This window comes from Bubalus bubalis, chromosome 10, assembly GCF_019923935.1.
Source record: "Bubalus bubalis isolate 160015118507 breed Murrah chromosome 10, NDDB_SH_1, whole genome shotgun sequence".
In the NCBI taxonomy this organism is placed as follows: Eukaryota; Metazoa; Chordata; class Mammalia; order Artiodactyla; family Bovidae; genus Bubalus; species Bubalus bubalis.
In genome coordinates this window covers 24421015-24565193 of record NC_059166.1, presented here as the reverse complement: position 1 = coordinate 24565193, position 144179 = coordinate 24421015, and the positions used below count along the sequence as shown (strand labels likewise).

The window sequence follows — 144179 nt, the reverse complement described above, 5'->3', positions numbered from 1 at the left end:
GGAATTTACTGTATGGCTCAGGAAACTCTAATAAGGGCTTTGTATCAACCTAGAGGGGAGGGATGGAGCTGGAGATGGGAGGGAGGTTCAAAAGGGAGGGAATATATGTATACCTATAGCTGATTCATGTTGAGGTTTGACAGAAAACAACAAAATTCTGTAAAGCAATTATCCTTCAATAAAAAAATAAATTTTAAAAGAAAATCACTTATGTTAATGCCTTCCAGCCAAAGACCACCAAGAGCCACACTGTAGCTGAACAAATTGATTTTTTGCTTGTTGCTCTGAGGATGAAGGCACATATAGGGACCCATGAGCTAACTCAGTAAGAGGGTGTTAAAGACTTATAATAGGATTTGAGCTTGTGTTAGATGATTGGGGCAGGATTTAAGGAAACAGGACTTGACTTTGAATTGGACTCTATCAGGGATTGAGGGTAACTCTATAATGGGCATTGTAATAAGCTAAACCCAGGCTGATACCCTAATAGTCACTGCCTCATGAGACACCGAAGAAGGGCTTATCAGAGTTCTTCTCAGAGTCTTAATATGTGATTTGTCGGAAGAAATGTCTCCTGTTCTTCTCATGTTTTTAGCCTGGGGTTGCCTGACATAGCATGTGCTAAGGCTTGGAGCAAGGAGAGTAACATGTTCCTTTGTGGACAGAAACAAATGGAGATGAGAGGTTCATAGTGAAGTCGCTCAGTCATGTCCGACTCTGTGCGACCCCATAGACGGCAGCCCACCAGGCTCTCCCGTCCCTGGGCTTCTCCAGGCAAGAACACTGGAGTGGGTTGCTATTTCTTCTCCAATGCATGAAAGCGAAAAGTGAAAGTGAAGTCATTCAGTCGTGTCCGACTCTTTGAGACCCCATGGACGATAGCCTACCAGGCTCTTCCATCCATTGGATTTTCCAGGAAAGAGTACTGAAGAGGGTTGCCATTTCCTTCTCCAGGGGACCTTCCCGACCCAGGGATAGAACCCTGGTCTCCCGCCTTGTAGGCAGACGCTTTTACTGTCTGAGCCACCAGGGAAGACCAAGAGAGGTTCATAAAAAGTTCAAAAATATCCATAGGCTAGGACACAATGTTGCATAAAGTCTTAATCTACTCTTAGGTTTTCCAATCATATGAGCCAATAAATTTTTTCTTAATCTAATTTTAATTCAATTTCTGTCATTTGTAGTCAAAAGCATCTAGACGAATAAATAAATATCATATAAGTAAAATTCTCCATTCAAGAATGGAAAATCCTTCTCTTAAAATTGGTATATAATCCATCAATTCCTTGTTTGTATACTCCCATTTATAGCATATCTTTGATCACTTCTCCCCAGTACACATTGCCACTGTGCTGATACAAAGACATTAATGACAACACAGATCATTGTCATGTGTATTATTGCAGCAAGCTCCTGGCTCATCTCACAGTTTCTTTCTCTTCTCCATAAAGCAGCCAAAATAATTTTTAATAGGTAAAAATAAGTATACACTTTTTTGGTTAACCCTTTAAAACTTCCAATTTCCCCTCAAATAGATTCCAAAGTCAGGAGTTAGGACCATTGCCTAACTTCCAAATGTCATCTTATTTTTCCCTCCCCCTCACCCACTCTGCTTCAGCCACACTGGCCTCTTTCATGTTGATCAAATATATGCTGCTTTTTTTTTCCCTGCCATTGAGATTTTATATGCACTATTTCCTTTGCCTGGAACACTCCTCTAATCACCACTGCCCACCAAACCCACTCTTAACCTCGTAAGTATCAGTCCAATCTCTTTCAAGTATGTGCAATAAAACAATATTGATAGCAAAATAATTTTGAAAGTAAGCTTCCTAGGTCAGGTGGTCTGGTATTCCCATCTCTTTCAGAATTTTCCACAGTTTATTGTGATCCACACAGTCAAAGGCTTTGGCATAATCAATAAAGCAGAAATAGATGGTTTTCTGAAACTCTCTTGCTTTTTCCATGATCCAGCGGATGTTGGCAATTTGATCTCTGGTTCCTCTGCCTTTTCTAAAACCAGCTTGAACATCTGGAAGTTCACGGTTCACATATTGCTGAAGCCTGCCTTGGAGAATTTTGAGCATTACTTTACTAGCATGTGAGATGAGTGCAATTGTGCAGTAGTTTGAGCATTCTTTGGCATTGCCTTTCTTTGGGATTGGAATGAAAACTGACCTTTTCCAGTCCTGTGGCCACTGCTGAGTTTTCCAAATTTGCTGGCATATTGAGTGCAGCACTTTCACAGCATCATCTTTCAGGATTTGGAATAGCTCAACTGGAATTCTATCACCTCCACTAGCTTTGTTCATAGTGATGCTTTCTAAGGACCACTTGACTTCACATTCCAGGATGTCTGGCTCTAGGTCAGTGATCACACCATTGTGATTATCTAGGTCATGAAGATCTTTTTTGTATAGTTCTTCTGTGTATTCTTGCCATCTTTTATTAATATCTTCTGCTTCTGTTAGGTCCATACCATTTCTGTCCTTTATCGAGCCCATCTTTGCATGAAATGTTCCTTTGGTATCTCTGATTTTCTTGAGGAGATCTCTAGTCTTTCCCATTCTGTTGTTTTCCTCTATTTCTTTGCATTGATCCCTGAAGAAGGCTTTCTTATCTCTCCTTGCTATTCTTTGGAACTCTGCATTCAGATGCTTATACAGTTAGAACTGGACATGGAACAACAGACTGGTTCCAAATAGGAAAAGGAGTACATCAAGGCTATATATTGTCACCCTGTTTATTTAACTTATATGCAGAGTACATCATGAGAAACGCAGGACTGGAAGAAACACAAGCTGGAATTAAGATTTCCGGGAGAAATATCAATAATCTCAGATATGCAGATGATACCACCCTTATGGCAGAAAGTGAAGAGGAACTAAAAAGCCTCTTGATGAAAGTGAAAGTGGAGAGTGAAAAAGTTGCCTTAAAGCTCAACATTCAGAAAACGAAGATCATGGCATCTGGTCCCATCACTTCATGGCAAATAGATAGGGAAACAGTGGAAACAGTGTCGGACTTTATTTTTCCGGGCTCCAAAATCACTGCCGATGGTGACTGCAGCCATGAAATTAAAAGACGCTTACTTCTTGGAAGGAAAGTTATGACCAACCTAGATAGTATGTTCAAAAGCAGAGACATTACTTTGACAACAAAGGTTCGTCTAGTCAAGGCTATGGTTTTTCCAGTGGTCATGTACGGATGTGAGAGTTGGACTGTGAAGAAGGCTGAGCGCCAAAGAATTGATGCTTTTGAACTGTGGTGTTGGAGAAGACTCTTGAGAGTCCCTTGGACTGCAAGGAGATCCAACCAGTCCATTCTGAAGGAGATCAGCCCTGGGATTTCTTTGGAAGGAATGATGCTAAAGCTGAAACTCCAGTACTTTGGCCACCTGATGTGAAGAGTTGACTCATTGGAAAAGACTCTGATGCTGGTAGGGATTGGGGGCAAGAGGAGAAGGGGATGACAGAGGATGAGATGGCTGTATGGCATCACTGACTCTATGGACGTGAGTCTCGGTGAACTCTGGGAGTTGGTGTTGGACAGGGAGGCCTGGTGTGCTGCGATTCATGGGGTCGCAAAGAGTCGGACATGACTGAGCGACTGATCTGATCTGATCTGAAGCTTCCTAGGAGGTGTCTTTCCATCCTTCCTCTCAGCTTAAACATCAGCGGTCTTTTCTCATCCCTACCCACAGATTTTTATTCTCTATCTCAGCCCTCTATTTCTCTAACATCACCAGCATCAATCACATTACAATCATATATTGATTTTTTATTTTCTTGGTTTTTATATCTTTCTCACACTTATCTCTAAGACTCAAGGATACCCAGAAGGGCCACTTTAGCCATCTGACCATCAGCATAAATAATGTTCTTGCCCATGTTTCTTGCCTAACTTTCAGGTTTCCATTTATTTGGGGAATTCTTAATATTCTTTCCCAATATTTTCCCTCTGTTTTAGTTAGCTAATGTCCATTCATTACAGTTAAGATTTCTCTGTCCACATCTGCTTTGTTTACACTGCATGTGCATGCATGCTCAGTCGTGTCGGACTCTTTGCAGCCACATGAACTGTGGCCCCCCAGGCTCCTTTGTCCATAGAATTTTCCTGGCAGGAACACTGGAGTTCCTACTGCCATTTCCTACTGCAGGGATTGAACCCGCATCTCCTAATGGTAGGCAGATTCCTTACCCGTGAGCTACTTGGGAAACCATTTACACTGTATACCCAGGATCTAACAAGGGACCCACTATATACATAGTGCTTCTACATAGATATTTGTTTAAATAAAATTTTATGCTGTTTCATGAAGGAAAAACAGGTCTAAGAATTGTTGCTATAATCCCCACACAAAAAAATTTTGAAAAATAATCAAGTCAATACAGTCAAGAGCTAACTCTTTGAACAAGTATAGGCAAGGGGCCCATTTTAAGAGCTTTTTCTCAGGCAGGCAGAAAGTGATTTTGAAACCCAGGAGACCAATGTTTCTCCACCTGACTGGGACTCCAATCATCTGGAGATTCTGAGATTAAAATCAACATCATCAAATACAAGTAGACCACTGTGCAGAGTAATAATTGGTTTATGAAAGTTTCATTTAAATTGTACAGTCTATGCATGCCTTCTTTACTATTTTGGTCTGCTGAGTAGTTATCATAATAAAATGCAAAAATATGGTCTTGGGAAACAATCCTGAGGTGGCCCCCAAAATTGTTTCTTCTCCATAACAAAAGAAAAGTAAGGGTAAACTATTGACAAAACTATTCTGACACTGAAATTGATACTGCTATACATTACCAAGAAGGCTGTTTTCATGGAGATTTTCAAGATGAGATACAACAGTTCTCTTACTAGTGGTTTTGATGTCAGCTTACAGCACATAAAGCCTTGACACAGATTAAGATTCCTTGATCTACAGTTGTTCAGAAGTTAATGCAGTAAATTTGTAAGAAACCACCATACTTGAAACTGCTTATCATATCTACAGTTTAAATGCCATTTTTCCATGCAAAAATTAGGGATAGGAACAGGATCAGAACCTATATTGGACCAGCACAATACAGTACCTGGTTATCCTAATATGTTAGATTTCACATTTTCCCCAAGGTTATTTTCCTCTTACTAGTATTTTACCAATGTAAAATACATCGTGGGCAACTTTATTTTCATTTTTGTTACTAACCTGAGATTGGGGGGAAAAGGCCAGCCATGTTTATCTACACCTATGTTTTCAATGAAAATATAGTAAGTCAATGAAATAGTCTCTTTCACTCAAGAAAACCTCTGACACCCAGCTGGAGGGGGCGTGGAAAAAAAGCTATAATTTTAGCCTTTCTCAGTGCTGTTACTCCATTATACCTCAGCCTTTTTAGGCAACTTGCATCCCAATGGATAAGTGAATCAAATTTGGAGTAGCAAGGAGGTGGTAAATCATACAAAGTATAGAATTTACAGCACTCAGGAGTTCAGAATTTTCAATAAAAGAACTGTTGGGTTGGTCAAAAATTCATTCACGTTTTTCCTTACCATCTTATAGGAAATGAATGAACTTTTTGGCCAACCCAATAGCTTAAAAATGCAGGCACAATAGCAATGACCCACAGCTGACCCAAAGTCTCTGGCCGTTTTATTCTAATCAGTCAAATAAATCCAACCATAATCATTTAAAGTGGAAAATATTTGACAGATATTTCATGAAGTTTACACACCTTAGAAGACTAATTTATCTGCACTCAGATGAAGTGTTAGACGCTCAGTGGTGTCTGACTCCTTTGCAACCCTATGGACTCTAGCCTGCCAGGCTCCTCTGTCCATGGAATTCTCCAGGCAAGAATACTGGAGTGGGTTGTCATTCCCTTCTCCAGGGGATCTTCCCAACCCAGGGGTCAAACCAGGTCTCCTGCATTGGCAGGCGGATTCTTTACCATCTGAGCCGCTAGGGAAACCCAATTTATCTGCTCTGCTCATAATATTAAGCATACTATCTAAGATAACATTATGCAGTGACTCTTTCAATTTTCTCACTTAGTGGAACTTTCAAATAGAACAGAATGCAGTCTGGTTTTAGTTATAAGTCCCTAAAAAGGGAAAGAAGTTTTCATGCAGTAGTAATGGAAGTCAGTGGATTTCCTCTCAGCTATAGTGGATATGGTCCCACAACACGAAGTGGCTGCTTTAATGGCAAGAATCCACAGGGTATCCAAAAGTTGTTCCCTGAAGACAAACTATGATGAGCTTTCTTCTCTCTTCCAACTATCAGACGTTTAAGAAGGCAAGTCTGAAGGTATGAGCATCTCACGTGGCTTGCAGAAAAATGGGTTCAATTACACTAAGGGTCAGACACGACTGAGCAACTTCACTTTCACTTTTCACTTTCATGCATTGGAGAAGGAAATGGCAACCCACTCCATTGTTCTTGCCTGGAGAATCCCAGGGACGGGGGAGCCTGGTGGGCTGCCATCTACGGGGTCGCACAGAGTCGGACATGACTTAAGTGACTTAGCAGCAGCAGCAGCATGCTCTATGCCCTTTGCATTTCCCCTGAAAGATATCATCCAAATGACATTTTGTCAGGCACTCCAAGCTTTTCCTGGCATGAGGAAAGCCATGTTTATGGCTGCATAATAGTGCAGAAGATAGAGTCAAAGTATAACATGATGATCCCAACTGTTTTCCAATTCCTGTTTAAAAGAAGGGTTCCCATTTAGTTTGGTAAGAAAGAGAACTACAGGATAATCCCTGGAGACCTTCCCTGCCCAGAGCCATTTAATCCTTAATTTTTTACTTAGTGAGCACCAACAACATTAAACTGTATTCCAGGAACTGTTTCAAACCCTGAAGACATAGTACACATCAACACAAACAAGTGCCTCCTCTTATGGACTTTTATTTAAGATAAAGGAAAAAGACCGTATAAGTGAGTAAGGAAAGAAACAAAATAGATGCCATAGGAAAATAAATCAGGACAAGGCAGTGGAATGGAAGGATCTAATAGAGGCCTCTATAGATTGTTTGATGACTGACAACCTCTCTGACAAGTCAGCCATGTGAATATCTGTGAAAAGAGACTCCTAATCACAACACACAAGTTCAAAGGCATTGAAGTGGGAAGCTGTCTGTGTGCAAGAGGAACAAAACAGAGGGCCAGTGAGACTGACATTCAGTGAGCTAAGTGAGAAGTGATTGTGAAATGGTATTCAGGAGCCAGATTACATGATCTAAGCAAGTAGTTTTTATTTTATTCTAAGGGTATTGGGAAACAAATATGTGGCATGATATAATTTAAGTTAATCATGATTTCTGTTTACAGTGTGGAGAATGGATTTAATTTGAACTAGAGTGAAAACAGGGAGATTAGTTAAGCATTTACTGCATTAATCTAGGCAAGGGGTGGGGGGTGGTTAGCTTAGAACATGTGGAAACAGTTAAAATGGAGAGACAGTGAAAGACTTAAGATATATTTGGGAAGTATAGTCAATAGGGTTTGCTGATGGAGGGGAGGTGGAGAAGCAGAGAAAGAATTAAGTATGGCAAGGGTAGAAGGCGTGACATTTGCCAAAATGTGGAAGTAAGTGGAATCAAGTTTGAGAATGATGAGTTAGCTGCAGACACATAAATTTTCAGTTGACTTTGAACGATTCACGCAGAGACTGTGATTTGCAGGTCTTGACCAGAGTCGCTGCCCTCTTCAAGGCCCATCCAGCACCTATGTCACTTGCTCTGGAGCATATCAGTCTCCGAAGTAAAACTTAAAAATGAGTCTTACCAAAATCCCTTCCCTTTTCTTCTCTTTTATTTTCTCAGCCTTTGTGGAACTCTTCCTTTTCTTACTCCCAAAGAAATAAACTGTTCAGACCAGGACTCTATAAGCTTTGGGACTTCAAATGATTCTATATTTGATCTTTAACATACCCATTCTACCAAAAGAATTTATTCCTATCTCTGCTCTCTTACTAATGATTGATGGTGAGTCCCTGTCAATCAGAATCCCCTTACCACACCAATTGCTGAAAGCCCCTTCCAAATCAAGCCCTTACCCGCTGCATCTCTAGTTTAGTGGGCCGATTCAAATGAAGTCTTAGGTTCCTCTTCAGAGTCTTCTCTACAGAGTAATAAGGAATATCCCTTTGATTTGTTTCACAAGTTGTGGAGCATCCTATGAAATGATTTGACTGCAACATTCAAGGGCAGTTTTTACAGTTTTTTGGCACCTTCATAAAAGAAGTGTATTAAAGGTAGCTAAATTATCCATATCAACACAAGAGAATGCTCTCTGAAATACATAAAAGCGATCATAAAACATTTTGACTCTTCCTCTGATACCTAGGAAAATAAATTCCCATTAGTTGTACTTCTGATTTTTGTCTACTCTATGAATATTTTTAGTAAAAAAAAGTCTATACTGCCTTTCCCTAAGAAAGTATATATAAGAAGGCAAATCTTTTGCTGTACTTGCTCCGTTACTGTCACCCACATCCTATACATAATAAACAGAGCCACAGAGGCATTCACTGAGTATTTGCAGTGATTATTATTATTGCTAAGAGCTCAGGAAAAAATTCTCATTTGTTAGGTAAAGAAACTATTAAAGCATAATTTTTCTTTCATCATGATTAAAAGGTAGGCAGAAACACCAAGAAAAATATTGATTTCATATACATTGAGGTAACCAACTCAAGAGAAGCATAGCAAACTTATACTAATGAAATGATTTATTAGTTAACCTAGCCACTAAGATCTATTATGAGAGTTTAAGCTGTAACAACACTAAAATATTGCAATAAGATGAAAGATTGACATGATCATATATATAATTTACCTAAACACCAAATAATAAGAAACAGTAAGTGATTGTATGGATGTTCTACTTTCCATCCAAATGTTTGGCACTCTGTTAAAATACCATTGGTTTGTATGTTTCTAATGAGAAGAATGCTATCCAACCATAAAGTACATACAGAAAGGAATGAAAAATACCCTTTAAAGATTAATCAAGTGCAATAATTTTTGGTTCAAGATTCCAGGCCCATCTTTCACTTTGCAATGCATTACCTTATGAAAATTTGAGGTAAGACACTCATTTGTCACCGCTTTTTCAGTCTTTCTGTTAGGAGAGGTTGAGATACTGATGTGCATTAAATCTTATAATACAGTTCTGAAGAATATGTGCCAAGAAATACTTTCTCTAACAATAGTTTTAATCATTACAGAAGAGAGTTAATGCAATAGAAAGCCATGAGGGTAATTCACATGCTTACCAAATATCATGATGCATCAACCAATTAATCTGTTAAAGCAAAAGAGACTTCTCAATCTTGAACTTTGAAGCAAAAACTCTCAGCAAGCATTCTGAGAGTTTATTATCTCCTTTATTAGCATATACAGTTGAAATTAAACCCAAGTGTTTTTTAAGTCAAAGTATTTGTGTCTGAAATATCAACTTCACCTTTCATTTCTCTGTAACCCTTAAAGGTTACAAGTTTCTGACACATGATCTCCTCTGCTTTGTAAGCAACTATAAATTTTTATTGTTTTTGTGTGCTTTCTCTTAGATAACATCCCCCACCATTGAGCTTTATGAACTAATGCTATTACAAGAAAAAAATGGGGGGTGGGTGGGAAGGAGGCTCAAGAGGGAGAGGATATATATATATATATATATATACACTTATGGCTGATTCATGTTGTTGTACAGCAGAAATCAACCCAATATTGTAAAGCAATTATCCTCCAATTAAATTTTTTTAAAAATAAATGTATTCATGCACTAACTTATTTATTAAGTCAAAGAACAAAATGTAATCACACATACTTAAAGAGATGCAATAATTGCAATTAATGACTTCCGATTAGTTTCTCAGTGAAAATTCAATTACTAAAAAGAACAAGGATCAAAATAAATCCAAGATTATTTATTCAATTGTGTCATAGATTCTGAGATAGGAAAAAAAACATGAGTTAAAGCTGATTCTAATTCAATCTGAATTAAATTTATTATTCCTTTAAAATAACAGTAAACAGTCATACTAATATGTCAAATGGAACTATTAATTCCCCAATTCTGCACATTCCCACAATCTGTATGTTGCCAAATCATAAATTGAAATTTAAAGAGGACTACCTCTTATCATGACATCTAATTCTTTAAGGTTTCAAATAGTAGAAAGAATATCAACTAACACTAAACATTATAAAATTAAATGTGTTTAAAATTCTAACAAAAATATAGATTGTTTACTTATACTATTATTTTCTCTAATGAATACTTCAAGTTGGCATTCATCTACCCCCATCAGTATGAGAAACATAACACAGAAAAAAGCTCTCTTCTTTGAGACAAAAGCTCAAAATTAGGAAAATAGTCACCTTAGAAATCTAAAGAGCAGATTCTGATGGAAACAATCACACTAACACCCTAAGTAATTCTGGGTTAGGATGGTATGTCATTAAATTGAAAGAGATACAATTTTTTAAACTTCAAAAACTTCATTGTTTTATAACAAAAGAAAAATATTCTTTATATTCAAAGCTGAGAAAGAGAGAGGTGAAACTTGAGGGTAGTAAAATGGGCTTCTCTTCTGTGACTTTATCGCCAATTTGATATTTTGAAATAATGTGAAGAAGAAATAAAATGTTCTTCAAAAATATTTAGTTTTAACTGAAAATTATGCAATTACCTTAATGAAAAACTATATATAGAGTGATATTTTGATTTTGAATGATTTAAGGAACTATTAATAAAGAAAAGGATATAGTTATTAGATAAGTTATTTACTCTTCCATGGACAGCCTGATGGGCTACAGTCCATGAGGCTGCAAAGAGCTGGACAAAACTGAGTACACACACACAGGCAAAGAGCGTTAAAAGTGTTCAAACATTTATCTACATTTTCTATGTCTTGATTTCATTCACTAATAATAAATTCTCCTAAAGAAAATGTATTCTCCTGTCCTGTGCAGTGAAGTATGCCAAGTCATTTTCTTTAAACAATGATATGTTTCATTAATATGCTTCTTGGCAAACTGCCTGGAGAGGAGAAACAAGTTCTTATTTTTAAATACTCTAGACAGCTTATTATAGTTTATGCTGAAATATAAAATGAATGCAGGCAGATCAAGTACTCCTGAAATTCAGCTGCACTTTTATATGGTCCTTATTGATTCCAAGAGATTTATTTGATTGACCATGTAAACAGAAACAATGCAGTTCTTAGTAACTTGCTATTTGGATAAATTTATCTTTTTAAAATAAGTTAGAAATCTACACTAAATTCAATTCCCCATCAAATTTTATTAACTGTCTGCAAGATACCAAATAATTGTTTGACCAAACTCTTCCTACTTTGCCAGAGAGAAGATTGAAAACCATAAACTCAGGTGAATGAGTAAGACTAATGGAGACAACAAAGTCATATTAAAATGACTTGTGGGTTTTTCCCTCCTACTTCGGGACTCTTATAAGACCATGTTTATTTTTCTTTTACACATGCACATAAATAAACATGTAAAATGGTTTTTAAAAACTGGATCATACTGATGAGGACTCACATTTCTTGGTTTGAAGAATGCAGCGGAATACCAACACTTAAAACAAATGGATACATTTCTAAACTTCAGAAGAAAATTAGAAATTTTAAGCATAGACTTGTGTCTACCAATTAAAGTTTTGCAGCATATACAAACAACAATTTAACATTTCAGTGCTTGATTCTCAGATTTGATTATCTACAATGCCAAAATACCTCAAATGATTGAAGGTTTTCCATTTCAAATTATTCTGTTAAGTACCACTAAATATTTTGTAAAATGCTTTTTAGGTTCCTAAGTGGGTTACATTTATATTATTCTTCTACTATGCAGAATAATAGATAATCATTATCTGTTTCTTGGTCAAGGGAAGAATTCATCCCCAGAAATAAAATCTTGGTTAAATTTTGCTGTACATGATTTCAAACAAATTATCCACCACAGATTAGGACATGTCTCTTTGTATAAGAAAATTTCCTGCTTGAAATTTTGGTGAGACACAACATATGGAAAAAATATAGTTCTTAAAATAACTTGGTAAATAATTTAGAAAATGAAATGGTGTAAAATGCTTTAACCACAGTACATAAGTAACATTTCCTCCAATAACCATTAAAGACGCAGTTATAACCAGACTTCCCTTAGCACTCATATTTTATTCTTTTATAGCATTACAAAAATGGCTTTCTGCACTAAAACTGTGCACACCTTGCTCACACTTATTTGCTCACACCTTGCTCCTTGTACAAAAAAGTCTAAGGAAAACAAGCTACACATGTTAATTTATTTGAAGTTGAAATGCACATGCTTATCCTATTTTAAGAGAAATCTGATGGTTGAAATATTTCATTTCTCAAAAACTTAATGGAAATAGTTCCTGACTGTGCAACGAAGACAGTAATAAAATATTATTAAGTGGAAAATTGTACTTGTTCTAAATCCACTATTTTACACCTCTATAGAATCATAAACATTTAAGAGATGTTCTAACAAGCAAATAGTCCAATAAAATATATGTTTTGGTGTCAAAAGATGTTCTGTTAATTTTTATTATTTCTCATCTCCCTTTTTTATGTATAATATGCACAAAATAGAGAAAGAAACTTGGGGAGAGAAATTACAATCCCACATTTTTATATATTAAATTTATTTCTGTAAAAGTATTCACATTTAAGAGATGTGAATTAAACCAGAGTTTAAGCTTTTATCGTTACCCTAGAATGATAAACTCAGAGAACTACTTTCTTGTATCCTTTATTGACAGAGAAGCTCTACATTCTAGGGAGGAAAATTTGCATGATTCTTTCTGTCTTCCAATGAATTATCTGAATTCCAGTTTCCTGGATGTATTGATGATATAGATAAATTATATGAATTTAAAGTCCGATAGATAAGAGTTCAATAACAGTCTCTTCACTCCTTTAATTATCTGCTTATTAATCCTCATATAATTAATCTGCTTATTAATTCCAATAGAATGGGAATCAGAATAATGCTTTCCTTATGAGCTGACAGGAGGCTTTCCTATAAAGGATATAATATAAGACCAGCCACATAGTAAATGTTTAATACATTTTATTATTATTTCACTATAAGAGGAAAGATGACTTTTAAAATGATGATAAAAATATTTCTCAAACACTTACTGTTAAAATTAGAGTTTCAACTTTACTCTTGATCAGGTTGTATCTATATTTCGCTAATGTGCAGTTATTTTGCATATATTTTGGCACCACGTGAATATTTTACATGCATTATCTACCTTGACCATTACAACACTGTAAATTCATTTTACAGACAAAATAATTAAGGGGGAGCATTCTCTAGTCTCAAGAATTTTAAAGATACTATATTTTTAAATTTCTTTTGAACTTCTCTAGGTTTAAAGAGGAGATTCAGAGAAGACATAGCCTATATCTACATTAAAAATAATTTAGAGAAATTTGATGAGGAATTCCCTCCATTATGGAGATACCACCACATTAGACACAGCTTTTTTCCTAATATCTCCTTGAATTATAGTACTACTGCTGCTGCTGCTACTAAGTCGCTTCAGTCGTGTCCGACTCTGTGCAACCCCGTAGACGGCAGCCCACCAGACTACTAGATGAAATTATAGAAATCAATAAATTGATTATATCTTTAAAGATCTATTTTACCCTACACTTTTTAACAGATTTGGAATTTGGCATTTTTGTACTTCTGGCTAATAAGCATAATCAGTTAGATTTGCTTCTGTTCTATTATTTCATAGATAAATTTGAAGCTTATTCCTTTAACTTCATTACTTAATAATAATAAGAACAATTAAATTTTAAGTTCCCAGAAATAAATATAGAAATATAGAAATATTTCAAAATGTAAGCAAAATAACTGCACATTAGCTAAATATGGATACAACCTGATCAAGAACAAAGTTGAAACTCTAATTTTAATATGAACCAAATCTCATGTGTGACAGGGTATGTATGTGTGTGTAAGATACGAAGTTTTGTTTGACTTGAAAAATAAATAATAAAAGAAAATATTAAATATTTACTTATCATGCTATATAGCATGATCATAAATCACAGATTATATACTACTATTTTAACTTTCAGGTGACTATTCCAAAGAAAGGAAATATTTGAGAAAATGATGCAATTCTTGAGACTCCTTGAAAATGAGAAGTCATAACAGTTTCGTGACTGAATTAAAAGTATCACCCAACAGTAGAATGCAAGTCAAGTTCACAAAAGAGTTTGTACAGATAATCCTCAACCTGCTTAATTCACAAAAAGAGTTCTAAGTATTGAACATGTCTCCTAAAAGCAGTGTTCAACATTAACAACAATCTGAGTTGCAATATTAATATAAATAGAAACCAGAGAGAAAATTCTAAAATGTAGTCAAAAGTTTGATCATATTGATAACAGTATGTAATCAAATATGTGGCTACTATTAAAATCCTTCTTTAAAAACAAGGAAAATTGAAACTTGTGGTGTGGTACCATTATTACCCCATTGGTAATGTTAAGGAAAACATTTTTAACAAAATATTTTTAAATTTTTCAATAAAATAAAAATTTTCTAAAATATTTTATGAATAAATATTTTTCATTCTTGAAAAATAAATCAGATTATCCTTTAAATTATTAGATCATTATAGTTGAGATGTATGTCCTTTTAGTTTACAGCATACATGAAATTACATATACAATGATTGTATATATATTCTTATACATAGTAATATAGTATGTGTGTGTTCAGTCACTCACTCATGTCCAAGTCTTTGTGGCCCCGTGGACTGTAGCCTGCCAGGCTCCACTGCCTATGAAATTTTCCAGGCAATATAGTGCAGTGGGGTGTCATTTCCTATTCCAGGGGATCTTCCTGACCCAAGGATTGAACCCACATCTCTTGCATCTCTTGCACTTCTTGCACTGACAGGAGGATTCTTTACCACTACTGCCACCTGGGAAGCCCAGTAATATATGATATATTTATTATATAGTGAATGTACTATATATATATGAAGCTAAAGTGACATATGCACCTTTTAACTATAAGGTCCTGAAAATTTAGAGTTTAAAAGAATAATATTATGTAATATGATGTGCATATATATTGTAATCTTTCATACATATCTATTTCTACCCTCACCTTATTATTAGCAGAAAGAATGGTTATTGATTGACCAAATATTCTCACCCTGAGACCCACGGTTCTTTAGATTTTAATGAATGATACTTGAAAGATTTATATAATACCTAGAGTCAATATAAAATTTATCTGTGATATTTTACACTTTTCTGATGAGGGACTCTCCAACTTTCCTAAAGGTTAAGAGCAGCTATTTGAGATACAAGAAAGCCAATAGAGAAAAGAGAAAGAAAGAGGGAGATGGTGGAGTAGTGAGTATGTATGTCATGGTATGGTTTTAAATCCTACCTCTCCCACATGGCTGTGGAATCCTCCTTAAGTTTCATTTTTGAAATTTTAATCCAAAATTATTGAAATAATTATGATACTATTGCAGAATAAACTATCCAAGTAGATTATATACACACTCATCTGGTGGCTATTGCAAGAAAGGATGGTTGAATTCACCAGAGTAAATGGCTGAACTCACCAGAATTATATCTCATCACAGCTACACAGAATCACCCAAATATCCAAACATTTAGCAAGGTACAATAAGATGGCCATGTCAAGTTATGAGTTATAATTTAACAATTTGGGACATATGATGCCCATTTTATATTCAAATCATATTCAGATGATATCTATTTCACTATAATACAAATGTCTTCACACCTTTTAATCACATGCTTAGAAGTTACAGATATAAATTATTTCTATAAATTATGATTAATTGCACAAAGATTTGTTCCACCTTTTGAATTTTCTATTAATTTACTCAAACAATGGATATACATACATGCACTAGTAATGAGTAAAATTCACCAGGAAAAAAATGACTTGTATTTCAAATATTTGGAGCTTGACTATTACACTCACCAGATCATTGAGTAAAAAAAAAAAAATTTATTTCATGCTCCCAAATAAAACAAATTCAAAATAAATGCCCTAGAGTTGGCTCTAGAAACAACTTCAATCTTGAAGTAATATTGACTTATACAAATATAGAGTTGCATTTTGAATCACTTTTAATGTGAGGGATACATACATTTTTAATGTCATTTAAAGTCTTGTTCAGAGAAAAATGGTAACAATGTTTGTTTTGCGTTTTCTGAGTCAATTGTGAAATCCTTTAATGAATTAGCTGAGATTTGCTAAGAAAAATAATAGCTCAGTTCTGTTCTACTCAACAGAAATACAAGAGTACTTTCTTTTCAGGTAGTGAGTTGAATGGACAAAATCACAGTGCCATTTCCTGCTTCACACTGTGCTCATTTAGTAATACAGAATTGGTCACCACGTTCTTAGCATTGCTTTTCAGGGAGGTCATGCGCACTGCAGAGGAACTGAGTAGGTAGCTGGTGGATCTCTCTCCATAGGACTTCCTTCCACAACAGAGCTGACTATTGAAATGTCTCCTGAAGCTTTCACTGAGCAAATAAAGAGCAAATGGATTGACACAGGAATTGCAAAAGCTCAGAACCCGGGCAACCAAGGTGACAATCATGTGACCTAGAGACGGGTCAATCTTGTTATAGTTGAAAGACCTGTACATGTAAAGGATGTGATTTGGAAACCAACAGAAGATGAAGCAGCCCACAAAGACCAGCACGATTTTGGCCAGGCGTTTCCGTGTTTCCATCTGCAAATATAAAGAAATAGTCCCTCTGATTAAAATGAAAATGGAGGCAGCCACATTCTAAAACACACTGTGTTCGAAAGATGTAAAACTCAGCCATAGCATGCAAATGCACCCAAAAGCACAAAAACGATTTTCCTTGCCAAGATAATGACTTTAACAATTTGATGTAGCCTATTTTGGTCATTTCACTATTTTCACTTTAAAATGTTTGACAGTTTATAAAAGGCTACGTTCATGTTAAAACTGTGATCTTAAAAATTTCTTAACTTTTCCTTTTGCTTCAAGCCTTATCACAATCACTATAAACATAAATCATTTCTGTTTGTATTAAACTCATTGAATTAAAAAAACCACAGAATAAATTCAAGCTTAAAAAATTTTAAATCAAAGTATTTTAAATAAGAAAAGTTGATCTATTGAAATAGGGCATGACTTTTTAAAAATCCTATCCACACACACACAGAAAAAAACTTGAAATTTAATTTAAACTCCAGCCTCTCATAAATCAAAACCATCTGATATAACTGTTATTTCTATAAACATTATTATGTTAGACTACATACCCTTAAAATAAAAACACTTTCTTTTCATAAAATTCACCTAGTATGTTTAGTGTTTTATAGGAAGGTCTTCAGGAATGTGATAAATAGACAAAATTCAAATATGAGACAGTAATCTTTTTAAATCTAAAAATCATTTTCTAACATCTAGAGCCCCAAGTTTAGCTCACATTTGTCTAATTTGTATGAATATTTAAATAAGGCAACATGAAAGTGAAGACATAATTTACCAAGAAATTTATAGTAGACAAGATATTTTCTGAGCTAAAACTATTGGTAATTGACTAGAATATGCCAGGGAAGTCTGGAAAGATTTAGGATTAAAACAGATCTGACACTGGGGAGTAAGTAGTGGTGAATGATAAACAAAAGTGTAAGTGAGAAGGAGTCTAGATCAGGAAGCAGAATGTGGTGCTCTGGATATAGTCCAGTAGCATCAATTAGACAACTTGGATGGATTAGGAAAGTGAATGTGAAGCTTCCATTACTAAGCATGGGCCTCCATAGCAGGTTGAGCCTAGGTGCCAGAATTTCACTGCAGTATACATTTATTTACTATTTACTTATTGGAAAAGCTATAAAGTTGAATTAGACCAAGTGTGACCTTGGCACCAGCCCGCCCTCTGCTCCCTTTCACTCTTGTTTTGAGGCCCTCTGTTCCCAGTCTCCTGCTTTGGTGTTCTAACCAAACCTCACCCCCCGTCCCCGGGTAGTGTCCTAGTCCTTTTCTGATGTAAACTTCCCCCAGACTTTCTGTCATCCCTTGTGGGCTAATGGGAGAAGAAACAATAATTGAATAAATATATACTCAAAATGTGACTCAGATGGTAAAGAATCCACCTGCAATACAGAAGACCTGGGTTTGATCCCTGTGTCAGGAAGATCCATAGGGTCACAAATAGTCAGACACAACTGAAGCAACTTAGTACACACACATACTTAAAATGTGAAATTTTTTCTGGTTTGTTATGTGTTTCTTTGCATAAACATTTGCATGTAAAGAAAAGCCATCAGAGACATTCTAACAGGCATGTTCAGGTGTCAGATAAATTGGACCTCAGTGGACTTTAGCTAAGCTGCTGCTGCTGCTAAGTCGCTTCAGTCATGTCCGACTCTGTGCAACCCCATAGACGGCAGCCCACTAGACTCCACCATCCCTGGGATTCTCCAGGCAAGAACACTGGAGTGGGTTGCCATTTCCTTCTCCAATGCATGAAAGTGAAAAGTGAAAGTGAAGTTGCTCGGTCATGTCCGACTCGTAGCGACCCCACGGACTGCTGAGACATGGCCACGATAATAGAGACCCCTGTCTCCAACATCCCTTCTAGTTCAGGCTACTGCATGTCCCAGTGTCCTTTTACTGTTCTAATCATTCCTGGTATTGAAAGCCCATGAACTAGAACTCAAAATAGCACTGACTGCTTCTCACCAGCATGCCCTCAACATACACACCTACAGAGCTTACCTGTTTTTTGGTATGTTCATTGTATTCTCCTGGAAGATTATGTGCACTTTTAATTAAGGTCTTTGCAATGTGATAATAATAAACACTTATGATAACAAGTGGTATGAGGAAGTAGACCAAGAAGATGAGCACTGAATGAATCTTTGGATGTAATTCATCCGTCTGAGGATAGGGTATACACGCTGTGAAGCTGCCGTTATCCAAGCTGCCAATGCGTGCCACTTGGGAAAATATGGCTTCGGGAATAGCCAACAGCACGGAGACCACCCAGATGCCCACGGCCTTCACGCAGGTCCACAGCACTGCCCCTGATGTCTGGATATCCATGGGGTTTACAATGGCTCTGTACCTGGGCAGACAGTACATCTCAAATTACTCTCTTAAGAAAGAAAAATTAAAAAGAGAAAGGAAAAAACAGAGAGATTTTACTAAGATGCCAACCTGTTTACCATAACTAAGACATGGAAGCAACCTAGATGTCCATCAGCAGAGGAATGGATAAAGAAGATATGGTACAGATACACAATGGAATACCACTCAGCCATTAAAAAGAGTGAAATAATGCCACTTGCAGCAACATGGACGGACCTAGAGATTGTCACACTGAGTTAACAAAGTCAGACAGAGAAGGAGAAATATATGACCTCCCTTTTATAAAGAATTTTTAAAAAATAACAAATAAACTTATTTACAAAACAGAAATAGACTTAGAGAATGAAAAAAAATTTTTTTTTACACTTAGTAATGTAAAAAAAAAAAAATGAATTGTGGTTTCCAGGATTAAGGATGAGAGGAAGGAAAGGAATTGACATGTACACACCACTATATTTAAAATGGATAACCAACAAGAACTGACTGTATAGCACAGGGGACTCTACTCAATGTTATGTGGCAGCCTGGATGGGAGGGGGTTTGGGGGAGAATGGATACATGTATATGTATGGCTGAGTCCCTTTGCTGTTTATCTGAAACTATCACAACATGGTTAATTGGCTATACTCCACTATAAAATAAATATTTTAAGTTTTTTTAAACAGAGAGAGGTGCCAACACCTCATTATTCCCAAGCTGTAATGTAGTGTGTGGAATAACTAAGAACCCTGGTGTCTCTCTGTCCACAAGTCATTCCACTGCTTATGAGCACAGAAAAGATGAGAAAAATATTTTAAATTGTCATTTCCCAAACTTCAATAATTTGCTTACATCCTTCACCAGTATTTTGTCCATCTACACATACTGCAGGTATTATCATATATTGAAATTTTTAATTAAATGATTTTATTTCCAATTACTACTGCAAGTATGATAACACATAATCATAAAATATAAAATGTTCACAAAATAGTATTATTAAAATTTACCTGAATACTTTTCTAGAGCTTCTGAGGTTGGGTCTCCTACCTTTTTTTTCCCCTAAGGACATTGAGAAACCTCAGAGAAGAATTTAGACTGGGGTTTTCTCCCCAATTTAGTCATAAGGATAGAAAGAACTGGAAATGGAATAGCATTCTGTCTTTATAGCTTAAATTTCTTTAATGTCAAGACCTCATGAAGTCTTTTCCCACCTAATACCATCATAGTGGTAAATGAACCACACTCCAGGACACAATAGCTTAAACACCTCATTCAATTACACATGACTATTAAGTAAGTTAATAATAATGCAAAAAGAACAAAATCATATGTAAATCTCAAATTACTTATATCTATCTTTAAAAGCATTTCAGGGTACCCATATACCTAGGATTTTAACAAAATACAGAAAAAAGTGATTTTAGTCAAACAGATTAGCATTGTTATTTCATCTCTGATATCCTTTAGAATATCACTTAAGATCTTTTTCTGCATCTGTAAGTTGGGGATAAAAACATCTCCCTCAACGTTTTGTGATTAGAAAAACTGTACAGAGTGCCTATTACAATGCCTGGCACCTAGCAGTTAGTTACCATGCCATGATCTTGTGCCTTCTCTTTATTTATGTTTGAGTTAGTCTGATATTTCAAAAAGTCAGAATAGTTTAAGCTACAAAACAAGCAGATAAAGTCTCCCTCTGAGGTTCTGTAAGAATTCATCCCATTGCCCATAGGAGAGGAGCAGCTCCCAACCTCAATAAAATAGTCTTTCTCCTTCCTGACTTGCACCAGGTGTCATTTCCAGACCCTCAACAGGAAAGTGGCAGTTCACATTTTCATCTAGAAGGTCTTCCCAAGAAACATACAGAAATGAAAGCAAAGCAACAACAAGCAGCTTCAACTCCAAATTTAATGAAGTTGCAAACACGATACAGACTTTGCACGTGGCAGAACTCAACAGGCATGAGTTTCTTTCTCCTATTCTGATTAACTGAATGTTCTTCCAAAACTGAAAGAATTACAATCAGTAACTAGAATGAGCTAATGTATCTTCTTTTCTAAACTTTATCAGATGAATGCATTCAAATAGGTTGGTTTGTTTTTCAAATCAGAGAGCACTGAGTGCTACAAAGAAAAGTTAGAAGTCTCTCATTCCATCTCTGGTCCCACTCCTGAGTTAAAACAAATTTCAAATCATTACCTCCTTACATCCAAGAAATGTATTTCTGCCATTGTCTCTTGAATTAAATATTACAGACATTAGCTCTTGACATCCTGTTATGATATTTAAAGATTTTCTTTCTTATACCACCTTTATTCTTCTCATTCCTAACTTCCTGATTTAGTAAGATATATTACATTTTTACAAGATAGTCAATGCAGTATTATTATGGCTAAACAAATATTGCTTACTGCAGAGTTAAGTAGTATATTATGATGATGTGTTAAACTTAACTTTTCAGTCTGCTATTAAATAGGAAAAGCCATTAAGAATTTCTTATACCAGGGAAAGTAATAACGCATCTTAATGATGAAGAGTCCAGGTTTTGAATTGGGTTCAGACAATGGTTTCATCACTGTGAGGTTGTGGAAATGTTGCTTAATTTCAAGTCTTAATTTTCTTCACTTTGAAATGGTAATAATTACAGTGCCTATTTCATAGTGTTGTGAGGATAAGAAACAAAAAAAAAAATTTAGCACAGTACTAAGGGCAATTAATCTTACACCTATCTCCAAATCCACAAGAAATTAAAATGTTCAGTGAGATGAAGTATGAGGAGGTTAATTACTAATCAACACTTGATTATTATGTTCTGGAAGAAAAACAGAAGTGTAAACGTGTAACAAAACATTTCCAAACCATTTGAAGCGTATATTGGAATGTACTATGTAATTTCACCACTAGTAATTCCAGTTCCTTGATTTAAATTTTCAAAATGCACACCGAGCAGCAAGAGTAGGCTCTGGACCACACAGAAGAGGCAACCAACTTTATGCTGTTATTAAAGTACCCACACTATGTTTACAAAGTACGTGATACACATAAACTAAAAAAAGTCAGTAAATATATAAAGAATAGCATTTTCTCTTTTGTCAAAGTCAATTTTCCAATCTCCAAGACAGTAGATTGAGAAAAGTAGTATGAAATAAACTCAAGCCCTATGTCTGGCTACTGATATCACTTTTAAAAATGAAAGCATAGAGTAACTATTATAATGATAGCTCTTCGTTAAGTTTTATTCTAATCACTAAGAATTTTTTCACATTCTAATTAAAATGGATTCCATGAAGAAGGGCAACTAAACTAAAAAGTCACATTTTCTTCTGATATACAAAAAAGTGTTTTAAAAGATAATACTGAATAGAAATGGTCATAGAAACAAAATGAGATGCATAACTTACTCAAAGTCACCCATCTTTATAGGAATGTGGTTTTAGAAAGAATACATTACACAAACTAAAAGGTCAGTAGTATTTGGTTTAAAAGACAATGGCTCTCAACTTTCTATTGAATATTGTCTTTTCATCAATGAAGATTAACTTCTCAATGCCAAAGTGATGTAAAGGTATTCTTACAAATGCCAGGAAATTTAGATGGACTCATTTTTCATTAATAATTTAAAATGTAAATTAAAGTGAAGGATCATGAACACCACCTTAATCATTCAAGTTAAATTGTTTATCTAAACAGTTTAAGTCAACAACCCACTCCTAAGGAAATTTGACCAGGTTCCATGCAGTGATGTCTAATTACACATTTCTCCCCACACCCATCCAGATATTCTTCCTGCTTAAATTCCCCAAATCACGATTGTAGAGAGTCTGGGATAGGGTACTGGACCAAGAGTCAACAGGACTGGATTCTCCTCCCAGGCCTGCCTGGGCTTCAATATCCTCATCTGAAAAATAACACAGTTGAACTAGTTGATCCATAAGGTAGAATAACAGACCTTTCCCACTCTTGAAATATATGGAAAGAAGATTTTATATCAAAGATGTATTTTCCAGCACTGTTTTAAGATACTAAAACTTAGTATCTTACCTGTTGGTAGGAGGAAAAAAATCATATCACTGGACTTCAGGTAATAAAACTAGAAGAATGTATAAAGTCATGTCTGAAGAACATGTACTATTCTAGATGTTTTGCTTCAAATAAATAGCAGCATTTAGCTAGTCATTGAAATAAGTCTTCTCCTTATTTGGAAAAAAAAATCAAAATCAAACACTTTCCTGGTATTAAGGCAGACAGTCTTATCTATCAGGTTATTAAACTACTGAATAAGGAAAGTGCACCTCTAAGTTTTTAGGGACACACCAAAAGCTTCTACAGGATTGTTGCACATCTATTCTATAGCTTTTCTATGAAATGGATAATGAAGATCCCCAAAGTGTGTGTGACTCAATGGACATGAGTTTGAGCAAACTCAGGGAGATAGCGAAGGAGAGGGAAGCCTGGTGGTGCTGCAGTTCATTGGGTCGCAAGAGCTCACACACGACTTAGCCACTAAACAACAACAAAGTGTGTGGAAGGGAAAGGCGAGGCTGTGCAATTTTAAACTAATGCAAATATTTTTAAAATAATGATTTTCTTATTTTATTTTCAAGCTTCACATCTCTGTCCATTTTAACTCCTTTTACTCTAATCCTCTGATAGAGTCTCTCTCCCCCTCTCCCCTCTTCCTCCCTGCCCTTCTCTTACCCCTCCTTGCCCAGGTACACTTCCGCCCCTCTCCACGGCCGCGGCCTCTGCCCTTACCTGTCGGCACTGAGGGCAGTGAGCGTGAACACGGACACCCCCACGGAGGTGAGCTGGATCACCGGGATAAGTTTGCAGCCCACCTTCCCGAACATCCACTCGTCGAAGAAGTAGCGCGAGGCATCCACCGGGACGCAGGTGAGCAGCAACAGCACGTCCCCAGCGGCCAGGTTAGAGATGAAGATGTTGGGGACGCTCCTCATGGCGCTGTTGGTGATGAAGATCTTCACCAACATGATGTTGCCCAGCAAGCCCACTGTGATGATGAGCAGGTAGAGGGACGGGATCACACAGCGGATCACCAACTCCGCAGTGGTCCCGTCCGGGGCGGGTAGGAAATCCCTTTCCGACATCCCTGGAACGAAACCGCTCCGATTCCCGCCCGCGGGCTGGGAGAGGTTGGAAAGAGACTCGGGTGGCATGGTCTCTTTTCCAGGAGAGTTCACTGGAGTTTCCGTGCGGCCAGGTGCCCAGAAGAGTGCAACTCACTCTTAGGCTGAATGGATTTCCCTCCCGCCAGGGCAAGCTTCCCTCCCGCGAGGATCGGGTCACACCGCCTGGTCCCCAGGGAGACCCGGCGGGTGAGAAGTGTCCACAGGCTCCAGCCCTTCACTTTTAGAAGGGGCGCGTTGGCTCCTGCTGGCTCCGAATTTAAAAAAGAAAAAAAAAGCAAAGCAGTTGAGTCTTTGTTCCAGTCCTCAATGGACTGTCCTCGCTTCTAGCTAGCGGAGAATAACCCTTTTGTGAATAAAGAGTTATCGCTCTGGAATTAATTGAAGTACCTGTCAGACTTTTCGCGGGGAAGGCAGGAAGTCATCCTGTCGCTATCCAGCCGCTGAAACACTAGGAACTAGCAGCGGTGCGGTTGGCACTTTGCTGGTCCCACAGCTTTGCTCTTGTTCCTGCAGTTCCTGCAGTGTTGTGTGGGATTGGAGGGGCTCCGAGTCCTTTCTCTCGCGGGACCTCCCTCTATAGATCCATCCTTACCCGCCTCTAAGCAGAAAGCCCCCAGACAGAAGTTTGTGAACCTCTGAAGATTTGGGGGCTGAGCTGGTGAGTCCCTGATCCTCTCAAACTGAATTTAGGAAAGAAAAGGAGTGACAAAGGAGGAAGTAAATGAATGGTAGTCCCTCACTACTTTTCTTCCTTGATCCACTTTTCTCACTCCAAGGATAGAAACTCTTTCCTATAGTCAGCATATCGTTTTTTTAACTTACATTTCATTGAAATAAGATGACACCACCCTTATGGCAGAAAGTGAAGAGGAACTAAAAAGCCTCTTGATGAAAGTGAAAGAGGACAGTGAAAAGGTTGGCTTAAAGCTCAACATTCAGAAAACTAAGATCATGGCATCTGTCCCATCACTTCATGGAAATAGATGGGGAAACAGTGGAAACAGTGTCAGACTTTATTTTGGGGTGGGCTCCAAAATCACTGCAGATGGTAATTGCAGCCATGAAATTAAAAGACGCTTACTCCTTGGAAGGAAATTTATGACCAACCTAGATAGCATATTCAAAAGCAGAGACATTACTTTGCCAACAAAGGTCCATCTAGTCAAGGCTATGGTTTTTCCAGTGGTCATGTATGGGTGTGAGAGTTGGACTGTGAAGAAAGCTGAGCACCGAAGAATTGATGCTTTTGAACTGTGTGTTGGACAAGACTCTTGAGAGTCCCTTGGACTGCAAGGAGATCCAACCAGTCCATTCTAAAAGAGATCAGTCCTGGGTGTTCATTGGAAGGACTGATGCTAAAGCTGAAACTCCAGTACTTTGGCCACCTTATGTGAAGAGTTGACTCACTGGAAAAGACTCTGATGCTGGGAGGGATTGGGGGCAGGAGGAGAAGAGGACGACAGAGGATGATATGGTTGGATGGCATCATTGATTCGATGGACGTGAGTTTGAGTGAACTCCGGGAATTGGTGATGGACAGGGAGGCCTGGCATGCTGCAATTCATGGGGTCACAAAGAGTCGGACATGACTGAGAGACTGAACTGAACTGAACTGAAGGTACACAATTCTTAAATGTACAGATCAGATATACACCATTCAGAACCTACAATCTAACCACTATCCCCCAATGTAATCACTGTTGTCTGCCTTTTATCATCTGAAACAAGTTTACCTATTTTTGAGCATCATATAAGTGGAATTATAAAGTGTCTAACCATGTGTTAAACACTTCTCTGGGCTTCCCTGGTAGCTCAGCTGGTAAAGAACCTACCTGCAATGCGGGAGATCCCAGTTTGATTCCTAGGTTGGGAAGATCCCCTGGAGAAGTGATAGGCTACCCCCTCCAGTATTCTTGGGCTTCCCTAGTGGCTCAGATAGTAAAGAATCTGCTTGTAATGCAGGAGGCCTGGGTTCGATCCCTGGGGAGGGAAGATCCCCCTAGAAGGCATGGCAACCCACTCCAGTATTCTTGCCTGGAGAATTCCATGGACAGAGGACACTGGCAGGCTCCTCTGGGATCATAGAGAGTCCATGGGGTCCCAGGGTCAGACACAACTGAGTGACTTTCACCTACTTACTCTGAGCCAGCTTATTTTACTCAACATTATATCTGTGAGGTCCACCCATGCTTTTGTTTATAGCATTTTTCATTGCTGTATAGTATTCTAGTATAAATATACCATTGTCTGAATATCCCTTCTAATGTTGCTTGACGTTTGGATTCTTTCTAGCTTTAGCTAACTTGAATAATGTTTCTGAAAATATTATTGTGCCTGTTTTCTGGTGCATATTTGAATTCCAATGTGGATTTGCTAGGTCACAGTGATTAAGAATGTTCAACTTGAGCAGAAATTAACAATTTTTCAAAGTGAATTCCAAGGTTTTCTTCTTTTTTTTTTTTTTATTTTTTATTTTTTTATTTTTTTTTCATCATTTATCTTTGCATTTTATTTTTTTTAATTTTATTTTATTTTTTAAACTTTACATAACTGTATTAGATTTGCCAAATATCAAAATGAATCCGCCACAGGTATACATGTGTTCCCCATCCTGAACCCTCCTCCCTCCTCCCTCCCCATTCCATCCCTCTGGGTCGTCCCAGTGCACCAGCCCCAAGCATCCAGTATCATGCATCAAACCTGGACTGGCAACTCATTTCATACATGATATTTTACATGTTTCAATGCCATTCTCCCAAATCTTCCCACCCTCTCCCTCTCCCACAGAGTCCATAAGACTGTTCTATACATCAGTGTCTCTTTTGCTGTCTCGTACACAGGGTTATTGTTACCATCTTTCTAAATTCCATATATATGCATTAGTATACTGTATTGGTGTTTTTCTTTCTGGCTTACTTCACTCTGGATAATAGGCTCCAGTTTCATCCACCTCATTAGAACTGATTCAAATGTATTCTTTTTAATGGCTGAATAATACTCCATTGTGTATATGTACCACAGCTTTCTTATCCATTCATCTGCTGATGGACATCTAGGTTGCTTCCATGTCCTGGCTATTATAAAGAGTGCTGCGATGAACATTGGGGTACTCGTGTCTCTTTCCCTTCTGGTTTCCTCAGTGTGTATGCCCAGCAGTGGGATTGCTGGATCATAAGGCAGTTCTATTTCCAGTTTTTTAAGGAATCTCCACACTGTTCTCCATAGTGGCTGTACTAGTTTGCATTCCCACCAACAGTGTAAGAGGGTTCCCTTTTCTCCACACCCTCTCCAGCATTTATTACTTGTAGACTTTTGGATCGCAGCCATTCTGACTGGTGTGAAATGGTACCTCATAGTGGTTTTGATTTGCATTTCTCTGATAATGAGTGATGTTGAGCATCTTTTCATGTGTTTGTTAGCCATCTGTATGTCTTCTTTGGAGAAATGTCTATTTAGTTCTTTGGCCCATTTTTTGATTGGGTCATTTATTTTTCTGGGGTTGAGCTGTAGGAGTTGCTTGTATATTCTCGAGATTAGTTGTTTGTCAGTGGCTTCATTTGCTATTATCTTCTCCCATTCTGAAGGCTGTCTTTTCACCTTGCTAATAGTTTCCTTTGATGTGCAGAAGCTTTTAAGGTTAATTAGGTCCCATTTGTTTATTTTTGCTTTTATTTCCAATATTCTGGGAGGTGGGTCATAGAGGATCCTGCTGTGATGTATGTCAGAGAGTGTTTTGCCTATGTTCTCCTCTAGGAGTTTTATAGTTTCTGGTCTTACGTTTAGATCTTTAATCCATTTTGAGTTTATTTTTGTGTATGGTGTTAGAAAGTGTTCTAGTTTCATTCTTTTACAAGTGGTTGACCAGAGTTCCAGCACCACTTGTTAAAGAGATTGTCTTTAATCCATTGTATATTCTTGCCTCCTTTGTCGAAGATAAGGTGTCCATATGTGCGTGGATTTATCTCTGGGCTTTCTATTTTGTTCCATTGATCTATATTTCTGTCTTTGTGCCAGTACCATACTGTCTTGATAACTGTGGCTTTGTAGTAGAGCCTGAAGTCAGGTAGGTTGATTCCTCCAGTTCCATTCTTCTTTCTCAAGATCGCTTTGGCTATTCGAGGTTTTTTGTATTTCCATACAAATTGTGAAATTATTTGTTCTAGCTCTGTGAAGAATGCTGTTGGTAGCTTGATAGGGATTGCATTGAATCTATAGATTGCTTTGGGTAGTATACTCATTTTCACTACATTGATTCTTCCAATCCATGAACATGGTATATTTCTCCATCTGTTAGTGTCCTCTTTGATTTCTTTCACCAGTGTTTTATAGTTTTCTATATATAGGTCTTTAGATTCTTTAGGTAGATATATTCCTAAGTATTTTATTCTTTCCGTTGCAATGGTGAATGGAATTGTTTCCTTAATTTCTCTTTCTGTTTTCTCATTATTAGTGTATAGGAATGCAAGGGATTTCTGTGTGTTGATTTTATATCCTGCAACTTTACTATAGTCATTGATTAGTTCTAGTAATTTTCTGGTGGAGTCTTTAGGGTTTTCTATGTAGAGGATCATGTCATCTGCAAACAGTGAGAGCTTTACTTCTTCTTTTCCAATTTGGATTCCTTTTATTTCTTTTTCTGTTCTGATTGCTGTGGCCAAAACTTCCAAAACTATGTTGAATAGTAATGGTGAAAGTGGGCACCCTTGTCTTGTTCCTGACTTTAGAGGAAATGCTTTCAATTTTTCACCATTGAGGATAATGTTTGCTGTGGGTTTGTCATATATAGCTTTGATTATGTTGAGGTATGTTCCTTCTATTCCTGCTTTCTGGAGAGTTTTGATCATAAATGGATGTTGAATTTTGTCAAAGGCTTTCTCTGCATCTATTGAGATAATCATATGGTTTTTATTTTTCAATTTGTTAATGTGGTGTATTACATTGATTGATTTGCGGATATTGAAGAATCCTTGCATCCCTGGGATAAAGCCCACTTGGTCATGGTGTATGATCTTTTTAATGTGTTGTTGGATTCTGATTGCTAGAATTTTGTTAAGGAGTTTTGCATCTATGTTCATCAGTGATATTGGCCTGTAGTTTTCTTTTTTTGTGGGATCTTTGTCAGGTTTTGGTATTAGGGTGATGGTGGCCTCATAGAATGAGTTTGGAAGTTTACCATCCTCTGCAATTTTCTGGAAGAGTTTGAGCAGGATAGGTGTTAGCTCTTCTCTAAATTTTTGGTAGAATTCAGCTGTGAAGCCGTCTGGACCTGGGCTTTTGTTTGCTGGAAGATTTTTGATTACAGTTTCAATTTCCGTGCTTGTGATGGGTCTGTTAAGATTTTCTATTTCTTCCTGGTCGAGTTTTGGAAAGTTGTACTTTTCTAAGAATTTGTCCATTTCTTCCTCGTTGTCCATTTTATTGGCATATAATTGTTGATAGTACTCTCTTATGATCCTTTGTATTTCTGTGTTGTCTGTTGTGATCTCTCCATTTTCATTTCTAATTTTATTGATTTGATTTTTCTCCCTTTGTTTCTTGATGAGTCTGGCTAATGGTTTGTCAATTTTATTTATCCTTTCAAAGAAGCAGCTTTTGGTTTTGTTGATTTTTGCTATGGTCTCTTTTGTTTCTTTTGCATTTATTTCTGCTCTAATTTTTAAGATTTCTTTCCTTCTAATAACCCTGGGGTTCTTCATTTCTTCCTTTTCTAGTTGCTTAGGTGTAGAGTTAGGTTATTTATTTGACTTTTTTCTTGTTTCTTGAGGTGTGCCTGTATTGCTATGAACTTTCCCCTTAGGACTGCTTTTACCGTGTCCCACAGGTTTTGGGTTGTTGTGTTTTCATTTTCATTCGTTTCTATGCACATTTTGATTTCTTTTTTGATTTCTTCTGTGATTTGTTGGTTATTCAGCAGCGTGTTGTTCAGCCTCCATATGTTGGATTTTTTAATAGTTTTTCTCCTGTAATTGAGATCTAATCTTACTGCATTGTGGTCAGAAAAGATGCTTGGAATGATTTCAATTTTTTTGAATTTACCAAGGCTAGCTTTATGGCCCAGGATGTGATCTATCCTGGAGAAGGTTCCATGTGCGCTTGAGAAGAAGGTGAAATTCATTGTTTTGGGATGAAATGTCCTATAGATATCAATTAGGTCTAACTGGTCTATTGTATCATTTAAAGTTTGTGTTTCCTTGTTAATTTTCTGTTTAGTTGATCTATCCATAGGTGTGAGTGGGGTATTAAAGTCTCCCACTATTATTGTGTTATTGTTAATTTCTTCTTTCATACTTGTTAGCATTTGTCTTACATACTGCGGTGCTCCCGTGTTGGGTGCATATGTATTTATAATTGTTATATCTTCTTCTTGGATTGATCCTTTGATCAATATGTAGTGACCATCTTTGTCTCTTTTCACAGTCTTTGTTTTAAAGTCTATTTTATCTGATATGAGTATTGCTACTCCTGCTTTCTTTTGGTCCCTATTTGCATGGAAAATCTTTTTCCAGCCCTTCACTTTCAGTCTGTATGTGTCCCCTGTTTTGAGGTGGGTCTCTTGTAGACAACATATGTAGGGGTCTTGTTTTTGTATCCATTCAGCCAGTCTTTGTCTTTTGATTGGGGCATTCAACCCATTTATGTTTAAGGTAATTACTGATAAGTATGACCCCGTTGCCATTTACTTTATTGTTTTGGGTTCGAATTTATACACCGTTTTTGTGTTTCCTGTCTAGAGAATATCCTTTAGTATTTGTTGGAGAGCTGGTTTGGTGGTGCAGAATTCTCTCAGCTTTTGCTTGTCTGAAAAGCTTTTGATTTCTCCTTCATATTTGAATGAGATCCTTGCTGGGTACAATAATCTGGGCTGTAGGTGATTTTCTTTCATCATTTTAAGTATGTCTTGCCATTCCCTCCTGGCTTGAAGAGTTTCTTTTGAAAGATCAGCTGTTATCCTTATGGGAATTCCCTTGTGTGTTATTTGTTGTTTTTCCCTTGCTGCTTTTAATATTTGTTCTTTGTATTTGATCTTTGTTAATTTGATTACTATGTGTCTTGGGGTGTTTCGCCTTGGGTTTATCCTGTTTGGGACTCTCTGGGTTTCTTGGACTTGGGTGATTATTTCCTTCCCCATTTTAGGGAAGTTTTCAACTATTATCTCCTCAAGTATTTTCTCATGGTCTTTCTTTTTGTCTTCTTCTTCTGGGACCCCTATGATCGAATGTTGTAGCGTTTAATGTTGTCCTGGAGGTCTCTGAGATTGTCCTCGTTTCTTTTAATTCGTTTTTCTTTTATCCTCTCTGATTCATTTATTTCTACCATTCTATCTTCTAATTCACTAATCCTATCTTCTGCCTCTGTTATTCTACTATTTGTTGCCTCCAGAGTGTTTTTAATTTCACTTATTGCATTATTCATTATATATTGACTCTTTTTTATTTCTTCTAAGTCCTTGTTAAACCTTTCTTGCATCTTCTCAATCCTTGCCTCCAGGCTATTTATCTGTGATTCCATTTTAATTTCAAGATTTTGGATCAATTTCACTATCATTATTCGGAATTCTTTATCAGGTAGATTCCCTATCTCTTCCTCTTTTGTTTGGTTTGGTGGGCATTTATCCTGTTCCTTTATCTGCTGGGTATTCCTCTGTCTCTTCATCTTGTTTAAATTGCTGAGTTTGGGGTGTCCTTTCTGTATTCTGGCAGTTTGTGGAGTTCTCTTTATTGTGGCGTTTCCTCGCTGTGTGTGGGTTTGTACAGGTGTCTTGTCAAGGTTTCCTGGTTAGGGAAGCTTGTGTCAATGTTCTGGTGGATGAAGCTGTATTTCTTCTCTCTCCTTTCGAAGAGTTGGGCTGCTTTTCTGGGTGCCTGATGTCCTCTGCCGGCATTCAGAAGTTGTTTTGTGGAATTTACTTGACGTTTAAATGCTCTTTTGATGAATTTGTGGGGGAGAAAGTGTTCTCCCCGTCCTACTCCTCCGCCATCTTGGCTCTTTTTCTTCTTTTGCATGTCTATGACTGAGCAATTTCACCCCTATGTATATACTCAATATGTATCTGATACTGATACAGTGTTTTAAATAGAATGTCACAAAGAACAAAATAACTTCCCAAATTCACACCATTTGAGTCTAATGTAAACCTTTCAGAAGTGGCACAGCTCTGAAGTTAACTAAGTAACACTTTTCACATTAGGAAATAAACATTTGGCTAGTTCTTGATTAAAGGATAAAATTGTATGATAACAACAAAATTGGTCAAGGACTGCCTATAATGATCTAATGTGATGAAATGTGCCAAGCCATTTGTAAAATTTAAGTAATTTTTTTCAGATATTGCTGACCAAGAATAGCATTTAATTATCATAATTTAATTAGACAAGGTAAACATTTGCATTATAATCAATTTTATATTTTTCTAACTCAGTTACAAGTCCTAATTATACTCTTCTTGGATTTCATTACTTAAAACAGTCTGTTACTGAAGTTAGCTAAATAGAATGTTTATATAATACATTTGAATATGTGTTAATGAACTTTATATATCATAGATAGCAAAGCAATTAATATTACATGTAAGTTGAAAATGTCTCTAGGAATTTTATCTTGTTATTTAAGTTTTTACTTAGCATCCAATCTCATTATGCAAAATAAGTAAACTAAAACCAATCGTCTAAACTCTGAAATCTCTCAGCCTTTCAAATTGCAACTATCCATTTTAGCCTATTTTATATGAAAATATATTGTAGTTTAAATTGCTCTATGCATAGTTTTATTCTCTTCTGATTGTATTTGGACAATATTAATGATTTAGACAAGAAAAATGTCTAGTCTAAAACTGGATTAAAAAATAGCCAATTTCCAGTATCGTATGTAAAGTTTAAAAATAAAATAAAATTAAAAAAAAAAAAAAAAATAGCCAATTGCCTAGAATTGCAGAAATAAGGCATCTGAATTATTGATCTTTTCCACTCAAGTGAATCCTTATGCATTTACTCAAAGGCTTGGGTTGTGGAAGTAAAGAGTATAATAAATGTGTAAATAATGATGACTGTCCTAATATTTTATTAAAATATGTTACAAATCTATTACATTATGTATGAATTATTTTAATACATCACAAGTTACATATAGGTACATGAGTGTTGTCTTGTTTGTATAGAATCAATATTATCAGAGATAAATACTACTGAAAGGACAGACATTTTTATTGAAATCATTAGGTTCTTCAGCATCATATCTAATTTAATGTGTATAAAGTTTGAATCTTAATTTTACATATGAAACAATCAAAATTCACACAGACAAAATAACTTGCTTAATTTCATAAATCACTAGTAAAACTATATTGAAGTTTCTTTCAAAACTATTTTGAAGTTTATTATATTTGACTTCAAAGTCTATTGTATTGCATTGTTCCCAGAGAATAAAATTGCCTGGAAAAAAATGTGATTTCTATATAATTGAAGGGTGTATTTTTAATACTGACATTTTCAGTGTTTTTAAAATGTATATATCACACATTTCGTTGCCTTAAATTGAACAAATACTGTTCAGAACTATATATAAATATTTCTTGCTGTTTCAAACTCATGCAAATAAGTTGGAAATCACAACCAAAAATAAGGACAAAATTCAGTCAACTGAAACTACGCCAATGATGGCACAGACAACATATAAGTAGATATGAATATTTAAAATGTTAGTAAAACCTTATTTTGTGAGTTTGAGGAGGAAGAGGGAAACTAAATTGTAAGGAGAGACATGGAGAGTATAAAAATACATATATGGAATTTATGTAAAAGAAAAGGCAATATTTGTGATGGAAAGCTTTATAGGATTAATGGCTGATCAAATAATATAGTACAGAAAGAAAAAGACTGAAAACAATGAATAAAGTATCAGAGCACTCTGGAAAAATTTCAGTGACCTAATATATCTGTAATTAGGTCATCAAAGGACAGGAAACAAAGGAAAAGGTTTCTAAATAGTTGAAGAAATAACAGCCCCAAATTTTTCAAATTTGGAGAAAGTAGATCCCAGGTAGAAGAAACATGAAGAAAATTCTACCAAGATTGAAAACTAGAAGTTTTCCCACTAAGGTCAGGAACAAGGAAAGGATGTCCTCCTTCATCACTTTTATTCAACATTGTACTACAAGTTCTAGGACTGCAATAGAAAAAAAGAAAAGCAAAGAAAATGAAAGGCATGCTGATTTGGAAGGAAGAACTAGAACAGTCCATGTTAGAGAATGGCATTTTTCTATGTAGAAAATCCAAAAATTCAACAACAAAAAACAGCTCCTCGCACTATAATAATAAGGTTGCAGAATACAAGGTTAATATATGTCAATTTATGTTTTATATACCAGCAATAAACAAGTGGAATTTTAACTAAAAATTAGAATTTCATTTATACTAGCACCCCCAAAATAAAATACTTAGGTATAAATCTGACAAAATCTGTACCAGATCTAAGATTATTAAAGCAGATGAATCCATGAGGAATGCAAAAGGACCCAAATACTGGAGACCACATCACCTGTAACCATGGTGGCCTATGGGACACCCACTGCTGCTACTGCTAAGTCACTTCAGTCATGTCCGACTCTGTGTGACCCCAGAGACGGCAGCCCACCAGGCTCCCCCGTCCCTGGGATTCTCCAAGCAAGAACATTGGAGTGGGTTGCCATTTCCTTCTCCAATGCATGAAAGTGAAAAAGTGAAAGTGAAGTCGCTCAGTCGTGTCCGACTCTTAGCGACCCCATGGACTGCAGCGCACCAGGCTTCTCCATCCATGGGATTTTCCAGGCAAGAGTACTGGAGTGGGTTGCCATTGCCTTCTCCAGGGAGACCCACAGGCACACACAAATAAAAGTATATTTGGGGGTGATCACTACCACATGAGTTTGTCTTGTCTACATTTCTGTGTAAATGTGTTTCCTAGTTTCACTCAGGCAGTTAGCATACAATGAATACGACATATATGGGAGATAAAACAAAACTGGACTACCCTGTCAAAGACACCATTACAGGAAATGAGACTAGGCACAGAGAAATCAGCACAAACAGAATTCACCTTTAATGAAAAGAGATGTTCAAAGGATAAAAGCTTCTTGCAAAAATATTCAGCCCCATGATATCTTATTTTAGGGAGAAGGCAAATGATAGCAAGCTTCTCAGTCTGGTAAAGAAGCTTTAACTAAATCTCTTCCAAAGGGAAGAACTGTTAAGACAATGTGAGTGAACAAAATAGTGGGAAGGAGCTTGTGCTCCAAATCAAACAGGGATTTTAGATATATTATTACAAATAGAAGCTGAAGTAGCCCAGGATGGGAGGACTATGTCTGGAATGACATCACAGACATTCACCCTGTGAAACCCCTGTAATTGGTGAAAATTATAAACAAACATAAATAATCACCTAATGTCTCCAGAAATTTTTCAAGACACATACAGCAATTAAAAAATATCTTTCAATATTATCTACTAAATCAGTGAAAACATCCAAACTCTGACATTTGAGACTCAATCCTTTTTTTCTATCCCCACACTAAGCTCAGACTGACATTGCCCCTCTCCAAGTGGGAGCAGCCAAGAACACAGGGCTCCCTCTCGCCCCAGAAGAGGAACAGATCATTAAGTGCCATGAAGAACCATGGTAACATGACAGTCACACAAAAAAAGACAATTCTTCAGAAACTAGATTTAAAGTCATAGACTATTATGATCTAACTGATAAAGTACTTAAGACAGCCACCATGAACAAACTCAATAAGCTACAAGAAAACTCAGATGTTCAGTAAGCTCAGGAATAAAGTTAATGAATATGAGGAATATTTTATTAAAGAGATTAAAATTCTAAAAGCAAATTAAACAGAAATTCCAGAGTTGAAGAACTCAATAAATGAGATGAAACATTAGAATGCACTGGAAAGAGAGACCATATGGTAGAGAATATTCGCGAGTTCGAAGAAAGAAATCTAGAAATGATACAAGTAGAAGATTTAGAATTAAGATGTTAAAAAATGAAGAAATTCTGTGACAACTATCTGACTTCATTAGGAAGGGCAACGTTAAAACAATGGATACCCTAGAAGGAGAAAAGAGGAGAGAGCAGAGAGCTTATGTAAAGAAATAATAGCAGAGAACTTCCTAAACCTGGGGAAGAAACTGGAGATACAAGTCCATGAAACTAAGAGAACATCTAATTGCCTAAAATCAGAAATATCTTCTTCAAGACACATTATATTAAAGCTCTCAAAAGTTAATGACAAAGAAATAATTTTAAAAGCGGTCAGGGAAAAAAGAATATGAGGAACCTCCATTAGACTATCAGCAGAATTTTTTCCGCAGAATCTCTACAGGTCAGAAGAGACTTTGGAATGATACACTCAAAGTATTGAAAGTATTAGAAGAGAAAAAAAAAAAAAAAACACCTCTCAGCCAAGAATACACAGCAAAGTTATACTTCAGATATGAAGGAGAAATAAAGGTGTTCCTAGAGGAGCAAAAGCTGAGAGAGTTCATCGATGCTATTAACAGATCTGCCTTACAGGAAATAATGAAGGTAGCTCTTCTATCTGAAATGGAAAGGGAAAAAACGACACAAAACTTTGAGTAAGATGAGAGTGACAAACAGTAATACTCTATATCAGAATAGGTTGTTTAAAACCTAATTGTAGTAAAAGGTTAAAGGGAAAAAAAGCAGTAAAAGTAACTATAATTAGTTCAGTTTGGTAACAAACTCACAACATAAAAAGGGATAATTTAAGACCACAAAAATGGGGAAGAGGAAAAGGATGGAACCCCACATAAGAAGATGAAGATAAGGTATTATTGGCAGAAAAGGGACTATATTATCTACAAGACACTTTACACAAAATTCATGGTAACCAAAAAACACAAATCTAGAGCAGAGACACAAAACATAAAAACAGGAAACAGAAAACCACCAGATTAAAACGGCAGGCCAAAAAAGGAAGGAAAAAGAGACAAAAGAAATACATTACAATCATATAAAAAGATAAAATGGCAGTACTAAACCAGATTTATCATCCTTATATAATGTTATAAATCAACATTACCTCAATTTTTTAAAAGTTGTTCTTCAAAGAGATAAAACTGAAAAACCTTTAGTTTGACCAATAAAAAAGGAAAAAATTACCAAAATCAGGTATGAAAAAGGGTCATCACTTTGGTACTTTGCAGAACACAATCAAGAAAGTAGTGAGATGATACACACAATGGAATTTATAAACCACATATTTAAAAAGGGACTTGTACCTCGAAAATATAAAGAGCCCTTATAATTCAATCATAAAAGGATAAATAGCTCAATTTAGAAATGCGCAAAGGATCTGAAGAGATATTTCTCTAAAGAAGATATATAATTGACTGATCAGCACATGAAAGGATGCTCAACATCATTAATCATCAGCGAAATGCACATCAAAACCACAATGAAAAACTCACTAGGATCACTATGATTAAAAAATAAAGACATCAGGAAGCTCTGGTGGTCTAGTGGCTAGGTCTCTGTGCTCCCACTGCTGAGGGTCCAGGTTCAACCACTGGTCTGGGAATTAATATCCCATAAGCTGAGTGATGCAGCAAAGAATAAAATAAAATTTAAAAACTAAAGACAAAATCTAGTGTTGACAAAGATGTGGAGAAATTCAAATCCTTAGAAAAATGAAAAACGGTGCATTCACTGTGGAAAACAGTCTGACTATTCCTCAAAAGATTATACAAATTACCATATTACCCAGCATTCTACTCCTAAGTATATATACAAGAGAATTAAAAACACATACCTATACACAAATTAGGGGCTTCCCTGGTGGTTCAGATGGTAAAGAATCGGCGTGCAATGCAGGAGACCGAGGTTCAGTCCCTTGAATGGGAAGATCCCCTGGAGAAGGAAATGGCAACCCACTCCAGTATTCTTGTCTGGAGAATTCTATGGACAGAGGATCCTGGCACGCTTAATCCTTGGGATTGTAAAGAGTCGGACACGACTGAGCAACTAACACACAATACACAAATTATCATAGCTTTATTCATAATAACCAAAAAGTAGCAACAACTCAAATGTCTATCAAGCAATGAATAAATAAAATGTGATCTATCCATACAATAATATTCCTATTTTGCGTTAAGGAATCAAGTACTGACACCTGCCACAATGCCCATGAAGACTGAAAACACTATGCTAGTTAAAGAAGCTAACCATAAAAGACCAGACAATGTATGATTCCATTTATATAAAATGGATTGTATGAAATTTATATGAAATGTTCGGAAAGGGCAAATCTATAGAGGTGAAAAGCTGCCTAGGACTGGAAAGCTGGGGGGAAATGGGAATAGGAAAAAATGCTAATGGGTATTGGTTTTGCTTCCCTGGTGGCTCAGAGGTTAAAGCGTCTACCTGCAATGCGGGAGACCTGGGTTTGATACCTGGGTGGGGAAGATCCCCTGGAGAAGGAAATGGCAACCCACTCCAGTATTCTTGCCTGGAGAATCCCATGGACGGAGGAGCTTGGTGGGCTACAGTCCACAGGGTCGCAAAGAGTCGGACACAACTGAGCGACTTCACTTTCACTTTCATGTTTGTGTGCACTCAGCCATTCAGTCGTGTCCAGCTCTGCGACCCCATGGACTTGTACCCTGAACTTACTATGTATGTTCTTTGATTTACATCAATATACGCAACAAAATCTACTACCTAGGAAGAGGTTATTTCTGTTGGAAAGGAGAAATAAATACAACTGTTACGATTTCTGATTTGTTGATTAAAAACAAAAAAAAATAAGTCATTTTCTTAATGAGAAAAAGTTTGTATGGTGTTAAAATAATGTGATTTCTGTGAGTTTTCCAGTTAATAATGTTACTTGTAAAAAAAATTAACTAGACTGCCATTTAGTCAAAGTGGTCCATATAGTCCAAGCTATGGTTTTTTCAATAGTCATGTATGGATGTGAGAGTTGGACTATAAAGAAAGCTGAGAGCCAAAGAATTGATGCTTTTAAAACTGTGGTGTTGGAGAAGACTCTTGAGAGTCCCTTGGACTGCAAGATCAAACCAGTCAATCCTAAAAGAAATCAACCCTGAATATTCATTGGAAGGACAGATGCTGAAGCTGAAGCTTCAATACTTTGGCCACCTGATGAGAAGAGCTGACTCACTGGAAAAGACCCTGATGCTGGGAAAGATTGAAGGCAGGAGGAGAAGGGGATGACAGAGGATTTGATAGTTGGATGGCATGACCAACTTGATGGACATGAGTTTGAGTTAGTGGACAGAGAAGCCTGGCATGCTACAGTCCATGGGGTCGCAAAGAGTTGGACATGACTGAAAGACTGAACTTAACTGAGATTGCCATTTATGTAGCAGTGTCTTCACCTTATTCAGAAGAAACTTCAGTGAAATAGTTTTATCCACCTGCTGGTTTCAAATGGGATTCACAAAAATTTCATTTTATGCCAATTAGGACATAGAATTGGAATGAGATTGGATATGAAGGGGAAAAATGAAGACTGAAAAAACTTGGGGTACCAGAAAATGTCAGGAACCTTTTAATCTGTGTAGAAATATGACTTCAAAGAATATGCATTAGTATGTCCTAAGTAAACTCTACTTAAAGATAAACCTGTTTGTCTCTTGGTGAGATATCTCTGAAATAATTTGCTCAGAAATCACCATGGCGCTACCTAACACACAAGGAATTTGTGTAAAATTATTATTTTGACAGAGCAAGTAAATATTTCAATTCCTGGTAACTAAATAGTATTTCTTATTCCACAAAGATAATTGAATTACTATAGTACATTAGGTTTTCATTCTAAATGTTTGGTAGAACCACAAAAGAAAACAAAATAATCCCAAATTGGAACGCTTGACCTGAATGTGAAACTGATAAATAATCTGCCAGATATGTCTCAAAAATAAGTAGGATTATAATTTCTTAGGAGTTAGTAGCTCCCAAGCATTTCACCTGAATTCATATTTTGTGCTTAAAGGAATAACCACAGTGTGATTTGATGTTTTCCCCTCTTATGGCATATAAATCGGAAGTAGTTTATACAGGCAAACTACTTGGCTTAGTTTTCAGTAGAAGAAGGTGCTTTCTTTTTTTCAAATGTTATGAAGTAAACAAAAAAATATTATCTTCAAATTCAACATCAAGTGGGGATTGAATAATCTCTAAAATCATTTGATGTGGCATCAGCACTCCTCAAATAAGACTCAGGACTGACTACTAGCGTGTCTTTATCCCCTAAATACTCATCACTAACCTACAATATCTCTTGTGGCTCAGCTCAGTAAGGAATCTGCCCGCAATGTGGGAGACCTGGGCTGGATCCCTGGGTTGGAAAGATCCCCCGGAGAAAGGAAAGGCGACCCACTCCAGTATTCTGGCCTGAAGAATTCCATGGACTGTATAGCCCATGGTGTCACAAAAAGTCGGACACGACTGAGCGACTTTGGGAGCTTCCCTGTAGCTCAGACGGTAAAGAATCTGCCTGCAATGCAAGAGACCCGGGTTCAATTGCTGGGTGGGGAAGATCCCCTGGAGAAGGGAACGGCAACCCACTCCAGCATTCTTGCCTGGAGAATCCCATGGACAGAGGAGCCGGGCGGGCCACAGTCCATGGGTTCGCAAACAGTCAGACATGACTGAGCAACTAACACTACAGAAAAAAAAAACACTATAACCTACAATGTATCTTAACTGGCAATTCAGTCAGTTCAGTTCAACCCAGTCACTCAGTTATGTCTGACTCTTTGCAACCCCATGGACTGCAGCACACCAGCCTTCCCTTTCCATTACCAACTCCTGAAGCTTGCTCAAACTCATGTCCATGCACCCGGTGATGCCATCCAACTATCTCATGTCATCCCCTTCTCCTACTGTCTTCAATCTTTCCCAGCATCAGGGTCTTTCCCAGTGAGTCAGTTCTTCGCGTCAGGTGGCCAAAGTATTGGAGTTTCAGATACAGCGTCAGTCCTTCCAATGAATATTCAGGACTGATTTCCTTTAGGATGGACTGGTTTGAGTTGACAATTCAATATTTTATGTCTCATTAGCGCCACCTACTGAGTCCTGGTCACATTTCAGAAATCTCAGTTACAAGCAAATGTAAACGAAACCAAAGTAACAAAAGGATGACAATAGAAGGATCAAATCTCCAGCATTTTCTTTTTATTAACACTATTAGAATAGAGGTGAGGTAACCAGAGCAGTGGATGTCAAGTTAAAAAAGAATTAGCTTTAAATTTCATTTATATAACTGTGATACTTGATTAAGATATTTGACAAAATATATATATAAGCCATGCCTGTCATTAGACTTACAGTAAAAATTATATAAAATAATGCATGTGAAAAATCCTCCCAAACCACAAAACAGTAAAAAAATTTTTTTAATTCTATACAATTTAACCCATAATGGAATGCCATTTTCAGTCTAACTTTTTTCAAAAAATTTCAAAATGCCACAATTAAGCATATGATCTAAGCTAGTCCACTACTTTAAATTAATTAATCAAAGCATTTAGGAAAGCTGAAATATTGCATTTTACTGGAAAGATATTTCTATACTTGACATTTAAATCCCTTTCTTGGTATTTTCTCATTCCCAAAAATAAAGGGCCTAAAGTCGCATTTTATTTTTCAGTTCTGAAAATGCTTTGAATCATATACACTGAACATGGCATATAGAGACTCAACTGACAAAAATGAGGGGTAATTCAAACTTCTGACTTTGCTGAAATTACTGAAATGAAGAACTTAATGTGGTTAAGTATCAAGTTTATAGTATTCACTGTTAGTAAGTTTTATACAAAACAGAATGATTCTGTTTAGAAAAAGTTCTCCTCACAAACTTTAACTCTTTCACCACCTTCCTGTAGAGCTTGTCTGAAGTAATAAAATAACAATAAATAATTTAAAATAATAATAAAATTAAAATTAAATAACTCCATAGATCTGATTAAGTACACTTATCACACTTATTTTTTTCTACCATATACAGAATGCAGGTACAACACCAGGATTGAGGAATCAAACAGTGACTGTGGATGAGTCACTGTGGATGTTTTCTCATCCACAGTCACCAATCATATAATAAGCAGCTAACTAAATTTGGAAGCATCTAAATATCTGTAAACATTTCAATATTTGCCACTTTTTCCTGCACTTTCAGTTTTGTCTGAATGCTTCCTTTTCACAGAGTCTTTGATGTTTTGAAAATATAAACATAGCCAAAATATTGAAGTCACTCATACTCTCCAAATGCAAACATGAATGTTTAGCAGAAATCTTTCTGTGGCCCAATTCCTTCCTATATTCACATTTTCCTGGCTGTAAATCTCTGGTGATGCCCCTAAGATTTCTCAGCATGAAGAGCCCAATTATAAAATAGGAAAAGCTCCACTCAAAGCCAATGCATGCAGTTACAAAGTGCTCTGGAGAGGTTAAAAGAGTGATATGAATTCGGTCCACTGACTATAACCTGCAGAGATATTGCCAGAGAAGACAAGAATTTGAATGAGAGTAGGTTGGAAAATAAATTACCTTGTCGCCTTGAAGGCCATCTCCTTCGGTCAAGGCTAAGGGTCTTTTCTTTGGTGTTATGTAGAGATATCATCTCCATCATTATTTTTTTTCCCACACAACTAGTCTGTGGTCAGTAATCTGCTATTTTTTTGCACAAATTGTCTTTTAGAGAAGGGAAAGTGTTCTCATTCACTGAATAGGAATGATTAATCATGCTAACAAATGTCTTTCTCAAAATCCATTATAACTTTAAATCAAGGTGAGGGTATTAATAGGACTTTGTATTTATTTTCTCTGTCTAGGTTTGCACATCAGTGTGTATCTAGCTAATGTCAAAAGCAGAAGAAAACAATATCATGCTTCAAAAAATGCAGTCTTGTTAATATTTAGTTAAGAGGTACTGACCTGATAAGGACCATCAGTAAACATTTCAGTCAAAAAAAAAAATGCACTTGCATCTACAAATACTTTTAATTTCCATAGCAGAAACTTTAATTCAAGGTGAAATAGACTAGTCCTGAGACTAAGGATGGTGGCATAAAATATAATTATCATAAAGGTCAATACTTACTGATTAGGGTTTCTATGCCAAATATCCAGCTAGACAATTTACATTCATTATCTCATGTCAATCTCATATTCTTACCGACGCTATGAACATATTATTATGACTGTTTCACAAGGAAGAAAACTAAATATAGAGTGGTAAACTAATATATATATATATATATATATATATATATATATCCCAGGTCATTCAGCTAGACAGTGACAGAAAAGAGAACTGAAATCTAGCGCATCTCCATTCACTAGGAAAAATGTGTCCTGGCAAGGAGCTACATAGGCTATGATTAAGAGGCACTCTTTTCTAACTCACTTAGAATCAGAGTCGGCTCACCAGCCTGTGTGCCTGTGGGGCTATCTACCCAAATTCAGTGTGTTCTTCCCATTCATACAAAGATGTCAAGTGATCTACCTGACATCCTGTGTGTTGCCAAATGTTCTAAAAATTCAGGCAGAGAAGTCTGCTGTTAGCTCAGTTGACCAGAAATGGGATCATAACACATATATTTAAATTTAGCCTGAAGAAAGTACAGAATTTGAACTAGGAATATGAAAAGGAGAAGGGCAAACTAAGACATTTTTGGAAAATGCAAAGGATCCAGATGTAGAAAAAAATAAGGCATGTGCGAAGTGCAGGAAACAGTCTGAGTAACAAAAGCACAGATTTTTTTTCAGAAGGATGGGAGATCAGACTAGGAAAAAAAAAAACAACTTGTGGAATTCTCAAAATGTTAAAATAAGATGTGGGATCTGTGGTCATAAAAATCTGGGGGACAGTAGAGGATTTAGGAGAGACACAGCAAAGACGTACAAAGATGATTGTTCTAGCATGGGATATGCAGCGGTGGCTGTGTGGCGCTGGAGCAACTGTGAGGAGATACCCCACATCCAAAGGCAAAGAAGAAGCCCCAGCAAGACAATAGGAAGGGAGAAATCACATTTAGAATCAAACCCCATACCCACCAGAGACGCTCAGAGGGCTCAAACAAACCTTGTGCGCACCAGGACCCAGAGACCCCACAGAGACTGAGACAGAACTGTGTTTGGGTTCTCCTGAGGAGGTACAGGTCAGCAGCGGACTGCTGTGAGGGCAGGGGCTCTGGACGCAGTAGACCTGGGTATGGCACAAGCCTTCTTGAAGGAGGTTACCATTAACCCACCATAGAGCCACCAGAGCTTACACAAGACTGGGGAAACAGACTCTGGGAGGGCTCAAACAGAACCGTGTGCACACCAAGACCCAGAAGAAAGGAGCAATGACCCCACAAGATACTGACCCTGACTTGCCCGTGAGTGTCCCAGAGGAGTGTCCGTGAGGAGTCTCTGGCAGAGGCGTGGGTCGGCTGTGGCCTGCTGCGGGGTTGGGGGCACTAAGTGTAGCAGTGCATGCATGGGACCTTTTGAAGGAGGTCACCATTATCTTCATTGCCTCCACCATAGTTTGGCTTCAGGTCAAATAACAGGTAGGGAACACAGCCCCAACCTTCAACAGATAGTTGGATTAAAGATTTACTGATCATGGCCCTGCCCATCAAAACAAGATCCAGTTTCCCCCTCAGTCAGTCTCCCCCATCAGGAAGCTTCCATAAGCCTCTTGTCCTTCTTCATCAGAGGGCAGACAGAATGAAAACCACAATCACAGAAAACTAACCAATCTGATCACATGGACCACAGCCTTGTCTAACTCAATGAGACTATGAGCCATGCCATGTAGGGACACCCAAGATGGATGGGTCATGATGAAGAGTTCTAACAAAACGTGGTCCACTGGAGAAGGGAATGGCAAACCACTTCAGTATTCTTGCCTTGAGAACCTATGAACAGTATGAAAAGGCAAAAAGATAGGACACTGAAAGATGAACTCCCCAGGTCAGTAGGTGCCCAATATGCTACTGGAGATCAGTGGAGAATTACTCCAGAAAGAATGAAGGGATGGAGCCAAAGCAAAAACAACACCCAGTTGTGGATGTGATGGATGATGGATGTAAAGTCCGATGCTGTAAAGAGTAATATTGCATAGGAACCTAGAATGTTGGGTCCATGAATCAAGGCAAATTGGAAGTGGTCAAACAGGAGATGGCAAGACTGAACATCGACATTTTAGGAATCAGCGAACTAAAATGGACTGGAATGGGTGAATTTAACTCAGATGACCATTATATCTACTACTGTGGGCAAGAATCCCTTAAAAGAAATGGAGTAGCCATTATAGTCAACAAGAGTCCAAAATGCAGTACTTGGATGCAGTCTCAAAAACACCACAATGATCTCTATTCATTTACAAGGCAAACCATTCAATATCACGGTAATCCAAGTCTATGCCCTGACCAATAATGCTGAAGAAGCTGAAGTTGAATGGTTCTATGAAGACCTACAAGACCTTCTAGAACTTTTACCCAAAAAAAGACGTCCTTTTCATTATAGGGGACTGGAATGCAAAAGTAGGAAGTCTAGAAATACCTGGACTAACAGGCAAATTTGGCCTTGGAGTACAGAATGAAGCAGGACAAAAGCTAACAGAGTTTTGCCAAGAGAATGCACTGCTAATAGCAAACACCCTCTTCCAACAACACAAGAGAAGACTCTACACATGGACATCACCAGATGGTCAACACCAAAATCCGATTGATTATATTCTTTGCAGCCAAAGATGGAGAAGCTCTATACAGTCAGCAAAAACATGACCAGGAGATGACTGTAGCTCAGATCATGAATTCCTTATTGCCAAATTCAGATTTAGATTGAAGAAAGTGGGGAAAACCACTAGATCATTCAGGTATGACCTAAATCAAATCCCTTATGACTATACAGTGGAAGTGACAAATAGATTCAAGGGATTAGATCTGATAGACAGAGTGCCTGAAGAACTATGGATGGAGGTTCATGACATTCTATAAGAGGCAGTGATCAAGACCATCTCCAAGAAAAAGAAATGCAAAAAGGCAAAATGGTTGCCTGAGGAGCCCTTACAAACAGCTATGAAATAAAGAGAAGCAAAAGGCAAAGGAGAAAAGAAAAGATAAACCTATTTGAATGCAGAGTTCCAACGAATAGCAAGGGGAAATAAGAAAGGCTTCCTCAGTGATCAGTGCAAAGAAATAGAGGAAAACAATAGAATGGGAAAGACTAGAGATCTCTTCAAGAAAATTAGAGTTATCAAGGGAACATTTCATGCAAAGATGGGCTCAATAAAGGACAGAAATGGTAGGGATCTAATAGAAGCAGAAGATATTAAGAAGAGGTGGCAAGAATACACAGAAGAACTATACAAAAAAGATCTTCATGACCCAGATAACCATGATGGTGTGATCACTCACCTAGAGCTAGACATCCTGGAATGCGAAGTCAAGTGGGCCTTAGGAAGCATTACTACAAACAAAGCTAGTGAAGGTGACTGAATTCCAGTTGAATTATTTCAAATCCTAAATCCTAGATGATGCTGTGAAAGTGCTGAACTCAATATGCCATCAAATTTGGAAAACTCAGCAGTGGCCACAGGACTGGAAAAGGTCAGTTTTCATTCCTATCTCAAAGAAAGGCAATGCCAAAGAATGCTCAAACTACCATACAATTGCACTCATCTCACATGCTAGTAAAGTAATGCTCAAAATTCTCCAAGCCACGCTTCAACAGTATATGAATGGTGAACTTCCAGATGTTCAAGTTGGATTTAGAAAAGGCAGGGGAATCAGAGAACAAATTGCCAACATCTGTTGGATCAATGAAAAAGCAAGAGAGTTCCAGAAAAACATCTACTTCTTTATTGACTACTCTAAAGCCTTTGACTGTGTGGATCAAAACAAACTGTGGAAAATTCTTAAAGAAATGGGAATACCAGACCACCTTACCTGCCTCCTGAGAAATCTGCATGCAGGTCAGGGAGAAGGTGATGGCACCCCACTCCAGTACTCTTGCCTGGAAAATCCCATGGACAGAGAAGCTGCAGTCCATGGGGTCGGTAGGAGTCGGACATGACTGAGCAACTTCACTTTATTTTTTCACTTTCATGCATTGGAGAAGGAAATGGCAACCCACTCCAGTGTTCTTGCCTGGAGAATCCCGGGGACGGGGGAGCCCGGTGGGCTGCCGTCTGTGGGGTCGCACAGAGTCAGACACGACTGAAGCAACTTAGCAGCAGCAGGAAGCAACAGTTAGAACTGGTTATGGAAAAACAGACTGGGTCCAAATCGGGAAAGGAGTACCTTAAGGCTATATATTGTCACCATGCTTATTTAACTTATATGCAGAGTACATCATGAGAAATGCTGGGCTGGATGAAGCACAAGCTGGAATCAAGATTGCCTACAGAAATATCAATAATCTCAGATATGCAGATGACACCACCCTTATGACAGAAAGTGAAGAAGAACTAAAGAGCCTCTTAATGAAAGTGAAAGAGGAGAGTGAAAAAGTTGGCTTAAAACTCAACATTCAAAAAACTCAGATCATGGCATCTGGTTCCATCACTTCATGGCGAATAGATAGGGAAACAGTGGAACCAGTGACAGACTTTATTTTGGGGGGCTCCCAAATCACTGCAGTTGGTGACTGCAGCCATGAAATTCAAAGACGCTTGTTCCTTGGAAGAAAATTTATGACCAACCTAGACAGCATATTAAAAAGCAGAGATATTACTTTGCCAACAAAGGTCTGTCTAGTCAAGGCTATGGTTTTTACAGTAGTCATGTATTGATGTGAGAGTTGAACTATAAAGAAAGCTGAGGGCCAAAGAATTGATGCTTTTGAACCTGTGGTGTTGGAGAAGACTCTTGAGAGTCCCTTCAACGGCAAGGAGGTCCAACCAGTCCATCCTAAGGGAAATCAGTCCTGAATATTCATTGGAAGGACTGATGTTGAAGCTGAAACTCCAATACTTTGGCCACCTGATGCGAAGAACTGACTCATAAGAAAAAACCCTGATGCAGGGAAAGATTGAAGGTGGGAGGAGAAAGGGACGAGAGGATGAGATGGTTGGATGGCATCACCAACTCAGTGGACATGAGTTTGAGTAACTCCAAGAGTTGGTGATGGACAGGGAGGCCTGGCATGCTGCAGTCCATGGGGTCACAAAGAGTCAGACATGACTGAGTGACTGAACTGAACTGAATATGGCAACAAGAAGACAATTGAGAAACTATTAATATCAGAACTGAACTACAGTAGAAGCAGAGAGGAGGGATAATCCATCAGGATTATGGCAACGCTGATCTTTCCTAACTATGAATGGTTGTTTTAAAAAGTTCCTAAATGTAATTTGTCCATGTGGGCAAGTTAAAACACCAAGATCTTTTGGAATTGGACATAGGGATAATGGTCAAGAAAGATTGTACAATTATTAAGATCTCAGATAGTGATTTAATAGAAATACTAAATCAAAGAAAGAACTCCAACACCCATTGCTCTGAGTATTCTTTAACTCACAAAAACTTACACCAACCCAAACACATACTCCCACACCTACACAAAAAGATCTTCAGCCTATAATTACTACAGGAAGTTGTGCATAGAATAGTTGGCTCAAAGGGAGAGTGTAGCATTATTAAAGTTCTGCTTGAACACAGATAAAGGTCTCCAAATGGATCTATTTTTAGAAACTTTTATGAAGGACTTGTGCTCAAACCGTACTTCCACTGTCTTGAAATCTGAGCAGCTTGCTCTTGTTTTGAGTTGCAACATACCCAGAATCGGGGGACAGTCTCTATATCATATCTGTGATATCACTCGATTCCAGTTGCTCCACCAACTCTGAGGTCTTGCTTTTTCACAGATCTCCTTGTGTCACTTGACAATAGATAAGCAATTTGCAGCCAGGTAGTACCTTAGGCATTCTTCTATTTTCTTATCCATCAAATGTCTATTCATAACTGTTGCATATTTTTAACTGATCTATTGACATAAAGTCATCTTTTAGATTATCATTATTATAAATTTTATCCAGTTAACCAAAGAACCCCATAATTATCCTTGTTATTAGCATAATTGCTTCTAACAAATTCACTTCTGATATCATCATTAGAAACCTGCCATCTCACCCAAAGTAAGTCCTATATACATTTTAGAGATAAAAAGTGTTATTAGGAAATTGCAGCACACAAACTCACCTTAATTGTTTTATCTCAATAACATAAATGCTGGGACTGGTTTCCATTTGCTGCCATGTACAAGCATGCTTGTGATGATAAGGACAGTAAAGGTCACTACACATTCAAAAACCTTTCACTACATCTTGAAAAGTATGTACCCTGAACATATAAAAGTGGAAGAATCATTCCTTCTAAAACTATCTGTGTGATGGTTTTAGTTCATCTGACTCATAAAACTTGAGTAATTATAGTCAGTAGCACATTTATATAATCATCTCACATATGGTTTCATATTTTACCAGCTCCAGTACATTTGAATCCTGAGATATATATTAACATTTTAAAGATAAATTAACATATCCTAATACTTAATAAGTAGTAATTCATAGAAAAATGGACATTAAAATTTGTTTCTAAAGGGAAGCAAAAGTGGTTTATATATCAGGTGTTCATAACAGGGAAAGGCATTAATCAGCTTTCAAAAGCTAAATTTGTCTCAAGCTCATTATTATTCAAAGCAATGAATTTTCCCTGGTAACATGTCACAAAGGGAATAAAGAAAGGAAGTTCTAATGATAGCCCAGCAATTTAGCACAGGGTTTTAATTCAGTAATCTGGAGTTTATGCACATAAGACTGATTACATGCATAAAAGTTTGATTCTACAAGCACTTCATAAATTAAAGGAAAGCCATGTATTTCAATAATACAAAATATGTTTCAATATATACTGGAATTAAGAAGCATTTGGAATATACTGCTTCACCAAACATAAAACAATTGTTAATTTTCTTCACACTAAAGCATGCAACAAAATCATTTACAATTTCTCATTATGTCCAACATTGGAAAATTACAAAGAATTGATCACTTGTAGAACCCATATTGGTGAACATTGGGGTGCAGTAGGGATGCTGCTGCTGCTGCTAAGTCGCTTCAGCCGTGTTCAACTCTGTGCGACCCCATAGATGGCAGCCCACTAGGCTCCTCTGTCCCTGGGATTCTCCAGGCAAGAACACTAGAGTGGGTTGCCATTTTTAAGCATTAACAAAGGAATATTAAGATTGGGCTCCTGAGTTTGACTTTGTAGCAAATAATTTCACAAAAATCATTGATTGTCAGATGCTTGCATGCATGCTAACTCACTTCAGTCATCTCCAACTCTTTGCTACAGTATGGGCTACAGAGTAGCCAACCAGGCTCCTCTGTTCGTGGGATTCTCCAGGCAAGAATACTGGAGTGGGTTGCATGCCCTCCTGCAGGGGAATATTCCCGACCCAGGGATCAAACTCGCCTCCGCCTTCGCCTCCTGCATTGCAGGCAGATTCTTTACCCACTGAGCCACCTGGAAAGCCTGTCAGATGCTTAATTCCCTGCAAATACTTGGTACTCAGTTGACTTCTTAATTTTAAATATAAAGTTAGAACCACTGTGCTACAAAGATTGCAAAATTGACATTATACTTATTCAAGGGTCATATGATCTTAACTCTTTGGAACATTGTCAGCCAAGAAAGTGTGAAGGGGTTTTATGCTCAGATAGAAATGGAATAAAGAGGATTAGGTGTTCTTTTCTGCTCTCTGCTTAACAACAACTAGAAAATTGGATCAAAAAAGGTAGCCATCACTGTAAAACAGGAGACAGCCAATGGAAAACAAGCAGCACAAGACTAATCACAGAGAGAGAAGTGAGCCATGGGAGACTCGATTGTTAGAACTCATTACCTACAGGCAGTTCTCAGGCCACTGGTCAGGAAGTGAAAACCCTAACAGAGCCCAGTGGCTTCAGTGAATTGAGGAAGCAGAGTCAGTGTTTGAGGAGGCAAAGATGACTAGAATTTGGAGAGCAGAGTACTATCAAGGCAGGAGCTAAATAGAGAGAACTTCAGAGATCTGCAGGGGGCTCCCCTTCAGGCTTTGACCAAGTTGTTGTTCAGTCGCTCAGTTGTGTCCAACTCTTTGTGACCCCATGGACTGCAGCACACCAGGCTTCCCTGTCCTTTATCATCTCCTGGAGTTTGTTCAAACTCATGTCCATTGAGTCAATGATGCCATCCAATCATCTCATCCTCTGTCATCCCCTTCTCCTCCTGTCTTCAATCTTTCCCAACAACAAGTTCTTTTCCAATGAGTTGGCTCTTCACATCAGGTGGCCAAAGTATTGGAGCTTCAGGTTTAGCATCTGTCCTTCCAATGAATATTCAGGATTGATTTCCTTTAGGATTGACTGGTTTGATGTCTTTGCTGTCCAAGGGACTCTCAAGAGTCTTCTCCAGCACCACAATTCAAAGGCATCAATTCTTCGGCACTCAGCCTCTTTTATTGTCCAGCTCTCACATCAGTACATGACTACTGGAAAAATCATAGCTTTGACTATACAGACGTTTACCTGCTTATACATAAGAATAAACTTCCCATGGCCAGAGAAAAGAATCACCCATTAAGATTTAAAATACAAACCAGGCTGAAAGTACCTTGTGTCTCCATAGCCAGACCCAAATTAAACTTCCTGAGCAGGGTTGGCTCCACAAAGATTGGCAATTTTTTTCTTAAAGGCCTGGATAGTAAATATTTTAGGCTTATGCCCCATATAATGTTTGTTGCAAACATTAAATTCTCACAAAAGCAACCACAGACAGTACATAAGTGAATGAGCATGACTATGCTGCAATAAAACCTTATTTCACAAAAGGAGTGGCTGATCCATGGACAATAAATAGTTCACTGGCCACTGTCCTAGAGATAAAAAATATCGGAAATGAAAAATGCTCTTAATAGGCTTAACTTCAGATGAGATTCTGTACAAGATCAGTGTTAACACAGTGACTATTCATGATGAAACACAATGAGAAAAAGGATTTATAGAGAGAATCAGGTATGTCTGGCAACATATCAAGCATAAAGCATAATAATATCAAACATCAGATCAGATTAGTCGCTCAGTCGTGTCCGACTCTTTGCGACCCCATGAATCGCAGCACGCCAGGCCTCCCTGTCCATCACCAACTCCCGGAGTTCACTCAGACTCACGTCCATCGAGTCAGTGATGCCATCCAGCCATCTCATCCTCTGTTGTCCCCTTCTCCTCTTGCCCCCAATCCCTCCCAGCATCAGAGTCTTTTCCAATGAGTCAACTCTTCACATCAGGTGGCCAAAGTACTGGAGTTTCAGCTTTAGCATCATTCCTTCCAAAGAAATCCCAGGGCTGATCTCCTTCAGAATGGACTGGTTGGATCTCCTTGCAGTCCAAGGGACTCTCAAGAGTCTTCTCCAACACCACAGTTCAAAAGCATCAATTCTTCAGCGCTCAGCCTTCTTCACAGTCCAACTCTCACATCCATACATGACCACAGGAAAAAACCATAGCCTTGACTAGACAAACCTTTGTTGGCAAAGTAATGTCTCTGCTTTTGAATATGCTATCTAGGTTGGTCATAACTTTCCTTCCAAGGAGTAAGCATCTTTTAATTTCATGGCTGCAGTCACCACCTGCAGTGATTTTGGAGCCCAGAAAAATAAAGTCTGACACTGTTTCCACTCTTTCCCCATCTATTTCCCATGAAGTGATGGGACCAGATGCCATGATCTTCATTTTCTGAATGTTGAGCTTTAAGCCAACTTTTTCACTCTCCACTTTCACTTTCAAGAGGCTTTTGAGTTCCTCTTCACTTTCTGCCATAAGGGTGGTGTCATCTGCATATCTGAGGTTATTGATATTTCTCCCAGCAATCTTGATTCCAGCTTGTATTTCTTCCAGTCCGGCGTTTCTCATGATGTACTCTGCATATAAGTTAAATATCAGGGTGACAATATACAGCCTTGACGTACTCCTTTTCCTATTTGGAACCAGTCTGTGTTCCATGTCTAGTTCTAATTGTTGCTTCCTGACCTGCATTCAAATTTCTCAAGAGGCAGATCAGGTGGTCTGGTATTCCCATCTCTTTCAGAATTTTCCACAGTTTATTGTGATCCACACAGTCAAAGGCTTTGGCATAGTCAATAAAGCAGAAATAGATGGTTTTCTGGAACTCTCTTGCTTTTTCAATGATCCAGTGGCCAGTGGATGTTGGCAATTTGATCTCTGGTTCCTCTGCCTTTTCTAAAACCAGCTTGAACATCAGGAAGTTCACAGTTCACATATTGCTGAAGCCTGGCTTGGAGAATTTTGAGCATTACTTTACTAGCGTGTGAGATGAGTGCAATTGTGCGGTAGTTTGAGCATTCTTTGGCATTGCCTTTCTTTGGGATTGGAATGCAAACTGACCTTTTCCAGTCCTGTGGCCACTGCTGAGTTTGGCCTTGGAATTTGGCCTTGGAATACGGAATGAAGCAGGGCAAAGACTAATAGAGTTTTGCCAAGAAAATGCACTGGTCATAACAAACACCCTCTTCCAACAACGCAAGAGAAGACTCTATACATGGACATCACCAGATGGTCAACACTGAAATCAGATTGATTATATTCTTTGCAGCAAAAACAAGACCAGGAGCTGACTGTGGCTCAGACCATGAACTCCTTATTGCCAAATTTAGACTTAAATTGAAGAAAGTAGGGAAAACCACTAGACCATTCAGGTATGACCTAAATATCAAACATATCACACATAAATTAATATGTATTTATTCTTAGTCCCAGGACAAGAGGTGAAGGAGAAGGCAAAAATACTTGAAGAAATAATAGCTTAATTTTTTCCAAATGTGTTGAAAACAAATCCATAGACCCAAAGCATTCAACAAATTTCAAGGAAATGAGGAAACCAAGGTTTAGACTTGTTAGGTGAAACTCAGCGTTAACACGGAATGTTTAAATAACCAGTAATGGAAGAAAAAGATAGGAACTCAGATCTTCCAGATTTACAGGCTGTGTTCTCCTACAGAGCTTGGTCATATGGATGGAGTAGCTGAAGAAGAAATAAGGGATATGTATTGTATAACTAGAAACCATGCAGTTTAGAAATATTTAAAATATAAACTTGTTGATAAACAAGGAGAGCAATACCTTCGATTTAACCATTAGGTCAAGCAATTACTGGCATCACACAAATTATTGACAGTAAATCTCAGAGCTAGTTCAATAACCCCAAGCATGGTTATAAAACTTAGAATCAAAAAGCCATACATAGAAATTATTTCCAAATCATAGAATTCACTCTTTTAATTTTGTCGAAATGGGAACACACCCCAGAAAGCTAAATAACTTGCCTAAAATCACACCATTGGTTATAGACCCTTTCTTTTAAGCTATCCCCAACATCATTCCAGAAAATATGAATTATTCATACAGAAAGACAAACCCAATTTTGGCAGGTCAGAGATTTCAGTGAGATGTGAATTGGTTAAGGATTGTGATTTATGAATTGAGGCATCTATCCAGATTGCCTTCTCTCAGCTGTCCTTCTGTGAAGCACACTGTTGCGAGCACCTAAATTGACCTCTATTTCATCCCATTCAACAGTCATTCTATAGCTCCTGTGGAGGAGGGTAAATTACTGTAACAGTTCAAAACTTATATAGAGATCATTTCTCTTTGTTTATCAGATATAAAATAAGCCAAGATAGATTGTGACTCTACTCTGAAGGAGTTAACAATGTAAGTCATGCCTAATTTTAAGCAAGTTCTCTGCAGTATGCAGTATAAGGCCTCTTAGGTGGCGCTAGTGGTAAAGAACCCGACTGCCAAAGCAGCTTAGATGTAAGAAACGTGGGCTCAGTCCCAGGATAGGGAAGATCCCCTGGAGGAGGGCATGGCAATCCACTCCAGTATTTTTTCCAGGCAGGCTGCAACACACAGGGTCACACAGAGTCGGACACGATGCACACATGCTGCAGTATACATGTCTACATACATATGTACAAATATACATATATACATACAACACAAGCACACATGTTCTTATGTAAGCCCCATGAAGGCAGGGGTCACATCGTTCTCACACATTCCCCGTACCTTACCTTACACAGCAGTTGATGCTGTAGGTGTTCAATATTTACTGAATGAATGAAAAAAAAAATGGGTAAATAAGCACAAACAGAAAAGCATACCTCTAGAGCAATACATATAATTTGATTTTTAAGTACTAATTTAGAACAGATTATTTAATAATAATAATAACATCAACGGATCAATTTCCATGTGTAAGTTACCATGAATAGTGCTTTTCAGCACTTTTATTTTAGCCAGTGTTGTCTTGAGTTCTGCACAAATTGGAGGTTTATCCCCTTTCTGGGTTAGACCACAAAGGTCTTAAATGTTTTTAGTCTCAGAAATTTTTAGGACACCTAGAATATCTGTCAAAAGATTGTACATGACTTCTGGGGCTTAGATTAGTACTGGAACATAGCAGTGATTAATTAATGCCAGAAATTTCTGTGTGAGTGTGTGTGTGTGTGATAGCCACAGTAGAAATGGTAGTAGCAGTGCTGAATCTGGGCTTGCCTTCTATCCAAAGTGGAAAGCTTTAAGCAAGTTTGAGCAAGCAAGTTGATATGGTTGTCTCAAATTTTAGCCTATTTACTCAGGAAATCCATTGAGGTGTCCTAATCATTTTTAAAATCTTTGAGGCTGGGAGAGCATAGAGAGTTTTAATAATTAAATTTACTCAAAGCGCACTGGGGTTCAATCCCACTAATCCTTGGTGAGCAAAAGTCCATGTCTCGGCGTCTGAGTAATAGACTCTGATGGAAAAGACATTCCTCCCACATAGATTAAATGGACATGAAGAGAGAGAGAGAGACACTGAAGATAGACATAACATGGCATTTGTATATATTTGGGCTTCCCAGGTGGGTCAGGTGGTAAAGAATCTGCCTGTAATGCAGGAGACTCAGGTTTGATCCCCAAGTCGGGAACATCCCCTGGAGAAGGGAATGGCAACCCACTCCAGTATTCTTGCCTGGAAAATCCCATGGACAGAAGAGCCTGGTGGGCCATAATCCATAGAGTCACAAAAGAGTCAGACATGACTTAGCAACTAAACAGTAACAAACAATAGCTATCATAACCTGCTTTACAATTTCTTAAATTTCCCAGAAGTCAGTTTTTTTTCAAACTTTTTATTTTGTATTGAGGTATCAGTTCAGTTCAGTTCAGTCACTCAGTCATGTCCAACTCTTTGCAACCCTATGAATTGCAGCACGCCAGGCCTCCATGTCCATCACCAACTCCCAGAGTTTACTCAAACTCATGTCCATCGAGTCAGTGATGCCATCCAGCCATCTCATCCTCTGTCGTCCCCTTCTCCTCCTGCCCCCAATCCCTCCCAGCATCAGGGTATTTTCCAATGAGTCAACTCTTCACATAAGGTGGCCAAAGTATTGGAGTTTCAGCTTCAGCATCAGTCCTTCCAATGAACACCAAGGACTGGTCTCCTTTAGGATGGACTAGTTGGATCTCCTTGCAGTCCAAGGGACTCTCAAGAGTCTTCTCCAACATCACAGTTCAAAAGCATCAATTCTTCGGCACTCAGCTTTTTCATAGTCCAACTCTCATATCCATACATGACCACTGGAAAATGTATTGAGGATAGCTGATTATTAAAAGATGCTTACTCCTTGGAAGGAAAGTTATGACCAGTCTAGACAGCATATTAAAAAGCAGACACATTACTTTGTCAACAAAGGTCTGTCTAGTCAACGCTATGGTTTTTCCAGGAGTCATGTATGGATGTGAGAGTTGGACTCTAAAGAAAGCTGAGCACACAAGAATTGATGCTTTTGGACTGTGGAGTTGGAGAAGACTCTTGAGAGTCCCTTGGACTGCAAGGAGATCCAACCAGTCCATCCGAAAGATCAGTCTTGGGTGTTCACTGGAAGGACTGATGTTTAAACTGAAACTCCAATATTTTGGCTACCTGATGCGAAGAACTGACTCATTTGAAAAGACCCTGATGCTGGGAAAGATTGAGGGCAGGAGGAGAAGGGGACGACAGAGGATGAGATGGTTGGATGACATCACAGACTCAATGGGCATGAGTTTGGGTAAACTCTGGTAGTTGGTGATGGACAGGGAGGCCTGGTGTGCTGCGGTTCATAGGATCACAAAGAGTCGGACATGACTGAGCAACTAAACTGAACTGAACTGATAGCTGATTAACAATGTTGTGGCAGTTTCAGGTGAACAGTGAAGGAACTCAGCCATATATCTATATCTATATATATATATATATATATCTCCATTCTTCCCCCAACCCCTGTCCCAACCAGGCTGCCACATAACATTGAATAGAGTTCCATGTACTATAGAGTGGGTCCTTGTTGGTCATCCATCATTTTGAATATAGCAGTGTGTATATGACCTTTCCTAACTCCCTAACTATCCCTCCCAGAAATCAGTTTTATTCTGTAGAAGTAAACAAGAAAACGTGGAACTAAACAAGAAAGGATGAATACATGGGAAGTTTCCCATGTACTTATCTTTTCAGACTCACCTAACAGGAAGCCCCCCACCCCCCAAAAAAAGATCACTCAATATTTCAGAGAAAGCTCTAGGCTGGAATCCACTGATTCACACACAGGCAATTCTTAGGTAACTGAGAGGCAGTGAGTGTCAGAGCCCTTACTGGGCTGGCCTCCTGCTTTGCCGGCACGCCTGGGTGACTGGCTGGCTGTGCTGACAGTGTAGGTCAGGGGATTATTAGGTTGACTACATGCCGCAGGCTCTTTGTTTTTGTTTTGTTTTGTTTTGGGAGGGAGAGAGGAAAGTTAACTGGGGCCCCAGAGATCTATGAAAAAAAAAAAAGAAAAGGAGGAGGGGAGAGAAATGTGCAGTGATAAGTGCTTTCTGTTGTAAAAGTCATGACAGAAAATAAGAGTTTGATTCTGGCAGAAGCAAACTGGCAATGTGGGTCAAGGAATAACCCTCAGAGATGCCAGGATAACATCTCCTGAGACATGTCTCTAAATTACATCAAAAACTTCTATGAAGGATGTGTGAGTATTATACAAACAGCGACGATTGTACGAGTCCTCTCTGTGTATTTTAACCTGATTCGCATGAGTGCTGATGAATAGGGTTCTCTACGTGCATGGAGAGTCATCCAAATATCAACCATTTACTTCAAAAATATTCTGAATCTAAAAAACTGTAACTAGAATAATTCAGGAAGTACTTCTAGCTGTTGGTGCTTTAAAGCAACTTGCTCTGTCAATCTGATAGTTGAAGAAGTAGGAAAGAAGATGTAATGACAACCAAATAAACACTATTTGGTTAAGAAAGTGCATATACTAATGAGTCTAATGTTGGATTTGTTACCCAATTATTTTAATAGATACTAGATATACTAAGATTATCTTGATTGTAATTCAAAAGGGATATTGATTGAATTCAAAGCTTTCTACAAATTTCCAAAATTATTTATTTCATTAGCAACAAGGTCCCATTTGACTGTTGCACTTCATATTTTCAGAGTGAAAAGCATTAAGAAATCTCATAACACATGATTTAAACTGGACTCGATGATCTTTAAGGTTCTGTCTTCAAAATTTCATAAATTTTAAATTTTTTAAAAATGTGATGATGAAAACATCGTTTAAAATGTCCTCCTTTAAGTTTTGTTTTCAAAAGATTCTTTTTTCTCCTAAAACTGTAACAGATGAAGCCTCCTACCGTGATTGGCCAATTTCACACCCTTTTCTTTGGATCGGTTCGAATGTTCTTCCTTGGGGTCTTAGGCTTTGCAGTCTACGGGAACGAGGCTCTGCACTTCAGTTGTGATCCGGACAAGAGAGAAATAAACCTCTTCTGTTATAATCAGTTCAGACCAATCACTCCACAAGTAAGTTTTCCTGTGTGTACAAATATAAACCTTACTCTACACCAGATAAAACTGTTTCCTTTTTAAATGTAAAATAATATGTAGACTATGCTAATGAGTATTATTTCTGGAATAATGTTTTTAAAAATTAATCATATATTTCAGGTAAGTTAATTTAAGTAGATCAAGAGTTTCTTCCAAGTCCAGCATTCTATTATCTACTGATGTTAGAATTATACTCCAGGCTTGTAATTAGAAAATGCAGATAGGGTAGCTACTAAAATAAAGTATATCATCATTGTTAGTAATTGATAAGTGATGACAGTAAAATACAACTACTTTTTCACAATTATTAAGACATCTAAAGTTTTAAACTTTAAACATCTTGAAAATTAAATGAGATATGTCCAGCATTGCTACTTTCATTATATTATTTTTATTCCTCATAAGACTTACAAAACTTAGAATTTTTAAGTTAGCCTCTATTGAGGGTCAGTACATTTTGATAGTGTATATTTTCATGACATGCTGATGGATTTTACTAAGATATTTCTGACACACTTTAGGTGTTCTGGGCATTACAACTAGTGATTGTCCTGGTTCCTGGAGCTATTTTCCATCTATATGCTGCATGTAAAAGCATCAATCAAGAATGCATTCTTCAAAAACCCATCTACACTGTGATCTACATCCTCTCTGTTTTGTTAAGAATTAGCCTAGAAGTGGTAGCATTCTGGCTTCAGATTCACCTTTTTGGTTTCCAAGTAAAACCTCTCTATCTGTGTGATGCTGTGTCTCTCGGGAAAAAATTTACTATCATAAAATGCATGGTTCCAGAACACTTTGAGAAGACCATTTTCCTCATTGCAATGTATACATTCACTGTCATTACAATAGTATTATGTGTGGCTGAGATTTTTGAGATCATGTTTAGAAGATTATGCTTTCTAATTAGTCAGTGACCAAAAGGATGATTAACTGCTGCCATGCCACTATTATTTATCAACCATTTTTACTTACTTTTATCAGTGAGTACCTCAACTCCAAACATAAATATCTGTTTTTTAAACTTACCTCACTGTGTCTGAAATTTATGTCTAGTATAAAATATAAGACTAAGTTCTAAGGCAGGGATTCTTGAACAAACCTTTCATTCCATTTTAATTTTTTTCACACATTAAGAAATATACATGGAACTAATGATAACTCATTTTTTAAACAGTACTTTTACAGAGCCCTTTCATACACAACAACTTAATCAATCACAGTATTTTGGCCAGAGAAACTTTTATCAGCTCCTTTACACCAGTGGAAAAATTAGGCTCACAGAAGTTAATGTATGTATCCAAAGTCACATAACCAGACCAGGATTCAGCTTTCTTAACTAGAAAGTCATTTCCCTCTCCACTTAAGTAAGCAGCATACATTTTGAGGATGTAATTATTGTTGCACTCATGTAAAATATAACTTACTGAAGTATAACAGTTGTCAGTTAATTATTAAAAGAGTCATTTTATAATTCGATCACTAACTTGAAGAAATGGAGCATTTACATTTTTAATATTATGCTCATACTGTTTTCTTGAAATTTTTAATATTAAAGTATATGGTAATATGGCCACTAAATAAATAAAAAATGCTATGCGAAATAATATGCATGGTATCTTTGCTTCTTGTTGGAGGAAAAAAAATCCCTCTGTGCTCATAGATATTCTATAACTATAGTTTTTATATACAAGATTAATGAGATAGAAAATTATATTTATATTGTTAGACTTCCTAAATCACTATGAAATGATTTCTAAGGTATGTTCATATTAATTCAGTGCATTTCGTTTTAACTGCCTGTTTTACCAATAATCATGTCCATATAATATCATTTAAAAACTTTATGTATGACTGCCTTATACTAGCAGTTTATTAAGGAAATAAGTATATTCAGTAAAAAACTGAGGTTTTCAATTTTTTTCTTAAGCATTATTCAACCCGTAGTTGATATCATGAATTTTTACATTTGAGGATTTTTAAATCATTGAGGCTTTCTCCACATGATAGCTCAAGAGAAATTCAACGAATAGCTGCTTAGTATCTATTATTAAACACGTACCACATTAAAAGTTCAAATACAAAGATAAACAAGACTTAGCACCTTTATAAGACCAAGAATCCATCTGCTAATGCGGGAGACGAAAGATCCGAAGTTCCCCTGGAGAAGGAAATGACAATCTACTCCAGTATTCTTGCCTAGAAAACCCCGTGGGTAGAGGAGCCTGGTGGGCTACAGTCCATGGGCTCACAAAGAGCCAGATACGACTGACTGACTAACGCACACACACACACACACACATAAATAATTGGTGTTTTAGTCGCTCAATCATGTCCAATTCTTTGAAACCCCACAGACTGTAGCCTAACAGGCTCCTCTGTCCATGGGATTCTCCAGGCAAGAATACTGGAATGGCTTGCCATTCCCTTCTCCAAAGGATCTTCCTGACCTAGGGATTGAACCCTGATCTCTTGCATTACAGGCAGATTCTTTACCATTTGAGCTACAGAGAAGTTCTTACATAAATAATTCTTAAGTTCTATTCTAGGGCACAGTGAAATGACTTGAAAAACAGTTGATCCTTGGTGCTTCCTTTTTAAGTTCTGTGAGATGGGGGCAGGTTAACCCTCACCAAAGACTCAATTTTGCCCCATTACTAAGCCAAAACCTTTCTGAGTACCCTATGAGATACCCCTTTGATGCTTTGAAAATATTATTTTTCCACTGTTCTCAAATTCTTAAATTCCCTTCTCAGGCTGGTTGACTCACTGTCTTAGTCCAGTTGGACTACTATTACAGAATATCTCAGCTGGATAGGTTATAAACAAAGGAAATTTATTTCTCATAGTTCTGGAAGATGGAAGTCTCAGATCAGGGTGCAGGCATGTTCAGGTTCTGATAAGAGTCTTCCTCTGCATTATAGTCTTGTCATCATAGCCTCACATTGCAGAAAGACAGAGGGCTCTCTAGGGTTCCTTTTACAAGCACACTAACCCCATTCATGAGGGTTCCATTCCCAAGACCTACTTACTTGACAAAGGTCCCACCGGCTAAAATCATCACACTGGAGGTTAGGATTTCCAAAATACGAATTTTGGGGGGAACACAAACATCTGGCCCATTGCACTCACAGTTGCCACAGAAATTACTGTAGCTTCATGAAGCAGGTCTTTCCTGTGCCCAAGGAAAGAAGGGAGAGGGGTAAAAAGACATTCTTCTTGATGGCTTCTTACAAATTTTCTAAGGGAAGATCATTAAAAAAAAAAATAGAATTCCCTTAAATATCATTGCCCATTCAAAGATGAACACTTTGATTTATTCTTATTCTGACTCATCCTAGGACATTTTCAAAGTAATGCCTCTTTAAAAGGGAATTTCTACCCTAGCTGTTGGGAAAAGTAACTATTCTCACTTCTGTGTGACTCTTGGATATTGTTCCTTTTAATCCTTTCAGGTAGTTCTTTTCCTGCAAAGATGTTACATTGATCAGGACTCAGTCAAAGACCCTTTACAGATCTCTGGGCTCCCATGCTTTGCAGCTTCTCCCCCTGAGGCACTCTGTCCTGTCAATCTAGCCTCCTCAGCCCTGGACTCTCTCTCCCCAACTGACAAGGAGGAAAGACAGCATTTCTAAGCCACTAGAGAAGGCAACGGCACCCCACTCCAGTACTCTTGCCTGGAAAACCCCATGGACAGAGGGGCCTGGTAGGCTGCAGTCCATGGGGTTGCACAAAGTCAGGCAAGACTGAGCGACTTCACTTTCACTTTTCACTTTCATGCATTGAAGAAGGAAATGGCAACCCACTCCAGTGTTCTTGCCTGGAGAATCCCAGGGACGGAGGAGCCTGGTGGGCTGCCGTCTATGGGGTCGCACAGAGTCGGACACGACTGAAGCGACTTAGCAGCAGCTGCAGCAGAGGAACTCTGGTCACCTCTGCTTCATTTAAGTAAATAGTACATATGTGTAAAGATGCAGATTCTGTGTGAGTTTGTTTGGACAGTCTTTTTAATTCCTTAATGATCTATATTATTCTATGATTTCATTTTCTTAGTAAGTATATCAGGATTGTTAGCACACAGCTATATATTCCTGGATAATAAATGTTACCAAAAATATAGCATTTATAACATATAAATATCAGATATTTAATTATATAAAATATAAAAACTGATTTTTCTAACTAAACTGCAAATGTATCAAAAATGAATAAGAATGTCAAAGCTAAACAAATAACTAGCCACTTGAAAATATATTTAAAGATATATTTAAAGTTATTGCATAAAAAGTTCTTGGGTCAAATAAGATAATTTAAATTGAAGTTTTTCAGTCTGTTTATAAATGAAAAATGGTCAGGATACTACATATTAAATCCTATAAGATGTTGCCAAAATTGTAGTGCATGGCAAATTGACAGCAGAAAATACACTTCACATTTAAAAAAGAAACAATAAATGTAATTCAAGCAGCAAATATAAGAACTTCAAAATAAAACTAATGAAAACAATAACAATTTAATAAGGATAAAGACAGAAAGTAACAAATTATAAAATGAACAATATACAATCAGTTCAGTTCAGTTCAGTCGCTTAGTCGTGTCCGACTCTTTGCGACCCCATGAATCGCAGCACGCCAGGCCTCCCTGTCCATCACCAACTCCCGGAGTTTAGATAGATCCAAAATTCGTCTTGAAAATAACAATTAGAAAAATGTAGCATATCAAATCATGTGTGAAAGTATATCCTTGTAAGGTTTTATGATATATATGGAGTTATACATTGTCACCTGAAATACACTGTGATAATTTAAAGATGTATACTATAAAATACAAGACAACTAGGAAAATAAAAACAACAAAATTTTGGCTACTAAGCCAAAAAAGGAAATCAAAACATTCAATGAATCCAAAAGATGGCCAAAAAGACAAAAAGGAACAAAAACAGAAGGGACAAATTGAAAACAATAACAAGGTAGTAGAATTAGACGTAAAAATATCAAGTTACAATAAATATAAAAGTCTAAGCATTCCAAAGCAAAACAGGGATTGCTGACTACATTTTAAAAAATATGAACAGATCAAATTATTAACAAGAAGCTCACTTTAAAGATTTAATATTTTAAAAATACTTTAATGAATATTAAATAGATAATAAAAAGTAGAAAAAGATATATCATGCAAACAGTAAGGATCAGAAAGCTGAATTAGCTGTATTAATAAAAGAGAAAACGCAAGCAGATTTCAGGGTAAGGAATAGTGACAAGGATAAAATAGACATTTCATAATGATTAAAGTATAATTTCATTAGGAAGCATAACAGTTATAAATGTGTATGCCACCAGTTAGAAAGTGCCAAAATATAAGAAGCAAAGCCTGCTAGAGCTGAAAAGAGAAACAAATCCAATTATAATTAAATATTTCAACACCAGTAATCAACTGACAAAGTAGAATATCAGGAAGGAAATAGAACACACCAATGAATAACTGGAACTAATTGATATTTAGAGAGCACTCTGCCAAACAAAGCGCAGAGTATATATATTTTTTCAAGTGCATGGGTACCAGTCTTCAAGAGAGTACATTTTCTGAGTCATGATAGAGTCTCAAGGATTGAAATCACAATGGAATTGAACTAGAAATAAATATAAATAAGATATCTGAAATATGCTCAAATATTTTACAAATGAACAATACATTTTTATGAACCCATTGATCAAAGAAAAAATTACATGGAAAATTTTAAACATAATTTATCAAAATTTGTAGAAAGTAATTAAAACAGTTATTGGCAGCATATAAGAAGCTCTAAATATTATGTTAGGAAAAAAGAAAGTTCTAAAATGATTTTAGCTTCCATCTCAAGAAATTATTTTAAAAAACAGTTTAAATACTAATTAAATAGTAGGTAAATAAAAATAAGAGCACAAAACATTGAAATAGAAGACTGAAAGATAACAGAAAAATCAATGAAATGAAAAGATGGTCTTTGAAGAGACTAGAAAATTGATCAATTTCTAGTTAGCCAAACTGAGATAAATTAGAGAAAGATATTCTTTCAGAATAAAAGAGAAAATGAAAATTACTTATACCATAAATGAAAAAAAAAAGAGAAAGGGACATCAAATCAGAACATTTAAATGATTATAAGGAAACGCCATGAACAATGTTACACCAATGAGTTTGATGCTTATGTGAAACGGAAAAATTCCTTGAAAGACACATATTACTAAAAGCTGACTCAACAATAATCAGAAAACATGAATATCTCTATACATATTAAAGAAATTAAATTTAAAAATCAAAAGCTTTCTCAGAAATAAAATATCAGGCCCAGATAAAGCTATCTCAGAAAGAAAATATCAGGCCCAGATATCTTCAGTGGTGAATTCCATCAAATGTTTAAGGAAAAAAAAAATACAATCTCTTTTAGGAAGGACTATTTGCCATGTCATTAAATGAAACCAGTATAACCTTGATATCAAAAATGCTTAGCAAAAACAGTCTAGCATATGTAATCCAGCAATATACATAAAAGATTAGACATCATGTTCAAATGGGATTTATCCCAGGAATGAAAGGTTGCTTTAACATTTGAAAACCACTTAATGCAATTCAACTAGATTAATGGAATAAAGGAAAAAACTCACCTAGTCATCTTAGATGCAGATAAAAGCACTGGATTATATAACCATTTATTAACATAATGAAATAAACAAAAACCCATATCTCTCACTGTAAGAGAATTAGCTAAGCTTGATAAAAAGCATCTAAAAATACCTACAGGAAATATCCCACTTAATAATAGTGGAAGAATAAATAATTTCCCCTTTAGTCAGGTAAAAAGATAAGGCTGTGTACTTTTACCACTTTCATTTAGCACTGAACTGGAGGCCAATAAGACTAAACAAAACAAAAAATACATACTTAAATATATACTTATTCATTACTGCAGTAAGACAAAAAATAGAAGATATATATACTTATTCATTACTGCAGTAAGACAAAAAATAGAAGATATACAGATTAGAAAAGAAGAAATATGGTCACAGACATAATCATGAAATAGAAAATTCTAAAGGACATACTGAAAGTTACTAGAATTTGTAATTAAGTTATCAAGGTTAAAATTTCTGTAGAGTAATAAAAACGAAATTGTAATTTTAAAATGTCATTTAATATTCATAAACATGAAACAGATAAGAGAGAAATTTTACAACAGACGTGCTAAAGCTGTACAATGAAAACTAAAAAATGTTGAAAGAAATTAAAACTGTTTTAAATAACTGAGTTTTTGGTTTGGAAGCCTTAATCTTTTAAAACTCAGTCACTCAAAACTGAAGTGTTGATCCAACACAATTTCAGTTAAAATCCCAGCAAGCTTCTGTAGAAATTAAGAAGCTGCTTTTAACATTTACACAGAATACAAAAGACCTAGAATAGCCAACATAATTTTGAAAAAGTAAAATAAAAGTAGACAACTTATATTACGAACTCTTAAGACTTGCTATACAATACAAATTAATGCACATGAAAAACAGAAACAAACTCACGGGTATGCGGGCTTCACTGGAGGCTCACTGATGAAGAACCCACCTGCCAATCCAGGAGATGTGGGTTCAGTTCCTGGGTCAGGAAGATCCCCTGTAGGAGGAAATGGCAACTCACTCCAGTATTCTTGCCTGGAGTATTCCATGGACAGGGAAGACTGGTGGGTTACAGTCCCCGGAGTCATAAAGAGTCAGACACGATTTAGTAACTAAAGGGCAACAACACGACTTCCTACAAAGGTACAATAATCAAAACAGTGGAGGGCTGGCATGCAGATAGGCATAGTGATTACAGGAATAATAGATCAAAAATAGTTCAACACATATATAGTTATGTATTTTTTAATTCTCCAATATAACTTAATGGTGCTAGAACAACCAGATATCCATGCTGAAAACATAAATAGCCTTTTTTTTTTAAACCTTTATCCCTGTCTCAGCCATGAATGTGTAGATGGAACTGGCCAACTCATTGGTCTTTTCTTTTAATCTTCTGCTAGTAACTGTAAGAGGGGGGAAAAAATCTATTTTAGGAGATGATAAACAATAAGAATGTGAGTCTCATATATTGGAAGCCAAATTTCTACCATAGTGTACCCAAAAGAAACAGCTATAAGTATATACCATCCTTATTACATTGGCTGAGCCCTGTCATTTCCCATAAACGTATGTGTGACCACAATCAGAACAGAAAGTTTTGCTGTGAGATGACCACACTGGAGTAGTACACTGGAGTCCAGGGAATGGTGTAAAGCATTTAACTTTTTCCATCAAAACACCCACAGGTCCAGTCTCTCTCCCTTTTCTTCTTCCTGTGGTTGCTCCTACCCGATATCTCTGCACTTCTCTAACTTGCCAAAATTCTACCCCAACCTGGAAGGGGATATCAGATCCTTCAGCAATTGATTATAGTTGGATGGAGAAGAGTTTAGGTCTTTCTTCATAGTAAAATATCAGTAAATTCTTAATAGAAAATCATCAACCACAAAATTCAACCTCATGTGTTTAGTATTTATTTCACAGAATAATTTTCATGTGCTGTTATGTTAACAATGTCTGTTCAGTTCAGTTCAGTTCAGTCACTCAGTTGTGTCCGACTCTTTGTGACCCCATGGACTGCAGCACGCCAGGCTTTCCTGTCCATCACCAACTCCCAGAGCTTGCTCAAACTCATGTCCATCGAGTCAGTGATGCCATCCAACCATCTCATCCTCTGTCATCCCCTTCTCCTCCTGCCCTCAAGCTCTCCCAGCATCAGAGACTTTCCCAATGAGTCCATTCTTCGCACCAGGTGGCCAAAGTATTGGAGCTTCAGCTTCGACATCATACCTTCCAATGAATATTCAGGACTGATCTCCTTTAGGATGGACTGGTTGGATCTCCTTGCAGTTGAAGGGACTCTCAAGAGTCTTCTCCAACACCACAGTTCCAAAGCATCAATTCTTCAGCGTTCAGCTTTCTTTATAGTCCAACTCTCACATCCATACATGACTACTGGAAAAACCACAGCTTTGACTGCTGCTGCTAAGTCGCTTCAGTCGTGTCTGACTCTGTGTGACCCCACAGACGGCAGCCCACCAGGCTCCCCCGTCCCTGGGATTCTCCAGGCAAGAACACTGGAGTGGGTTGCCATTTCCTTCTCCAATGTGTGAAAGTGAAGTCGCTCAGTCGTGTCCGACTCAGCAACCCTATGGACTGCAGCCCACCAGGCTCCTCTGTCTGTGGGATTTTCGAGGCAAGAGTACTGGACCTAAGTTCTCCAAAATATCAATTATCTTCTGGTGAAGGGAGTACAGTGCTTAGAAAGAAGACAGAATGTGTTGGCAGGTGGAGCAAAATCCCAAAACACTGATATTTAGGCTACAACCCAGAACAATTATATCTGAAAGTCCGGGGGTCTGGGGGTAAGAAGGACAACTAGATATGAGCTTTTTAAGAACTTCTACAGTGAACTTTAAGGAGAATCACAGATGAGATTCAAGAAGTAATAGAAAAAGAGTACCTCTGAATTTATAAGGACAGAGAGACCATTCTGCTTTGCTTCATTAATTTCTCTATGAATCTAGCAACTTCTGACTGGATAGTGTAAATAGAGGAGAAAGAAACCATACTATCATTGCATGATTGGCTGCTTTAACAAAACACCACAGACTGCGCAATTTATAAGCAACAGAAATCTATTTCCTACAGTTCTGAAAGTTGGATGGTCAAGATTCAAGTGCCAGCAAGATCAAGTTCTGGACAGAGCCTTCTTTCAGGTTGTGGACTGCTGATTTCTTGTTGTATCTGAAAATAGTGGAAGAGCAAGCTAGTTCTCTAGGGTCTCTATTATAAGGGTATTAATCTCATTCACGAGGGCTCTGCCCACATGAGCTAATCATATGCCAAGGGCCCATTTCCTGATATCACCTCAAGCATTACCTTTAAACATATGAATTTGAAAAGTGAAAGTGAAAATCACTGAGTTGTGCCTGACTATTTGCGACCCCATGTACTATACAGTCCATGGAATTCTCTAGGCCAGAATACTGGAGTGGGTAGCCTTTCTCTTCTCCGGGGGATCTTCCCAACCCAGGGATAGAACCCAGGTCTCTGGCACTGCAGGCGGATTCTTCACCAGCTGAACCACCAGGGAAGCCCAAGAACACCGGAGTGGGTAGCCTAGCCCTTCTCCAGGGGATCTTCCTGACCCAGGAATTGAGCCAGGATCTCCTGCATTGCAGGCAGATTCTTTACCAATTGAGCTATCAGGGAAGCCCATGAATTTGGGGGAAACACAAATATTCAGTACATAGTACATACATTCTTAAGAGGTAATAAATATGTTGCTCAAATTGGAGAGAACACAGAACTCAGTTCTTTGAAAAACAGGCAGCCCCCTGAGTAAGGTGATGTACTCTGCAAATAGCAGTGGAAAAAAGATAGATGTGCACTGGAGGTAATACAAGGACATTGAGCAGGTTCTGCTGAGGTTTGGGTGAGGGTAGGGGGGAGTCTTGATTAGAAAATAGAGGGCAGAGGGAAATTTCAGAGTTTGAGATCTTGTTTCTTCAAGTGATGTGATTTCAATGAAAACCAGCTTTAAGATGAACTCTCAAAACTGGGAACTGAGATAAAATGAAGATGAAGGTTACTGGAGGAAGTAAATAAAGTGTCACATCCTGACAGTATGCATGGAGAAAAAAGAAAAAGGATTAATGTCACTGATGGCAGAAGGAAAAGTTGATGACTACCTACAATGGTATATACAATCAACATCACCAGATGCTCGACACTGAAATCAGACTGATTATATTCTTTGCAGCCAAAGATGGAGAACCTCTATACAGTCAGCAAAAACAAGACCAGGAGCTGACTGTGGCTTGGATCATGAATTCCTTATTGCCAAATTCAGACTGAAATTGAAGACAGTGGAGAAAACCACCAGACCATTCAGGTATGACCTAAATCAAATCCCTTATGATTATAGAGTGGAAATGAGAAATAGATTTAAGGGACTAGATCTGATAGACAGAGTGCCTGATGAACTATGGATGGAGGTTCATGACATTGTACAGGAGACAAGAATCAAGACCATCCCCAAGAAAAAGAAATGCAAAAAAGCAAAATGGCTGTCTGAGAAGGCCTTACAAATAGCTGTGAAAAGAAGAGAAGTGAAAAGCAAAGGAGAAAAGGAAAGATATTCCCATTTGAATGCAGAGTTCCAAAGAATAGCAAGGAGAGATAAGAAAGCCTTCCTCAGCGATCAATGCAAAGAAATAGAGGAAAACAATAGAATGGGAAAGACTAGAGATCTCTTCAAGAAAATTAGAGATACCAAGGGAACATTTCATGCAGATGGGCTCAATAAAGGACAGAAATAGTAGGGACCTAACAGAAACAGAAGATATTAAGAAGAGGTGGCAAGAATACACAGAAGAACGGTACAAAAAAGATCTTCACGACCCAGATAATCATGATGGTGTAGTCACTCACCTAGAGCCAGACATCCTGGAATGTGAGGTCAAGTGGGCCTTAGGAAGCATCACTACGAACAAAGCTAGTGGAGGGGATAGAATTCCAGTTGAGCTATTCCAAATCCTGAAAGATGATGCTGTGAAAGTGCTACACTCAATATGCCAGCAAATTTGGAAAACTCAGCAGTGGCCACAGGACTGGAAAAGGTCAGTTTTCATTCCAATCCCAAACAAAGGCAATGCCAAAGAATGCTCAAACTACCGCACAATTGAACTCATCTCACACGCTAGTAAAGTAATGCTTAAAATTCTCCAAGCCAGGCTTCAGCAATATGTGAACCATGAACTTCCAAATGTCAAGCTGGTTTTAGAAGGGGCAGAGGAACCAGAGATCAAATTGCCAACATCCACTGGTTCATGGAAAAAGCAAGAGATTTCCAGAAAAACATCTATTTCTGCTTTATTGACTATGCCAAAGCCTTTGACTGTGTGGATCACAATCAACTGTGGAAAATTCTGAAAGAGATGGGAATACCAGACCACCTGACCTGCCTCTTGAGAAACCTGTATGCAGGTCAGGAAGCAACAGTTAGAACTGGACATGGAACAGACTGGTTCCAAATAGGAAAAGGAGTATGTCAAGGCTGTATATTGTCACCCCGCTTATTTAACTTCTATGCAGAGTACATCATGAGAAATGCTGGGCTGGAGGAAGCAGAAGCTGGAATCAAGATTGCTGGGAGAAATATCAATAACCTCAGATATGCAGATGACACCACTCTTATGGTAGAAAGTGAAAGTGAAAGTGGAGAGTGAAAAAGTTGGCTTAAAGCTTAATATTCAGAAAACTAAGATCATGGCATCTGGTCCCATCGCTCCATGGCAAATAGATGGAGAAACAGTGGAAACAGTGGCTGACTTTATTTTTGGGGGCTCCAAAATCACTGCAGATGGCTATTGCAGCCATGGAGTTAAAAGATGCTTACTCCCTGGAAGGAAAGCTATGACCAACCTAGACAGCATATTCAAAAGCAGAGACATTACTTTGCCAACAAAGGTCCATCTAGTCAAGGCTATGGTTTTTCCAGTGGTCATGTATGGATGTGAGAGTTGGACTATAAAGAAAGCTGAGCACCGAAGAATTGATGCTTTTGAACTGTGGTTTTGGAGAAGACTCTTGAGAGTCCCTTGGACTGCAAGGAAATCCAACCAGTTCATCCTAGAGGAGATCAGTCCTGGGTGTTCATTGGAAGGACTGAAGTTGAAGCTGAAACTCCAGTACTTTGGCCACCTGATGCGAAGAGCTGACTCATTTGGAAGGACCCTGATCCTGGGAAAGATTGAGGGCAGGAGGAGAAGGGGAAGACAGGGGATGAGATGGCTGGAAGGCATCACTGACTGGATGGACATGGGTTTGGGTAAACTCTGGTAGTTGGTGATGGACAGGGAGGCCTGGCGTGCTGTGGCCCATGGGGCCGCAAAGAGTCAGACACGACTGAGCAACTGAACTGAATTGAACTGAAATATGGTATAAGTCGGCAGCATTGAGCAAGAACTATTACATGAATGCCTTATTTGTGCATTGACAAGATAGTAACTATCAAAGAACTTTATAAATTGTTCATTACTCTCCAGAAACAAGCTATCTACAAATGTTTAATTCACTAGTGTATACACCCAGCTTAGAACAAAGGCCAAATATCTTTAAGTTTAATGGGTCACTATTCATGTTGAAAAAGCATCTTGTTATTTTATCCAATGTGTCCATATAGAAGTGTAATTTAAAATTTTAAACACATCTCTCCTCTTATGCAAGAATTAAATTCAAAGTTTCTAAAGTCAGAGAGGCTTCTCTGGACGCTATTAATATAATTTGAGGAACTGGAAACAATAATTGCTGAAGGATGCCAAAGGCAATTCATCTCTTTGCCTTTTCTCCCAATTAATAAACATCATTTTATTCCTGTTTTTCCCTTTCTATCAGTCCTTAAGCCACAAAAGCGGGGGTCGATGGCGAAACAAAGAGAAGTAAAACAAAATCTCTGGTCCCTCCTGCCAGCAGCCAGCAGAGGGCGCTGGTTCCATAGGCAGCGGGATAGCCGAGGCGCTCAGCTCCTCTCGGCTCTAACCGCTACGTGCCAGGCGAACTGAGGTTGTCCCTACTGCCAACCCGTAGTTGCCTCGCTGTCGCTGAGCAACGGGGAAATGGGTGGGATTTGCCGTGCGCGTTCGTGCGGGCACCCTCCCAGGCGGAAGCGGAAGTGTCGGCGGCCGGCGAGTAGGAAGTGGTGATTCCTGAAGAGGAGATGGCTGCTCTTGCTACACTCCCCCCGCTGCCCCCACAGTTTAAGAGCATACAGCATCATCTGAGGACGGCTCAGGAGCATGACAAGCGAGACCCTGTGGTGGCATATTACTGTGAGTCCTTCCGAGTCTCCGCGGTCCTCCTCGGCCTCCGCTCCCCCCCCCGCCCCCTGGTTCTTAAGGCCGTCCCCGCCTCTCTAGCTTTAGACCTGAGCTTTGACCTCTGACCTGTCCCCGGGGTCCCGCCCTCCTTAGGGATCCCCAAGTTCTCTGCCCACTCCAGGCCTCAGAAGGGCAAAACTTGGAAAGTACTTTAGCGTCCACCAACTAAATATTTTTAAACGGAATACATGGGCTCATGGACTCTGAAACACAGTGTTCTAAAGTTTTCTCCCTGTGTGTACACACAGGAGCTTTCTGTCTCCACTAGGAAATCGTGAAATTAACCTGGGTAGTTAAGTAACTGAGTTGGGGCTAAAAGGAAGGTAAGTGTTCCAAAGACAGTAGTGATGTGGGCAAAAGGAAGACTGACTAATTGAAAACATTGTAATGAGTGTGGGTTAATTATGACAACTTGCAGGCCCATTCATAAATAAAGAGTGGCTGCTACAGAACGAACACTTGTATTTACCCATTTGTCCTTTTGCATTTAAACTGCTGTCTTCTACCAATGAGAACTTGTAGCCTTGATTTTGAATAATAAATGAGGTTGAGACATTTGGTGACATACTCTCACTTTGGTTGTGATACAATTGATGAAAAACACAGATCAAACTTGATCACACTTTTTCCTTTGTGCTAAAGACAGTAGTTCCATTATAGGTTATTTTATATTCCACATTCTAACTTTGCTGCAAATAAAACAAGTGACCAAGCAACTATAGTATGCTGAAAAGGATTTTTAACTTTGAGAAGCTCAGTATAATATGTCCTCTATTATAGACAGTATAAGGTTAGCCGAAATATGGTCCACTGCCATCCTGGCCATAAACCAGGAGTACCCCATTTTCATTCCTCAAATGTGCAAGGCCCTTTCAAACCTCCACATTCTTCCCTTTCTTGGAAATCTACCCTTTTTTCCACTTGACGAACTCCTTAATTCAGATTCTGACTCAAATGTCACCTCTTCTGTGGGCAGTAAGATGATTACTCTCAAGGCTTTACCTCCTCAGTTTGTTCGGATCATAACAACATTTTTGCGTTATACTTGTTTTTCAGGTTCCTCAAGCAGGGACCGTTAGTCATTCATTCAGCTTGTATTTATTGAGATTTTACCTGTATGAGTATTACCAGGCACAGTGCCTACAGCATTCATGAAGCTTACATATTGGGGGGGGAGGGTGGATTAAACAGTAAAATGAATAAATTTATATAGAATATTACAAGATTGTGAAGAAAATTAAAGCTGGGAAAGAACAGGGAGTACCAGGAGTAGGGTGGTAGGAAGTGAGGGAGGGATTTCATTTTCAGAGTGGTCGGGGAAAGCTTCGCTGAGTTCACATGTGAACAAACTTAACAGGAATGAAAAGCAAGCTTTGCATCACCTGGGTGAGAGTGCTCTCCATAGAGAGGATAACAAGTGCAAAAGTCCTGAGGTAGGGGCTTGCTTAAAGGAGCATCAAAGTGAGTATTTTAACTAGAGTGAATAGAGCGAGCAGAAAAGCAATGTGGTTAAAGTCAGAGAAATTATTTCTTATAACAGTGAAGTGGAAACCCTTGATTCCGTCTAGAAGCAGTCCCTGCATGGGCGCGGTATTCTACATGTTTGTTACTGTCTTGGGACCCTTTATTTCCTTTGTCACTATCCTCCCTCTTTTGCTGTTTCTTCCTAAACTTGCCCCGGTTTCCTTTATTTAAAAAATAAAAGGAGCTCTCACTGTGACATTGCCCTAGAGTTGCAGTCCTGTCGGCCCAGCCTCAAAGCTAGGCTTGAAATAGTTGTCTGTAGTTGTCTTTAGATCCTTACCTCATAGATCTTTTTCAGCCCATTGCAGTCTGGTTTTCAGTCCCATTATTTCACTGAAACTGCTCTCAGCAGGGTCAAGAACAATGATTTTTATTGCTAAAACCAGGTGTCACTTAAAAAATATTTTTGTTATGAAGCACTGGAGAAGGAAATGGCAACCCACTCCAGTACTCTTGCCTGGAAAATTCCGTGGACAGAGGAGCCTGGTAGACTACAGTCCAGGGGGTCGCAAAGAGTCGAACACGACTGAGCCACTTCTTTCTTTCTTTCTTATGTGCGTGTTAAAGAACATATATAATGTGTACATACAGTTCAAGGAATAGTAAAATGAATGCTAATATATCTACCATGCTTGCTGTGATTAGACTTTCAAATTTTTGCTGATCTGGTGAGTGTGAAATGATGTCTCACTGGAGTGAAATTTGCAATTCACTGAGTCTTAATAAGGTTGAGCATCTTTTCATATGTTAATTAACCATTTGTGATTTCCTATTGAAATACCTACTTACTGCTTTTGACCGTTTTCTATTTTATTGTTTTAATCTAGCTACTGATCTTTTGATATTGCAAATGTCTTTTCAAAGTTTATTTGAGAAGTTTGTTTTTTGATTTTTCATTCTATTTATGAAATCCTTTGATGTGCAAAAGTTCTTAATTTTAAAATATGACCAATTGAGTAATCTCTTCCTTATGATTTATGTTCCTATTTTCTAGGTCTTGATTTCTTTTTGTGTACCTTATTTGAGATTTTGGCTTCCTGAGTTTGTAGATGGGTGTCTTTCATCAAATATAGAAAATTCTCTACTTTCAATTATTGTTTCTCTGCTATCTCTGTTCTTTCCTTCAATTTTAATTAGACGTGTTGCATTTTCCTCCTTTAGCTTCTTTGTCTCTTAATGCTTTGATAGTTTGTGTCCATTTTCTTCCTATGCTACATTCTGTGTAATTTCTCTAGGTCAGTGTTCCCCTTCATATATTGTATAACCCATCTGTTGTGTTTCTATTAACATTTTCATTTTTTATTTCTAGATGTTCTCCTACTTTGTTTTTAAATCAGCCTCGCCATTTCTGATAATCTTTTACCTGTTTCAAAAGCACTCATTTCTTTAAGTGCTTTAAAAATATTTGCATTTATATTTGCTGTCTGATAATTACTGTATAGGTTATATTTTAGGTCTGATTCTGCTATTTAACAAAAAATGGCTTATGACAGTTTTTTTCTTGTAACTTAGGCACTAGAACTACTAAACCAGTACTCTTCAAACTTCAATATGCAAATAATTCTACAGGAATCATTTTCACATTTCACAACTTCTGTGTTTCTTTCCTGACAAAGTTCCTTTGGTCAAGGTGGCAAAGTAGTATGCTTCACTTTATTTATTTTTTACTATATCTTGTTCTCAATTGCCTTTTTCCTACTTTAAAGAATAAAAGCAGACTCTCCTGCATCATTACTATTTTTATGATGAATTGTTCTGGAGGAGAAAGTGGAAAATCCTCCAGGGTGTCCAGAAAAAAAGGACAGTTCTAACAAATTACTGGTGTTAGTGAAACCTCCATTTATTAAGCTATTAGATAGAGCTTCCTGTCTTTATGTGTCTTATTTGGAAGAAAATCAGTCAAGAGCACAGAATAAGCCTTTATTTAAAAATGCTTATAAGGGGAGTCACCTGGAGTCATCTCCTTTCAGGAATAATTAGTCAAGAATGAATCTCAGAAGAAGGAGGAATTTTCCTTAGCTATTAGCAGCCATTGTTCAATCATTTTGGATTTTATCCAGAGGAGTGCAGAGGCGCAGTTTGCAACCAAGACCAAGTGCAAGGTGGTATGGAGCATGTTGTCCTTGTTCTTGGGGAACATGGTAAGGCCATGTTCAAAACTGGCCTGTGTTGAAATTTCAAAATGGTAAGAGTTTTCATTATATGATCTTAGCATTTCGTTCTCTGTTCCTTATTAAAGTGTCATTCCTGAGGTAAGTTCAGTTCAGTTCAGTTGCTCGGTCGTGTCTGACTCTTTGCGACCCCATGAACCGCAGCACGCCAGGCCTCTCTGTCCATCACCAACTCCCGGAGTCCACCCAAACCCATGTCCATCGAGTCGGTGATGCCATCCAACCATCTCATCCTCTGTCATCCCCTTCTTCTCCTGCCCTCAATCTTTCCCAGCATCAGGGTCTTTTCCAGTGAGTCAGCTCTTTGCGTCAGGTGGCCAGAGTACTGGAGTTTCAGCTTCAACATCAGTCCTTCCAATGAACACCCAGGACTGATCTCCTTTAGGATGGACTGAGGTAAAAGCAAAAGGGAAATGCTGAAGTGGGAGTACCTTATTTCATTCAGGTGACAAGCTCATATCAAGGTCTGTAGGTTATCAAAATTTTAGTCTTAGAATCCAGAAATGAGAAAGAGTGTGTGGGAACATGTGTTAATGTTTATTTGAATTAGAGAAGTCATATTTTTCTGAAAAAAGTAAGCCTCCAATGGCTGATTGGTTTGACTTCAGCAGTTAGTTTTGCCATTTATGTAGAATGGTGGACATTCTCCTCAAATGAGGTAAATTTTCAGCTCTGAAGTGTTTTGCTTTTTTCAGAAATACATTTAAAACAAGTGATAAGATTAAAATATTATGACTTTTCCAAATCCTGTCTCACTCTTACAATAAAAAGAAGCCTTTGAAAGCAAATGATGAGTCTTTATAAGGTCTTTTCTGTATACTTCAGAGGAATTGAGAAAATGAATACTCTGATGAAGGGGTGACACATTGTTTTCTAGTCTTAAAACAAATTTTGAGGCAAACCTAATTAAAGTGTCAGCTAAGAAAGATTATTAAAAATGTTATTTGATCATAAGTAATGATGCGGTTTTTAGCCTATAACACAGAAGGAATTTAAAGAATTTGGTGGTTTTGCTGTGACAAAGCTTCCATTCTCATCTGCTGCTTTATGTGAATGAATTTTCTCCCTTGTTAAATTCATAAAAGTGAAAGCAGGAATAGAACCAATACTCTGGTTCGTTATGAGGATAAATCATGTTAATTCATAGATAGGCAGTTTAACTCATGCATTTCCAAGAAAATTTTACTTTTTATACTTAGTGATTATTAAGATAAATAAAATTCATATTGTTTTAAATGTTACGTGTTATACATAACAATTGCAAAAACTCAATTCCAGAAGAAACATTTTAACACATAGCACCTTCTCTCAGGAAATTTAATAAAAATTTAAATTTAAATTTTTATATACTTTTGTTGCAGAGCAGTGTGATAGGATAATCAAGTAACACGTTTGAGCTTGCAGATACATTTTTATAATAAAATCCTGTAAAGTACATAGAAATATGGGTTAAAAGAAAATAAGACAGTGTATTCTGACTCTTTAAAAAAATAATTTTTTTATCTGAAAGATTGTAATAGATACCAAATTGCTATGGTGTTTACAGTTGAAAGAGCGATAAAATTTTTAGATGTCAGTACTTGACATCTGTAGTACAGAAATTGCATTTTTTACCTGTTTAAACTTCAGATAAAAAGTAGTAAATGTCAACCTAAAAATGTGTGAAGGGATAAATTTCTGTAAACTTAGAGCAAACAAAAATTTTCTAAATTCCTAGAACAAGGAAGAATTTTTTGTGAGAAGAAAAACTAAAGGTTATTTTGCTAAAGTACTCACTGATTTATAAAAGTTCCATATTATCTTATATTTCCTCTCTGTATGTTGTGCTCTGCCTGGAATCCCCTATGACTTCCTCTTAATCAAACTTAACTCCTATTGACTCAGTACTTTTTACATTTTTTCCTTTTGAACTGTGTGTAGCTGGAGTAAGCTATGCATTGGAGGCATTATTCAGACACATTGATAGACACTTAAATGAATAATCGGTGTTTTCCATCCTCTGGATCACTTTTCAGTATGCATTGTGTTTTGATTTTCAGATATTTGGTTGGTGTTTTTGTTTCTAATATTTTGTTGATCTCTTAAGTTTGTGGTTTTTTTGTGTCTTTTTTTGGTCATGCCTCTTGGCTTATGGGATCTTAGTTCTCCAACCAGGAATTTAACCCAGGCCGTCGGCAGTGAGAGCTTGGAGTCTTAACCACTGGACTACCAGGGAATTCCCAACTCAGTATTTTTTGCAGATTGGTTTTCCTGAGCTCATATGATGTCTAGAAATGGTATCAAGTATATCCCTCCTCTTGATCCTCTTGATCCTCTTTACCTTTCAGTCTCCTGGATTCTCTTGAAAGACAGGGATTGATACCTTGTTTTCTCTCACCATCTGACACATAATTGGCATTCATAAATATTTAATGAATGCCATTGTTCTAAATGTTACGAATATTCAAGCCTTACTAGAATATTCACTCTGAGAGCAAGAAATATGTCTTAAATTGATGATCATTGAATCTCTTAACTCCTAATACAGTACCGAAGCCATGGTGGATAATTGGAAATTATGTAGTTTACATGTAATATGTGTTGATTGAATAAATATAGGGTAATTCATAGTTTTTTCACATGCTCTTACTGCAGTAAGGAAACATAATGAAAAGAATCTCAAAGCACAGTATTTCATAGCTTGTGGCTACTAGACTGTCATAGAGATGTCATAGGATGTGCCCTCTGTGCTTCCTCATTTCCAGTATTTTGTGATTTCCAGAAATGATTTAGATCTGGCCTTAATGGGAATACTCTAGTGTGTTATCATTTTTTGTTACCTTAGTATTCCTATATTTCTAAGTTGTTTGATCTTATATTTTCTTTTTAAGTCAGGAATAAGTGTTGAAATATCATATATCAAATTACTTTTTGACTATATGCTTAGAGTTTACTTCTTTGACCTTTTTAATTAGTAATAACAAATTATTGAATTTACTCTTACTTTGAACATCTCACTCCTGGAAATAATTGTTAGTTTTTTTTTCATTAAATTATTTTGAAATAATTCTAGATCCACAAACGGTTAGAAGAAATAATACAAAGAGATCTGTGTGCCTTTTACTCGTTGTGCCCAGTGGTAATATCTTACAAAGTCATAGTACAGTATCACAGCCAGAATATTGATATTGACACAATCTACCCATCTCTTTTAGACTTACGTAGTTTTCCATGAATTCATTTGTGTATATATCTGTATTTAGCTCTAAATAGTTCTCTCAAGTGGAGGTTCATGTATCCAACACCACAGTGAAGATAGAAGTTGTCTAAGAAGAATCCTTAATGTTAATCCTGTTACAGCCAGACGTTTATGCTTTGGGGATGTTCTTTTATATACTTGTCAATTTCTCACATTTAAAAAATTTATCTTGAGCTAATGCTGATGCATCAAAGTTTTCTAGAATATCTTTCATATCTGTCAGATTTTCAGATTTATTAGTTAAGAAATTACAAACTTAACCGTCCCTTCCTTTCTTCATACCTGTCACAGTCAGCCCAGTCATCAAATGTTTAAATTTTTACTTACCTTCTTAGTTTCTTTGACATCATACCCTCATCTTACATCTAAGCTATTGAGATAGCTTCCTACCTTCTACTTCAAGCTAAGTGAAAGTTGCTCAGTCGTGTGCAACTCTTTGTGATCCCATGGACTATAGCCTGCCAGGCTCCTCTGTCCATGGGGATTCTCCAGGCAAGAATACTGGAATGGGTAGCTGTTCTCTTCTCCAGGGGATCTTCCCAACCTAGGGATCAAACCCAGGTCTCATGCATTGCAGGCAGATTCTTTATCGTCTGAGCCACCAGGGAAGCCCCTACTTCAAGCAGGTAGTACCTGTTGCTACTTGAAAGTTCTACTTTAAATGCTCAGTGAAAATAAAATTTTATTCACAGAATAAAAGAAGGATAAAGTTAACTAAACATTTAGAAACCTGTGCTACACAAGCAGTACAATTAATTTATAAAAGCATTGCATTAGGAAAAGAATGTTTCCAATAGATGAAAGACAGAGGGCTAGTGTCCTTGATAGGGAAAACACTCATACAAATCCATTTTAAAAAATGAAAATTATGATCCGCATAAATGGACAGAAATGTGTATGTACTACTAAAAGAGAGCATACTAATTTTTAACGTTCAGCTGAATTAGTAGCAAGTGTAAATTAAGACGGCATACCATTTTTTGACTAAAGTTATAACTCATACAAAATGAGTATGTGATGAACTTCTCCTTGACATGGCTGTGTGAATTTTTAGAAAGCATTTTATCGGAGTATATAGAATTGTAAAAGTATCTGATGTACAGTAATTCCAGTTTTGAAAAGCTTCTGCCTAGGAAATAATCACTAATATATGAAGAACTTTAGGATTATCTGAACAATTATATATACGTTTGTGGCAAGCTCAAAAACAGCCTAAACATATATCATGGTGGAAATGGTTAAGTTATGGTATATCCATTGCATAGAAAGTGATGTAATCATTTAGAAATTAGAAAGCGTCTTTTGTAACATGGGGAAAGATTGATATAAAAATGCAGGATATAAAATTATATATATACTATTATTTGAACTTTTCACTGCAAATGGTGACTGCAGCCATGAAATTAAAAGATGCTTGCTACTTGGAAGAAAAGCTATGAAAACCTAGACAGCATATTAAGAAGCAAAGACCTTACTTTGCCAACAAAGGTCCATCTAGTCAAGGCTATGGTTTTTCCAGTAGTCATGTATGGATGTGAGAGTTGGACCGTAAAGAAAGCTGAGTGCCAAAGAATTGATGCTTTTGAACTGTGGTGTTGGAGAAGATTATTGGGAGTCCCTTGGATAGCAAGGAGATCAAACTAGTTGATCCTAAAGGGAATCAGTCCTAAATATTCATTGGACGGACTGATGCTGAGGCTGAAGCTCTAGTACTTTGGCCACCTGATGCTAAGAACTAACTCATTGAAAAAGACTCAGATGGCTGGGAAAGACTGAAGGCAGGAGAAGGGGACGACAGAGGATGAGATAGTTGGATGGCATCACTGACTCGATGGACATGCATTTGAGCAAGCTCCCAGAATTGGTAATGGACAGGGAAGCCTCATGTGCTGCAGTCCATGGGGTTGCAAAGAGTTGGACACGACTGAGCAACTGAACTGAACTTTTAAAAATGCATCTATATATATATATATATATATATACACACACACATACACAGACACACACACATACATAATAAACTTGGAGGAAAAAATTGCAGCTTTAGGTTTCTGGATGGTTTTCTTTTGTCTTTTTAAAAATTTTCCTGTAAGTGGGCATGTTTCATACCATCATTACTGAACAACAAAAGCTTTACTAAAAGCAAAAATATTTTTTAAACACCAATAGTAGCTCCATCTGACTGTCAGAAAAAATAAGTGCCTTTAGTGATAACTTATGATTTGAACATGGCATCATCTTCTGTAATTTTAATCAAGCTGAATTTCACTCCATTTCTAGAACCTGACTGACTTTCTGTTGTCTCCAGACCTTCCAACGTTGTTCTCCAGCCCTTGACACCTCTTCCCCTCCTTACCAGACCCACTCCATTTTTGTCCTTAAGATTCTAGCTTAAATTTCACTTTCTCTGGGAGGCTTTGTCTTAAACTCCCTGGTTTTAAGATGCATCATCTCTCGGTCCTCATTGTGCCTTGTATGGCTTTATCTTAATTGCTTTTTATATGCCTGCTGTTCCTTCTAGAGTGTAAACTTAAGGAGACTGTACCCTGCTAGGGCCTCTTGATTCATTCACTGTACCAGGTAGTGCTCGGCCACTAAAGATATTTACACAATAAGGAATAGATACTCCAAAAATGATGAATTGATCTGACTTTTGAGGTAGCCATGGTCCCCATAGCTACACCTTATAGTTGTCATGGAATAAAGAGGCCAGATAACTAACATTCATGGAGCTTTTGGCATTCATAACAGTCCTTTTCTTCTGGGTATCTGATTTGAACCTTACAGTCATCCTGGTCCTTCTGTTAGTAAGTGATGGAACCAGGACCTGAATGACAGATGCTAGATGAGAAGTGGGTATATGAAAAATTGTTGAGAGTAGGTAGTAATTAGAATAGCAGTTACAGAGTGAAGGTAAAGGGACTTGTTAAATCAGTGGGAAAACAAAGGGAACCAGTGCAGTAATCGAAGATTGCTGATAAGTGGAGAGTGAAAATGAGGACGGGCTTGATGTTACCGACATAACTTTCTGAGCTTTGTATCTCTCTCTCTCTTTTTTTTTTTTTTTTTTTTGCCTTAATGAAGCCAGAAAATATTTGAGTTCCTACTAAACATAGGCACCATATGATAAATATTTTGATTCTGTGACATTTGATGTTGTGGATAGAGCGAAAACTAGAAAGATTCCTTCCCTTTAAACTGTGTGTTGATATTTAGTATCAATATCAACTATCAACACATAAAGTTGATATTAAATATCAACATACAAAGTTTCAGATTTGGTTTTTAAAAGTTTCCTCTAGGGGGTGGTATTGTACAATTAATAGACATTCAGTGAACATGTATAAATGTTCTTTGAGAGTCATTTCTTTATATGACCATAGGAAAATTAGATGTGGTTGTTCAGGAAGTTGAAAATACATATGGTATATTTCATATACAAGATGTCATAGGACACCAGTGTAAATGTTTAAAGGCTAAATAATAATGAATTTTTATTGATGGTGATAAGCTACTTGGATATTAGGATTAATAATCAATTGCCTGTTATTTGCTGTTAATCACACAGAAATTGATTTTAATGACTAATAAATTTGACTAAGCCAGTTAAAGATAAGCAGTTTTTTTGTGCTGGTTTCTGAATCTGTAGCAACTAATTTGAGCTCATAGTCCTTTTGTCTAAGTATGTATCATTTCTTTATTGTAAGCTGACTCCGGATACTTTACTGTAGCATGACAGGTTAATAATAAAAACCTTGGAAAGTTGGACTGCTGACTTATCCATTAACATTCCATTTCTTTTTTTATTTTGCAAACATATTCGCAGACATGAATTTTATATTGTAGAATAGTCATTTTAATAATTACTCCTGTTTTTAGTAAATCATTTTGGTTTTAAACTCTTGAAGCTAACACACACACACTAGCATTACAGTAACTTGTCACAGGCTGTGTGTGTGTGCTCAGTTGCTTCCGTCGTGCCCGACTCTGACCCCATGGACTGTAGCCCTCCAGGCACCTCTGTCCATGGGATTCTGTCAGCAAGATACTAGAGTGGGTTCCCATGCTCTCCTTCAGGGGATCTTCCTGACCCAGGGATCGAACACGTTGGAGGCGAATTCTTTACCAACTGAGCCATCAGGGAACCCCTGTCACAGTCAACTACTATATAAAATCGCATTTCACATATTAGTTTAGAACTTACTTTTCCCTTCTCCTGTCCTTTGGCTGTAGTTATCATATATTTCAGTTATAAACCTGTAAACCCTAGAATGTAGTTATTTTTTAATTGTCCTTCTTAAAAAGAAATTTATAAAATGAGGAAATAAAATTTTTAGTATATTCCCACATAATTACCATTTTCAGCATTCTTCATGCCTTTGTAGTTGGTTTTAAATATGGTGTCATTTTCTTGCCTGTTGAAAAGTTTATCATTTCCTTAATAGGATTGTCACCAATTCTATCAGCTTCTATGCTGTGAAACAAGCTTTTATTTTCATCCTTATTGAAAGATATTTTTGCTGGGCAAAGAATTTATCAATCATTTTTGCCACTCCTCCCCACACCTTTAAGGGGGTGGACTCCAGTTACATATATGTTAGAGCATTTGATGGTTCCCCGTACCTCACTGAAACTCTGGTTTTGTGTTTGTTTTCCTTTTCAGTCTTTTTACTCCCTGCTTTATTTTAGGTAGTTTCTACTGCTGTGTTCTGAAGTTCATTAGTTTTTTTCTTTTATGATCTCTAAACTACTATTAATCCTGTCCAGTAAACTTTTCATTTCAGATATTCTTATATTTCATTTCTGGATGGCCCTTTTGTGTTCCTTTGTGTATGTTCTATCTCCTCATTTTATTCATGGTTTCCATAAAATACTTCAAAATGATTTCCCAGTATTTTAATGTCATCATCTGCTATTTCCATTATTTTGTCATTGTTTTAGTTTTTTATGTTCACATTCTTCCTCTGTTGCCATCATTAGTGATTTTTGATTGACTGAGGGACAAAGTGAATTTTAAGTTCTTGAATGTCTGTTCTTTGAAGGGATTAAATGCAGCCAGCAATTAATTGCTGTTCAGTTTAATTCTTTGGTACCTTGTTTTGTTTTTAGCTTTGGTGGGCAGTTCTAAAGTACTCCTTGCTTTAGGGACAGGTTAATCCTATTTTATTTGGGGGCTGTCTACAGAATATCCTGGGTAAACCTCTGGGGCTTTCTGCTCCTTTTGGTTGGAACCTGAATGCATCCCAGCCCTATGTGTGCATTGGGAATAGTCCAGCTCACAGCTTCTGTCCATTCTTCGGCCTTGTGGAGTTTTCTCCTTCACATGCGCATGGCAGTGTTCATCTGAGCCTCAAGATAAACTCCTATTCTTTTCTGTGTAGCTCCATACTCTTCACGCTCTGCCCCTCCATTTACAGCTGCCTCAGTCTCCCTGAACTCCAGTCCATTTTCTCAACTCAGAGGACTGTGTTCTGTTTAGGATTCCCTTCCTACTCCTTAGACTGGGATGTACCTCCAGGCAGAATGCTAGGCTGATATTGGTGTCATCTGATACGTTTCCTTTCTTCAGATGTCTTTATCTTACCATGTCTGTTTCCATTGTCCAGAAACCTCTTTTATATATTTTGTCTAGTTTTCTTTGATTGTTCACAGTAGGATGGCAAATATTACTCCTTGTGGCCAGAGTTAGAATCTGTGTTCTTATTTTAGTAATCAAATCATCACTATTATTTACTAAGTACCAGCAGAGTCTTTTAGTAGGAATTCAGAAGGAGCTAACTTTTCTTAAAGCTATTATATTATGACAGAAGCTCTAAAAATACTTAATGAAGGAATGAGTGAAGTATGTACCCTTTATTAGGGTATATTCATTCATACTTTGTTTTTATTTTAATTTTGTCCCTTCACAAAGACAATACTAACCATAGAGCAGGTATTTATAATATCCTTAGGAGTAGAGTAATATATTTGGTTCTATTTACTGGAATAAAATTTGGCTTTATACATCAGTGTATGTCATAATGATTCCTACTTGAGTGCTATATTTATTTAACCCACTAGTACATCATTCTGAACAATTGCTTTTATGTGCCTTTTTTGTCTTTATATCATGCATTTCATATTTTTAGATTTCTCATGTATAAACGAGGATGTGATAGAATGTTAATGTTTAGATTTAATGAAACTTTGAAGTATACATGCCTTGAGGATTAGTAAATATTTGTCTCCTAAATGCTTCACATTAAAGTTAGGTTGGAAAGTATTTAATCCTTTTGCAAATATGCCTCATTACTCATCTTTTAAAAATATTTATTCATAAAAATAAACATTTCCTTGATGAAATAAATATATTTCCCTATAGGTGATTCTAGCTATATATTTATTCTGTTTTACTAGGTAATTTTCCATGTTGGACATCAATTTTTCTTCATACTGCTGCTTCTACAATGAATTACTTGTCCTGAACAGAGTTTTATATGAAAGTAGTCCTTTTTCCCATCCATATGACTAAAAGATCTTTTGGTGTATAAATTTTCATAAGTAGATTTAACATCTTTTCACTGTATTAATATTAGAAAATGTGTCTTGTTGTACAACTTACAAATTGTAAACCATGTAAGATATTCAGAAATATAGAAGCTAGGCAAATTTGTACTTCAATCTTTTCAATTTTGAGATGATTCTTTCCAGTCCTTCAATTAAAGGTGTTACTTTGTAATGTTCTTGTAGTTGCAAAGACTGAATATGCATATAAGCCAAGAAGAAAATGTGTGTAAGTGAAACCATTAAACTGTGTTATCATTGCACTGTATATCAACTGTCAGCCACTTGTATTAAGGTTAGCTTTTAGAGGGTAAGAAGCTTATATTTGTGTTGTGAAGAAAATTGATGATGGTTGTGGTGGTAGTGAATTGGGAATAAATCTGTTCTCACTTCAAAGGAGGTACCGATAATCTCGATTTTTATTATGAGCAATGGTGGAAGTAGTTAAAAGTAACAAATCAGAAACAAAATTGAACTTTTTACATAGGAATAAATAACTTTCTCTTGATAACAAGAAAACACTGATTAGTTTTCTGTGTGTTTGCTTAATGGACTTTTACCGTTGCTGGATAGCCATTTATTTCCACGGTTGCTCTATTAAATAGCTCACTACGCTCCATAGATGGTAGAGTTCATATACTGTCCACTTGGTAATAAAATAAGGAGAAAGACCTCCCAGGGAAATGAAGCTCACTCCTCTATTTCCTCACATTGTGTTACTGTGTTGACTAGTAGTATATATAGACAGTAAATAATTAATTGATGTCTATTTAATTTTCTGTGTGTATGTTTGGATGAGGGTTTGCTTGAAATATGCTTGAAATGGTCATTTGAGAGGTTGAGAAGATAAGGAAATCAGTCTTTACACAATTAATATAAAATGTCTTCAGAGAATGCCAAAATAGGAAAGAAGATGGGAAACAAAACAGAGAGCTTTAAGATTAGTTTCAAACCAGATGTTTCACACAGGACATAAAATGTAGGCATGTCATAAAAATATGTATGTTTAAAAAACTGTAACTTGCTCAGTTTGTAGTGATGGAAAGTATATTTTACTTGCTCAAATAAATAATACTGGAATATTCAATATGAAAAAGTATTAAGCTAATTTGAGGTTGATAATTCTAATATTTATAGTGATGCTGATCTGTCTGTGGTCTGTGTTGCTGGTATGTAGATGCAGGGAGAGAGGATTGTTGGGCTTATGTATGAGTGTACGTTTGCCAGAGGAATGTAAAAAATGATTCAGGGTTTAGAGATAGGGCAATAAAGTCCTAGAAAAATCTATCATAAAATCAAAGCTAGTTACAGAAGGAAGTTAAAGGAGAAAAGACTGATTGTAATGAAGAAGTAGGGAGACACCAATGAACTGGAAGCCTATTGTAACAAACAGAGCTTAAAGTTGGAAGAAAAGCAGTTATGTTTAGAGTGAGTACATGGTATACTGATATTAGCAGTACAGCAGTTTGAAATGGTAATTTAGTTATGAGGTTACTGGCATATAAAGGAGAGTCCGTACAGTTATATAAATCAGTATTGGTAAGAACTGAGAGCACAGCACTGTGTATGCATTAGAAATAGATTTGCTTTCTTATTGCAGAAAATTCAGAATTACAATGCATAAGTAAAGTAAGGATTTATTTCCTCATATAAAAAAAAGTCTGATATTGGCAGTACCCAGTACCAATTCCATGAAATCATCAGGGACCCAGGCTTTTTCTGAATTCAAATCTATAAACCAGCACATGATTACCAAAGTCGCCTTGTGGTCCAAGCTACCTACTAGAGTTTCAGTCGTCCCATTTCTGTTCTAGGCAGCAGGGAGGAGAAAGGGGAATGAGTCATTTCCTTTCCCCTGCCATCATTCCCGTTTTACAGTCCTTCCAGAAGTCAGTCTCAACCACTTCTGGTTATATGATATTTGTCTTAGGTAATAGCATGGCCATACTTCGCTTTGAGGAATAGTGGAAAATGTACTGTTTTGGCTAGCTATATTACAACTCCTTAGTAATATAGGAATCTTGTTAGTAAAGACAGGGAGAAAGGATGCAAGTAGGCTGCTAGCTGTCTCTGTCACAAGTATTAATTACCCATGTGAACAGCAAAATTTTAAGATGGTGGAAAGATAAGGAAAGACCCTGAGATCCATGAGCAATTACAAGCATAACAGTCCAGTGGAAGAGAATGGATGAGCACTAGACCAGTGTATTTAGAAAGCCTTGAGAGAACACTGTAATAGTGGGATGCAAAAAGAAAACCAGTCGTACTTGCCAACTCTTCTCTTAAATACTAGAAGGAATGTAAGAGAATTAAAACTCATCACTTGAGAGAACTGCAAAGAAAATGATTTCTTAAGTGACATTTAGGTTTTAATTAAGACAAAGAGGAAGAAGGAATCTGAGGAGAGGTAAGACAGTTTGCTGATTCTTCAGAATTGTTTCAACTGTTTTTTCAACAATAGTTCCAGGGAGTATGGTAGAAGGAATAGGGCTGTGTGGAGAAACATGGACTTGGTTGGGGCAAAAAGTATAGTTTACAATTGAGAGGAGTAAGGATGCAATGAGCAGTGATGCTCAACCTTTTGCTTATCTACCCTCAAGTTTAAAATAATTAAACATGAATCTCCAATATTATGTAACTTTATAAATAATTTTTCTGTATTGATGTACTATTTATATATATATATATAAAATAAAAATACTACATGTGCTTGACTCTTTGTGGCCCCATGAACTGCAGCCTGTCAGGCTCCTCAGTAAGATGGGATTTTCCAAGCAAAGATACTGGAGTGGTTTGCCATTTCCTTCTCCAGGGTATCTTCCCAATCCAGGGATCAAACCCTGGACTCCTACACTGCAGGCAGATTCTTTACCTGCTGAGCTACCAGGGAAGCATATAAAAGACAAGTACAAAGGATGAGATAAACATATCAATAAAAGGCTGATATTTTCTTCCCACACTCCAGCCATTCCCTGGACTCTTATGGGTCTCAAAGTCTGCAGCCTCAGTATAGCTTAGGGTGAGAACTGTTAGGAGAAATAGAAGCAGCCTGGCACAGAATTGATCCCTACACTCAGCTAAAAGCCTTCCCCTTGAAAATAAGAGCAAGAACACTTAAAAGTCTTCAGAAATTTTTGGTAATACATTAAGACATACTAAGATTAAATTTCAAGGAAGAAAAAGCATATTATCAGTTCTAGGTATTATCATATGAGGAGATGACATTTGATCTGTAATCTCAGTAAAATCAAATAGCCAAGACATATAAAAAGTAAAAACATACTAAAGACGAACCACAAATCATTAGAGAGGGAAAGGATTTTTTACCACTTGCATTTGGGACAGATACCAATGACTGAGGTAGATGCTAGTTATTAAAGAGTTAAATTTGAAAAACCAGAGGAAAAACTGGAAAAATCATGTAACTGAATATCCAGGTTCTTGGAGATAAAGAGCTTTCCAAGCTTAGAATTGATAGAAAAATCACTTTGGGTACATAAATATTTTAAGTTTCTGTATTTTAAAACAACATTCAAAAATTGAAAGATGGCATAATACTTGCATCCAAAATGTTTATTTTCTGAAGAGCTCATGTGATGTGCTTTTAATAAAAGAAATACAGCAAAAATGCTAGAGGAAAAGACCTAAACAGCTCACTAAGAGGATGTGTTGGGGAGTTCTGTCACAGTTAAAACAAAAGAAGAGCTGACTAATATAGACATGAAGCTTGAACAACTCAAGAGATGACTGGTTTAAAAAGGGGAGGGTGATCAGCCATGCTTTTAAAAGGCATGGCATGGGGAGAGGTGATTCAAACCTAGTTCTCAAACAACCTGAGCATGTTATTAAATATGACTGGTTAAAAGAAAGAGAAAAAGAAAATTTTGTCACATTGTGATCAAAGCAATGAATATAATAAGTGGGTTTTTATTTTTGCTTCCAAATTAGATTTTTTTGGTCAGATTAATATCCAGTGCTGGATATTGTACAGTAAAAATGAAAGTATCATGCTTTTTACATTGTGAGTCAGTGTAAATCAGGACAGGTCTTTAAGAAACTCCATTTTTGTTTCTCATTGTTAAATGGATGAATCAAAACCCTAAATTTGGTACAGAAATAAATCCATTAATAAATTAAACTTGAAGCTCTGTGAGATAACCCTAAAAGCCTAAGCCTTTAAAAGTAGTTCCTTCAGACACAGATATTAAATTTAAACACACAGAATACACGATTGTATTATTTGTATATTAACACATCTTTAAAGAAGGTGTGAATTGGAAATCATGAAAGTAACTAATAGCTTGCCATGTTCTAAAGCTGTAGTAAATAAAGCCACGATAGATAGTAGGTTAACAAGTAACAAAGCAAGATAGACAATATACAGAGTTGGGGCCTTTTGTCCCATGAAAATTTAATATATGATAATGAATGACAAAAGTGGCATTTAAAGCCATCAGGCAGAACGAGCTGTTCTTTCATTCATGTATTTTATCTATTCAGAAAATGTTTATGGAAGGCCAAGGACTCTCGCAGATGCCAGGGATCCATCAGCAAACCAAGTTGACTACAATTGCCATTATCATGGAGTTTAAGTTGGAGTTGCAGAATCTGGGAAGAAATAGGTTGAATGATTCCCTGCTGAGGAGAAAAGACTAGAGCAGGAAAGGTGATAGTGTTCACAAGATTCCGCTTGGGGGTGTGGGGGACAGGATAGCCCTCTTTCCTACTGTATAAGGAACTGCCACAAGGCAGTTTGTTAAAAAGCAAGCAACCAAACAGAAAATTTGATGAAATTTTTGTTTTGATAGTTCTTCTGCATTCATAAAAGAGGATATAGAGGTCTTCAGTACATCTCTAAGACCTTTTGAGTAGTGAAAATGCAAAATCAAAAGTGAGATAGCACAGTCCTGAGATTGATAGGACATTTAATACCAGTTTTTAATTTAATGTCAGTTTTTTGCAAGTTTGGGAGAAATGGCTGCTTGTATGGGTTGTTGTAGCTGTAACTGCCTAGTGGTAATTTGTTTTGAAGGACAGTTGAAGAGTAGCTCTTCAAGTGAGAAAGGTACACATACTGCAAGCCAGCAGTTCTCCTTGGTGTCTCCCACCGGGAACTCATGAATGTGCACTCAGGAAGGTCTGGTAGTGCAGCATGGCTTATAATGATGAAATCTGAGAACTACCCCGTCGTGCTTTAGTTCAAATGTCATGTCCATACTGTGGAGCCCTGTAGGGCTACGCAAATCTTCAGAGCATATTGTTGAAACTAAGAGGAAAATTACAGGCAATATGTGTACACACCGGTGGTAATAAATGCCACCGAACTTCACTGCTCTCATCACTGAGAAAGCTGTTTAGGGTTGTGGTTTCAGAGTTTTTAGCTTCAACCTTATCTGTAATATTTTTATTATTTTTTTCAAGAGATGGTATTATTGTAGCCACACGTTCCAGGAAACAAACTCAGAAGGACAATGCAGATAGTGGAGTGCAGTTTATTACACTGGTGGGCCCAAGGCAGAGTCTCCTCTTAACCAAGGACCCCAACCAGTTTTTGTGAAAACCTTATATACCCTAAGTGTACGCGCTCAAACCCACCTCCCCGAATTCTCTGAAACTAGTCTGAAGAAAGGAAAGGAAAGATGCGATCAAAGTTAACCCGTGATTTGTATGCCTTAAACCCATGATTCGTATGTATGCCTTAAGCCTAGGTGGTTAACAGTAGACAATTATCAATAGACCTGTGGTCATACCCCAATAAGCATAATAGAATTTATGATTCTATTCGGTTACACAGATAATTAGGGTATTCTTTTAGGCAACGGAGAGTCTAGGTACGAGCCCTGGGGCTCTTCCATCCAGGGGTCTGGTTTTCCAGTTGGTATGTCGTTTCCATAAATACTGGGCATATAGCTCAAAGTCCACAGTCTGGCCCAAGATGGAGTCCTGCTTTCGAGATGGAGCCTATTCTGTCTCTTTCCTCCTTCAGTATGTTTATTTTTACGTGTATACATAAAAATGACCAAAACAATTCTCCCCATTAACCTCAGCTCAAGAGGCATTTCCCCTCTCTCAACGCATATTGTGTATTTTATCAGTTATCACGTATCTGGCCCTTGGCAAGTGCTCCTATACACAAAGTTGTTTTTCTGAATGCCCTCATTTGCCTACTAAATTTAAATTGCAGGTTCTTTTGACAGCCTCAGACTGATCCTTTTATTTTAAATATAATGTCAAAAGAGAAGGCCTTCCTTCATAGAAATTTGTTATCATCATCATGAATCTTGTATTCTTTGGATAGTGTTTTTGTGTTTGTTACATTTGTGAATAAGATCCATAGTAAATCAAAGTTTTATTTCTAAATTCACTTAAATTTTAAATTATTTGTTAGAGAAAAAACATATTTTAAACATTCAGTCCTGGGAATTATTCATATCATTGTATTTTTCTTTATAGGTCGATTGTATGCGATGCAAACTGGAATGAAGATTGATAGTAAAACTCCTGAATGTCGTAAATTTCTATCAAGGCTAATGGATCAGTTAGAAGCTGTAAGTTGAACACTGAACATTTTTCTGATTAATGTTTATAATGCCATTTTATTTCATTTGTGTGTGTGTTATTGTAGCTCTAACTGTTGGTGGCAATCAGCAGTGTCATTATAGCTGAGGAAAAATTAGACAGTTTTTTTTACATTTACATTATAGTGCTTAGGGAGTTGAAGGAAAAGTTGGTTTCATTATCTTTGCCTATACATTATTTCTTGTTCCAGGTTATTGTAGACCTTTGAATCATTCTTTCATAAGCAATGAATCATTTCTAACCTTCCTTCATGCACTCACAAGGATGATTGATTAGAAATTCTTAAATAGCTCTTATTTAAAATAGCTCTTATAAAATGGGGGACCTCCCTGGCAGTCAGGTGGTTAAGACTCTGCTCTTCTACTGCATGAGGGGTGGGTTTGATCCCTGGTGAGGGAACTGAGATCCCACATGCCACAAGGCACATCAAAAAAAAGAAATGGGCTATTTAGTGAAAAAGACAACGAGGCAAGTTTCCTATTGTCTCTTCCTCCCACTCCTAGTCCTGTGACAGGATATTCTTATGGTCCAGGCATTCTCCTCTGCTAGCAGAAATGTGGTAGGTGACTAATGAATCATGTTGAACTATGATGTAACATCACAGATTGTTTAGAAGCACCAATCCAGGGAAAACTGAATGGATTTGATTGGGTATCAATACATCAGGAAGGCAATGCTAAACTATAGTAACCTCACTTAGTAATAGGGGCTCCACCCTGTGCCTCCCAGTCTCTTTTTTAACAGTGTCAAGGTCTACTCATTGCTTCATCTCCTCCCTGGGTTGGGAAGATCCCCTGGAGGAGGGCATGGCAACCCACTCCAGTATTCTTGCCTGGAGAGTCCCTTGGACAGGGGAGCTGGTGGGCTACAATCCATGGGGTCACAAAGAGTCAGACACAACTGAGTGACTAATAAAAGAATTAGAAACCTAAATATTTATTTGACCAGTTGCATTATTTTGTTTAGAGAAACAAAACTTAAACATTAAAAATCAAAACACTTATACCAGTCAGTCCAGAACCTTTTATAAATGTTGAAAGTTATTCAGATCAAAGTCTTAGTTGTATGAAGCAGCCATGGATAAGAGTGTTCTTTCTAACCTGGTATGGGTGTCTGACCTTCTGAGCCAGAACCCTGTCATCTTCTGCTGTTGTCCACCCAAGGTAGGCCTGGTGGCACCACTGATGACCACTCAGCTGCCCTTGGAACCTGTCTGGCCTTCTGCTTCTAACGCTGCTTCTGTGAATGCAGGAAAAGTTGGAGTACTCTTGGGGAGTGAGGTTAGGAGGTGGATGAAATAACGTGTCTGACAGGTAGTAATACTTTGTAAAATACCATCTCTTACAAACATTAATATAGAATAAACCTCTATTAATTTTATAGCTTAACAATAATAGGTGAAATAACAATAGCTTATGGATAAGACAAAACTTAAATGGTTCTTTATAATACACAAAATGTAAAATCACATTTATAAAGGGACTTACCAGGAATTTTTTATTATCTACATTAAATAACAAGGAAGTTTATTCCATGGTGAGAACGTATCTGATAGTATTATAATGTTAATAGTTGGTACTGCTGCTGCTGCTGCTAAGTCGCTTTAGTTGTGTCCGACTCTGTGCCACCCCATAGACAGCAGCCCACCAGGCTCCCCCGTCCCTGGGATTCTCCAGGCAAGAACACTGGAGTGGGTTGCCATTTCCTTCTCCAATGCGTGAAAGTGAAAAGTGAAAATGAAGTCGCTCAGTCGTGTCCAACTCTTCGCGACCCCATGGACTGCAGCCTACCAGGCTCCTCCATCCATGGGATTTTCCAGGCAAGAGTACTGGAGTGGGGTGCCATTGCCTTCTCCAATAGTTGGTACACTTCAGGTATATTATGTTATTGCTGCCAGATATTTTATGTTGAGGATGAGATTAAATGGCATACTCCCACTAAATTTTTCTAGAAATAAATTGCCTCTCCAATTAAATTATTTCACAATGTGGATACAGTAAACTAGTGTTACATGTGGGACTTTTTTTTCCTGTTTTTGTTGGGGGTAAGGATGCCCAGATGTCCTTAAATTCCAATATTCAGTCTCTTCTGGGCCATAATTATGAGAATATTTACTTTGATGATTTTATAAAAAATTCTGTGGCTTTTTTAAATTTAATTCTTTATAATGTTCTTTACAATAGTGTGATAATTCAGATCTAATATTCTAGAAGGTCATTTTATTCCAATATGACAGTCTCAGTAAAATATAGGAATTTAATTTGTTGTTTTTAAAATACTTTTTCTGTGTATAGGGAAGGGATGTACTGACTGGAAGTTTACATGGGTATAAATTGTGTTGATTTGAGGTGTATGTTTGGCTAAATTTAACAGTGTGCTCTGAGAGATACTTTTTAGGATATAATGATCCTTCTCATTGTATTTTTCTATATTTGATAGGAAATATTGAAATAGGAGTAAATTAAAAATTTAAATTATATGGCTAGGAAAGAATTTCTTAACTCCATTTTTCTTGTACATTTGAAATATTTGTCTGATGCTTTACATAGATAGTTGGGCATGTTATCTTTTTTTTTGCTCTTTATTATTTTGATATTTTGGCTTCCCAGGTGGCTCAATGGTAAAGAATTCACCTGCCAATGCAGGAGACACAGGAGATGCGGGTTTGATCCCTCGGTCAGGAAGATCCCCTGGAGGAGGAAATAGCAACCCACTCTAGTATTCTTGCCTGGAGAATCCCATGGATAGAGGAGCCTGGTGGGCTGTAGTCCATAAGATGGCAAAGACGCAAACACAACTGAGCATGCTCACACACGTTTTGATATTTAGAACTAAATTATACTTTCAGGTTATCATGAGTATCTTTCTTCAAATTTTTGTAAACATTGGATTTATTAGGATTTCTTGTACTTGGTATATGCTTCTCAGAGTCCAAAATCATAAGTTCTATATCTCATTTCATTTTAGCTTAAGAAACAGTTGGGTGATAATGAAGCTATTACTCAAGAAATAGTTGGTTCTGCACATTTGGAGAATTATGCTTTGAAAATGTTTTTGTATGCAGATAATGAAGATCGTGCTGGGAGATTTCACAAGTAAGTAAAGAAAGATCAAATAAAAATGACAAGGAATTTATCCAGTTTTTTTCTTAATAAGTTCAAGGATTCCTGATTAATGATTTAGGTGTTTGTTTTGGGGGTTTTTTTTTTTGAATCTTAGAATAAGTGTGGGTTACAAGAATGATCCTGGCTTTTTAGATAACATGGCTGAAAGACAAGTACCCAGAGCAGATTCATTTTCTCGGTAAATACACTCTCACTAGCCATTCTTTAGCAGTTAATAAAATCTGAGTTACTATTAGCCAAAACATCCTGGTTCTGTGATACTGATTTTAAAAATTTCCAACCCCACCGATTCAAATGATTTGTCATTATAGTAAAACTTAAATACAAAGAAATACACGTAGCATAATATTGATTCAGATAGTATTGCCACTACATTTTCTAAAATGAAAAGCATATTGTGAAAACCTTATTGTACCATATTCACCTGTAATATGTGTTGTCACTTCCTGCTAATACAGATTACAGAAGGAGCTCCATTGTGTTCCTGAAATCTGATTTTATTGAAAACATGAACTTCAGAGTGCTTTTTAAAACATTGGAATTTTTTTTCTTGTAGCTACAAGTCTAATTATGCATCTTACATTTTTCATTTAAATTAGATGAACTCTCTTTTCTCTTCCAGAAACATGATCAAGTCCTTCTATACTGCAAGTCTTTTAATAGATGTCATAACAGTGTTTGGAGAACTCACTGATGAAGTGAGTGTATATTCTTTATTGCCTTATTAGCTAGAGATCAGTATTGGTTGCTTTTTATTAGTTTTGTTATTGCATTGTTTATTTAGAGCACTTGTCCATCAGAAATGTAGTAAAAGCAAAACGTGTAATTTTCAATTGTCTGCTAGCTACATTTTAAAAAGTTAAAAACAAAAGGTGAAATTATTTTTTAACAATAAATGTTCTTTTTTTGTAGTAGGTGCTTTAAATCCAGCATGCATTTAACACTTTAGTGAGTGAATGGCTACTATATTGGTCTCTGAACCCCAGGTTCATCGTTTTATTTTATTGAGTTTTTAAATATTACTGATCCTTGATGCTGCTAAATGTATTTATTTGGTAAACATTACTGGAGGCAGAAACTTTTTAGGACTGTTTTTTTCCCCCTATTTTGTTTCTTGCCAGAAATACTATTGTTAGAGATTTGTTTCTATTGTAAAATGCATATACAACTTGATATTTTACGAGGTACTTCCTATCCATTTTATCAGTTTGTTTCTCAGAACCACTTTGAAATAAGTTGAGCACATATTCATTTTATGTATGAGCAAATTGAGGCTAAGTGATGAACTTACTGCCATTAGTTCAGTGTTGTTTTCACTGTAGTGGGCTTTACCATTCACATGGAAAAATTGTTTTCTGAGAGGAAAGAGATTAATTTAGAAAGAGAAAGAAGAAAAGGGAGTTATAAATGAGACTGATAGAGGAATGTGTTATTAGTGATTTGAAATCTCTGGAGAGATTGCTTTTTATGAAAAATGATTTTTTTTCAAAATGGTTAGCTGTTCAGAGTAAAGTTCCAAACAAACCAATCTATGAGATAGTTTACATTTTCATAAAACAGTATATCAAAACTGTGCAAAACATTCTTTGTTTATATGTAAAATGAAGTGAAGCTCTAGGGTTGATGATCATAAGCTAAGTTTTTGAGTTGGCAGAAATGTGCAATACAGTTCAAAACTGCTAAATGAGGGACACCTTGTACTGAGTGTGACTGTCCCTTTTATTTCAAAGCATCCCTGACCCTTGCCCACGGAGCATTCCTCCATCAGTCAGATGACTGGAAACCACCAGCAGATATTTCCAAACACCCTCTAGGATATGGGGCAATGCTCATTGAGGGCCACTTCTGTCAGATTTTCTTGAAATAGAGAAGTACTGGATATAATAGAAAACTGAAACTTGGAGTGTGAAAATCAGAGATGCTTCTCATTTACTTATATTTTATAGGTTCTATAAATCCACTGCTTGGCTCCATTTCTGCTCCCATCTCCTGTTACTGTTTATCTAGATTTTTTTTCCTGTTTTACTAGTATGCATTGTTGTTGTTGTTTAGTTGCCCAGTCATGTCGGACTCTTTGTGACCCCATGGACTGTAGGCCACCAGGCTCCTCTGTCCATGGGATTTTTTTGGAGAGTACCAGGTGGGTGAAGGAGAAAAAGAGACCTGATTAGAAAAGTAAGTCATAAGCCAGATTAGACAGATGATAAAAAGACTGGCATCTTCAGTAAGGGGACTTTTTTAAATAAAGAGCTATACTTTGAGCAAAAGAACTAGTTAATGATTACTGTGGAACTTCATACAAAGTGGGTTGTCTTTGACCTGAGGAATAATAATATGTTTAAACTTAGATTTAAAATTTGAAGTGCAGGTATACCAACCAAAAATAAATTGCCACAAGACTCTTGGAATCAAAAGACAAGAAATATGCAAAAGAGAGGTGAAAATTCGAGTCAGGAGAGTAGACAAACTCTCAGGTTAAGAAGATAGTTTTGAAAGAGAATATGGTTAGATAAACATCCTGATAAACACCTGCATGTAAAAGGCTAGAGGAAGAAGTGAATAAAGAAATACAATGAGAGAAGAGGATGGAAATGTCAGATGTCAGAAGAGAACGTCATAATGAGGCAAAGTAGCAGATTGGTTTGCCATATCCTTCTGAGTGTCTCTTCCTTCTGAGAGGCGTCTCCTACTTCTTACTTGGAGGAGCTGCTTTTACCCGCATATCTCAGAAGCACACACACAGTTCCATGAAGTTATAACTGCCAACAGTAGGGAACCCAGACAATAAAAGTGACAGATACAGGAAAAAGAACAAAATGTTCACAAATCTTAACTGAGTAATGGATATTTTGCTTTGTTTTTGCTTTAATTAACAGACATATAAATGTCTCTATTTAGCATGTAATTCATCTGTATTTCAAAAGAAAAAAGAATCTAAGTTTACAAATGTAAAGGTACTAGAGCCAGACATCCTGGAATGTGAGGTCAAGTGGGCCTTAGAAAGCTCACTACAAACAAAGCTAGTGAAGGTGGTGGAACTACAGTTGAGCTCTTTCAAATCCAAAGAGATGCTGTGAAAGTGCTGCACTCAATATGCCAGCAAATTTGGAAAACTCAGCAGCGGCCACAGGACTGGAAAAGGTCAGTTTTCATTCCAATCCCAAAGAAAGGCAGTGCCAGAGAATGCTCAAACTGCTGCACAGTTGCACTCATTTCATATGCTAGCAAGGTAATGCTCAAAATTCTCCATGCCAGGTTTCGAAAATATATGAGCCGTGAACTTCCAGATGTTCAGGCTGGATTTAGAAAAGGCAGAGGATGAGAGATCAAATTGCCATCGTCCATTGGATCATCGAAAAAGCAAGGGAGTTCCAGAAAAACATCTACTTCTGCTTTATTGACTATGCCAAAGCCTTTGACTGCGTGGATCACAACAAACTGTGGAAAATTTTTCAAGAGAAGGGAATACCAGACCACCTTACCTGCCTCTTGAGAAATCTGTATGAAGGTCAAGAAGCAACAGTTAGAACCAAACATGAAACAACGAACTGGTTCCAAATCAGGAAAAGAGTATGTCAAGGCTGTATATTGTTACTCTGCTTATTTAACTTATATACAGAGTACATCATGAGAAAGCTGGGCTGGATGAAGCAAAAGCTGGAATCAAGATTGCTGGGAGAAATATCAATAACCTCAGATACACAGATGACACGACCCTAATGGCAGAAAGTGAAGAAAAACTAAAGAGCCTCTTGATGAAAGTGAAAGAGGAGAGTGGAAAAGTTGGCTTAAAACTCAACATTCAAAAAACTAAGATCATGGCATCCAGTCCCATCACTTCATGGCAAATAGATGGGGAAACAATGGAAACAGTAACAGATTTTTTTGGGAGGGGGCTCCAAAATCACTACAAATGGTGACTGCAGCCATGAAATTAAAAGACACTTACTCCTTGGAAGAAAAGTTATGACCAACCTAGACAGCATATTCAAAAGCAGAGACATTACTTTGCCAACAAAGGTCTGTCTAGTCAAAGCTATGGTTCTTCCAGTAGTCATGTATGGGTGTGAGAGTTGAACTCTAAAGAAAGCTGAGCACCGAAGAACTGATGCTTTTGAACTGTGATTTTGGAGAAGACTCTTGAGAGTCCCTTGGACAGCAAGGAGATCCAACCTGTCCATTCTAAAGGAAATCAGTCCTGAATATTCTTTGGAAGGGCTGATACTGAAGCTGAAACTCCAATACTTTGGCCACCTGATGCGAAGAACTGACTTACTTGAAAAGACCCTGATGCTGGGAACGATTGAAGGCAAGAGGAGAAGGGGACAAAAGAGGATGAGATGGTTGGATCACATCACCAACTCAATAGACATGAATTTGAACAAGCTCTAGGAGTTGGTGATGGACAGGGAAGCGTGGTGTACTGCAGTCCATGGGGTTGCAAAGAGTCGGACACGACTGAGCGACTGAACTGAAGAACCCTTAACAAGGAACAGCCTCCTTAGTTATTTGAACGTAGTAGCTAAAGCCGGAGAAGGTAGTGGCAACCCACTGCAGTACTCCTGGCTGGAAAATCCCATGGGCAGAGGAGCCTGGTAGGCTGCAGTCCAGGGGGTCGCAAAGAGTCGGACACAACTGAGCGACTTCACTTTCACTTTCCACTTTCATGCATTGGAGAAGGAAATGGCGACCCACTCCAGTGTTCTTACCTGGAAAATCCCAGGAATGGGGGAGCCTGGTGGGCTACCGTCTATGGGGTTGCACAGAGTCAGACATGACTGAAGCAACTTAGCAGCAGCAGCAGCTAAAGCCAGGACTACCTGATAGGACTTCAAGAGGAGTTGGGGAAGATTTGTTTAGATACTGAGGATACTAAAGAATGAATGTAGTATCAGCATGAAAGGGACATTTCCCCAAAGTTTTTATGCTATTTTCTTTCCCTATCTCATCACTTAACCTACTACATACTTCCTTTGTCTTGCATATGCACTAAAGTAGGAAATCAACATCTGTTTTGGTGGTTAAAGGATCAAGAAATCAGGAGGGGTCTGAAATAGTATGGAGAAAATTAGGCTTGTAGGGCAGCATGGAAAGGAAGTCCCTGAAGTTATTTTATTGGGCTGAGATTTATTCTTTGTGTCTTCATGTAAATCCTGCATTTTAATTAGAAAAGGAATGTACACACAATTAATGTGTACATATAAGTAGGTACTTTTCACTGCCTTACATATGTTTGTTACAGCATGCAAAATTTGTATATCCAGTGAAAGTTGTATATATCAAAAATTATAATTTCTTTGGCATACAGTACTGACATTTCTCATATCCATTATTACACGATCTTATCCTTAACATGACTAGTGAGTGGGTTTTTGGCCATGATTGAAGATTGACAAGGAAAGTAAAATACTGGCAAGATTGTCCATGCGTCAGTAACATAATCCCCCAGCCAACCAGTTTGATCACCCTAGTTTTCAAATTCTGTTTTCTCTTACTTTTAGTGTTGTTTTGTTCCATCATTTTCCTTTTCTAGAAATGGCATCTCCATCATTATCACTGAGGTAATAGCTTTTTCAAAACAATGATTTAAATTGTTACAATTGTAAACAGTGCTCCACTTTAGCAGCTGCTACCAAAACAGATAAATAAGGTGGTCACCGGCGTTAACTCTCAGTTGTAGGTTCTCATTGTTGTCTGAGGAAATCTAAGGCTTGTATTTACTAATTTATGTTTTAAGCACTTGATGCCCAAATCAAGATGCAAACTATTGGAACATTTCTTATTTCAGAATAGCTATTAATCCCATGAGATGTTTTAACTTATAACAGTTATAACTGTTACTTATAACAGTTGTAACTCATTCCCTCCTTTCAACTTTCACTTCAGTTCATTCTGTACTTTAAAAACACTAGCAGAGATAAAGACAGGAAACAGAAAGGTGGGAAAAGAATGAGTTTAAGGATTTCAGGTAGGCAGATTTTTTTTTAACATACACTCCTGTGGGTAGCTTTCAGGACTTGCTATATCTTATTTGTTCATTTATAAAGGAAATGTAGTGGTTATTAACTGCATAGTATCTCATAGTTTTTTGATAAAACTGAAACTCTTCAAAAAGATTTGTTCCTCTTGCTTCTCAAAGAATGCTAGTTGAGAAACATTAAAGCCTACAATAACAAAAAATAGGGAAGGGAAAGTCATGATTATCTTATATTTTTATTTGTATATTTTAAAATAATCTTTTAATTTTGTCATCTTTATAATCAAGATAATGATTTAATTAGCATTAAATTTTTAATGCTGTCTTCAATCATTTTAATTATATTTTCTAAAGTTTAAAAAATAGTATTTTTTTTTTGCTATCAGCTCTGAAAATTTTTAAAAGAACAAAAAGGTACTTGTCAGAGCCAGGCCTTACTGAACTCCAAACCAAGAGGTCATTTTACCTCTCTGGAATTGGTTTTTCCTCTATAAATAAAATGGGAAGCATGGTTGAACAGATCTCTGAGGTCCTTTGCAGCTATCCAGATCTATGATTATACGTGCCAAGCATGCAAGAAGAGATGGGATAGGGCAAATAAAAAACAAAGATGAGAAAGGAGACAAAAAAGGAAAGGAGAGAAGCAAATATAGTTTTTGATTAAAAGCTCCAAAAGGAGAGATGAGAAATTACCCATAGAAGTTGTATAAATGATAATGAAAAGTAGAGCCACCAGAATGATGACAGCAAAAAACTCATCTCTAGTAATAAAAAAGGAGAAACATGATGTGGCATTGTGGGGGCTTTCAGTGTAGGAAGTAACAGGGTGAACATCTAGGGCCGTCTGTATGGCATTTATACATAAAGATGTGAAGTCTTCTAATTAAATTTATTTAACATTTCAGCCTTTTTTTAAAGGTCAGTCATTCACAAGCTATGTTACTACAGATAACCTAATGAATTTTCCTATTTTAGGCTCTTTTTCCACGCTCTCCTCCATCATTGTTTTAGTGAAGAACCTAACAGAGACTTTTCCTTTCCTGGTATTGCAAGTCCAGGCTCCTTCTTGGTACTTCTTACCAGTCCCTTTTTACATTTGTCAGACCAATCTGCTTACCACCATCTCCACTTTCACCATTGTAAACTGGTTTTTTTTTTAGCCGCTTTGTCTAGGTCTTGCCTTCTCTACAAGTCTTAGCTACATTATTCTAGCCCTTATGTGCATTTTTCCATTCTCTCAGATTTTCCATGATTGGGATTAACTATATGATTGTGAAACTATAAATGCATTAACTTAAGGTTTATATATTGTATTCTAGAATAATTATACTGCACATCCTCAAAGGAGGAACTTTGTCTCATTCAACTATTACATCGTATTTGGCAGTAACTATAAATTTGTACATTGGTTAAAATCTCAAGAGTGAAAACAGTAGCTATTCAGTAGCTGTTTAGCTATAGCTATTTCAAAAGTTGCTATAGTTTCATTTTTCATTTTTCTATCTATACAAGAAGATAAGGTTCAGACTTGCTTGCACAGAACTTCTTTCATAATTCTTATAAAATGCAATAGATATAATCTTTCTTGGTCTATTTTCTGACTTTTTTTCCTTTTAATTTCATGTCAGTATTCATAGTTGCCCCAAATTTTTAAAGTCTACTTTTTCTTTAGTCTTTAGCTTTAAAAAAAAAATACTTTATCTGTTGCTATTCTGTTTCTAAGCTCTCCTATCTGTTTGGTAGACCCTGGTTCAATTACACGGTCAGGAAGATCCCCTGGAGATGAGATAGGCAACCCACTCCAGTATTGTTGGGCTTCCCTGTGGCTCAGCTGGTAAAGAATCCACCTGCAATGCGAGAGACCTGGGTTCAATCCCTGCGTTGGGAAGATCCCCTGGAGAAGGGAAAGGCTACCCACTCCAGTATTCTGGCCTGGAGAATTCCACAGACTGTATAGTCCATGGTGTCCCAAAGAGTCAGACATGACTGAGCAACTTTCATTTAACTCTTTTAACTGTGCTTTATATAATTCCATCTCAGAATTTGATTAAATTTATAGTCATGTAAACTTTTACCATTCCTATAGCTGTCTTGGAATCAGTGACCCAGTTTTAGGTATAGAGTCACCAGAGTATATGTTAAATTTTTTACTTTTCTGTTTTGAAGCAAGCAATGTTCAAACCATAAATAGGTTATATTCCTACTTGAACATCTTGTGTTAACTACTTATGGCCAGCATTGATAGACTTCCTTTTATTGTATTTTAGGTTTATTTCACTTGTAGCCATGTTTGAGGAGCAGATACCATTTTGCCTTTATCTGTTGAATTTCTGCTAATTTGAGGGAATCAAATGGTATGTTTTCCTGCCCTCATGGGGTTTGTGTTCCAACTTGGAAAGAGAAGCAGAATAACTGATTGTGATGCTATATGGTGTAGTAAGGGCAAAATACAGTAAAGGGATATACTCCTGCCATTTGTCTGGCACTGTACTTAGACATTTTTTTCACTTTCACAACCCTGAATTACAGTGAGAAAACAGACTCAGAAAATATAAGTTCCTTATGCCCAGATGCTATGCCCCAATGCAGTATTCACAAACTCTCTGTGATAAAGGTCCAGCCTCTTTTTTTTTTTCTTTTTAATAGCCATTCTGTTGCAGACTGATTGTTTTGTAAAATACAAGTTATGATTACCAAAAAAATAACACTTTAAGAAGACGCATAAAATACAAGCCAGATTTGTTTTGTGTGCTAAATGCTCTCAATTTCTGTACTATCTTGTCACAAAACTGGTAAACAGTTTGCGAGCCAGCTCTGGTTCTCGGACCATATTTTGATTGGCGCTAATCTACATTCCTCTGTTGGAGCTCCTAGAAAATCCTGTTTATATTTCAATCTGGAACTCTCCCTACTTAAAAAACAGAGCTGCAACATAACTAGGATGATCATGTACATGAATAGCTGGCTTCAAAGGAGATGGTCTGTTTAAGGTATTCATTTGCAGTGGAAAGTTTGGAATTATTGCTAGCCTGGAAAACCATGGTAGATCAGGAGAAATGCATCTCCTTACAAAATCATGAGTTTATCTTTTTTTGTTTTTATTGGCTGTGTTGGGTCTTCATTGCTGCATGCAGGCTTTCTCTACTTGGGGAGAGAGGTAGGGTTACTCTTCATTGCCATGCTGGGCTTCTCATGGCAGAGCCTTCTTGTCTTGTTGCATAGCATGGGCTCTAGGCACTTGGGCTCAGTAGTTGTGGTGCATGGGCTTAGTTGACCTGTGGCATATAGATCTTCATATGACAGATCTTTGTGGCATATGACAGACTTCATTTTTTTGAGCTCCAAAATCACTGCAGATGGTGACTGCAGCCATGAAATTAAAAGACACTTACCCCTTGGAAGAAAAGTTATGACCAACCTAGAGAGCATATTAAAAAGCAGAGACCTTCCTTTGCCAACAGAAGTCCGTCTAGTCAAAGCTATGGTTCTTCCGGTAGTCATGTATGGATCTGAGAGTTGGACTCTAAAGAAAGCTGAGCGCTGAAGAACTGATGCTTTTGAACTCTGGTGTTGGAGAAGACTCTTGAGAGTCCCTTCAACTGCAAGGAGATCCAACCAGTCCATCCTAAAGGAGATCAGTCCTGAGTGTTCATTAGAAGGACTGATGCTGAAGCTGAAGCTCCAATACTTTGGCTACCTAATGCAAAGAACTGATTCATTTGAAAAAACCCTGATGCTGGGAAAGGTTGAAGGCAAGAGGAGAAGGGGACAACAGAGGATGAGATGGTTGGATTGCATAACCAACTCAGTGGACATGAGTTTGAGTAAACTCCTGGAGTTGGTGATGGACAGAGAGGCCTGGCGCGCTGCAGTCCATGGAGTCACAAAGAGTTCAACATGACTGAGCAACTGAACTGACACTGAACTAACATGGATCTTCCCAGGCCAAGGATCAAACCTGTGTCCCCTGCATTGACAGGCAGATTCTTAATCACTGGACCACCAGAGAAGTCCCCAAGTCATGTGTTTTGTCCATATATCATACCTTAAGTTTTCATGCTCTCACTATATACTGAAAGTCTCATTCTTAGTAATTATAATAATAAATAGATCTATGAGGGTAGTATTGTCTCTCTTGCTAGATTAGAAATTTCTCTTTTATTCACCTCTGGATAATAATTGCCAAGAACAGTGGCTTGTATCTGCTCTTCAGTTAACTGTAAGTGAATGGAGTAGTTTTGCATGCAGTGTTAGTATAATGTGGTTAAGAGTACTGCAGGCATTGACCTCAAAATTCCATATGCCACTTTGTAACTGTGTGACTTTGGATAATTTATTAGAGTTATGTAAACTTGTTCCCACATCTGTAAAAGGAGGAAAAGTATAAAGCCTGCTTCATGAAGGTGTCCTGGATTTTAAAGGAGAAAATTCATGTAAAGCCTTTAACAAAGTACCTAGCATATAGTAAATGCTCAACAAACATTAGTTTTTGCTTTTCTTAGTTGGTGGATGATCTTCTAGTGTCCTGTGTTTAGAAAGGATATCCTTATCTACTCAATCTTACATATTAAGGTATATTTATTCAGAAATAAGCATTATGTATTATTACTTTATATTTGGATGTCCAGCATATATGGTTGGAGTTCCAAAACAGACTAGAAAGAAAGTGTTGAAGAAATAATGGCCATAGACTTTCTAAACTGGGTGAAAAAATACTTATGGATCCAAGAAGCTCAGTGAATCTCTACTAAAATAAACACAAAGAAACCATACCCAAGAGCATCATGGTCCAACCTGTAAAGATCAGTGATGGAAGAAAGAAATGTTGAAGGAGCAGTCTTGGGAAATAACGCATTACACGAAAGGTAGTGCTTTAAAAAATGGTTGATTTCTCTTTTTCTTTTAAACATTCTGCCAAGAAGATAATGAAATTGGCATATTTAAAGTACTAAATATACTTTGGCCACCTGATGCAAACAACTAACTCATTGGAAAAGACCTTGATGCTGGGAAAGATTGAAGGCAGGAAGAGAAGGGGACAACAGAGGATGAGATGGTTGGATGGCATCACCAACTCAATGGACATGAGTTTGAGTAAGCTCCGGGGGTTGGTGATGGACAGGGAAGCCTGGCGTGCTGCAGAGAGGGGTTGCAAAGAGTCAGACATGACTGAGTGACTGAACTGAACTGAAAGTACTGAAAAAAAAAAAAAAAAAAAAAAAGAGCAAAAAACCCTGACAACTCAGAAATCTTTGTAGAGCAAAGCAAATAATGAAGGTAATACTCCAAATAGGAAAAGGAGTACGTCAAGGCTGTATATTGTCACCCTGCTTATTTAACTCCTATGCAGAGTACATCATGAGAAACGCTGGGCTGGATGAAGCACAAGCTGGAATCAATATTGCCAGGAGAAATATCAATAACCTCAGATATGTAGATGATACCACCCTTATGGTAGAAAGTGAAAAGGAACTAAAAGCCTCTTGATGAAAGTGAAAGAGGAGAGTGAAAAAGTTGGCTTAAAGCTCAACATTCAGAAAACTAAGATCATGGCATCTGGTCCCATCACTTCATGGGAAATAGATGGGGAAACAGTGGAAACAGTGTCAGACTTTTTTTGGGGGGCTCCAAAATCACCACAGATGGTGATTGCAGCCATGAAATTGAAAGACGCTTACTCCTTGGAAGGAAAGTTATGACCAACCTAGATAGCATATTGAAAAGCAGAGACATTACTTTGCCAACAAAGGTCCATCTAGTCAAGGCTATGGTTTTTCCAGTGGTCATTTATGGATGTGAGAGTTGGACTGTGAAGAAAGCTGAGCACCGAAGAATTGATGCTTTTGAACTGTGATACTGGAGAATACTCTTGAGAGTCCCTTCAACTGCAAGGAGATCCAACCAGTCCATCCTAAAGGGGATCAGTCCTGGGAGTTCAATGGAAGGACTGATGCTGAAGCTGAAACTCCAATACTTTGGCCACCTCATGCAAAGAGTTGATTCATTGGAAAAGATCCTGATGCTGGGAGGGGTTGGTTGCAGGAGGAGAAGGGGATGACAGAGGATGAGATGGCTGGATGGCATTACCGACTCAATGGACATGAGTTTGAGTAAACTCCTGGAGTTGGTGATGGACAGGGAGGCCTGGCGTGCTGTGGTTCAAGGGTGGCAGAGTCGGACACGACTGAGCGACTGAACTGAACTGAATACCTTCAAATAATGAAGGTAAAATAAAAGGCATTTTTAAATCAATTAATTCATGACTAGAAGTTCTGCAATAAAGAACTAAAGAACAGCAGAAAGGAAGCTTTTCAGGATGAAAGAAAATGATTCTAGATGACAACTTGAATATATAGGAAGGAATAAAGTATAATGATATAGTGTATAATATTGATACATAAAACTATATATTTTTTCTTCATTTCTTTAAATAAATATATGCCTGTTTAAGTAAGAATTATTGTAACTATACACATATATATTTGGTAGACCCAAAAGAGAGCAGAGAAAGGGAATAGAAACAGGAATAGATAGGACTAATATAAAACAAATGGCAAATTTTAAGCCTACATACAGCTGTATGAGTACATACTATAAATGTAAATGAAATAACACTCCAAATTAAAAGTAGAGATTTATAAAACAGCAAGCCTTAACTTTATACTATTTATAAGAGACATCCTTATTTTGAAAATGAAATGATGAAAAAATAATCAATGTAAATATACTAAGTTAGAAAGATTGGAAGTGGTCATATTATATTAGATAAGGTAAATTTTAGGGTGTTTTACTAGAGGTAAAATGGGACATTTTGTTCATCAGTTGTTACAGTTCATTAAGAAGATACCAGTTATAAATGTCTATGTATCTAGTAAGACTTTAAAACTTTATGGAAAAAAAAGTGATAGAAATAAACAAAATATATAAAAAATCCTAATTATAGTTGGAGATTTTAACATGCTCCTTTCAGTCATTGGTGGATAAATAGTTTAAAAACAGATTAACTAAAATGAATAAAGACTGGCCACATCTCAAATATTGACTAGAATGTGCAAACAAGAGCTTTCATACATTGCTTGGTGAAAATGTTAGATGTAATAACCACTTTGGGAAAAGATTTGGCTGATTTTTATAAAGTTAAACATCCACCTACCTTTTATCCAGCCATTCCTCAGTGTTTATCCAAGAGAAATGAAAACATATCCAGAAAAGACTTGTTCAAGAATGCTCATAGGAACTTTATTCATAATAGCCTAAAGCTGGAAACAACCCAAATGTCCACCAACAGAGGAACTGATAAATAAATTGTGCTGTTATTAAGGTATAAAAAGGTGCTACTGATGTACCCTAAAACATGCTTCAATTTTGTAGACGTTATGCTGAGCAAAAAAAAAACGGAAGAATACAAACTGTATGATTCGCTTCATATAAAGTATTACAATATTTAATTTTATTCTAGTGAAGAAAATTAGTATTTTGGTGTGTGTTGTATTTTGATAAGAATACATTATACACTTACGAATCTTTTTGTCAAAACTCAGGAAACTATATACACTTAAGATTTGTACATAGCAAGGTATATCAATTTTACCACACCAAAAAAATGCTGAATATTGAACTATTATTAGTAGGTTTGGTTTTTCTTGATGGTATTTGGTTGGCAATTCTAAAACTGCATACTCTGTATTCAAGAATTGTGCAATTGAGTAAATATATTGAGGAAGCCGGGTTTCTTACTTCTGGGAAAGGAAGGTACATTAGGGGATGGGAGAAGACTAGATTGTGTTATAGTGTTGGATTCGAATTGATGATGTCCATATTAACTCATGCTTTTAAATATATTATACAAATAAGGCAAACTAGAATATGTATTTAAATAGTTATATATATAAAAATATGTGTATAGACAATAACTATGTGTTTATGTACATGCAGTGTATATACATAGATTTGTGTACACATGCGCATAAAACATAATACCCATATCTCTGTACTGAAAGGACCTAGAAGCAATGATGCATCAATAACAGTGAGCACCTGCAGTGCCTGAGTTTGGGTTCTAAATACCCTTCAGGGCTCACAGGACTGAATCTTGGGCTGGGTCAGGGAAAGTCCTAGATGAAGCTGGGCCTTCTTATTCTGCCAGAAAATAAAGAAGTGGTTCACATAATCACAAGCACATATCGGAAGGATCCAGAAGCCAACTTGAAAGTGTCCTACTGTCTGTATCAGGGACAATTTGACTATCAAAATATGGTATTAATAGGTAACCCATTGAAAAGTAAGAATTCGCGGCTCCCTACTGAAGCATACAATGAAATAAATAAATAATGGAAGGATAGAAAAAGCTTCTTACAGTAGAGTTATGACTTATAAGAAGAGAAGTAGAGAAATAACAATAAAGTTAGAAATCATTCATGGGGTTTAAAACTAGTAGGTAGAAAATTTGGTGAAGAACAAGATGTTTATGATAGTATCTAAATATCTCCCCCTCAAATTATTTATTAAGTTTAAAAGGAAAAATATTAAGCTAGTATGGAGAAAGCTGTCGATTACCACCTTAACCAAGTCGTCAAACCTAATACAACCAATAACGGGACCAACTAATACTATGTGCCTCCTAATGAGTTGAAGTAAGAAAGACAAACATCTCACAACCTGAGCCTAATCATAAGGAAACATCAAACAAATCCAAACTGAAATGTCAGTGTCCAGAAACACTAATAACAAAGGCTGTCTGGATTAAAGGCTGAAAAGACCTGACAACTAATTAATGTTTGCTTTTTAAGTTATTAAAAATAGACCCAAGGGAGGAACTACCAAGGACATCATTGGGCCATTTATAAAATTTATTGGGACTGTGTATCAAATAGTACTCTTGTGTAAGTGTTAAATTTCCTGATTTTAATAACCATTGTCTATGAGATTGTCTTTCATCTTGGAAAATGCTTAATGAAAGGTTAAGAGGGCAGAGTGACTTAAATTAGTACTGATAAAAATGCAGTTTACATTTTGCATACTAAGAAGTCAGGCATATGTAAGTAGATTGATAAAATGTGAACAATTGGGTGATCTGAGTGAAAGATTCTGTACTAGTCTTAAAAACTTTTCTCCCAGCTCAATGAAATTATATAAAATAAATTACTTCCGAAAACATATATATTTGTATATATATAGAGAGAGAGGTTTTTTTTTCCCCAAAAAAAGATAATATTAGCTTCTTTTCTTGCCCTGGTGGACTAGGTTTTATATGGTCAGTGCTCATACCTTCTTTGGATGAAAGTAAAACGTGAAAGTGAAAGTCATGTCAGATTATTTGCGACCCCATGGACTATACAATCCTTGGAAGTCTCCAGGGCAGAAAGAATACTGGTGTGGGTAGCCTTTCCCTTCCCCAAGGGATCTTCCCAACCAAGGGATCGAACCCAGGTCTCCCTCATTGTGGGCAGATTCCTCTGTCCCTGGGGATTCTCCAGGCAAGAATACTGGAGTGGGTTGCCATGCCCTCCTCCAGGCTATCTTCCCAACCCAGGGATCAAACCCAGGTCTCCCTCATTGCGGGCAGATTCTTTATCAGCTGAGCCACCAGGGAAGCCCAAGAATACTGGAGTGGGTGGTATATCCCTTCTCCAGGGGATATTCTTGACCCAGGAATCAAACCAGATTCTCCTGCATTGCAGGCAGGAGAAAGGAAAGCCGACTTTGGATATCTTTTGGCTAATTGGAGTGTACATTCCAAATATTGTAAAAAATAGAGTAAATTTAAATGTGCATTTTAGTTAAGATTTTTTGCTACAGTTTTACTCTCGTTTTTGTTGTTTTTTTGTAAAATTCTATTTGCTTTGAAAAATAAAAAGGCATAAAATTTTGAATAAATCTACATGAAATATGTGTAATTTGTGATTATAAACCTCAGTATTTGAATCAGTGTGATAGTAAATTTGTTGAATATGTACTTTTAAAGTGATTCTCATTGTGCTATGTCCAGTGTTAATGGGGGTTATATATAGCCCTAATTTTTTGTGTATAATATACTTGGGAGATCATGGCATCCAGTCCCATTACTTCATGGCAAATAGAGGAGGAAACTGGAAAACAGTGGCTGACTTTATTTTTTTGGGCTCCAAAATCATTGCAGATGGTGACTGTAGCCATGAAATTAAGAGACGCTTACTCCTTGGAAGGAAAGTTATGACCAACCTAGACAGCATATTAAAGAGCAGAGACATTACTTTGGCAACAAAGGTCTGTCTAGTCAAGGCTATGGTTTTTCCAGTAGTCGTGTATGAATGTGAGAGTTGGGCTATAAAGTAAGCTGAATGCTGAAGAATTGAGGCTTTTGAACTATGGTGTTGAAGAAGACTCTTGAGAGTCGCTTCAACTGCAGAGATCCAACCAGTCCATCCTAAAGGAGATCAGTCCTGAGTATTCATTGGAAGGACTGATGTTGAAGCTGAAACTCCAATACTTTGGCCACCTCACGCAAAGAGCTGACTCATTTGAAAAAACCCTGATGCTGGGAAAGATTGAAGGCGGGAGGAGAAGGGGATGACAGAGGATGAGATGGTTGGCTGGCATCACCAACTCAATGGATATAAGTTTGGGTAAACTCTGGGAGCTGGTTATGGACAGGGGGGCCTGGCATGCTGCGGTCCGTGGGGTCGCAAAGAGTCAGACATGACTGAGCGACTGAACTGTCTGATACTTGGGAGAATTGTGAGCCTAAGGGTACAAATGTATTATCTGTGATGTTGTCACCAAGTTAGAGATTTTTACTTTCTTTCATGTCGCTAACTACTTTGAAATGTTATGAAAACTGTGACCAATCTTCCATCCATATGTGTATTGCTTTTTTTGCATATAACTTAGGGAGTTTCAAGGATACCCTTAACCCTATCCCCTGACTTTTCCTTGGAAGCACAAGTCAACCTGTGCATTCAAGTTTAACGTTCACATGTATTCATTAGCAAAATGCCATTCTAGGACAACCAGCTTCAGAATCATTTGTGGTACTTGATTTTAAAAAAACATGGATTCCAGAATCTGCTCTCCATTCATTCACTCACCAAAATTTGCTAATCTCTACTATATTCTAGACACCATTCTAGGCACTAATAATACAGCAGTGGATTAAATCCCTGACATCATAGGAATCACATTTCTCTGGTAAGGATAGACATTAAGCAAATAAACGTTTAGTGTGTCAGATGATAAACATCATGGGAGGTCTCTCATGGTGGGGATAGGAAGTTCAATTTAAATAAGGTATTTCGGAAAGGTCTCACTAAGAAGACAACATGGAAACGAAGCCCTGAAGAAGATAATGAAATGAATCATACAGATGTTCCAGGAAGAGACAAAAAGTGCCGAGATTTGTGAACAGCAGAGTTACCCATTAAATTTTAGTTCAAGACATAACAAGAAAGACAATGTAGCTGAATCGAGAGTGAGAGGAATGGAGGGAGGTGAGGGGGTGGGCAGGGAGTTCAAACATAATTGATTGAATTTGACTGCTGCGTTTAAAGTATTATTACATTATAAGGGACAGGGTGAAAGTAGGGAGACCTATCAGTATATTATTAATAAAGTGAGGGCAGCGGTGGCTCAGACCAGAATTTACGATAGAAAACATTATGAGTAGTGGTTAGACTCGAGATATATTTTGAATGTAGAGCTGACAGAATTTAAAAGATTCATTGGTAGAATATGAGAAATCAGGGGCTTAAAAATAACTTCAGAGTTTTGGGCCTGAACAACAAAAACAACAAGGCATTTATTGACTTGTGGAGGAACAAATTTGGTAGAGGAAGATCTAAAATCAGTTTTGAACTTTGGGTGTTTTGAGCTATCAGATATACAAGTGAAGTGCTGAGCTGAATTATACATCCTGACGTTCAAAAGAGAGGTCTGAGCAGAGGATATGAATTTGAGAGTTGTCGCATGGTATTTAAAGCCTTTAGACAGGAAGAGATAGTCAAGGTCAAAGTTTTGAAAATTGGTCCAAGAACTGAATGCTGTGGCACTCCCCACCTGGAGATGAGAAAGAATCAAATCCATGTAAAGGACTGAAAAGGAACACCTAGCAAGGCAAAGAACACCGAAAGACCTTAAGAACCAGGAAACCAATGTAAAGGAATTGCAAAGAGGTCGAAGTACTCCACTTTCCATGCTGGTGGGAACAAGTAAGATGACATTTAAGCTTTGAATTTAGCAAGAGAGGAGTAATCCTCAACCTTGACAAAGCAATTCCAGTGCATACTGGAGATAAAACTTGCATAGGATGGGTTCAAGAGAAACAATTGTAGACAGATAATATAAAGCATTTTCTTTCAAAGTGGCTTTTTGGTTTCCTAGTGGAGAATGATTTATATCAGATTTTCTATAGTTTAGACCAGGAGTTTATTTTTTATTATACCCTAATATGATTTTTGTGTGCACCAGATTTGAGAACCCCCCTTGTAACATATGATTGGTGTTTGCTACCAATCAGTCTTCAGTATAGCAAGTACAAGTGATTTAAAAATAAATGAAAATTCTTGTTTAACCACTGCTGACTCCAGTGGCCAAAATTTGCAGATGTCAGCGACTCATCAGCCTAATCACAAAACAGGAACTTAAAGGCCAGGGACAAAAGTTTAAAAAAAAAAAAAAGAATTTTTTTTTTTTTTTTTTTTTTTTTTGGTTATTACTATTTCTCTGAAAGGATGTCTGTAATCAGCCAAAAAGAGGTAAAAGATTTCAAAAATATTAACATCTTGAAATTCTCCTTTTCAAATATTGTTTTATATTTAGCATCCTTTATTTTAAAACAATTGAAAAGTGAATTAGCTTTGCGTTACAACTGCCAAAATCTGCTCAAACTGTAAGCACCAGTATCTAGAGGCATCTTGGAAATAGTGGGGATTAAAAATTAAACTATTGTATTGATTTATCTGCTTTGGAAGAATTTTTTTTTACTGTATTTATTAAAACGAACCCATTTCTGGCTAATATTTTTTAAATCTCACATACTGATGAAGGAACCCAAGATGGTTTAAATATCTCTCTACTGTTCATACTATGAAATTAGGAATGAAGGAACCTTCTAAAATCATTACAATACTACTTGCTTAACTAAGTCTTTAGACAATTTTAAATTATTTCAAGCCAAAGAAAATATGTCTCATTTTAAAAAGATTCCAAAAGAAAGTAACTTAACTCTCCTAAGCAATTTATTCATTTACTTTCAAAGTGATTCTCTGTATTTACCAAAATATGTCCCGTATAAACACACATTAAGTATCTAACCTTTGACTATTTAAAAGCCCATTTTTCTGTATTTTATATATTCCTGTCTAAATTGCAAATTGCATTTTGCTAATTGTAGCTAACCAGAGCACCTTGAAATGGGATAGCTGAGTTGACTGCTAGTGTGGCCTTGGGTAAGTCATTTTACTTTTGTAATGCCACTTCCTCATTTCTATGATGAGGGAATTATAGATTCCTAAGAGAAAAACATGAAGAAAATATTATGGACTTTAGATAATTCAGGCATACATTTAATGATGGGAGTTATTGCCTGATTTTCACATTGGACTCCAAAGCACGTGGCTAACAGTTCATCCCATTATCGCTAGCACTTAGCATGGTAAGTGACTTGAGTAAATGCCAGATAACCTGTGGACTTCCTGGGAATCAGGTGTTTCATATGGGAATATGAGCCTCAGAGAAGAGGAGACTTTTGACATAAGAGGAAACCTCTTTCATGAGAGGAAGAATAGCATGAGAAAAGACTGAAAATGAGACAGAATCCCAATTGGAGTGAGGGTAAGGGTAGGAAATGAGACTTAAGCCATGTCCATAAAGTGGAAGGCTTCGAATGCTGGGTTAATCTGTATTTTACAATGATTCAGGCTTTAATGTCTCAGAGCCTTAGTGTGAATAAAACGTAACCTGCTTAAATTTCATGGTTATGGTAAGGACCAGTTAAAGGGACAACATGTGAAAGTGCTTTATAACCTACAGTTAGTTCAGTAGCTCAGTCATGTCAGACACTTTGCAACCCCATGGACTGTAGCACTCCAGGCTCCCCTGTCCATCACCAACTCCCGGAGCTTTTTCAAACTCAGGTCCATTGAGTCGGTGATACCATCCAACCATCTCATCCTCTGTCATCCCCTTCTCCTCCTGCCTTCAGTCTTTCCCAGCATCAGGGTCTTTTCATATGAGTCAACTCTTCACATCAGATGGCCAAAGTACTGGAGTTTCAGTTTCAACATCAGTCCTTCCAGTGAATAATTAGAACTGATTTCCTTGAGGATTGACTGCTTGGATCTTCTTCCAATCCTAGGGACTCTCAAGAGTTTTCTCCAACACCGCATTTCAAAAGCATCAGTTCTTCGACACTCAGCTTTCTTTATAGTCCAACTCTCACATCCATACATGACTACTGGAAAAACCATAGCCTTGACTAGATGAACCTTTGTTGGCAAAGTAATGTCTCTGCTTTTTAATATGTTGTCTAGGTTGGTCATAGCTTTTCTTTCCAGGAGCAAGCATCTTTTAATTTCATGGCTGCAATCACCATCTGCAGTGATTTTGGAGCCCCCAAAAATAAAGTCTGTCACTGATTCCATTGTTTCCCCATCTAATTGCCATGAAGTGATGGGACCAGATGCCATGATCTTAGTTTTTTGAATGTTGAGTTTTAAGCCAGCTTTTTCACTCTCCACTTTCACTTTCATCAAGAGGCTCTTTAGTTCTTCTTTGATTTCTGCCATAAGGGTGGCATTGTCTACATATCTGAGGTCATTGGTACTTCTCCCTGCAGTCTTGATTCCAGCTTGTGCTTCATCCAGCCCAGCATTTTGCATGATGTATTCTGCATATAAGTTAAATAAGCAGGGTGACAATATACAGCCTTGATGTATTCCTTTCCCAATTTGGAACCGGTCTGTTGTTCCATGTCTGGTTCTAACTGTTGCTTCTTGACCTGCATACAGATTTCTCAGGAGGCAGGTAAGGTGGTCTGATATTCCCTTCTCTTGAATTTTCCACAGTTTGTTGTGATCCACACAAAGGCTTTGGCATAGTCAATAAAGCAGAAGTAGATGTTTTTCTGGTATTCTCTTGCTTTTTCTGTCATCCAACGGATGTTAGCAGTTTGATCTCTGGTTCCTCTGCCTTTTCTAAATCCAGCTTGAACATCTGGAAGTTCACAGTTCACATACTGTTGAAGCCTAGCTTGGAAAATTTTGAGCATTACTTTGCTAGTGCGTGAAATGAGTGCAATTGTGTGGTGGTGTGAACATTCTTTGGCATTGTCTTTCTTTGGGATTGGAATGAAAGCTGATCTTTTCCAGTCCTGTGGCCACTGCTGAGTTTTCCAAATTTGCTGGCATATTGAGTGCAGCACTTTCACAGCATCATCTTTTAGGATTTGAAATAGCTCAGCTGGAATTCCATCACCTCCACTAGCTTTGTTCGTAGTGATGCTTCCTCAGGCACAGTTCACTTCACATTCCAGGATGGCTAGCTGTAGGTGAGTGATCACACCATCATGATTATCTGGGTTGTGAAGATCTTTTTTGTACAGTTCTGTGTATTCTTGCCACATCTTCTTAATACCTTCTGCTTCTGTTAGGTCCATACCATTTCTGTCATTTGTTGTGCCCATCTTTGCCTGAAATGTTTCCTTGGTATCTCTAATTTTCTTGAAGAGATCTCTAGTCTTTCCCATTCTGTTGTTTTCCTCTATTTCTTTGCATTGATCACTGAGGAAACCTTTCTTATTTCTCCTTGCTATTCTTTGGAACTCTGCATTCGAATGGATATATCTTTTCTTTTCTCCTTTTCTTTTAGCTTCTCTTCTTTCCTCAGCTATTTATAAGACATCCTCAGACAACCGTTTTGCCTTTTTGCATTTCTTTTTCTTGGGGATGGTCTTGGTCACTCCCTCGTTTACAGTGTCATGAACCTCCATCCGTAGTTCTTCAGGCACTCTGTCTATCAGATCTAATTGCTTGAATCTCTTTGTCACTTTCACTGTATAATTGTAAGGGATTTGATTTAGGTCATACCTGAATGGTCTAGTGGATTTCCCTACTTATAACCTATAGACTAAACATTTTTGTCCAAGATTTTAATCCTATCTTGAATTTAGCTTACTTATTCCAGTAGTCTTTAATATATATCTTATACCCATGGAAAAATTTATTTATTTTCCCTCGTTCCCTGTCCACCTTGTATGTTTCTGCCTTTCTGACTTTGCTCATACTTCTCCATAGAATAGTCTTATTGCTTTCTACTGTTTTTTCACATCATATCCATCCTGCAGGACCAAACTGAAGTACTTTTTGCTTTACCATTTATCCTTTATTCCTTTTTTTTCCTTCATTCAGGGAGCTCTTTGCTTTACTTACTCCAAGAAAATCTGTGATACTTCCTCACTACTCTATTTTTTATAGTAATTCTCATTTATATTTTAATTCTATATCCATAACAAGATGATTAGTTCCCTAAAAACAGAAATAATATATTGACTTATTTGCTGAAGTATAGGTTAATAGTAATAGTTTTAAAATAATGTTATTTTACAGATACTTAATTCAAGAAAACATGCAAACCTAGAGACTTTTAAGTATGGGAGGAATTCACTCTTTGCAGAGCTTCAGTCCCTATTGTTCAGGATTTTGAAACAGTGAAACTAATGAGGAAACTCCGTGTTTTATTTAGCACACATTGCTTATTTTGAAAGAATGGGAGTGGAGGGGGAAAAAAGTTGAACCAGATGATAATGCTATTTATATATGTCAAAAATAGTCAAATGCTGAATGTTTCATAACATTCTACCTAAGTATATGATAAATTTAACTGAACATCCTAAACCTAGTAGTCACTGCTGCTACTGCTGCTAAGTCTCTTCAGTCATGTCCGACTCTGTGCGACCCCATAGACGGCAGCCCACCAGGCTCCCCTGTCCCTGGGATTCTCCAGGCAAGAACAGTGGAGTGGGTTGCCATTTCCTTCTCCAATGCATGAAAGTGAAAAGAGAAAGTGAAATCGCTCAGTCATGTCAGACCCTCAGCGACCCCATGGACTGCAGCCTACCAGGCTCCTCCATCCATGGGATTTTCCAGGCAAGTGGGGTGCCAATGCCTTCTCCTTTGCCACCACAAATAATAAATCTGTATATTAAACAGAATAACTGCCATCCTAATCATTTAAGCTATCATATATCTGAGATGCGTATATTTGTTGGGCAGCTACTGTATTCCAGTCACCAAACTAAGTGCTTAATGTATCATTAACAACAGACAGACATAGACCCTACCTTTGTAGAGCTTATATTTTAGAGTATGCCTGTTGTGGTCTAGGGGGCTTCATAAACATACATATAAAATGTAACTAAATTGTGGTAAATAATATTTTCTAAAATATGAGAAAATTTTGGGGAAATCAGGAGAAGATTTCAGAGGAAATGATGTTCATTCTGATATATGAAGAATGAGCTTAAGAGTTAGCTAGGTGAGAAAAGGGGAAAAGGCAGAGGGAATACAGTGGGACCCATGTGTTTAGGAACAGAAAAAAAAGCTGCCAGGGTAGCTTGTTGGTGGCAAGTGAACAGATAAGAACATTAGAGGAAATTGAACAGTCAGGAACCAAGTAAAGTAGGATCTGTAGCTAGAGTTAAAGTTTGTTTTGTATTTTAAGTACACTGGAAGCCGTTAAAAAAACTGACATGAATCGATTTATATCTTGAAAGATCATTCTACTCTGAAGACTGAATGATAGAGGTGTACTGGGGATAAGGCAAGAATACAAGAAAGGAGACAGATTAAGGGGCTGTTACAGAGAAAATGGGGAGATAAGACCAGTTCTAGATAGTTATCAGAAGCATAATCAACTGGGGTCCTGATAAATTAGATGAGGGAGTCAGTAGAGAGACACAGGGTAAGCGAAAGGTGCAAAACTTAATTCCCAAAGACTTCTGACCTGGGAGAACGAAATTCTGTGGAGGAAGGAGTTGGGGGGCGGCGGGGCGGGGAGCGAGTCAAGAGAACAGTTGGGGACAAGTTACTTTGAGTTGTACATGAGACATCCAGGTGTAGTCACTGGATATTTGTCAGAAGCAAATTCTAGCTAGATACATAAATTTAGGAATAAAGATGAAGGTAGTATTTAAAACCATGAGAATGAGTATGGAGAGGTAAGAAAATAAGCTGTAAGACATGAGTCCTGAGGCCTGCAGGAATCCGGCAGGAAGTACAATGGATGAAGACAGCCCACGGTGAGATAATAAATGACAACTGTAAGGGTATGTGAACTACAGAGGAGGTGGGGGAGTGGGGTGGTAGTATAGAGAGAACAGACAAATCTGAACATAGGTGCATCATCTGAAAGGGTTTGCCTCTACTGACTCATGCAGTTTTAAATATGAATTATATTTTCCACATAATTCAATACTAGAAAAGGCACAGAAAATCCAAATTCTTAACTTCTTGTTTGGTACTCTACTAGGATAATTAGTACCAAATAAATATGGCCCTAATGTTATTAGATCTTCCATTTTTTAAACAAGAAGTTAAGAATTTGGATTTTCTGTGCCTTTTCTAGTATTGAATTATGTGGAAAATATAATTCATATTTAAAATTGTATGAGTCAGCATTGATTTAGCCCACCAAATTACAGTCTCTGCTTGGACAGGGTACTTAGGGTTATTTGGAGATCAGATAAAGGATTAGCAGCCAGGGAGATGTTAGGGAAAACAGAATATAGTGTCATAAAAGCCAGAAATAGAATGTTTCACAAAGTTTGGATGGTCTCATATTTAATATGCTGCTGACAAGTTTGGTAAGATGATGCCTGAAAGTGTTGGTTGGATTTACTAGCGTGTGGAATAGGCTTTTGGTGACATTAGCAAGAGCAATTCTTCAGTCGAACTGACTACTTAAAATTAAGTAAGGTAGAGACTGCCATGCGTGGGCTCCCTGCCGTTAAAAGACTTGGGCACATTCAGGTTCTTGGACATTGTAAGTGACAAGAATGAGAACAGAACAGGAAAGATCCCATGGAGTGAATTGAATGATAAAGCACTGAAGACTTTAAATATGGATGCGTCTGAAAAGCTTCTTTGTGAAGTGGAGCAAAATATAATTGTACCTGGAAGAAAATGAGAATCAAAGTATGGAACTTTTTAAGGAATTGAATATATGAGATAATTATTAAGAGAAGAAAAATTAAATATGCAAGTTCAGTCATTTGGAGGGTTACTTTTTTTTAGGTTTTTGTATACTACTTACCTAGGGCTTCCCAAGTGGCACAGTGGTAAAGAATTTGCCTGCCAATGCAGGAGACGCCAGTCAGATTTGATCCCTGGCCAGGAAGATCCCCTGTAGTAGGAAATAGCAACCCACTTCAGTATTCCTGCCGGGAAATCCCATGGGCAGAGGGGCCCGGCGGACTACAGTCCATAGGGTCACAAAGAGTCTCTTCTGACTGAGCAACCGAGTACACAGACACAGTTGATGGTGTGGTGTGGTGTTAGTCCCTCAGTCATGTTCGACTCTTTGCGACCCCACGGACTGTAGCCCGCCAGGCTCTTCTGTCCACGGAATTGTCCAGGCAAGAATACTGGAGTGGGTTGCCATTCCCTTCTCCAGGGGATCTTTCCAACCCAGGGATCGAACCTGGGTCTCCTGCATCGCAGGCAGATTCTTTACCGTTTTAACTACAGAGACGCACTTATCTATAGCAATATGTAAAGAATCTCACATTACAGAATACTCAACTGAGTATCTGGACCGTATGCAGTACTTGTAGTTATTGATGACTTAATGGATCTTTACAACAGGCTAATTACAGTTGTTTTCAACATGATAAAGTCATGTGCCCTCTCCAGCTTTCCTGTACATACAAATCACCAGAGGAAGGGAAGGGTGTCTTGATAGAGTACAGATTTTGGTTCAGTGGGTCTCAGTTGGACTTGGAGAGTACATTTCTAACAGGCTCCCAGGTAATAGCAATACCACTGATCCATGACTATAGAAAAAGTCTTAAGAAAGAAGAAGTAACTAGCAGGTTTTTCACTGATTTTCCAGTTCTCTTTCCAGCGACCCTGTGATGTATTATTTCCCCCTTTTTAGAACTGAGGTAAATGATATTTAGAGCTGTTCAATAACACAAGTTAAAAGGTAAAGTTTGCCTAGCTGTCAGTCAATTGTTCATGTGTTTGCTTTGGCCACTATAGCATCTTAGTTTTTGTAGATTTGTACAGATCAGTTTTTCCCTCTTTAGTGAAAATTGCTGTTTTCTTTTATATTTAATTTTAAATTCCATTTGACCTATCTCTGTACTACGCATTAAGAGTTGCAAGTTCGTTGGCGGGACACTCCCATAGTTCCATTGTAGTCCTTTTCTGAAACATGAAACCTTAAAAGAGAACAAGTTATGTGTCTTGAGGAAGATGCCTTTTCACGAAGTTTGTCGTGCCCCAGGCAGTTGGTAGAATCCAGTGATGAGGTGGGGAGATTGCCAGAATATTCCAGAGCTGTACCATGCAAAAATAGGTTTTATCTGGAAGTATGATACAGGTCATCATACTGTATAGTTTTATTTGACTTCTTTACTGCAGCCTAACATTGACATAAAAATATTTCTTTTAGAATGTGAAACACAGAAAGTATGCAAGGTGGAAGGCAACATACATTCATAATTGTTTAAAGAATGGAGAGACTCCTCAAGCAGGGCCTGTTGGGATTGAAGAAGATAATGGTATGTATTTATATAAGTGAAATGATTTAGTGGAATCGCAACTGTTCAATATATTATTATTCAGAATTTTTGGAAACCATTTTATTTCCTTCATCAGGTCCAAAATCAGGTGTAAAATTATAAACTTAGGGACAAGTGAAAAATTAAGTCAAAACTGCTCTAATATCTGTTTGTGTCAACAACAGAATGGCTTGGTTTTCTCCTGCATCTGATCAGATTTCACTGCTACATGGGACAGGCAGTCCTTTTGTAATCTATAAAATGTTTCCAATCCATAGAGAAAACTGAAAACTTATTTTTTAATAAGGTGAGTTTTGGAGGGGGAAGAGGGGTAGCTAATACTTTTACAAAATTTGTAATAGAGTATGTAAAAAATATTGAGTGAATTTCTCATTTCCACCATAGTCTTTATCATCCCAGATTCTACTGAAACCAAAAGAAGTAAATATTTTTTTAGTATTTTGTATATCTTTATAGAAATTATTTTTTATAAATTACTAGTAAATAGGAATATATATCCTCACTTTGTTAACACAGTTGGTAATATACACACTGTTCTATTGATACATCTGGCTGGTTGGCTTATTTATGCATTCACTTAAGAGGTCTATTGAGAATTTTATAATACCATTCAGTTAAAAAAAGCAGCACTATAGTTGTACATGTAGCTACTACATGTAAACTCTTGCAACTCTTCTAGAGATGCAAGCTTTCATACAGCATTTCAAGTGAATTTTTTGCTATTTCTGAAGAACACTTGTTTAATCTTTAGATAGCCTTTTATATATAGCACACCCTCAGAAATCTTTGACACTTAATGTTATTCTTGTTTGCAGAGGAGGAGACTGAGGTTTCAAGTTTTAGCTGTCCAAATTTCATAGACCCACAGAGAAGGGAACCAGAACTGGAGTTCTTACTCTAAGTCCTATGCTCTTTTTACTAACACTACAGCGTGTATACTATAATACTAAGTTATTAAGTGTTTAAAGTTGACTGTTCTAAAGCATGATTAAGTTTTGGGCTTATTTACATCACAACAGTGAAATTGGATTTTTTAAAGTTTATCACCACAACTTTATTTCTCACTTTTTCATTTAATATTTTGGAATGTTTTGCAAACTTTTCTCCCTGCTTTAATGCTGTCCATAGTCAGAATGTTTTATGTCAGTACTGCTGTGTACAGAACAACTAGTCATTTCCAGTTGTCAAAAGAAAAGATCTGAGATCCTTAGCCTAAAAAGCAAGACTCACCATGATATGGCACCAACCTACCTTACCGTCTTTATTTCCTCCTCCTGTCTCCTGTTGGCTTAGCCTGCTAGGGCTGCCGCAGCAAAGTACCATAGACTGAACAGCTTAAACAAAGGGTATTTATTTTCTCACAGTTATGGAGGCTGGAAAATCCAAGATCAAGGGCCAGCAGTTTGGTTTCTGGTGAGATGTTAATGTGATTACTCCTTGAAGAAGTTCAAGAGCAATTAGATATTCTACCCAAGATTTCAAAAGAAAGGTCTAGGCTAAAAGTGATATTTTGGAGTTGTCGGTTTAAAAGGAAGAAGTGAAGCTAAATTAAATATTGGATAACCCAGGGAGAATGGATTACTTAAGAATTAAAAGCAAAGATGGAACCAGCCTTTCTTCACCTTTACTAATTGTATTAGATTAGAAACTGAAGCAGAGGCACTTCTGTTATTTTAAGTAAGGTACATACACATATGTGTAGTAAGTGTAAAAAGACATGTAATATTCATAATTTCAGACATTTGATTTATGTCTCAATTCTTAAATATACGTTGAAAATGAAAATATCTTAAAAAAAAGAAAATGAAAATATCTTTATTGTTTTAAACATATCATTATACTTTTCAGTAGTATTTCAGAGATGTTATTCTAGACACATTGAAATACCTAATGATCAATTTTGTTTTTCATGTACTCTGAGTATCAGTGACTTCTCTCATCTTAAAAATTTTATTTTCTCTTGAAAGTAGGAGGTGTTACATTTTGATCATTATCATGGTCTCTTTTGTTCTGAAATGGTTATTTTAGGTCCTCTATAATATTGTAGATTATTAAATATATGCTATATAATTTTTGTTTTAATTTCCAAAAATTAGCTTAAATTGAGTTTGTAGTTTTTATTCATTATTTTCATTCCATTTTATAGAGCTTCTGGGTAGTAGAAAATTGTTAGCTATAGAATACTAATAATCCTTTAAAATATAAAAGAGAATATTTTCACTATATACTTTTCAACCTATTAAATAATTTAAAATGTGGCCTGGTGTCATAATTAGGTGTTAATGTCATAACATCTAACAGTGTCTGCTTAGAAATGGCTTATGGGTCTAAAAGAGGATGTCATGAAATCTGAATATGTATTCAAAACCTTTTCTTTAAAACTGATTTTTCTTTTTCTCAATGTAGCATTGTATTCCTTGTATTATTAAATTTTACAAGATATTCTAGGTATAAAAGATACTATGTTTAATAGAAGTCTAATTTTCTATTGTTCTATAAGTCTAGTAAAGCTAGTAAAAAATAATAGATACTAGGAACTTCCCTCATGGTCCAGTAGAAGCTTCCACTGAGCTTCCAATGCAGGGGACATGTGTTCCGTCCCTGGTTGGGGAACTAAGATTGTATATGCTGTGCAGTGCAGCCAAAAAATAAATGCTGTACCTTTGTTAGTTTAGAGGAAGAGAAAAAAAAAAAAATTCTTATTTTTGAACAGTACTGTATTACCATATTGTCTAAAAGTACAGAAGGAAGTCATACAATTGATACAAAAAAGCATTCTAGGAAAAATTTAGGCTTAGCTGAAGGGGAATCTGTTAACATTCAAACCCTTGAGTTTTCACATCCATTTGCTTTCAGTATCTGCAAAATGGTATTCTTTTTAAATGGTCAACATTAACCTATGCTTCAGCAATAAAAACTAATGCAGGTAATTTTGAGTTTTTCTTCGTGTTTTTTTTTTTATTCATTATGACTACATTTTTCTCCATGGCCTTGAACTTATTTATAGTATTTGCTTTAGAGTTATTTTCCACTAATTTCAATATCTGGGTCACATCAGGGTCTTTTCCTGTGTCTCTTTTTCACCTGCCTCTGGTCACATTTTTATCCTCTCTCCTCCCCCCATATCTCTAATTTTTGTTATTGATAACCTTTGTAGCTGCTCTGCATTCAATTATCTTCCTTTGCAAAGTCTTGATTCTTGTTCTAGCAGACAATTAACTTGCCTAAACTGCCCCTCTTTTGTTTCAGCTTTAAGGCTGTTGCTTTCTTCAGGGCTCCTTAGACCCTTCCCTGAGTCTGCCTGCATAATTCAAGGGCCATATAGGTATTTAGTTGAGGTTCATACAAGCATTTCAAGGCTCATTTCTCTGCAACTCCTTTTTTTGCATAGACTTTTGGGTGCCCTCAGGTGAAAAGCGACATGAAAGCAAACCTTCCCTGGTGAGATTTCTTCTGTCAAGGCTCATCTTCATTCTAATTTCTACCAACTTTTTTTTTTTTTTTGGTAACATTTTGTATTGGGGTGGAGCTCATTAACAATGTTGAGATAATTTCATGTGAACAAGGAAGAGTCTCAGCCATACATGTACATGTGTCCCTTCTCCCCCATACTCCCCTCCCATCTTGGCTACCACGTAACATTGAGCAGAGTTCCATGTGCTACACAGTAGGTCCTTGTTAGTTATCCATTTTAAATATAGCAGAGTGTGCATGTCTATCCAAACTCTCTAACTGTCCTTTGTTCACTCTCCAGTGTCTTTAAAAAGTTGTTTGTTATTTTTTTTCCTTCCCAGGATGTTTGTGTTAGAGTTCTCTAATATGGGAACAAATTATGTTATTATATATAACATCTACAAGTTCACTTAGTAAAATTCCCAAAAGTGGCTAACTCTTATTACTCCTTTCTACATAAACAGCTCAATGTGAAATTTCATTCCTTTGTTTTTGTTGATTAATTTGTTGAATGACAAACACACAGGTAATCATTTAATAGCTAGTAAACAATAAATCTTGAGTAAAAGGTAGCTGTTAGAAAATAGAGCTCTTAGGGAAAGCATAAATGTGGTATGTTTTGCTGAAAAGTCCTTTTTTTTTTTTTTTTTTTTCGTAAATTTTAAGAAAGAGTTTAAAGAATTTACTTTTAAGAAAAATATAATATATGCGTAGATTTTACAGAGTTGGAAAGTATTAATTTAAAGAAATGTTATTCATATTGCCAGGGACAACTAAGTATTGTAAGAAAAGGAAAAAATTAAAACAATTATTTTAAGAGAAGCTGCTTATCAACTGTATTAAATAGAATTGCACTTGAAGGTCTGTCATGTTCGTATATCAGAAGAATATTTGGCATTTTTATTTCAAAATACAGATTTCCTCGACTTACAATGGGGTAATATCCTGATAAACCCATCATAAATTTGAAATAGCTATGATTTGAAATGCATTTTATAACCTACCTTACTGAACATCATCACTTAGCCCAGCCCAAAGTCTATTTTGTAATACAGTGTTGAGTATCTCGTGTAATTTATTGATCAGTGTACTGAAAGTGAAAAAGAGAATGGTTGTGAGTGTATCAGTTGTTTACCTTTGTGATCTTGTGGCTGACTGGAAGCTGTGGTTCCCACTGCCCAGCATCAAAGAGAATACTATACCACTTATCGCTGCCTGGGAAAAGATCAAAATTCAAAGTATAGTTTCTACCAAAACCATATCACTTTTACACTACCATTTTAAAAAAAAGACAAAACCATAAATCAAGAACTGTCTGGACCTCGTTTAACATTTCATGTATATCATATAGTAGATGTTGAGGAAAATGAAGATGCTGGAGCCACCTCTCTGCCCACTCAGCCACTTCAGCCGTCATCTTCCACATATGACCCAAGCAACATGCCATCGAGCGGCTATACTGGAATCCAGATTCCCCCCGGTGCCCACGCTCCAGCTAATACCCCAGCAGAAGTGCCTCACAGCACAGGTAGGAAGTTGAAACTTAACAGGTTTGAACTCTTCCTTTCATAAATAACAACTGCTCCTCTTATCTTATTTTTGCCTCATAATGATGGTCCTAAAGCACGAATTGGTCTTTAAATTCCACTCGAACCCACAAAAAAAATCCTTTTCACTGACGTTTTTTAAATTTATATATTTTTTAAATTGAAAGATATTTGCTTTACAATATTGTGTTCATTGAAATTTTAATACTAGTTGTATTTTAATTTTTTTAAAAAATGACAGAATACTTACGTGTAATTGATTACTATTTACTATATATTTTATTAATAAGTATAGTGTCTATGTCTATAGTGTCTATATGTATATAGTGTCCCCAGTGGCTCAGTGGTTAGAAATCTGCCCGCCAAGCTGGAGACCCAGGTTCCATTCCTGGGTTGGGATATCCCGTGGAGAAATGGCAACCCACTCCAGTATAGGAAATCCCATGGACAGAGGAGCCTGGTGAGCTAAGTCCATGGGGTTGCAAAAGAGTCAGATACAACTTGTACCACCACCACCGGGCCACATAGTGTCTGTACTGTTCGTGTGTGTTTCCCTTTTCTTTTTCTTCCCCTCCCTTTCTTTCCTTTTCACTGTTATTCAAGAATAGCACTGAAGTAAGTGGGTCTTATTTATAGGAGTGTCAGTCAGACTGCTACTATGATCACAAGATCCATTTTTCTCTTGACTCATTTCCATAAGACCCTGCCTCTACCCTCAATATAGGTGTTATTGGTGAAGGAGCTGGCTTTGAGGCACAGAATCTCAGTAGCACAGACAAGTGAAAGGAGGGGTTTCAGGTTTGTTTGTTTAATATTACAAACATGTCTAAAAATAAACCACAGAAGTGATATCTACTCTTTGAATAAATTAGTACTGCTGCTGCTAAGTCGCTTCAGTCGTGTCCTACTCTGTGTGACCCCGTAGATGGCGGCCCACCAGGCTCCCCCGTCCCTGGGATTCTCCAGGCAAGAACACTGGAGTGGGTTGCCATTTCCTTCTCCAATGCATGAAAGGGAAAAGTGAAAGTGAAGTCGCTCAGTCGTGTCCGACTCTTCGCAACCCCATGGTCTGAAGCCTACCAGGCTCCTCCGTCCATGGGATTTTCCAGGCAAGAGTACTGGAGTGGGGTGCCATTGCCTTCTCCAAAATTAGTACTATATACCTTGTTTTCATAGAAAAAAAAGAATCTGACAAAACTAGTCTCCAAGAATAAGTCAGTATCAGTAGATAAATTGTTTAAAGTTGCAGACAGCTACTCGTTTGTTTTCTTGTATTGTTGACAGAGAATCACCTTTACTTCCAAATAGAAGGGCATTTAAAACCGTAATTTAAATAACGCTTAACTTTAATAAAATTTTTTTCCAAAAATTGTTTTTAAACTTTTACTTTTATCTCAGCCTATGAGTAATCTATGGTAGTAAAATATATATTTCAAAATGTTTAATAGAATAAAAGTTGCCTTTGAGCCTTGCTTTCTACTATTTCTGTTATTCACCGTTACTTCATTGACTTCCAGATTTTCAGCTTCTGTTTACCCAAACTGTTTAGGTTATTTTGCATGAGTTGAACAACATTTAAGTTTTCTATTTTGACCACTGTAGGTGTGTGATTAGTCTCTTCCCTCCTATTTTTCTCTTCCCTTCTATTTTAAAACTTTCAACTTCGTATCATCTATAAATACCACAAACATTTTTGTCTTAAGCATATTGATGAACATGGTTGTTTTAATGCTGATCTCTTTTGTATCATCATTCTCTAAATTTTACCCTGCCTGACTTTTCATTGCGTTATGGTCTGTGTAATGGCATTAATAGACCAATTTGCATTAGTTTTGTAAGTAAAATTTCATGGAACATTGTTTTAAATATTTTATTATCTCTCAGGAATGTTCAGTATTTCCATTGTAGAATGAACTAAGCAAAACCAGCTACATACTTAGATGTATTTGCCTTCGATAAATACTGCTCGAATATACTAGTAAGTTTAAACACTGACCTAGAGCCTCCAACACAGTCATCCTCACAGAAGGACAAAGTGAAAATAAAATGCACTTGGGAATCACATAGTATTTGTTACTAGTTTCTACTCCTTGTTAAACCACAAACTCTGCTGTTACTCATCTTTTCTCTCTCTAGGTTTTTCCTCTTTCAAAATGAAATTAATCATACTTCTTATAGTTGTTTCAATTATTAAAGAGGAAAAAGTATGAAAATTGATTACTGTGCCTAACACAAAATCAGTGTTCAGCAAATTAGCTTCCTTTTTTTATAACCTTCCTTCCTATTTGTGTGCCAAAGAAAGGATATTTAATAGCAAGTTAATGAATACTTAAAATTATTTTGTGAATCAGGAAAAGTGTCACAGTTGTGGATTAGGTGTTGACCTTACAAAATGATTGACTAAGGGTATTGTTGCTCAGTGTATCTTAGGGCAGAGTTATGGTAGAGGCATATACGCATATATTTACAGTGTGTGCTCGTTGCTAAGTCTTGTCCCACTCTTTGTGACCCCATGGACTGTCACCCACCAGGCTCAGACTTTGTCCATGGGATTTCCTAGGCAAGAATACTGGAGTGGGTTGCCATTTTTATATATTTACAGGATGTCTATAATCAAACATATGAGATGGAAAGTATACTTCTAGTAGGAGGGTTGTAACAGGTTAAACCATATGAAAATGGTTCATAGGACAGAACAGACACAAACTATGTGTCTGTTTTTGTTCAACGGAGGTGATAGAACATGAATTTCATATATTCACACTAGCAGACTCCTGCTTAGAATATCCAGACATAAAGATAGATATCAAGAAGTAGTCTTCTATTTATTTTAGGAAGTTTTCTGGCATAAATAGTTCATTTCAATCCATTTAAATGTGGCATTAGCCTTATTTTTTTTTCCCCACATATGTTCTTTAGCATGAGGCATAAAATTGAAAATCTTAGAATTGCTTTAAGGCATCAGGTATATGTTCTTACAGACTTAAATAATTATTGTGGCTATTTCATAAACTTATGCTAACAGAACTATATTAGATAGTGCTATCCCTAATTTTTAAACTAAAGAAAAGCCATTATCCTGAAAAAATATACATACTAGCATAACTAATAAGTGACAGTCCTAGAATTTGAACCCAAGTCTTTCGGATTTCATGTTTTTGTCACCTCCCTTCTATTTCCCTTCCTCTGAAAAACTAAAGTTCTATCAGATTAAAACCTACATTTCTCATAATATTTTTCTCCTTAAGACTGGCTTAGATATGGAAATCACCTGTTTGCTGGCAAATTTTTCTATTACATTTAAAACAGTTTTAAAAAATTAGTTCATGGTTACCCAATAGAAAATGAAATAACATTTTCAGTTTATAAATACAGCAGATGTTTCCCCTCTTACTCACTTCAAGAATGATTTACTTTCTCTCATATAAAGGTCCAGGATGTACTTTTATCAAAGGGAAATCCTTAAGATAGCTGCAAAGAATAGTATGTACTAATATACAGTGTTTAGTTCTTCCACAGAAAAGCAAAGAGGGTGCAAGGAGGGCAGGTTTAGTGATTAAACAGCCAAGTGTTTGGCTCTTTGTGCTTTTACCGCTGTGTACTATCAAATACAGGTCATACAGCCTACCGTTTTTTCCTTCTCTTGAAATATGCTTTCTACAGTCTGTAAATATTGAGGAAGAACATCTCAGTAGTAAGTCTAAATAGATGAAAAATTAGTTTAGAATTAATGCAAACCCTTTAATTATAAAGGCAGCTCACCTCATATCTAGATCAAAAACTTAGCTCTTTTATTGTTGTTCTTTTAAGTGACAGAAGGACTGCATTTGAGCTCTGCTGTCCAGCCTTCAAAGTGTTTTGTACTCTGGCCTGACTGTTTCTGTCAGCGCTATTTTCCGTGATTATTCTGAAGTTTACTCAACCCAGTGTTCCTGCATTTGCTTACAGTGTTCCTCGTAGTTATCATGTCTTTCTCTTTCACTGCCTCTTCAAATGTTACTGCCATTTAGGGTTCTGTTTAATTATACTTCTTGCATCATCTTCTCGAGTTTTCTTACCAACACTCATTTCTCTTTTTCTAGAATTCCCACACCATGCAGTCAGGAGAACAATTTAGTACTTAATTAGAAGTCATAAAGTATTTAATTTTTAAGTGTATATAATCTCATCAAATAGGCTATGTAAAAACCATCTGCTAAAAAAAATTAGCCAGAAGTTACTTGTTAACATTTCCTTTTTGTCAAGTGATAGAAATTTCCAACACACTTCTGCCCTCCCCAGGATTGTTTTTATGGTGACATCACTCCAACATATTGTAGTATAACGGGGTACCACCAGTTTGCAAAATAACAAATGAAACCTTTACAAATTGAGGTAAGAAGGAAAAATAAGTAGCTTAGGGCATTTTAAAAAGATAAATTAACATAAACTAAAAACCATTCTTACTGATTTAACTGTTATTTATACACTTAGTTGAGCCTCTGTGCTAGGCCCCCACAGGAACATGTCATGGTAACTGCCAAGAACATAGGCCTTGGTCCCTGTACATGGAGACAGATGAGAAGCTGTGTCTTCTCACTGCTGCATAAGACTTGTTGAGCAGCCTATACTGTCAGTTCAAGCTTTGGTTGAATGACTCTGATCAGAGTTCTTAATAAATGCAGACTATTTGTGGGGTTTTCTTTTTTTAGTGTCACTCAAATAAAATTTTATTATAATACATAATGGTCTTCCCAGGTGACGCTTGTGGTATAAAACCCACATGCCAATGCAGGAGACATAAGAGATGCAGGTTCGATCCCAGTGTCCAGAAGATCCCCTGGAGGAGGAAATGGCAACCAACTCCAGTATTCTTACCTGGAGAATCCCATGGACAGACAAGCCCGGCAGTCTACAGTCCATGGAGTCACAAAGAGTCGGATATGACTGAAGCAGCTTAACACACACACACATAATACATAATAGATTATCTCTGTAAATTCTCTTTTGTTCTTATTAAGTAATATTGCCTACTTAATAATCTGGAGATGTGCAAGAAAGCATTTAAAAATTAATGCAGGATGCTGACCAAGGAAACCTTGCCTTCTCCATAGAGAAAGAGGTTTGTTAGGAGGATTTTAATATACTCAGAAACACAAATTACTTAGTAAGAAGTGACATTGATATCCAGATTATCTGAAGAGTTGTCAACTTACTCTTTTTTTCCTAAAGATCTGTGTGAAAAATATATGTAGTCACCTACCTTTGTTTTTATGCTCAGCTGCTTCAACTGCCTGGACTTCACTAGGTAGTTTCTAAAGAGCCCTGTCAAATCTTGCATTCTAAGTTAAAAAAAAAAAATTGTTTTGTGTAATTATTTGCCTTTGAAAGTTCAAGTCTTATGGGAGAATTATGTCATATGTTTATAACTTAATAAATTTTGTTAGAGCCTTCCCAGGTGGCACAGTGGTAAAGACTCACCTGTCAGTGCAGGAGACCCAGGAGACATGGGTTTGATCCCTGGGTCAGGAAGATCCCATGGAGGAGGAAATGGCAACCCACAGTATTCTTGCCTGGAAAATTCCATGGACAGAGGAGCCTGGTGGGCTATAGTCCCTGGGGCTGAAAAGAGTTGGACAGGACTGAACTGCTATGCACACACACATACACATATTTTGTTAGCATTTTTTTAAATCAAGCAAAACATAGTTGGTCAATTTAAATTTGTATGTCTCTTGACTTTGCAGTTATATAATTTTTCCTATAAATAAATTCATACATATATGTATACACTATATAAGATTGTTTGCTAGTATTAGCTATAGCAGAAGATTGGAAACAACCTAAATGTCCTCAGTGATGGATAGCATTATAAAATGTGTGTTCATGTATGTAATGGAACACCACTATATATACCCATTAAAAAGAACAAGGCAGATTTATATATTTTAATCTGAAATTATTGCTAAGGCATATTACGTGAAAAATGCACAGAACAGTACAGTATGCAGACATATTACCATTAGCAAAATCTTAATATATTAATAACACATATGCTGAAGTATGCCTTCTCCACAGAGTGAGAAATTTGACCAGAAGATTTTGATTTAGGCAAGAACACAGATTTCTTAGCAAAGTACATTTCTTTATTATTACATGCATACACTGATCTGAAAACATGCATATTTTTGTGTGACTAGAAGGGTGCCCTAGAAACTAGTGATAGCCCTCAAGTGGAATAGAATGAGAGGTAAGCTTTTCACTTTTTTCCACCCTTTTTTTGGGGTTTGTTTGTTTATTTGTTTGGTTTTTGGCTATTTAAAATTTGTACTTTTCATCCATACCCCTTTGGAAATTTTTGTTCCATTTTTAGTTAAAAAGCAAGATTTGTATGACTTAATAAAAATAGCACCAAGGCTGTGAAAGTGAAACTAGTTTGCCAAAACAAAATTGAATGATATAAAATAGTATATATTTAAACTGTTTTTCCTTTGGGTGGGAAATAATCAGATCAGATCAGATCAGTCACTCAGGCATGTCCGACTCTTTGCGTGGGAAATAATAAGGTCCTTCAAAGTCAAGAAGTCCTTCAAGTAAAATTCGTACCTGCAGAATATATTTGAGAATTTAAGTCAAACCATAGCTCTAGAACTCTCATTGCCCCTAAAAACTTTCCAATTTATTTCCACTCTCTCCCGTTCCTTTCTTGTTGTCCTAGTGTCTTTCCTGCTTCACGCTACTGCTGTTTAGTCACTTAAGTTATAGTCTGACTGTTTGCAACCCCATGGGTTATAGCATATAGCAAGCCAGGCTCCTCTGTCCATGGAACTTTCCGGGCAAGAATACTGGAATGGGTTGTCATTTCCTTCTCCCGGGAATCTTCCCAACCCAGGGATCGAACTCTCATCTGCTGCTTGGCAGTCAGATTCTTTACTACTGAGCCACCTGGGAAGCCCCCTACTACACATTGCCTATTCAGATTGAACCTCTTAGCTTGGGGCAGAAGAATCCTGCTTTCCTTTTGAGTCTGTTGATTGAGAGTAGTCAGCTTTTCTTCTTCATTTGCTTTCTTGTTGATTGAATCATCTTGTTAATTGAATAATTTTTGTTAATTGAAACTCTTTGGAAGTTTCAACAGTTTATGTTAATTTTTTAGATGATTAATAGTCTTTAGTATATTACTTAGCATTAATCAAGAATGCTAGTTATCCACTGAATATGATAGTCATGACAAGTTCTAATAGGAAGTCATAAATAATTGCTTCTTCGGTATGTAAAATATTATCTTAACATATAAACTGGAAAATTGTAATATATAATTTTTAAATTTCATTGACAGAGATGAAATGGGACTCATTCCATAAGTTAAACTAAATCATAATTATATCCTATCTTGTCCTCAAAATTATTCAATTATTTAAGAAATTAAAAGGTAGGAAGAGAATCTGTTACTTCTACAGATATATGGAAAGCTTTATTGAGAAGCACCTTGAAGAAGTAGATGTGATAGAAAATGCAAAATATATAATAGGAATATATATTGCCTCATAACACATCTATGTAAATGCTCAAAATATATTTTTCTACCTATTTCCTATACCAGCCTCCAACATCAAATAAGATGTATATCAAATTACAGTTCATTGAAATTTCAGGAAAGTAATTAAGTGAAGTAATGAGATTCTTCCATGATCCTCTGAGTGCTTTCCTAGTATATAATTAAGAGGATTGAGGGTGTAACACTTCTGTACTCATTTGTGGTTTTCTGATTTGCAGGTGTAACAAGTAACACTATCCAGCCTACTCCACAGACTATTCCGGCCATTGATCCTGCACTCTTCAGTACAGTTTCCCAGGGTAAGTCAGCTATTTTATGAAGTATAGTGTATCTCCTATTTGGGGTCATTGTTTTGTGCTTTTATCTTGGGATGGCTGCATTTGAATGTCTAGGTAATTTGAACTACACTTCTTTAAATGTCTTTATTCACCAAATTCTCCAATAAACCAAGATTATTTCTTAGATCAAAAATATTTAAATCCAGAGGCATTCCCCACCCCCTTTTTTTTTTTAAACAATTCCTTTTTTTAGGTACTGCTGGATATAGTGATATAAACATGTAACCAAAGCTCTGTTAGTTCAGTTCAAGATCACCTCATGATTTGATTACAATCTTCTTTACCTGCACTGAGTTAGTAGATTATCTAAGAAGAGAGAAACTAACCATAGTTGAAGATAGAAGTCTCTGAGGATTGTCATTTTGACTGATTGGTTCATAGGCTAAGTGATGAGTTTATTAATTCCAATCTTTCTAGCTTTTCTGGAAAGAAACAGAACAACTTGGGTGTTCTCTTTGTTTAATTTAGTCTTTTTCAGAATTTTCTTCATATGTCTGATGAGATTAGTCCTTTTATATGTAAGATGAAGACCTTGATTGGTTACTTTCAGTAGCTATCATTGAATTTCCCCTGATGTTATGTCTGCAGGTCTGTTTTCCCACTTGATTTTTCTGTTCTCGCTTGTGAAAACAGGCTATTCAGCTTCCTCCTGCATCTCAGCCATGGATGAAAAGATTTTTTTCTTGGAGGGGAATGGCAAGGGGTGTACCACACATACCTTGTCAGTCCTAGCTCCATCTAGGAGGTTAATTCCATGATTTTAGAGAGACATTCTCTATCTTTTTAACCTAGAGTGTCATGTGAGAGATGGGAATGCAGTAGGGCTAAGGATGTGCATGTATGCAGAGGGTAATAGAGTGAGGAAGGTTAGACTGATGGGGTAAAGACCTCTAACCCCACTCCTCATATAGCTAGACCATCTCTGAAGTTTCTCTAGGTAAGCTCCACATAAAGGCCTCCTATAAACATACTTTGAGTTGGAATGTTTTTCCACTCTTATCTAATAGCATGTATGTTAGCCACTCAGTTGTGTATGACTGCTTGCAACTCCATGGACTGTAGCCCACCAGTCTCCTCTGTCCATGGAATTCTCCAGGCGAGGATACTGAAATGGGTTGTCATTCCCTTCTCCAGGAGATCTTCCTGACGTAAGGATCAAACCCAAGTCTTCTGCATTACAGGCAGATTCTTTACTGTCTGAACCATCAGGGAAGGCCATCTAACAGCATACCTCCATTTAATTTCTAGTTTTCTAGAAATTTCTTTAAATCTCTTGTCAGTTACCTGTTCCAGTTTTTACACTCTTTGACTTCACTGCTTTTCCTTCCATTTTAGGATTTATTTCCTTTTGTTTTACCTTATCATTTTAATATGGTTTCAGAAGAAAAAATTACATATGCTAAGTCTGCCATCTTACCCAACCAAACTATCAGGTATGAATGCAGAATAAATATTGTTAAATATGTAAGGATTCTGAAGTTTCACCTACCACATACCATTTCTAAAGAAGTTACCAGAGGATATACTCCATCAAGAGAAGAGTGATAACCAAGAAAAGAAGTGAGAGATATAAGAAATGGTGGAATTAATCTTATGTCACCTAACAGAAAAAATTCCATTGACAACTTTTCCATAGGCTTGAAAAGCAGTTGCTCTAAAATTAGAAAATCAAAGCCCCCCCCCCCCTTTTAAGAAAACTGAAGTGGATTCCATGCAATATATACAATAAAAAGCTATAGAATGTGAAAGAAATGGATAAGAAGCCATAGAATTTGTCTGCCAAGAAGAACGAAAATATCCAAGAAAATATTTTAAATTGTACAAGAAATTTCAAGTAAGAAGCAAACTGAAATATGCCATGATTTTGAACAATAATAGAATTATGAAATATAAGAAAAGGGATTTTGTTTGACTTGGACACAAAGAACATTCTCCTTGAAATGGCATAGGCTTATCACAAACAGTATTTTATTCAAGACAGAATATGAATCAACACTGACAAGTTGAAGGTAGAGAGAGGTATTTCAAGAGGTTGAAAGGTGGAATAAAAGAAGGCTGTATTTAGGGGGAGTGTCCAAAAGTAAAATGTTGAATTTTTTTCTAGGGTTGATGAAATGAGAAGACAGAAGTAAGCAACTAAGCAATTTGAAAAAAAAAAATAATAAATTTAGGAGGAGACAGGGTAAGAAAGAAGGAAAGAGTGTAAGTGGCTAAATCCTTTACCTTTTATAGCAGAGAGGAGGCCTTACAAATAGCTGAGAAAAGAAGAGACGCAAAAGGCAAAGGAGAAAAGGAAAGGTACACATCTGAATCCAGAGTTCCAAAGAATAGCAAGGAGAGATAAGAAAACCTTCCTAAGTGATCAATGAAAAGAAAAGAGTGGGAAAGACTAGAGATCTCTTCAAGAAAAGTAAAGATACCAAGGGAACATTTCATGCAAAGATGGGCACAATAAAGGACAGAAACGATGTAGCCCTAACAGAAGCAGAAGATAGTAAGACGTGGCAAGAATACATGAAAGAATTATGCAAAAAAAGATCTTCATGACCCAGATAACCACAGTGGTGTGATCACTCACCTAGAGCTAGACATCCTGGAATGTGAAGTCAAGTGGGCCTGAGCAATCATCACAACGAACAAAGCTAGTGGAGGTGATGGAATTCCAGTTGAGCTATTTCAAATCCTAAAGGATGATGCTGTGAAAGTGCTGCACTCAGTATGCCAGCAAATTTGGAAAACTCAGCAGTGGCCACAGGACTGGAAAAGGTCAGTTTTCATTCCAATCCCAAAGAAAGGCAATGCCAAAGAATGCTCAAACTGCCACACAATTGCACTCATGTCACACGCTAGCAAGGTAATGCTCTAAATTCTCCAGGCTAGGTTTCACTGTTCATGAACCAAGAACTTTCAGATGTTCAAGCTGGATTTAGAAAAGGCAGAGGAACCAGAAATCAAATTGTCAACATCCACTAGAGCATAGAAGAAGCAAGAGAATTCCAGAAAAACATCTACTTCTGCTTCATTGACTACCAAAGCCTTTGACTGTTTGGATCCCAACAAACTGGAAAATTCTTCAAGAGATGGGAGTAGCAGACCACCTTTCCTGCCTCCTGAGAAGTCTGTATGCAGATCAAGAAGCAATAGGAAAAACTGGACACAGAACAACAAACTGGTTCCAAATTGGGAAAGGAATACATCAAGGCTGTATGTTGTCACTCTGTTTATATAACTTACATGCAGAGTATATCATAGGGTGTGCTGGGATGGATAAAGCTCAGGCTGGAATCAAGATTGCCTACAGAAATATCAATAACCTCAGATATGCAGATGACACCAACCTTATGGCAGAATGCAAAGAGGAACTAAAGAGCCTCTTGATGAAAGTGAAAGAGGAGAGTGAAAAAACTGGCTCAGTACTCAACATTCAAAAAACTAAGATCATGGCATCTGGTCCCATCACTTCATTGCAAATAGATAGGGAAACAATGGAAGCAGTGAGAGACTTTATTTTCTTAGGCTTCAAAAAATCACTGCAGATGGTGACTGCAGCCATGAAATTAAAAGACGCTTGCCCCTTGGAAGAAAAGCTGTGACCAACCTAGACAGCTTATTAAAAAGCAGAGACATTACTTTGCCAACAAAGGTCCAAAGAATTGGTGCTTTTGAACTGTGGTTTTGGAGAAGACTTGAGAGTCCCTTGGACTGCAAGGAGATCAAACCAGTCAATCCTAAAGGAAGTCAGTCCTGAATATTCATTGGAAGGACTGATGCTGAAGTTCCAATACTTTGGCCACCTGATGCAAAGAACTAACTCATTGGAAAAGACCCTGATGCTGGGAAAGATAGAAGGCTGGAGGAGAAAGGGAGGACAGAGGATGAGATGGTTGGATGGCATCACCGACTCTGGACATGAGTTTGAGTCAACTCCAGGAGTTGGTGATGGACAGGGAAGCCTGGTGTGCTGCAGTCCATGTGCTTACAAAGAGTCAGACATGACTGAGTGACTGAACTGAACTGAAAAACTTATAAATCAAGAAACAATGGTGTAAGATTATCATTTGGAGTTAGGGAAAGAACCTAGAGAAAACAAAATCATTATTTGGTTTAAAGAGAAATCCATCTGATCTTGACAGAGGACTGTTGTTCACTCATTAAGTCATGTTTGACTCTTTTCAGCCCCGTGGACTGCAGCACGCCAGGTTTCCCGGTCCTTCACTGTCTCCCAGAGTTTGCTCAAAATCATGTCTGTTCGTCAGTGATGATATCTAACCATCTCTTCCTCGGCCAACCCCTTCTCCTTTGCCTTCAATCTTTCCTAGCATCAAGGTCCTTTCCAGTGAGTCAGCTCTTCTCATCCAGTGGCCAAAGGATTGGAGCATCACCTATAGCGTCAGTCCTTCCAGTGAATATTCAGAGTTGATTTCCTTTAGAATTGATTGGTTTGATCTCCTTGCAGTCCAAGGGACACTCAAGAGTCTTCTCCAGCACCACAGTTTGAAAGCATCAATACTTCAGCACTCAAACTTTATGGACCAACTCTCACATCCATACATAACTACTGGAAAAACCATAGTTTTGACTCTGTGGACCTTTGTTCACAAACTGATGGCTCTGCTTTTTTTTTTGTCTGCTTTTTTAATACACTGTCTAGGTTGATCATAGCTTTCCTTCCAAGGAGCAAGCATTTTTTAGTTTTATGGCTACAGTCCCTATCCACAGTGATTTTGAGGTACAGATGTGAGAGTTAGATTATAAAAGAGGCTGATCTCCAAAGAATTAACGCTTTTCAATTGTTGTGCTGGAGAAGACTCCTGAGAGTCCACTGGACTGCAAGGAGATCAAACCAGTCCATCCTATAGGAAATCAGTCCTGAATATTCATTGGAAGGACTGAAGCTTAAGCTCCAGTATTTTGGCCACCTGATGCAAAGAGCTGACTCATTGAAAAAGACCCTAATGCTGGGAAAGATTGAGGGCAGGAAGAGAAGCAGGTGACAGAGATGAGATGGACGGCATCATTGACTCAATGGACATGAGTTTGAGCAAACTCCCGAAGGTATTGAAGGACAGGAAGCCTGGCATGTTGCAGTTCATGGAGTTGCAAAGAGTCAGACACGACTTAGCAACTGAGCAACAACAACAATCTGTGATTCACAACAGTGAGGACCGACTATGATTGTAATCTTTAATACTCAACAAGTATTTGGAGGCTTTGTATATGTAATACACTAGTCTAGTTACTGTATGTAGATGTATAAGTACATTATTTTAAAATCTTAAATTTAATGTTTAATTCTGTGTGAACTTAATATTTTTTTAAGTGGAAAATAAAGTAAATATGGCTTTTTTATAGTCATCCATTGAAGTTATTCAACACTTACAAGTGCCTGAAAACTGGGTTAGAAACTTTAGGATACATTACTTCAGCATTCTTTTTTGAAAATTTTAGAAAATATTAATTTGGATAAGAATTTAGTATCAGAGTACCTAGAATTGCTACATACTTTGAAGTAGGACTTCAAATGTCAAAGTTTTAATTTTATGCTTTATTTTCTGGCAAAATTAAAAGCAACTTAAAGAAAAGCAATTATATTTATATATGTTCATTTAGAAAGGGAATCAAAATATATTATCTTTTCTTTGTATTCTGTACCCCCAACCTTCTGATCAGTTCTTAAGAGTCCTCATAAAAATTTCTAAAGAGAATGATATTTATTTCCAAAAATAAGACACAAAGTCAGTTTTTAATTTCACTTTTAGAAATATATATTCAAATCTAAATCTTAGATTAAATATTTTCAGTATGATTTTTTTTTCACCCAAATTATTTGGCTGGGTCTATCCATGTTAAACATATGTGTATCTAGATAGAAAGCCTGATGAGAATCAATTTTAAACAAAGAACTAATAAGGATTGTTTAAGTTTGATTGTGTAGTTTAATGGTATGTTTTAGTTAATCCTTAACCCTTTACATGCTTTAAAAAATTTAGATAATGTATGTAATATTTGCATAAAGTTTGTTACTTAATTTTTTATTTATATGTATATTCTAGTTCAAATAAGGTTTGAATGTCTTAGACTGTGTGTATTGTTCCAGAAAAAGAGAGTCTCAGCAATTCTGACGTAAATACCAAAGCTGCTTTCCTTGTTTTTAAAAGCATAAAGAAAATTTATTCAGATACAACTAAGGGTTGGGGAAAGACCTTCATATTTTTATATAAACTTAAACATTTTCTGTAATCTTGAGTATAAGCATTTACCTAACCTAAATAACACTTTTTATATTCTTTATAAATGTTTTCATTACTCTGTTTTTCTCTTAGGAGATATCCGACTAACACCAGAGGACTTTGCTAGGGCTCAGAAGTACTGCAAGTACGCTGGCAGCGCTTTGCAGTATGAAGACGTCAGCACTGCAGTGCAGAATCTGCAGAAGGCCCTCAAGTTACTGACTACAGGCAGAGAATGAAGCCTTTGTACAACATCCATGCATTTTTGGCTTAAAGAACTAACAGTCCACTACTCTATCTTCAGCCTATCAGGAGCACAGTTTTAAGGAAGACTTCAGTTCCATTGACTTTAACAATGAAATCTGTGTCTGTGTATCAGATTCCTATTGAAGTATTCATCAGCAGCCTCAACCAGTTTTCATTGTCCATTTAGTGGATCCAGTAGTCTCTGAGTGTATAGCTCTCTAATGTGAGCAAGGTCCTATAAATGCCCACTGAACCCTGCTTGTTCAAAACATGAAAACACTTCTATAAAATGTATTGGGAATTAGCTTTGTATCTTAATCTAAATAAATGAAGGAATCTTATAATCTATAATTTGAACAAACCGACCATAATCACTTTGCTATAAAATTCTGAACTTAACTTTTAATAAAGACTGCCAGAATATTCTAGATTAGAGATCATATTTCTGTTTTCCTCAGGATTAATTAAACAGATATGGATGTTCTAAACTGTTAGATGAATCTGAAAAAGATTATATTCAAATTTCAATTTATACTCAAATGGAGCTACGCTAAAAAGTAAAATGTTCATGAAAGGAAAAAATAATGAAGTAAAGAGGTAGCATCAGTTCTAGACGTAAGAATAATGTTGGTTGCTCAACTGTTTTCCCTTACCCATTGACATTTAAGGTGAATTGGTATTTGCTTCCTAGGCAGTTTGACTGCATGTATTAGAGAATGAAAACAAGATGTTTGTAGTAATGCCTGGAAACTTGGTGCTTTTGAGTTAAGGTTCTCTGCTGCTATGGAATGGATTCCATAGAGTATAACTATGAATGATGCAGATTATAAGAACATGATTCTCAGTTGTTGAGTTTATAAGTTTTTTGTGGGGAATTATGAACTTACTGTGTCACCTGCGTTTGTGCTATGTAAAAAATAAATACAAGGTTTCTTTTAACTAGTTTGACTTATTGCAGAGCCACATATCATTTTTGCATGCTGAAATTGTCACTTTTTTTAAAGTCAGACCATTTTTAAAATGAGAGAAATTTGGCAGATTTACCTGGAATTTATCTGATGTATTTCATTCATTACACTAATATTTGGAATCTTTTAACATAGGGGTCAGCAAACTGTGGTCTGTGGGCTGGCCACTTGTATAAATAAAGTTTTATTGAAACGGAATTATATCTATTTATGTTTTGTGCTTGGTTTCTTTCCGTGACTGCAGAATCATACGGCCTGCCAGTCTAAAATACATACTACTAGCTCCTTTATGGAAAAGTTTGCTGACCCCTGTTCTAACAGTCTATTTGGAAGAAAATGAATCATTAACACATAATGTCTTTCTGTTTTTCTTTGCATAAGTATAGTGCTATTGTATAGAGTTTGATAGAATGAATATGCAGAATAAACAGTTTTAAATTATTATAAAAACAAGCCCCTAAAAACAAGCCTCCTGAAAACTATTTTCATATCTTTCACAGCTAAATTCTTATAACATTTGTAGAGTTCAACATTTGCATCTGCAATTCCAGGGTTCTGATATAGCTCTTTGGAACTTTATTGAAATAGAAAAATAACTTGGATGACCTTTTATGTTATAAAAGGTAAATGTAAAATACAGCTC

The 144179-nt window shown here is 37.0% G+C and overlaps 3 protein-coding genes across 4 annotated transcripts; 2 read left to right on the top strand and 1 right to left on the bottom strand.

Moving 5' to 3' along the window:
- Positions 1-16163: 16163 nt before the first annotated feature.
- NMBR (neuromedin B receptor) lies at positions 16164-24710 on the bottom strand. The gene is made up of 3 exons (XM_006066163.4): positions 23933-24710; positions 18824-19172; positions 16164-16798 (listed from the first exon to the last, which is right to left on the bottom strand). The coding sequence occupies exons 1-3, from the start codon at positions 24352-24354 to the stop codon at positions 16397-16399; spliced, it is 1173 nt and encodes a 390-aa protein (XP_006066225.1). The 5' UTR covers positions 24355-24710; the 3' UTR covers positions 16164-16396.
- Positions 24711-58413: 33703 nt separating this feature from the next.
- GJE1 (gap junction protein epsilon 1) lies at positions 58414-60238 on the top strand. The gene is made up of 3 exons (XM_025295043.1): positions 58414-58452; positions 59115-59297; positions 59843-60238. Exons 1-3 carry the CDS (start codon positions 58414-58416, stop codon positions 60236-60238), a joined length of 618 nt encoding a protein of 205 aa, XP_025150828.1.
- A 12816-nt stretch (positions 60239-73054) lies between these two features.
- Positions 73055-143734, top strand: VTA1 (vesicle trafficking 1). 2 transcript variants are annotated; one of them, XM_006066165.4, is made up of 8 exons: positions 73055-73239; positions 93217-93311; positions 96310-96437; positions 97090-97165; positions 123088-123196; positions 128025-128198; positions 135973-136053; positions 142416-143734. In XM_006066165.4, exons 1-8 carry the CDS (start codon positions 73128-73130, stop codon positions 142559-142561), a joined length of 921 nt encoding a protein of 306 aa, XP_006066227.1. In that variant the 5' UTR covers positions 73055-73127; the 3' UTR covers positions 142562-143734. The 2 variants fall into 2 exon arrangements, with proteins under 2 accessions (XP_006066227.1, XP_006066226.1); XM_006066164.4 differs by having other exon boundaries at positions 73059-73239; positions 128022-128198; positions 142416-143507.
- The last annotated feature ends 445 nt before the right edge of the window (positions 143735-144179 follow it).

Excerpts from the sequence above, each read along its gene's own strand:
- GJE1 (XM_025295043.1), top strand. The coding sequence starts at position 58,414 with ATGTCTCTAAATTACATCAAAAACTTCTATGAAGGATGT. Across the intron at positions 58,453-59,114 it reads AAAACTTCTATGAAGGATGT|ATGAAGCCTCCTACCGTGAT; the intron begins GTGAGTATTATA and ends AAACTGTAACAG. Across the intron at positions 59,298-59,842 it reads TCAGACCAATCACTCCACAA|GTGTTCTGGGCATTACAACT; the intron begins GTAAGTTTTCCT and ends GACACACTTTAG.
- VTA1 (XM_006066164.4), top strand. The coding sequence starts at position 73,128 with ATGGCTGCTCTTGCTACACTCCCCCCGCTGCCCCCACAGTTTAAGAGC. Across the intron at positions 96,438-97,089 it reads CGTGCTGGGAGATTTCACAA|AAACATGATCAAGTCCTTCT; the intron begins GTAAGTAAAGAA and ends TTTCTCTTCCAG. Across the intron at positions 128,199-135,972 it reads AGAAGTGCCTCACAGCACAG|GTGTAACAAGTAACACTATC; the intron begins GTAGGAAGTTGA and ends TCTGATTTGCAG.
- NMBR (XM_006066163.4), bottom strand. The coding sequence starts at position 24,354 with ATGCCACCCGAGTCTCTTTCCAACCTCTCCCAGCCCGCGGGCGGGAAT. Across the intron at positions 19,173-23,932 it reads ACTGCCCTCAGTGCCGACAG|GTACAGAGCCATTGTAAACC; the intron begins GTAAGGGCAGAG and ends CTGTCTGCCCAG. Across the intron at positions 16,799-18,823 it reads ATGAACATACCAAAAAACAG|ATGGAAACACGGAAACGCCT; the intron begins GTAAGCTCTGTA and ends TTATATTTGCAG.